This window comes from Heterocephalus glaber, unplaced genomic scaffold (assembly GCF_053883595.1).
Source record: "Heterocephalus glaber isolate CG9 unplaced genomic scaffold, H.glaber_assembly_v1.0 deba00001555, whole genome shotgun sequence".
Lineage (NCBI taxonomy): Eukaryota > Metazoa > Chordata > Mammalia > Rodentia > Bathyergidae > Heterocephalus > Heterocephalus glaber.
In genome coordinates, this window is record NW_028258346.1 from 14,613,465 (window position 1) to 14,757,643 (window position 144,179).

Genomic DNA, 144,179 nt, shown 5'->3' on the forward strand with positions numbered 1-144,179 from the left:
AAAAGTAATTAAGGTTATGTTTAGACTGATTCTCTTTTATTTTGCTCTTTGACATTCAAGAGTGCTTTGGTGAACTCTGCAATAAAATTCCAAATCCAGGCAATTAGAATGCAGGGAAATGAGCCAGTAGAGTATACAGCCCCCAAGGGCAGAAACTACTACTGGTTGTATTCATCAATATATCCCTTCTAACAGTCACACTGATGTATGACTCAAAGAACCTTTCTTTCTTTTCCTCTTCACTGCTGGGGATGGAACCCAAGGCCTCCTGCATGGTAGGCATGTGCTCTACTACTGAGCTACACACCCAGCCACAGGGGAAACTTCCTTAAAGGCAGTTTTCAGTATAAGTAAAAAGCCTTAAAACTTAACATACCCTTTGACCAGTAAAATCTACTTTACCCGAGGCAAAGAACTACTACCTGAGCAAATACATGGACTCTAGAATGTTCAAAGCCATCAGCTTTAAAAGTAAAATCCAAGCACTGCACACCTGGATGGATGGCCTGAGGAGATCCCTCATCCTGACAACAGTGTCTGCCACACCCCCGCCAGCATCCTTCCTGGGGACTTTATCCCAGTTGCCAGTGAACTTCTTTAACACTCAGACCACTGTATGAAAAAATTCTTGTTCTCATGTCTCTTCCCATCTGGATAAAGAAAGTGAGGACAGGGAGGTTAAGTTACTTGTTCCAATGCAGCTGACTGGTCCTAAAGCCCTGGTGTCGTTACCAAGACAATGTTGGGAGCATGGGTTTTTCCTCTCCAGACCCTTTGTCCTTGTCTTTTTTATTCATCCTGAGAGGATCACCATCCATAAAGCTCATACATGACTGTTCTAACAGCCAGTGCAGCTCACTGATGGGGGTGCTACACAAGCAGAGGACCTTCAATAATCTTTCAAATATAAAACTATTCAAGTATTATTTTTTCCAATATATTACTATTCTCCCAATTTCTTCATACTCACTTGTAACACTCAGTATTAGCTGAATTATGTGTCAAAGAATGGAAAGACAAGTAAGAAATCCCAAATAAAACAACATATACAAAATGAATCTCATCTTTATATAAAATACGGTCCTTTGGTGACATTTTTTAAAACTCCTGCACCCAGCGTTGTCTGAATGTTACTGAAGGTGAAACTCTGGGTTGAGTCCCAGCTGGCTGGGGCAGGGGTCCCTGAGGTGGTGGGTGGAGCCTGGGCTTCCAGGGAGGATCTGGGAGCAAAGTTTAAAAGTTGACGGCAGGTGCCAGGGTTTACAGGTAGGAGACAGGAGAAGCAGCACTGGTCCACGTGGCTACAATGTGTGTGCCTACAATGTGGCACAAGGTCTTAGGAGGCCCTAGGTCTGAGCCTGGCTAAACCTTGTTTCATGTTTGGGAATCAGCAAGTATAAACAGAACTAAAACAAGCCAGATAAGACACATGTAAAAGTGAATGAACAAGCAGTCATGATTTTGTTTTATTTTACTATTGGCTAGAAAGATGTTACAGCCCAAAATAGCAACGACATTAAAGATCCTGTGTTTTCAACACACAAATGTATTTCCTCTGGGAGCCGCCCTGGTGTGGCCTCCGCAGGCTGTGCTACTCCTCCTCTGGGAACGCCTTATCTTAGCTGCTGTACTCTTGAAGAGCCTGGGCCATGAAGAGCTTGCCCAAATTCTGGGCGGTGAACTCTTTGATGTTCTGGCAGTACGTGTTAATCTGGCCTGTGTGTTTGAAATAGAGAATCATGATGTTCCACAAATGGTAAAATGACTCACAACTCTAATCAAACAAGAATATCAGAATACAGAAATCACCAGTGTTTTCTTCTGAATCAAAAATTTGTTAAGAATTGATTCAACTTTTCCATAAGGCATAATAAAGAATACAATTTCGGGGCTGGGGATTTAGCTCAGGACCTAAGTTCCACCCCTGGTACCAAAAAAAAAAAAAGAATACAATTTCTTTTGAGAAGAAGCCATCTTCCATTCTTGAGGATATGGAGAGTGAAAGGTAATCAGTCAGCTGAAAGGACCCAGTAGCTCCTAATCGAAAGGGACTGACTATGCAGATCAGAACAATGGTGTATGAAGACAACCGAGAAAAACAGCACTGGCTCTCCTTAGCAGGTAGACAGGAGACGGTAACAAAATCACAGAACTGCAGACCAGCAGGATGTGCTTGACCCAGATATGATCAGGTACAGCAGTTTTCATTCTGAGCTTTTAGAAATGTTCAGGGTCCGTCTTCCAACCCATAAGCAAGCAAAAGCAGAGTCCTCTTGAAGAAGAGCTCCATTATTGCTTTGTATATCTTAAAACGATCTTCTAATCTGTTGCAACAGCTACACATCCCTTGAAAGTATAAGCACTACACTTGTGTTTCAACTGCGGCTTAAGGAAAAAATTGTGTCTTGGTTTCCCAAACCTAAATTCTACATGTACTAGAAAGTTTTAAGGAACTTGGATTCTTCACCCACTCAAAAGATATATCAATAGAAATTGAGAAATTGTGAAAGAACAACTTTTGAGTGAGATTTTTCACTCCCATAAATTTCTCAGACAGCTACCTGATAGAATCAGATAACACTGAACAGTATTTCTAAAGAAATAAGCCAAATAAGAGCATGAATGTGATACATTAAAAACAATTTCTGCAGAAGGAACGTGATGACAAAATGTCCCCAAAGAAAGTTCATCCAGAATTACATTCTTATTGTCATAATTTAAGTCAAAGAACTGATACTTTCTTCAAGTTTGAAGCTTCAAGTATCAGTGTACAGTGCTGACGTAGAAAATGAAAATGGGCTTGAACTGTACGATCCTTTGCATTACAACACTGTAAACAATTCTCTTCTCTGTGAAAGGTGACTCTATTCCAGAAAGCTAACAATGCCATGCCAAGTGTTTAGGAACACACCCTGTGACACACTGAAAGAACTGAAACTTAACAAATTTCAGAAACTAGAGCTGCTAGACTCAAATTCATCTTTCAACCACTCTAAGTATATTCGCTTTCATGGCCTACTTGTCTGTCTGTAAATTTCCCACTGTCTAGCTTGCTGAAGAGCAGAGAAAACCAGCCATGTTTTGCACTGGCCAACAATACCTGCAATGAGCAGTGAATCCATCCTCGCAGGGGCCTGGTGTGGCTTGAAGAGTTTGGCCAGGTCCTCCTCGGGGAGTGGGGGTTCTCCTCGACTCTGGCGCTGCATATTTTCCTGCTGTCGACGCTGCTGATACTAAAATTCAAAGTGCAAATGGGTTGGTCATTTTTCTGTACAGAGAAGAAAAGACCTCTCTCACATAACCAGCAAAACCTTGTTGCTCTGAATTCCATTTTTAGTTTTATAAATGGCAATATTTGGTAACTTGCTTCTAAGAAGCTAAATATAGTAACAGTAGAAGAAAATTCCTTTTCTGCAAACTCTAGTGTCACCCTGTCCCCTGAGAGCCTGTAACTAATAACTCAGAAAACAAACAGATTCTGGAAGAGGAGGCTTTGAAAGGCTCATGATTAGTTTGTGAAAGGAGTAACTTTAGCATTCAGACAAAGGAGTAAATGATTCATCCTAGTTTCAACAACTAAGTAATGAACTACCACACTAGGCAATTCTTCCAACTTCATCCCTATGGAGCTAAAATCACTGTAACAGCAATGATGTTATTACCACTGTGTTCACTATTGTTACCACTCTTAACAGTCAACTGTGCCTTAGCTCTGTAGCTAAGAATGAAAACCAGCTCGGACAACACTTCAAATACTTTCAACTCTAAATTCGTGATTCTCTGAAGAGAGTGGGAATATATAAAAAGACATGGGTGAACTATAAAACCGTATGTGTGAGTTACAATGAAAAGGGAAGAGATGTAGACGGCTCACAACAGCAGCAGAAACAACACTTTGTACACAGACTCCCAAAGGTCAAGGAATGAGACCAAAATGGAATAGTAAAGATTAAGTCGTTGGATTCCCACAAAAACTAAGGGCAATGACAGTTTTTCCTAAAGAAGGGGAGTGACTTGCTTTGCAAAGATGTCTTTACTCCTTATAGGGTACGAGAGTAAAAGACACACCTCCAAGGCGTAAATGATGTGGGTAGGTATGAATAAATGTCGAATGCAAGATTTTAATACATTAAGACTCAAAAGTATCCGTAGTAAGACTGGTTTCCATGATCAACTGGCTCCTGGCTAACAGATACTCAAGCTGATGCCTCAAGTGAATCCTTTACCTAGGAAAAGACAGCAGGAGAAGAAAAGCAAGTTGGGTGTCCCCTCCCCACAAGTTTATCAGACATCTGTAGCTGCCACATGTTCAGTTTTAAAAGGTATGGTATAGATTTGTATGTTTTCTCAATTCAAATGTGTCAAAAATAGAATTTTAAATTGCACTGTATACATGAACGCTGATAATGAAAATTCTTTGAAATACAATATTCCTAAGAATTAGAATTTTATGTCTCAAGTTCAAATTTTATGTTTGCTTAGAATTTTATGTTTAAAGTACATTTTAATAAACACAGAGAATGTAAATACCACTTTCACAGACAAATATTCTGGAATCAACTTATGTATGAATCAAATACTATGAACATTTTTGAGCAATATAGACCAAAAATATTATTCTACAAACTGTGAAAATCATGTGGCCTTCAGGCAACACTGATAAAGAAAGGGCTAAGTGGCCACATCAGTATGTATGAGAATATTCAGGTAATTCTAGGGTTTTTGTCTGTATTATAGTATCTATTTCACAGCAGTTGGTCTATTATTTCCTATCAAAATTGCTTGCTCTTACTCACAATTGCTTAGTTTTTTTAAATGAACTGAAGATTGCTAACTATGCTGCAATGAGCCACTGCCAAACCATTATAGTTAGTAAAGAAATGAGCTGTGACACTCCGGAATCTCTCTGCCTCTGATTTTCTCAATAACTGTATCTCTTATTTGGATAACCTTGACGTTATATTCAGAGCTTAATATACTGGCTCTCTTTAGTCCGGTATTTTTAAGTACAAGGTGTAAACAATGGGAACATACTTTACAAAGAATAATCTCCTAGAAGATGACAAAGGGTATTAGCTAACAGCCAATGTTTTACCAAGATGATTTAGTTCATTGTGAAGACAAGTCCTGAAGGGTCACACCTAGAAGAGAATGTGGGTGGACTTCACAATACTGACCTGGTGTTTCTGCTGCTGCTGCTTGCTAGTATTCCTCATGTACGTGTTGTATTTGACTATGTCTTGGCTCATTTCATCCACTCTGTCCATCAGCAACTGCAGATTCTTCCCCAAATGATTGCTGAAATGCAAAGTCAATATACTGACATATCACACTGTAAGTTACTACTGTGCCACTGCTTGGAGCAGTGCTGATATATCAACTGGATCTGCCTTTGGCTAAAAGAATGAGAGCTAAAGGCAAGGGCAGAGAAAAGAATATGAGTCAGCTTAATATTACTGAACTTTGCATAGCAAACAACTTAGTTTATTACTATGAAAGCACAGGTACATTACACAGTAACTGTTAAGCATACTTCGTGAGACATATATATAATGTACATTTTTTTAAAAATCAAATTAAAGTTCAGTACTCCTAAAGGCTTTTCCTTAACAGGCCCCTCTCACCACCAGCCTTCTTCCTACCCCGAAGTGCAGGACGGTAACAGGAAAGAGTTCTGCAAAGCAATTCAAACTTCCGGCACACTGTTTCTCTACTGAGCGGGATCGAAATGAACACCAGCAGTATTTGCTGCAGTTGGGTGAAGAGGTGTCCCTCCTCCTGTCTTTCCTAGAATCTGTAGCAGAAAAGACTCCGTACTTTTTTCACTCTTAGAATTTTCTATTGCAGCTAAGTCACTAAAATCTTTTTATGAAGTGATGCTAATGGCTGATACAATGACCATCAAGTTCAGTGATTTCTCCTGCAACCTTCCTCTCCCATGGTTAAGTGCGGACTACTACACACACACAGGCACTCTGAAAACAGCTGGCTGGCAGACAGCAGTGACCCACTCACTAATTTCCCACAGATCTTTACTGAAGTCCTATCAGGAGGCAGCCTTGGAATCAGGAAATAGGGGACAACAGTGAATGCGACACATATGGTCCCCATCTTCGTTAAGCTTATAACTGATGGAGATGGGAGCAGGGCGAGGGGAGTGATAAGGCACCGACCGGCATGTCCCACTATCTCTAAGATGACAGGCCAAAAGCTGAAAGCTGGCAGCCAGCCATGCAAATCTATGCTAGAGAAAAGGAAGTTCGAGTGCTGATGCCCTGAGGTGGGCAAAGAGCGGAGATCCGATTTCTGAAAACCAAGAGGCCTGGCACAGCTGGAGAGGGGCCCCCAGGTCAGGGAGGCCCCTGAGCCAATGCCACCTGCCAAAAATGTGGATTCAGGGAGTGAGACCTGGAGACTTCATCGTGAATGGTGCCTTGGAGCTGCGTGTGCCATGGCTTGGAGTTTAAATGATCACTCTGCTGATGTATAGCTAGAGTGAAGAACAGAATCCAGGAGAGCAGCTAAGAGCCTACTGGGAGTGCTGGCAAGGATGTGGGAAGACTGAAAGTCATGTGCTGTGGTGGGAATGTAAACGATGCAGCTGCTGTGGAATAGTGTGGTCATCCCTTAAAAAGCTAGATGGAATTACTGTTTGAGACATATACCCAGGCATATACCCAAGAGAAATGAAAGCAGAGGGTTGCACAGGCCTGTACTGAGTGTCAACAACGACACTACTGTGAACAGCCAGAAAGTAGAAACCCAAATGTCTCTCAAACGATGAATGGATAAACAAACTGTGGTATATCCATAACAGAATATTATTCGGCACTAAAAATACTGACGTTCTCAAGTATACCGTAACATGAATAAGCCCGAAAAATGCTATGTGAAAATAAAGAACCTCATCACAAAAGGGCACTGATTCTAGGAGTGTATTTTGTGAACAAACAGGAAGACTCAGAGACAGAAAGTAAGTAGGTGCTGCCAGGGGACAGGGGACAGGGAGCGAGTGCTTAAGGGAAAAGCCAGGAAAATGTCGCACAACATTGTGAACATAGCGAAAACAAACGGCACATACACTTTAAATGGTGTGCTGCATCTCAATTTTTAGAAATTGTACACCCCTCCCCAAGACAAAAACTCACGTAATATTCCAGTAAGAAACAGTGGCAGTGGAAACTAGGATGGTGGCAGGAAGCGTGGAGAAAAGTGAGCAGACTGAAGATATTCTAGAGATATTCCGCAGAACTAGCAATCTTTTTGTGCTAAGAAAGGGGAGGAAAGAATCGAGGGTGGCACTCAGCCTCCTGGCCTGAGGACCCAAAACTGGTTAGATATATCACAGGAACAGAAAAGGGAAAAACTGATGGCGACATAGGGTGGACATACTGGGAATGAATGAAAGCAGATTCCATTAAAATATGGACTCTATCTGTAAACTACAGAAAATTAAAAAGTTTGGGCTCTTTCTTCAATTGTGAAAAGAGCACAGAATTAAGAGTGTGGGTGTGGAGGGCAGGAGGGAGTAAACGCGCCTTTTAATCCCACTGTGGCAGCACCTCACCTGTCTCAGTCAAGTACTTCTTTCAAATTCAACTTTATTTCCTATTTCTCTTACTGCATTGTAATTTTTTAAGGCAGCTTTAACCTTGAAACACTCCTCCTTCTCTGCAAACCAAGTAAGTACTTGGTTTTCTCATTTCTTGATAGTCTGCTTTAAATCGGCCCAACTCAAGGATCTGGGCATATGGCTCAAGGTGAGGAATGAAAACGACTTTTTCCAGTCGGTAATCAAATATCCAGATCTACTGGTTAGATAGGCACATTGCTTTACAAATAACTTCAGGAATAAATTTATCAATACTGCACCTCACATTTATTCCTTCCACACATACCAAGTCCGTAACTTCTTTTGCTAGTCATTGTGTTAGAGTAACTAAGAATTAAACTATACAAAATATTGCTGCACTTGACACACAAGGAGAAGAGAGGAAAAGTACAGAGTGGCAGTCAGTGCTGTAGTAGAAGCATAAAAACAGTTGGGTAGAATCAGGTGAAATCTTCCAGAGTATCGGACAACTACCCTGAGTTCTGGAAACGGAGCTGAGGGTAGCCAGCCAGGGAGAATGGGAAGGGAGCCTGCGGGTCCCAGGCACAAGCACTATGTTTGGAGACACTAGCATGAAAAATCTGAGGAATTTAAAAACTGCAAACAATGCAGTCACCAGGAACACAGGAGATATGCAAGACTGAGGGCAAGAGAGCTATCAAACTACAGGGCAGACAACAGACATTAGCACTGGATTGTACACAAAGGTAAATGAGAAATACAAGCATCCAATTGGCATTTAGAAAGATCACTACAATTCTGAAAGAAGAAAAGGTTGACAGCAGGAATTAAGAGACTGTAAAAGTAATCAGGGAGAGAAATTATGAGGCCTTGGCCTAAGGAAACAAAAGTCATGGCAATAAGATGAAATCACCCCACGATTGCATTCTAGGGAAAAACAGTTTTACTTAGAGATGAGCAGAAGATGGGTCACTGTGGAAAATGAGAAGTAAACAAACCGTAAGAGCTGCAGTTTCGTAGACCACAATAAAGAGCCCCCCAGAAGGGGCTGTGGACGGTACTCCGTGCTGACAACTCTTCACACCCAGCGATCCAGCTAGAAGTCGGGAAGACTCGGCCAATGGGTGCGACACTGCAGAGTGTGCTAAGTGGGAAGTAAGGAGGGGTCGCAGTGCCAGAAACGCCTCTCAGTGAGTCTAACTAGAAAACCCAGGAGAAAATGTAGGCGAAAGTGAAAAAAGTCAGATAACCACACAAGTTCAAAGGTTTTCACTTTGTAAGTTTGTTTTTTCAAGATGAAGGAGGCTTGTTGAAATGGTCTTATTTTCAGGAGAAGTCAACTAACTATTTAGTCATATTTACCACTTACTTTCATATGGCTTAGAGTGAAAAAGTAAATATTTATGTATATAAATGGGTAGTGGTGGTGGTATATGGCAAGATACACAACTGTTAAATCTAAGTAAAAGATTTAATGGATAACTGTTCATTGTACTATTCTTCGAGTTGTCTGAAGAGTGGAACATTTAAAAAAAAATGGGAAAAACAAGTTAATAAAGATAACCAAAAAGAACCAGGATAGAGGTGAACTGAAAATCTACGAGGAAGGAGGAACAGCTCAACTGAATAATACAATCTCCAGAAGCAAGGGCAGGGTAGAGCTGGCCTTCGAGAACCGATATTTCATTGTCACCCATGAAAGAACTGAGGCCCAGAGAGCTACATTAAGTATAGAAATGCCATTAGCTACATGGCTGATTGTTAAACAAGCCATTTATGCCATGAAGTGCAAAGGAAATCAGGCAAAGGGAAAGCTCACCATGAGTCCTGTGGCGAGGAGGTGACAGGAAGAACAGGGATGCTGGAGAAAACAGAGGGGAGGTGCTGGCACAGAGAAAAACCTAGCACCTGTCGTCAGTCCTGAAATTTTGGAAACTGACCCCACTAATTTTAGCAATGAGAAAGGTACTGCTAAAACAGACTCCCTATTCTTCCACCACATGCATAAATATGTATGGACTTGAAAAATTTTATAACATTTATATTATAATAATGCTCTTTAGAAACTAACCAATCAGAAACACTAAAAAAATCCGCACAGTACAAGCCCCGAAGGGTACCAGGAATTCTCAGTCCAGAATGACTTCGTGGTAACATTCATGGAAAGCCAGATCCATTATCGAGAACAATTCTGCGGGGCTCACAGCAGTGCCAGTGCAGCCAGGACACGGCGAGGTTACTGCTCAGCGCGCTGCTTCAGTAACAGGGGCTTTCCTTTCATTGCCAAGGAGACAAAGAACTGCAAACAGACCACTTACACAGATGTGAACCAAGACGTGGGGTGCTAAGTCTGCCCTGGCTATACCATCAATGCATGCTCAATGTAAGTGCTTACGCTTAGTTTGCCTTTTGTAAAAAGAGGAAATAAAAACCGAACTGTTTGTCAAGTGTGAAAAGCTGAAGGCTTATGTTCCATATTTTTTTAAATAAAGACTGTCATGAAATAACCATTACTAGAACATCTATCTAATAAAAAAATTTTTTTAATTAGGATTTTTTAAAAAATGAAAGCAAACACAGTATGCATTATTCAAAGACTGAATAAATTTATCTGGTAAATCAAAGAACTGGTACCCACATACGGGTCATGAAATAAGATCAGCAAAATATTTAAGGAGCTAAGTAAGAATGAGTCCCAGTGAAGTTTTACACATATAAAAAATTTATGGCAACTGTCCCGGTTACCATGTTACTAATGTTAGAAATTAAAAATTAAGATGCACAAAAGGTACATTCCAGCTTTTTGAAACAGCATTATCAATCTGGCTCCACGTAATTGGCCATGAGTATAAGCACTGTTTCAAGGTTGCTTAATTTTTTTTTCTCCCAAAAGAAACACCAATTTGTCCTTGAAATTATTTCACCAGAAAAGCAAAGGGTCTCTCTTCCTATTCTACCTAAAAATACAGAAGATAAAACCATATCAAAATATTTTTCTAGATCTCAGTTGCTATAGCAAGCTGAAAACACTTTCTTGGCTACTATGACTGCTGCTCTGGACAAACGGATATTAGACACTAGCGCATCTATAAAGTCAAAGCTCCACAAGGGCTACATTTGTTTTGTATGTCAATAAAGGGAGGCTGGGAAAAGGTGAAGACATGAATTATGTATGCAAAAGCTTTTATGCAGTAAATTTTAAATTATTATATAACTATATACTTAATATATCAAATTGTAACCTCGCGTGCTGAAAAAGATTTTTAGCTCAATGCTTTAAATACAGGTGTGTGGAGAGTGTTTGTGAAAGCAGTGAAGAAAAATATGACCTTTTAAAACAGACAAATTTAAGGACTATTACGCATGTATGTTTGCAGTCAAACAGTACACTCTTTGGTGCGAAATGAGCCTGCAACCTGGCTGCATCACTTAGCACTCCATTTAACATTCAGTCCCCTGCGGGCCCGTCAGGACTTTCTTGTGGTTTCTGTGGGATTAATTCAATGGAAGGTGGCACCCCACTCCCCTCCAGGCCTTCCATGCCAGGGCAGGGAGTAAATATGGCCCCTGCCTCTGGGGTCACCTCCTCGTCCCCTCTGGGCAAACTGCCAGGTCTGCATGTCCCTCTGCTCTGAGTTTCTACCTGGGATAACTAAAATATTCAAACTGCTGCTCAAACCAGTAGCTTGAGAGAATATACCTTGTTTCTTGCAGCCAATAAACATACTGATTACCTACTCCATTTTCTATTAAAAGGGTGCTGCTAGCTTCTCTTCACCACAGAAAACATTAGCAGAATGCTTGAGGGGCATCTAAAGGAGCCGTAGATGTAGATACAGCTCTGTCCACACTCCTGCTACAGTGAGAGGCTGGGGCTGGGTGTGGCCCAGTGCTAGACTGCAGGCCAACCACGTGCAACGCCAGGCGGCGGGGGGCGGCGCCTGCTAATGAAAGGGATAGAGGGGAAGATAATCGCTTATTTTATAAAGAAAGCAGTGTTTTGGAACATCTCAATTAGCATTTTAGAACACAACAGTCCAGCTAGATGGCTAAAGCAGTCAGCCACACTGGAGGAAATCATGTCCCCACTGTCTAAGACGGCAAAAGCCAGTGTCAAAATTCTGACTTTAGCTGAACCCTCAAATAACTGCAAGGTTTACTACTGAGAGTCTGCATCTGAACAAAGGCAACTGCAACAGTAAGGAAAGAAGCGTCTCTGTTCTCCTGAGCACTATTAAATATCCAGACACAGTACCGAAAGCCTCTCGGGACAGTGTACAATAAATAAAGCAGAACCAAAGTTAAAAAGCCTCTTCCACAAGCACTTCTCCTATCCTGTGTGTGATGCAGCAGAGAAGGCAGTATAGGAGTAGCAATTAGTATTCAAACAATGTGTTTTGCTTTATCAGTTTGGCGGTTTTCCCAGGGCTGGACAAATGCTACATGTTGTTACATGCTTCTTAGCAATCTCAAAATGTTCTTAGGTGGTTTCTTTCTCTTATGGCACAAGAAAAGTCTATGTAAAATAATCTTCCCCAAGCAGCAATAAAAAGGTACTCTTCACCAGGCAGGGCCACTTACCTGCTGGCGAGGCTGAGCAATTCGTGCTTATCTGCTACAGCTGACTTCTTCTCCAGCTCCCACATTAGGACATTGATCAGATGTGAATTTTTAATTACAATCGGCACTTCTTCAAACATGTGCTCAAAGGTGATATTTGCCTTTTTCAATCTGTGAAGCATGTTAAAAATACTTCAGACTGGTGGTCAAAAGTGTTAAAATTTGACTACTGCATGCATTTTACCTAATTACAGGCCCTCTCCAGGATCTTTGCTTCATCAGTATTCTTTAAAAAGCAAAACAGGGAGAGAAACTCCATTTTACAGATAAAACATAAATCAAGAAATTTGAGTATCAACTTTAAAAATGATCTGAATGTGAACTATATGCCCAGAAAATACATTTTTAGCAAAATAACTATTCTTTGCTATCAGGTACCTGAGAATTTCATTGACATTAAAATGTAAATGTCATGGTTATGCTACATAATCTGTATCTAAAATATTTAAAATAAACAGCTACAAAAAAATACTCTTTCTTGGAAAGTTCACTTTTAAAGTTGCTGAACTAAAAAAATTAATAATCGGAACAGTCACAGCAGACTCTACACACAGAAGTGCACAACTCAGTAGTAACTCCGTGTTCAGGAACTGTTCATGAGTTAGCTTCTCTTGTTAAAAACTATGTACTTTAATTATTTCTGGAGCCAAATGGAAACCCAGAGATGAATTGTTCTACATAAAGTCAAAGCCACTAACTTTGACTTCATAATAAAAATTTCTACAATTAACAGAAAACAGAATTTTATAGTTTTTAAAATGTAAATATTCCAATACCATTAAGTAGGATCACAAAACAGCCCCATCGGTTAGTTTTCTGCATATCACTCATAAAACTTCTGGGAAGCCACATCCTTTACAAATCCTTCAAGTGTATCCTTCCCACCGCCTCACGAAACAGCTCAGAAAACAAGACATGCAGCTTGCAGTCCGCCAGCCACTGACCTCTTTAATTCTCCCTTTATGCTATCATTTATTTCTTCAGATACAGTAGCGAATTAATTCCATCTCTAACTGAATTCACTCCTGGTGAAAACAGGTGAGGCGTACTATAAAGAGTAATTTAAACATGGAAAGAGAGAAATCTAGTGGCACTTGGCATACAGAAAACCACTACAGCCCACATGGCAAAAGCATTACCATAGCACAACCAAGGATTCAATAAATGTGGCAAACTGAAGACTTAAAAGAAAACACTCAATGCTTTACCATACGCCCCATGGGCCCTCAAACACTTACGCTTCAGGGGAAAAATCCTTCTCTTTACAAACTTCCATCAGTTTAGGAGTCAGTCTATATGCCTTTAGCGAGAGAGACCCTTGCGCAGTTTTTATGGGATCTAAAATAAGGAAAAGAGAAAGACATTACTAAAATTTTGCCACCACCATGTTCCAGTAACACTGGTTCTAGGCTCATTCTGTTACTCATTATACAATCTTGCATCTTTGCAAAACAATCAAAATAAATAATCAGAACACTACTTGAAATAGATTCAAACCATTTATAGTCAACAGGAAGTAAAGACATACAGGGATCTATTTTACTTAGAACAACTTCCTCCCTAAAGTAAAAACAGAAGATTAACAATATAAATTTTCAAATCTATTCCTCAGCTAGAACTAGTTATCTTATTGTGAATGAAATCTCTATTTTATAAATCCTGTATAACTAAGAGGAAAATACTCATGAACACTGAAAATGAAAAACTGCCATATGCACTGGTATACTTCAGTCAACTAATTTAAAACGAATAGCCTTGAAAACAAATTTATCCACCCTAATAATCACTGTTCATATTTCTTGATCAAGGCAGATTGTAAAAACAAAACCACCAAGTCAAAGTGCTGTCACAAAAGTGTCTTTTTAGTTTCAGAGAAACAAATTTTCAAAACTAACTGCTTACACACTCTAAGAGTAAGGGCGCTTAGCACTTGCCGCATGGTAACGACTCCGGCATGCCAATATTCGCCTAAAACCTGTGTAACATTCATGTTGTCTGAAACTTAACACAGTGAAACTTTTAGCAATAGGTGATAGAATGAAAACCAAAATAGATTGAAACAAGTGGAAAATTCATCAAGGTCTGATGATGCAATGTTTCCAGCCAATATAAGTACACTTTAACAACTTGTTCTTTACTGTAATCCAATTGTTAACATACTGAAACAATTTTGGGGCAACTCGTAAGATTGATCGTATTCATTAGTATTTTTTCTGACAGATACTCAGGACGTTACATTTACTTCTCAGCTGGAAACTATATGCAAGTCTGCCAGATATGGCAAACTGTGAGTGTTTGGGGAGGGGGAGGCTATAAAGCTGTTAAATTGCCTACAGTTCTGATACAGCACAGAACATCTGGTCTGGAGAGCTTGAGGAAACACCATTAAATAGGCCGAAAAGAAAAAAATCTTTGTGCTAAGAAACAGTCCAGGTTTTGTACGCTGCTGTCAGAGGTATAAAAAAACTTGGCACACTGTGCTAGGATTGGTCAGTCACGTACAGAGCCAGACACTCCAGCAATCGGGGTTTGTTAGACATCTGGTCAAGTTCCACCAGCCCCTTCAGTGAGGGAGGGAGATGGCAGAGTAAAAATGAAGCAGCTACTCCAGCATTCCAAAATGTACACATCAGGGCTCTGATAGCAAGAAAAATAAACAGAAAGAAGGAAACCCTGTCTAGACTTAGCTGCTGCGGAGGCTGCTGCAGAAACAGGGTTGGTATTTACTTGACAGAGCCTGCCAGGCTGCTTTTAGAGGCAAAAGACAGAAAGCAAAAATAGCAGGAATAATATGAAGGAAGAAAAGAGTAATAACGGAACCTCCTACTAACCGTAAATGAGAACGACAGATTCTTCAATGGCGTGTTGGTAACTGAACTGAGAATCAAGCAGCGCCCGGGTAACAAACGAACCATAGTAGGTGGACTGGTACCAGCCCACATGGAGATGGTCAATGTTTACATGGCGAAGGCTCCGCATCATTTCCATCTGATACTGGACTAGATAACACAGAGGAGGGGAATGAAAGAAAAAGCATCAGGCCACTGCATTAAATGCAAGCTTTTCAGAAACAAATTCTACAGTACTACTTATTAGTTATAAGGAACCAGTTTCCAGATTTAAAAATACTCGATTCACAACTCAGCATAACAAAACCAAGCTTCCAAATCGTTCCAAATACTGGGGCTTTCCTTTATTCATTAATGAAAAGACTGTTTTGTAGAAAAGGTATTAAAAAGACAATATTAATGCCTCCTGCTAAACAAGCAATCATTCAATGTGGTTTCTGCACCTCTTATTAAAACTCTAATAAATGTTTAAAGAAAAGTTTGTGTAATTACTAAACTAGTTAGATTTAAGATGTTTCATCTGGATTAATGAGCAAGAATAGTTATCAATCTCTTCTTTCATACAGCTTTTAGAACTGGAAGTTAAAACAATCAGCTACCACATTACTAATACAGAACAGGATATAGACTATAGCTGATTTAAAATTTAAGAATTCATTTTTGCCTTCATCTGGTGCCCCCTGCTGCATATACTAAATTTTAAAAAAGTCTTTTCCTTGTCTATGTGTTCCTTTGTGTTAAATAACAGACTATTTTTATTAGAACTGTTATATTTTAATCACACGTACAGAAAGAAAAGGTTTAATGACTTACTTTTGTCAAATTAGTCACTATAATGTATACTATTAACTTAAAGCAGTATTACTAGAAAAAGAATACAAGCTGACAATGTAAAAAAAAAAAGACATTAAAAAACAGTATAGCCCAATAATGCATAATAAATAAAATAAATGAAAAAGCTTTATAGTCAACATAATATCCAAACTATTTCTATCACAATGAATGTAGGTCCATGTGGAGTAACCAAATTTGCTTAACTCCAAACCTAATCATTTCCTTCCCAACTCTTAATCAGGTTTTAGCAGAAGTAAAATCTTATGTCTGTCATTCCTTTGGTTACAGTGCTATTGTTTAACCAGGCAAACAAGACTCACAATCACAGTGCATAACAGAACTTTCTTCAGGTGCACCATCTTCTTTGTCAACATTCCTTGCAAGGCAGAGAAATTCTAAGTCAACTTATTCTAAGGAAGGTTCTAGTGCGACAAGGCAGCAGCCACTTGTCAACTACTTAAGAATCAAGTGTTCTGAGTTTCTCTTTTGCACTGCAGAAAAGCCAAAGACAGGAAAGCCCTACAGCTGTCTTCCACCATTCTGGAAGGCCCTGGAGAGCTGCAACAGAGCTGAAGCTGTACCCCTGGTCCGGTGTCCACTAGGTCAAGTAACTGCAAAGTGAGCTCACGGGTTCATAAAAGAGGAAAAGCAACACTATGAAGGTGGCTTGACCAGCATTACTTTTTTTGTTGTTTGTTTTTAAAGGGTATGGGAAGAATGTGATCATTATGGCTATCAAAAATATACCAATATGGGGCTAGGGATTTAGCTCAGTGATTCCAGCACCTGCTGTGCAAGCGCAAGGTCCCAAGTTCAAACCCCAGTTCCAAAACAACAACAACAAAATATACCACTAAAATTTATTTTAAAAAAATAAAGGGCATGGGGAGCTGGTGATATATATATATCACCCACTGGGCAAGTCCGCAAAGCAGCAGTTTCAACCAATGGTTTTTATATATAAACACCCACACACAAACACACACCCACACACCAAACCAGTGTTTCTGCAGACTTGTAAGTAACACGTGAAGACAATCCTTTATCATCTTGTTACTGTCTAAACCCGTGGCGGTGAACCCATGGAACACATGCTTCAGCAGGCTGTTTGTATCACTGAAAGCTCTAAAAGGTTCATCATCACTGGTCTAAACTGTACTAAAAAACACCACAACCATGGAAATCTATTTATATACTACTACATGACAGCCTTAAGCAGTATAAAATCATATCATGTCAATTATCTTTTATCTTAGTATTTTATCTCTCTAGCACATGAGAACCTCCCTACCCGTCAGGCTCCTTTCACGGATTTAGTGTCTATCAACCACGGACACTGGGAAGCAGCATAGAGAGCATCATGGCTACAACCTCTTTCTGTTCTAAAATTCTATGATTCTCCTAATCAAAATAAATGATTTGGCTAACAAAGTTTTAATCACATGCAACTTGCAAATTAAAAGTTCCAGTATTCTAAGTAAAAGAGGAGCTGAAACTAAAACTTGGTATTTAAAAAGAAAGACAAGAAGAGATGGGGCAGACTCCTCGACAACTGATGGTGCAAACAGGATTCAATAGAATGATTTTTCAAACTGGTCCTTACAAAACACCTGCTTGCGTACCACGCAGCCATAACACGGACAGGTTGGCTTCCAGCAGCTCACAAGGGTAGAAAGGAAAAGCCTTGGAATCCAGAGACGCTAGACCCTCAGGGGATGGATCTTCTGTCCACTTCATGACCCTTCTCCGATTTTTAGTTTTCTCATCTCCAAAGAGATCTGAGTGCTCTTCCCAATCAAAACACTAGGACTCCACACTGTTCATTGGATATGTTACTAATAAACACTGACTTGCTTATTAGCTAAAGCAAGGCCTCTAGTGTGCATCCATTATGATTTAAAATCAAACTTCTCTGAAAAAAGTTCCCTGATCTCACTAAGACTCCCCTGAAACAGCCTGAATAAAAATAGATTCTATAAGGGCACTTTCAATGTACATGATGTGAACAAACAAACAAACTCCCCAGATCTGTACCAAACTTCCAAATTCCTTCTCATCCACAGGCTTACCTATTTTATGACCCCCATAAGAATAAGAATGAAAATGAAGTATTTGCCTACACTAGAGGAGGGTCCCCAGTAGGAGACCTGTGATTTCAAGGCTGCTCAATGTATCAATAAATCTGATTCCACTGCATTTATTCCTGGGGACTGAGGAGTAGAGTGATCAGCTGCTCAATCACTGGGAGGAACGAGGGGAACGGGAACGTGCTGACTTTTCTCTCTTACCGCTTAGAAAACAGCATGCCAGATTTTAGGAGGTTTTAAATCCACTTATTTATAAGTCATAATGGTTTTCATATCACCTAAATATCTTACATGAATGTAAAAATGGTTGAGAGCAATGACAGGTAAATTGATAAAAACTGCTTTTAAAAATCTGCAATTCACTGGAGTTTTATTATTACAGAACAAATCTGTGCTGGGCCTATTCTACTAAAGTTTCAGGGCATTATCTTGATTTGGACTTACTGCTTGACTTCAGGATTTTTTTAAAAGCACACATTAAAAAACCCTGGCCATTCACAGTGCTGTGTGGAGAAGCCCCACAGAGAGAAACAGGCCTAGACGGGCATCTCAGAAAGGTGGGGCTGGGGCTGCAGCTTGGCAGCCACCTGGCCTAGTGTAGAAAACAAGAGTGGCGCTGTTCTCTACTGCATCCAAGGCAGCCAGGGAGTCGGCCGTGGGCTGCTGCCACCTCCTCAGGCTGAGGCCTGGGTCCTGGGCTCGTGCCCCCTCAGATGTGCGGCCGTCACCTCCCTTCACTCACTGCTTTCTTCCTCCTTCCACCCAAACTACACAGAGTACAGAGCTCACTTCTGCAAAGGGTCCCTAGGAAAACTAGACAGGAGTAAGAAAGAAACAGCAACTGGCCCGCTAAACCTCCCCAGCCATGCTCCCGGCAGCCACTGCCAGCCTACACGTTTACCCTCTGCCCTGCGGCAGAGACAGGGAGAAAACGATGACGTGGGATGAGCCACTAAGCCTCACACCGTCACCAGGAAGGGTCATTCGGGCTCCCGCCCCTAGGTGAACGCCACTGCTCTGGCGGCTGTCCCGGTCTCTCCAGGGTCACGGGGCAGAGGGGCAGAGGGGCAGTGGGGCAAGCATGAGAGAGAACTCAGCCCCAGCCCCTGGGTAAACAGAGGAGCCGGGGGTGTTATCTGCTCCCTCGTATCCAGCCAGTGCTCACTTTCCTGGGTACAACTTCAAAAGAGGGTAAGAGAGACAGAGAAGCTTCACTCATATTCAGGGAGTGGCTCACAACTCAGGAAGGGGCATGGTGGCCAAGAAGCAGAAGGAGAAGATAAGGAGCCATAACTCCCGACTGAAGCATGCACACCCACTGGGCAAGTCCGCAAAGCAGCAGTTTCAACCAATGACATTCCCTTTGAGTTAATGGTCAATATTCCCGGGAGTTTCCCAAAGATGATGAAAGGCAAGGGGTAAATCCTTTTGGAGAAGAATATTTTCAAATTTACGATGATGTTCAACAAAAGGCTTAGGGTTGTGTAATGAGAAGGAAAGAGCCTTTTAAGCATTCTTAGTTTAAAAAGCAAACAACTTACCAACTGAGAAGCAGCAAATAATTATAAAGAGAAATTGGTAGTTACTACTAAGCCACCTCAAACACTAATACAAAAGCTGCACTGAGATGCAACTGAGGTGGCGCTACAAAATTTGAAAGGATTATAAAAACGAACCGAAGTTTTATAAACCTCCTTGTCCTCTATAACTGTCTTAACTGGCTGAGATCCTCCCAAGCACAGGAGAGCCTGGTTCACAACACAAAACAACTGTTCCAAGTTGTGCCCAACTCTATTCAGATTCACTTTTCCCAGATACCTCCTTTGCAAAAACAGTCAAATTTAAAGAGCCGACAGCTAAAGCTGTCTTCACTGAGGTAGAGTGGCCAATACTCCTTTCAAAAATCCACCTTTGTTGGGATTTCTCATTTTATCTTCAAATATGAAAACGCTAAAATAATACTGTGTGTGTGTGCTGGCTATCTTCAAATCCTGTGTGTGGGGCTCCACGGCAGCCAAACAAATGGGGTCTAACAGTCCTGAAGATTGCGAGGAAGGGCTAATGGCTTCGAAGCTTTTCGGTGCAGGATAATTAACCATCACTCTTTTCACTCTCAATTCCTTCCTCGTTTTTATATTCACTTTTTTATTTTATTAAGTGAACCACCATGCAATACAAATTCTTAGTGCAAAAAAGTAACAAACAACTGTCACCGATGGAAAGACTGAGATGGACTGAAAGTCAGAAAGCAGAGTTGTGGTACACTCAAAAAAACCTTGAAATCTGTCCAACAGATTCATGGGGGGAAAAGTCTTTTGGAGATGTGTTACTAGAAATGCCTCAAGGACAAGACACAGTGATGCGTCAGTTCATAAACTTAATTCTTTCCACAACTATGATCGCAAACTGAACTGGTCTTGAAGCAAATCAAATTCAGTGGTTAGATTCAATGTTGACCTCATGGGGAAATTGGATTAAGTTCTCTTTCAGTTCAGCTTGTGACCAGAATCATGCAAAGAAGTTCATGAATCAAGGTACCACAGTAGTTATAGTTTTAAAAACGAAAAGTTTCAGGACTTGACATCTTATTTGATATTACATCAAACAAATCCAAACTGTTTAAAAATGTATTGCAATGCAGTTATTTGAAGAACAGATCTAGCCTACAGAGAAAGGGTGTATGTAGCTAAGCACAAAGAAGAAAACCAGCACTTACTGAACACTTACGTCAGACTGCCCCCTCAACAGTCTACATACACTATCTACTTTATTCCTCACAATACCGCTAATGAGCGAATCATCATGATTAAAACCCTTTGGGAAAACCTGTTTACTATAGCTCTACCTTCAATTTGACTTCAGATTCTGACTCAAAAACGTAGACAACTCCCATTTAGAGAGCTTCATCATGGATTACTGGTGAAGTATAAATTATTTGTGAATCAATAAGGCACAAAACACAGATACAACCAGAATAGAGAACAAATTTCTAAGTTTTCAGAAACCACAGCTTGTGCATGTTTGATCACTAAATTAATAATTTAGTACAAGACTTTACTGCAATAAAATTACCATCAAAGATTTTAAATGCCACATTGATAATTATCACAAATATATAATCAAACTCCTAAAGCACTACATTTTATGTTACTTTTTGAAACCTTTGCCAAAACTACGCCGTAACTAAATAGTGCCTCAGATCAAAGCTGACCTATACAAGTACATTACGTGAGGGAACAGAGGTCAGATACAGACCCGGGGCACACTCTCTGCAGCAAAGAAACAAAACTCAACAAAGAAATGCAAAGGGTTTAAATGCAAACAAACCAACCCCACAACCTCCATGAAACAAACCAATTGTTTCAACGAGTATGTCAGGCAGAGGAATGGATAAACCCCCGTCTGTGCTGCTGGCACAAGTGCTGAGCAGGACTGAGGAGAATCGGGAGAGGCCTCTTCCCAAAGGGCACTGTGGACACGTTGCGCAGGCTCCGCGCCATTATTTAACAAGACAAACTTCGTTCTGTGCTTTCCTTTCCGTATCAGACTTTCTGCCAAGCTGCACATACGTTTCAGGCAATGTTCAAAGCTAGTAGCAGATGTAGATTTAAGCAAACAGAATGTGCATTTGAAAAAAGAATAAGACCCTACTTTGGGTGGAGAGAATTATGGAATACACAGATTTCTTAAAACTTCCATATTCTCATCACCTTGTCTGTATCACATATTCATCTCTTGTTTCAATTAATACATCTGCTATTAATGCCACTCCTGTGACTGCTTACAAATTTTGGAAACAGTTCAATTTTTCACAATAAAGTATCTAATATAAATTCTATTCTACCTAGCAATTAATCTATTCCACTTAAAAAGAAAGGACAAAAATACTGCCTTTCTTAATCTTACAGAACTTTTAAAAAAAAAATAGTGTACTTTACTCTTTAAAGTGTTTATGAATTCTGGCCAAAAAATTTCTTTTAAATGCCAAGGCATAAGGAAATGGAAATGGGAGTGGGAAGGCTGTCACTCTCTTTTATCTTTTAAAAACTAATAAGAGCCTTGACCATTATTGGAAATCAAGTTTTTTTAAAAAAAGAGATTTTAATGTTTCAAGAAGTCTTCTATAAAGTAAACTAGATTCTTCACAGAAAATAACATGTACTGTATATCCTGTAAAAGACAGCCAAGAAATTCTATTTCTCTGAGTAATAAGTGGATGGCAGGAGGCTATTAGAAAGTTAACTGTATGACATTTAATATTTGTTCACACAAAAAAGTGAAGTTACCTGGAAAGACCCGGGGACACAGGCCCTCATCATGAAGCACTGTCACATAAAGAAAAACCTACCAGCCACTGATGCTTCCTGCCACACTGTAAAGTATGGTATGCAAGGACCAAGTAAGAGCCTCTGGGTTTAGGGGGGAACACTGTAATGGGCTCTCTCCCAAGGAAAAGTAACATCTCTTTCATATCTACAGCTATATGTGAGCCATCAGATTACTGCTTGGGTGCTGAAATATTCTGAAAGAGTGCAATATTTTAAAACACGGGACTACTGATTGTTAATGTCCTTGAAGAGGTCACAATTATTAGCAAGTTCTGTGCATGTGTGTGTTCTGCCCCATTCACTTGGAGCAGCTATACAAAAATAATCAGTAACTTCAGAACTAGAGAAAGTCTAAACTAGAATACAGAGAACATAAAATGCAGGCCAGAGAGAGACTTGAACAAAGTGAATCAAGCCACAGATATTTTGACTAAAATACACAAATTTGGCTCTGAATATTCCATCAATCAAAGCAAAAAGAAAACAAGATCATTTATCCAAAGGGGGAAAAATCAGATCTCAAAACAGGTAAACCTTTCCCAGGATGTAGTTCTAAAATGAACATTTCAGGTGAGGCTTTGATAAAGACTGTGCAATTATTTGAAAAGCAGAAAACGTAACTGTGATTTTAAAAATCATGCTTCACTTGCTTTTCCTAAAAATCTGGATTCTTGATGTAAAACAAGAAGAAATGACCTCACCAGTACTTTTCAAAATATAGAAAACAATCTGTACAAGTTTTGAAGGGCGGGGGGGGGGCTAAGAACAAAAGAGCTACCAAAATGAAGATAGTTTCATTCTATAAGAAACTTTCAATTCCAAACTCCAGCTATTCAAAAGAAAACAAATGATTGCTTTTCGGAGGCACTGGTTGCACAAGGATGCAGAGAGAGAATCGCTTCGCTTCCCCCATTCTGAAGCCATCTGCTGAGAACCATCTGCACCGGTAAAGCTACAGCAGCATCATCTTCCAAAGGTACCTTCCTCAACAGGCTGCCGAGGGGCTGGTAGATGTGAACTTTTTTGTCTCCCTGGGCCTTAATTCTTCACTTAGAACGTCCAAGCATACAGTGATAGCAATTTCAAAAGCACCCTTGCAACCCAGATGGCCCTGTGCTGGCTGAGCGGGGGGGGGGGGGGGGGTGGGGTGTCCACATAGGCACTCTACAAATCACAGCACAACCCAACTTCACCATCTGCACATGCAAATCTTCCACTTCTCTGTGCCCCCTCCATGAGAGGACACTGTGAGTCTGTGAGTCTTGATTCTGACTACTTCTTCACTCACATCACACAGTCTTCTACTACTAAGTAGAATTTGTTTTCTCTGAGGCCAAAATCATTTAGAATATCGCTAAAAAAAATTAATGGCATGGAAAAATGCTCACAAAATGCTGAGAGAAAAACAATATAAAGCCATATAAATGCCAAGATGTAAACAACTTGAGTTGCTTCCTCCTAGACCAACAAGAAAGAAATAAGCTGAATGGTAATAGTTCTAAAGGTACAGAGTATAGAAGATTTTTTATTTTCTTTGCAAAAAAACAAAAAAAAATGCTGCCCAATACACAGGATGCTAAAGTACATAAACACATCCTGACAGAACTCGGAACCCTTATCAGGCACCTAATAACCAGGGTACCAGTGCTCCTCAATGGTTGGGAGGAGAGAACAGGGTAAGATCTTGGACTACTCAAAAGAATGTGAAACTGCTAACCTGGTCTGAAACACCTTTACCACGTACCATCTTCCACTCACACAGCACATCAACATCAGCTATACCACCCACGACCAATCATCTCAGTCCAGGTCTCCGCTGCTGCAAGGTACCTGTATGCCACATGCATGCACACACAGGATCAATTTCCAGTGCTCACTTCGGCAGCGCACACACTAAAACACAGGATCAATTTCCTAAGATAGCTAAGAGGGTTACATGAAATCAATCAACACAGAGCTTGGGGTGCTGAAGAGCCCGAGGAAGAACTCAATAGGTTTTCACCATCACCTATTATTCAGAAGTAGAATTTAGAATTTTGAGGACGTGGCACTTATCTGCATCAATGGGGCTGTTTCTGGAAAACTGAGTTTTGATTAATTTGATCACCAAGTGTAATCTGCCCCTTTATCAGCTCTATATCAGGGTTAGGAGCAAATCAGAAAAATGGAGAAGGGGAATGGAGACTGCACTTGACTACAAAAAAACAAACTGTGAATCTCTAACACGCATTTCATAAGAGATTCCTATGTACAAATATGAATATGACCAAAACACAATCTACCACGAAAAAGGATTACAAAAGGAAAAAATACTTTTTAGATACTAAAACTATAAACTAATTATATTCAGGACAATAAAGAACAGATTCAATAAAGAGAGAGACAAGCTACAGAAATTAGATTTCAAGAAAAGGTAATCTTGGGTGTTCTATTATTACTCTGTATATAACAATATAATTGCATTGTACTATATAAGCTTCTAGCTCCTGAGTCCATTCATAACTCTTTCAAATGCAGGAAATAAGCTTCCTGCCCCCAACCAACAGGTGCCTTAAAAAACCAACACTGACCTGGGGATGGGGGGTGGTAGTGAGAAGCAGAGCCAGATTGTTGGGGACAAGGGAGCCCTACTTGGAGTGCTCTGCCCAAAGGGCAGCTAATGGCTTATTCCACACCAGGCACTGCTTACAGGTTCCACAGCACCTGCTACCTCAACTACCTGAAGATCCCTTTACCTTCACACACCAAGAAAATTTGGATTAAAAAATCAGTGTTAAAAATGCCACATCAGAAAGCATGAGTGGTACAATTTTAACTGCAACATAAAGATAAGGAAGCTGGTAAAAACAGTGACAGGAGTTATAATTTCCTATGGTTCAGTTGAATCAGAAAAACAGAAGTTGTAAATACTTACATTCTATCCGCCCTTTCTTATCCCCACTTTTCCCTGCGCACTTTGCTTCATCCAAACATAATTTTATAGTATGAGGAATACGAAATTCATGCTGAGGAAAATGATTAAAGAGCAATTTTTGCGGCAAGCCATAATAAACCTGAGGTTAGAAATGTATGGCTTCTTTTTAACGACGCCATGTTATATTTCCTGTTGAGATCTTGTTTTAGGAGACAGTATCTAACCCAGGAATCTTTACCTTGGATTTCAAGGTAAATTTACCCCAAATCATATGCATATGCACTTCTGTGGCGAGAGGGCTCAAAGCTTTTACACCAAATTCTCCAAGAGGTTCAAGATCCAAAAGGGAACAATAAGCACTGAGATGGAGTGGAGAACACGTGAGGACGCCCAGGTGCAGGGAAGCTCCATCCCTCAGAACACACACTGGTGGAAGCAGGGAGAAGCTAGTGTGAGACAGTGACCAACTGCACTCAGGGGTGGCCACAAAGCCCAGATCAGCACTCGGATGACCAAAGCTACATCTGCAGGAATGAACTCAATGACCGACCACAGGTTCAAAGAAACTTCCAGCTGTCTGGTGGAGACCCAAGAGATTACTGCCCTTTCTCCTCCCCTACCAACAAGCACACAGCAAGGCAGGCTGGATACTTCACCAAGCTACTTTGTGATGTAGACTAGTATTTCTACGATCGGGGGTGGAAGAGAAAAACACTCGCTCCCACCCACCCAGTGCTAATGACCACAGCTGGTAAACTAAGGCTGCTCGACAAGGGGCAGAAAGAACAGTGATTCTAACAGAGATAGCCTTTCCACAAGTGAGAAGAATACATGTGAGTAAGTTGGGAGAAAAGTTAGCTCTAGCAAAAACACCACATTATTAAGATACTCTTCGGACACATCTTGTCCACTTTATGCATGTGCCTTAAAGGAAGACAGCTCTACAAGTCACACACTAAAGACCATCCTCAAGGAACTCAATAATCCTGTTAAACTGGGAGAGCTTACCCAGAGCCCTCTAAAAGCCATTAGTGAGCCTTGTCTAATCAGCTGTCATTATGTAACCTGAAGCACACGGAGATACTTTTCTATGGAAGGCTGCTTTGATTATAGAGAAAAAAAGAAAAACAGTGTATGAGGGGAAGCAAACATTATTGAAAAGGAAGAAAAATTACTGTAAAAAGATGCTGGAAGCTACAAAACAGACCAAATAATTCTCTTCCGCAATTGACAGGCAGGCTCCTGCCAGATGTTTGAAATAGAATTAACTTCTATGGGCAACAATGATAGGAGTAAACTGCACAACTATAAATAAATAAGGAAAGAGGCATACATAACCGGGAAAGGGTCCCTTTGCTTTATTTTCCCTAAACTTACTTCAGATTATTTGCCCGCCCATCCCCCCCAAAAAACCCCTTTCCTCTATGCAGTACCCACCAGTGTATTCTAACAGCATAGAGTCAAGTTTAACCAGAGGATGTGCAATGTCTCACAGCATTTTCAAACCAGGTAAATTCACCTGAGCAACTTTAACAAAGCACCCTTTTTCGTCAAAGGATATGTCTGTTCCTTGCAGAAGAGATTACAGTACTTAGTTAAAGGCATTAAATGACCTACATGCTTCCTCCTCCTATTTGGGGGGAGGCGCTGACAGGCTGAGTTCACACACGTGTCACTTCACATACTCACACGACGAGCATTTACAGAGCTCCAATGAGCCATGCCTTACCCAGTGCCTTTGGGCAAAGGGCGGCGGGGACAGGACAGGCCGCTGCTGGTGACGTTCTATTGAAGAGCAGCAAAGAGGACGAAAGAGGTGGCAGCCAGCATCCTTGGGTCTCCTCACATGCTAAACACCCCCAAGGAAAATAATTTGAACCCTATAGAGTTCTCTGGGACTTTAAGTGAATAAACTATCTCTGTCAAGAACAAACAGGAAATAAAGCTTAGAAGTCAAAAATCTGGCTTCACATCCTGAAAAATAATACAGTGCAAGAGAGCAGCTTCAGGCTGAGAATACAGAATATCTGCACTGTAATTTTTGCTCTGCCAGTAAATACAACAAAACAAAGCAGAAGAAAACCTCCAAATAACCAGACTGTCCTTAAATGATAAAGGCATCTAATATCCCAGTGAAAAAAATGATCCAGTTTAGTACTTTTTACAAGGCAATGGTGATAAGAATATATAGTAAAATAGCAATGTTTGTCTCTGTTAGGTACATCGTTGTCATTTTAAGAATTAAAGCTGGAACAAGACATAAAAACTGCCCATGGGGCTGAGGGTGAGAGAGAAGGCCACATTCCAGGTTGAGACTCAAAATAACCCATTCCTGCCTCTGTTGCTAGCCTTGCACTGCGCAGTGGAGAATTCTCAGTTGTGACTTCTCAAAATCTGGGTTTGGATTCTTGGAGCAGCTAGATTGCTATTGCTCAGCACTCTATTTTCCAGCACTGGAGATTTGAAGGCTTCTGATCCTCAACAAGTTCTTGCTGTCCTCATGGCTTCCAGTCAGAGGAGTCAAGCCTGTGAGGGTTCAAGCTCCTCGCAGGATGCACACTTCTCTCACATCCTGCAAAAATGTGCTCCTAAATGCCAAGTTATGTAAGTTGGTGTCATTTCTGCTCCACAAATATCAAAAGAAGGAGCAGGTCACCATGAAAGACATGCTGCATGTTCTGCCCCATGATTACCGTAACAACTTTCCTCTGAACTTTTCGGAACTCTGTGAGTCCGTGTATCTGGGCTTTGGCATTAAAATCAGGAAAGTGAATTACTCTGGCAATACATATGAGCTAGTCCCCATTTTGGGTCTTACATACAGTGGGACACTAGATGGCGATGATGAAAGAATCATTCTCAAAATCGACATCATTATATTCGTCCTGTCTCTAATCTTCACAGAGGGCAACCGTATCAGTGAGGAGGACCTAGCCCAAAAAGTAAAAAGATGGGACATGTTAGCTCAGTCTGAGCATATTCATTTTGAGGAAGCCTGGAAATCCATCACTGAGGATTTAGTACGGGAAGAGTACCTGATGTACCGGCAGAGTCCTAACAGTGATCCTGCTCGCTGTGAGTTCCTGTGGGGTCCAAGGGCCCAGCAAGATGAAACTCCTAGTTCCTATGGCCCATCGTAATGGAACAGATCCCAAGTCTTACCCAGAACTATATGAAGAGGGTTTGGAAGCAGAACTAGGTATAGAGTCAGGGTTCCTGAGAAACGGGATATTGCCCAAAGGCGTCAGTGAATTTGTTCTCCCCTGAGAAGAAATGAGGCCCATTTTCAGTCTCTGTGGAGAGCAGGCAGTTTTCTAAGTAGTGAAAGGCCAGGGGAGGGGTAAAATAGCATGCATAGCATCTTGCTGTCTCTTTTACTTGGGTCACTTGGAAATGGACAGGGGTTTTCTTTATGATTTTTTGAAGTACTGGTCCTTTTGGGGGGAGACTGAAGTATCTTGCGTATTTATTGACTGGTATTGATCTCCTGTGTATTTTTAGTTTTGTGATGTTGGTGCTTGTGTTTTCTGATGGGAATGTGATTTTGTGTGACATTGATCACAAAAGAGTGCCTTTTCCATTCAAACGTAACAGTCTTTCCTGTTTTATCATACAAACAGAAAAACTATTCAATTTATTTATGATAAAATGGGAGTGGAATAGGAATTTCCTTGAAAACTGTAAGTTTACATCAAGTTAGAGGGACCCTAGAAAAAGTGATAAGGATAAAAATCAAATATTGGCTGCTGCTTTCTTTTCCCCTGTTGATCTATACTATTAAACTTGTATTTATTGCATACCTAAAAAAAAAAACAAAACACCTCTGCCATGGATGAAGTTCCCTCTGTTTCTTTGCTAAGTTTTGAAATTACAATCAACTGTTGCTATTGTGCCTTCAAATGGTCCACAGAAATAAATGGAAAAAGCCACTTCCACCAAAAATATGGTCTCTGCCTTAACAACCTCAAATGAACAGAAAATGCAAATAAGACTCATGGGCTACTTCCGAAGTGACAAGAGGGTTAGGGAAGAATGTAGCTCGGGGCAGAGAATATGCTCGGCGTGTGGCGTGCGTGAGGCGCTGGACTCAATCCCCAGCTGGCCCACCCCCCGCCCCCCGCACACAGTTCTACCTAAGGTGAGACCAGTGAATACCTGGGAGCTCCACACACACAAACAGGCCTAGGGTAAACCTGAAGAGAAGGACACCCAAAAGGTATTATTAGATTTTCCTTCCAACACTTTATTTCAGACAAACCAGCAAGTCTCTCAAACTTTTATCATTTTCAGACCTTGTAAGAACACATGGCACTAATGAACACTATGCATGAAAAGAGTTGTTATCCCAGTTTTAGTTACATAAATAAAAGTTTTAATGAAATTACCACCACCCCCTCCCCAAAGTTGCCGTGTATCAGGACAGGGATGATTTGTATCTACCCCCAGGGTTTCAATACACAGCCTAGAGACACAGCATGGATTACGGGCTCCAAAACTGCAAGACTGACTTTTCTCATTCTGTTTTACTAAATTAGGAGCTCTTTACTCAGACTTACCGGTCATCAGCCAAGACAGCAAGCATCTGATCATGTCAGATGATCCTAGATAAATGATAAACAGTCTCCAAAATAGGAAATTGCACACCAAATGTCTAAGGAACACACTATAACTAAAAATAAGTATTGCCAATTAGGTAAATTATGGGGGTCAGATTCTGATCCTTGATTTAAATAAACTATATGAGCTATCCATAGCCTACTGCAGTTATATAGATGCTTTTTAAAAATATGTCCAGCAATTTCATCAACTTTGTCCTCTAGTAAATTAAAATTATCAAGGCTTAGTAAAGTGGAAACAATTTACTAACTCCAGTATCATAGTCCAAACGTTAAAAACTAATGTATTCACTAAGAATACCCAGGGCACTGTATATTTATTTAAACCATGCCTCTCTGCCATATAACTTGAAAGAACGGAAACAGCATTCTTGGTTTATTGGAATTAACTGTGTGATAAATGTAGGGTAAAAATGTAATCTCTCATATCAAAAATTCATGCAGGCATCTTTCTCATGAGCAGCAAGGAAAGTGGGGTCAAGCTTAATCTCTTGCCATAATACACTTTTCATTCAGCACACTATAAAGTCAATGTTCAGAGATCAAAATTTTCCATTTGCTATTTTCACTATCTCCTTCCATATTGAATTAAAACTGCGCAACACACCACCTTATCCCATCAAGTCTAAACTCCACCGAGTAGAGGAAGAAGATGCAATTCTCAGTATAAGACACTGTGTATGAAGATGCATCCCAGACTTCCAGGTGCACGTGCAGGTGCAGGAAGGGCCAGGCCCCACAGCAACTGGCGCTGCACCCCCTGCCTGCTGATTCCAACACACCTTTCCAAGGCGCCATAGAACCGCTCACAGCTTTAGCTGCTATTAACTGTCTCGTCTCAACCCACCGACTTTTCCTAACAACCCCACCAGCCAGTACTTCTTTCTCCTTCACACGAGAACACATATGCTCAGACAGAGCACTCTTGTGCAGACCCTTCCTGGTACTCCTGCACACTGTGTGAGACTGGTAGCAGGCAAGGGTGTGTGAAGAACAGCATACTACTCTGCATTTTCTCCAAACAGGACATCTGTCTTGAACTCTGTGACTAGTCCTACAACAGTGTGACTAGGGCTTGTTCCTACTAAGAAACTGCTGCTTTGAGCCAGGCCCAGTGTCACAGGCCCGCAGGCACAGCTACTGGGGAGGCTGGGGCAAGAGGACCACTGGAGCCCAGGAATTGGAGATGAACCTGGGCGACACTGGACCGGACCATTGGGAGTTTTATCCATCTTTAGAGATAAGGGTCATTATTTTTGGAAATAACCTTTTGGTAAATGGAAAATGTCTCATTTTACATTTGCCCCTGGAAAACTCTAATTTACAAAAAAAGTCACTGTAGCTTGTTTTAAAATTATACAAATATTTTGATGGCACTATCCCACTACTTGGCAAAGTTTTACAATTAGCCTAAAATTCTGGGACTACAGGCAAATGACTCAAGAGGGCAATAAGACAGACGTGTGTCACTCACTGTAATTCCTCTTCATACTTCACGCATTCCTAGACCTAGAACACCTCTTTTCAACTGCTTATACAAGTTGGCGCCCCTCTAGATTCTGACTCCCAGCAGATCAACCCACGCCCCATTTCTGCCAGGGTTTCAGTGTGAGCACTGACGGTTTGTTGGCTGGGACAATGTGCTGCTGAGGGGCTGCCTGTACACTCACAGATGTGTGGCAGCACCCCGGCCTCTCCCCTCCAGGTGCCAGGAGCACATGTACATCCCTTCAGGTTGTGACAACCGAAAGTTTCTCCAAACGCTCCCCCCCCAGTGTCCCACAGAGCAAATCCCAATCCCCGCGTCCGCTGGCTTAGGCTCTGGAGTTCGGTTCCACTGTCATGTTTACATCTCATCTCCTCCTCCTCCTCCTCCTCCTCCTCTGGCTGGGTAGCCACTCTAAGGCAGGACAGGCAAGGACAGGCCGGCACTTTTGATCTCTAGTTTTCAAGGCTGATTATTTCCCAGGTAGGTCTTATTCTTGGGCAAACTATAGGACATATAAACCTTTAAGAACTTGACAATTCCTACAACTGCAAACAACTCTTGGAAAATCATAATACTTTAGTATGCAAAGTCTATATGAACATAGTTGTTTCAAGGCTTTTTTCCTCTGAAAACATCAAAATTTGAGAACAGAAAATGAATTACATTTTTAAAAATTTGTTATAGGTCAGGAAGATGCAGGACTTTTAAAAAGATCTAGACAACTAACTAAACAGGGTAGACAAACTAACAACACATATGCGTGCAGTTAAGACATTGAAGTTCACTGTCAATTACAGCACTCTGCTTTCTCCTACTTTGCCTCTTGGCGCCAACAGTGCAGTGCTAACACGGACCAGAGGGAGCACGGGAGGCTGGCAGACCATAAACCAGGTACAAATGACAGTGCCGATACAAGTAAGGGCGGGCAAAGAGCAAGGCGAGGCACATGGTACTCATCTTGGCTGCAAGTCTCTTCCTCTGGAAGCTTCCTCCAGTCCCCACATCCAGGTTAAGTGACTCTACTTGTGCACCATATTTCTGCTTTCATAAGATCAGCCCACTCCTCTACAATTGCCTTGTTTTGTGTACATTTTCCCAAAGAAGCCACTGGGCCCTGATCACCAAGTAGACCACAGCTCCTCACCTCAAAAACATCTTTTCAGGTTAACAGCATGATAGGTTTCCTTATGGAATGAATACAAAAGGAATAGTAATGCTCAAATTTATCACAGTGATTAAGAATACCAAGGAAAGGGAAAAGGTCTTGAATGCAATATAAAGTGTTGCAAAGATTCCAAGCTTTTACAACTATCTATGAGTATATAAACTGTCTCAATATTTAGAAAGGGTGAATCAATATTATAGTTAATTTTACCCATGTCTTTTTCAAAAACACACATTGGAAAAATAAAGATATAGTTTAGATCATGTTTAAATTTAGAATTTTGGTTCATTGTACTTAATTCAAATAAGCAGCTCATAATTCAACATTACCTGTAATCAAGTAAGTTTGAACCAAATCAACATGCAATTTTCACCTGAAGTGGGGCGGGGGGTGACTCAATGCTGGATAAGGTGTGGTCTAACTGCAGAGTGACTGGTGTTACTGCAGAGGCAGGTCCCCATCTACACCTGTCCCCGTATCTATAGTTCACCTCTGGCTGGGACTTTCGTACAGCAAATTATAGTGATAATAAAATGGCGCTCTAGGACACTGACAGCATCAATCCGTAAGAGGAAAAACGTTGGTACTAACAACAGCTTCCTTGTCCTATGTACTCATTCTTGCCGTCGTTAGCATTATTTTTTGGCACTGAGGATAGAACCCAAAGCCTCTGCACTGAGCTACATCCCAAGCCCTTTTCTTAGTTTCGGAGACAAGGTTTCGCTCAGTCACTAAGTTGTCCAGAACTTGAAATTCTCCTCCTTGAGCCTCCAGAAAGTACTGGGATTGCAGGTGTCTGCCACCATGCTGAGCTTTATATTTCAGTAAGTAAATCAGAGACTTTCCATGTTTTTGAACGTGTAAGGTAGTATGGGTTTCTCCAGTTACCACGAGTAACCTGTCCATATAATGAATAAGTGACAACCACAACTCCAGGCTAGACTTTCCTAACTATCAAGCCCAGGTTCTTTTCAATACCATAAAAATATGTCCTGTGACTGATTCCTTTGATGGAAGTCTAGAATATGGTTATAACTCAAAATCTGAAGGAAAAAAAAACTGTTCTAGGGCCGAGGGAGCTCAGTGGTAGAGGCTGTGCCTGGCACACACAAGGCCCTGAGTTATCCCACTGTGTACGCACACACGCACATACACACAAAGTATTTATAGTAACAAAAAACTAGAAATGCCCTTGTGACTACTGATGAGATGTCCAGTAAACTATGACACATTCACAGAGCTCAGAGAGCAGCTTTAATGATGAAGATCATTCAATAACACTCAAACAATAATTTAACATAGAACACACACAAAAGGTAAAACACGCTGAAATTGAGGGCCTATCTTTAAGCTAGTAACTATTGTTTTACAGAAGATACAGGATAGATAGCTTTTCTAAATTCTCCTAAATACTGTTCTAATAACTATCATTCAAAAAGCATATTTAAAAAATGAAAAGCTTAGCAAGGACTAAAGTTCAACAGAGTACATTCTGTTCTCTAATTCCTAACAAAATTCCCATGCTCATAAAAGTGATAGTTAAGTTTAAAGATACAAGATAAGAAGAGAAAAGGCAAAGGAGAGGGGCAAGAACTTGAGGAGTTTAGTAACAAAAGCCTATCAAGAGGTAAAGCGGATGTGAGGGTCCAGGAGACAGACGTTCCTACTGTCCAGGGCTGTATTTAGACCAAAGAGCATGCAGATGGGGTCCATCCAGCACAGAGCTGGCTACCACATTAGCAGGCCCTGCCACACACTTTCAGCAAAACTCAAAATCCCCTGATGGAGGGGAGTAAGACAGTACTGGCAAGGCAAGACTGCTCCTTCAAGTGCTCACTGGGCCAAGGGGGCATGGCCACCAGGTCAAAGCACAATGGAGGGTGCCGTGGCTCCCGGGAGGCAGAGAAGTCACTAAGGCAGGTGCGCACGTGTCCGTTTCACTGGCTTTCGCTGCCACTATCATATTCTCCTCTCCGGGCATCTCTCCTGCTTCACTCCTATGTAGAGCAGGCAATGCTCCCACCAAGGGCTTGTCACAACCAGAGGAAAACTCGAGATACTCCTGTCTCCACAAGGAGCGCAGTTCCAAAGCCTTCTCAAACACCTTCCAGGTGGGCACCACACTTCCAGGGGGCAAAAGACGCATCCTCTAGCTAAATTACTCATAACTGGTAAAAAGCTCATTAAAAAAAAATCCAAGTGTTAGGTCTGTACCTAACAAACTTACCTTCCCTACAAAATTAATAAAGGATACAAGGATATAAAGGGGGTGAAGCCATTTGAACAGTAAATGTTTGCCTTCCTGGGGGTATGCTTTACCTTCCAATTGATTTTTATTTCTATTCAACGACTTAATAATCAAGAAAATACATAAAGTGAAATGTTTCAATACATAGTTTGCTAGGATTTTGACCCAAGAACTCTTCCAAGAAAATTTTGCTTAAATGATCATATCTAACACCAAATTATGACTAGTACAGTACATTATCTGATAGTAAATTAAACTTCTATGAATGTTCAAGGTCAAAACAGCTCAGAATACCAGAGTGCCTATCACCTACTGAGCATCAGCATTCTATAGATGGCATCATAAAATCAAAATTTCAACGGACATCTGCTCTTCTATCAGGAAAAAAATGATAAAGCCAAATTAAGCAGAATGACTTTTTACTGTTGCAATGTCCTATATAACACATTTCTTTGGTAATGTAACATTCCTCCAATTTTTAATTTCATTCAAAAACTAACACTACTCTAATTTAGAATTTCACTTGAACTTGAGCTACCATAATGAAACAGCACAGACTAGACAGCTTAAGCAACAGAACTTCTCTACCCTCACAGCTCTGCAATGGGAGCTTCACAATCGAAGTGCCAGTCAATGGGGCCGGTACGCGCCTCCTTCGGGCTTGCAGTCGGACTAAGCCTCTCTGTGCGCTCCCTTGGGAAAGTGGGGGGGGGGGGGCGCATCTCACAGCCTCCTACAGAACAAAAGCCGTCAGGGCAGGGCGCTCTCCACCTCCAGACACAATCACATCAGCACCCAGGCTTTCTGCACTGGAGCCGGGGTGGGGCTGGGAGGTGCAGCTTTCTGTATTTGGAGACCGATGACATGTGTGCACAGAGAAGAACAACATGATTGTTTAATTTAAACTGTGAAGTTTTTTGGAAAATGGTTGACATAACACTCACAGAACTTTGTAAGAAAATAATACCAAGTTTGGCAACTTGGCACTTAGTGATTTATGTAACCTAGGCAGATTGCAGATGTTCAAGTCTTTAGCTTTAGCTATCATTTTTTAAAGCCGTAAGAGTGACTAATAATGATTCTCCATTTATTCTTCGCTTACTAAGAATAGACTAAAAGAAGCAGATACTTGATATGTCTCGTGCTAATCCTTCCTAGAGTTCTAAGCCGGTGATAACAGGTGTGTACTGTAGCTGCTATCCCCATTTTACAGTCAAGGAAAGTATACCAAGTGTCCACTATCACGGTATAATCTTCAAATACACCAAAAGGAGAAAATTATTTCCTCTCTGGTGAAAGGACTAATCCCAAATCTGTAAGACTCTCAGGTGACTACAACAGCAAAAGGCTTGTCTTTGTTCTTGTCTTAATCGCAAAGGGAAGCCATCATGCTGTAAGCACTCACTGCAAAGTGCCAAGATGAAACTGGGCAGAAAGAGTCACGTTCTCAGCAGACAAAGTCCTGCAGACATGAGGGCTTTTTCCAGTTTCTGATTGAATGTAGAAGAAGAGAAAATGAATCATCTAAAATACACCCGCTAAGAAACTCTTCTTACTGAATATTTACTGAACTATTCTCATGGGAATATTTAGAGCTAACACAATTTTAAGAAACGAATAATTGATAATTTGAAATAGGAGAAGGTCCAAAGGTGGAGGGGTGGTGGGAGGGGAAGGGGAAAGGGAAGAAAGGAAAGGAAAAATTATAAGAAAAAAAAAAAATGGAAACAAAGTCTATGTAAACAGGGAAGGGTGCATAGGTAATGGGGAAAAAAATAAGAACTAAGATACATCATGTTCAGGTACAAACACCCAATGATAAATGTAAATGTAGACCTAAAATGTACCAATTAATATATAAATAATAATAATAAAAAAAGAAATCATCCAATAACAAATGCTGGCGGGGCTGTGGGGAGAAAGGAACCCTTCTCCATTGCTGGTGGGAGTGCAGACTGGTGCAACCACTGTGGAAATCAGTGTGGAGATACCTCAAAGAACTAGGACTGGAAGTCCCATTTGACCCAGCTATTCCCCTGCTGGGGATCTTCCCCAAAGAATTAAAAGAATCATACCACAGCGATATATGTGCACCCATGTTTATAGCGGCACAGTTTGTAATAGCTAAAGCTTGGAAGCAGCCCAAGTGCCCATCAACTGGAGACTGGATAAAGAAGATGTGGTTTTTTAAATAAAATGGAGCACTAGTACTACTCAGCCATAAAGAACGAGAAACTAGAGTCATTTATAGCTAAATGGATGGATATTGAGGCCATACTCTTAAGCGAAATAAATAAATAAATGTGTAAATACGAATAGTATCTCTAGTGTGAGAAACTGAAAGTGTAAATAAGGATTAAAAGGATTAGTAACGAATAACTGATACTTTGAAATAGGAAAAGGTCCAAAGGGGTAGGGGTGGTGAGAGGAGATGGGGAAAGGAAAGAAGGGAAAGGAAAAATTATGAGAAAAGAAAAAACAATGGAAACAAAGTCTATGTAAATAGGGAAAGGTGGCGGGGTGAAGGGCGCACAGGTAATGGGGAAAAAAATAAGAACCAAGATACATCATGTACAGGCACCCAATGATAAATGTAAATGTATTGTTTACCTAAAATGTACCAATAAAAGAATTTAAGCAAAAAAATAAAAAAAAAGAACAGGCACTGTGACTGTTCCTTTTCTTAATATAAACCTTCTATCTTGCAACTAATCTAGTCTTATTCCAAAGACACAAGGTGATACGTTTCTACGTAGTTACTACTGCTATTTTTACAAAGTAACACTCCTTCATAAAACTGCTAAACTATCACTGATGGAAGGAAAAACACAGAAATTTGGAATATCATGAAATCTTTTCCAAACTCAGAATTATGACCAGTGCTAAAGTTCGAAGACTGAAGGAAACAGATAAGAAAATAATTCTTTTGAACTGTAAGCATACACTACAGCAAATATGCATAGCATGAAAACACAGCAGTTCACAGTGTTTATAAATCAACATCCTGCAGCTGTTACGATTAAGAATATCCACAATTTGTTCAATTATAAAATGTTTTAAATTGTCAAATTACCAAGAACTCGGGTCTGCTGCAGATGCTTTTCTGGAAGAAGCGTGCAGGCCCTGAGTATTTACTGCACAGGCAACAAAGGCCAGCACTTAACTGTTTATTTCAGCACAGGAGCGTCTGGAAATACATTTTTCCTAAACCTTTCCATTCAAACTGTACATGCAATATATTAATTAGAAAAATATTTATAAAATGTAGCAGTAGCACAACTTATTTGATATTTAGCCAGTCTTTGGGTTAGAATAGACCCTGTCTTTACCTGTTTAAAATAAATGTCAAATTCTGATTTCTTACAATGCTTGATATTAGAAACCAGGGGGTTGTCTTAAAGAGAAATGGAACATCTGGTAAAATGTGTAACAGGCCTTGGGATTACATCTGCTGCTAAGGTTAGTATCCAGTGTGAGGGCTGCAATCCTCGTGCTAAGCAATAAAGCACAACGGAGAATAAAAAAGTACTAAAAAGCATGTTCTTCAACCATACTGTCTTTTTCTCAGCAATGTGCTAACAACTGGGCCTTGCAGAGTACTTGGAGAACTATTTCTGTAAGTATACATTTCAGTTCAAAATGTGTAGCTGCTGAATAGACTGGCCCTAGCCTGTGACTGCTGATTACATCCCTCCCCCAAGTATAGCCATCCACTGAGGCATTAATCAAGGCAGGATGTATGTTATTTCTTGTCTGTGACTCATCAATCTATTCTGCTTTTCCCCTCTATTCACCAATAAAATAATCTGGAGTAGAAGAAATGGGACAGGAAAACTGAGAAAGTCCAGATGACCAGAAGAGATGGCATTATTAACTCTAAAAAGGCACACCACGCTCAGCAGCTTTTCTCCTCCATTTACTTTTAACTTTCAATTCTCTGCCATAAACAGCGAACCAAAAGTCTATGGTTACTGTAGTATAAATTGCCTTCCATCTGTGACACTTTTAAAAGCCCCTACTGTGCCGTGAAAGGTTCCCAAACAAGGAAAGTTCTGCACAGCAGGAGAGGAACCCACTTAGGTTTTCTGACAGCTGTGAAGGATCAGTCTCCTGGAGTAACAGAAATCAACTGCACACTGCAAGTGTTTAGAAATGAAATGTTTCCATCACCTCAACCTCACACTATCAGCTCCTTCCATTAGTACCCAGGAGAAAGACACTGCCTTTACCCAACATTTCAATAGAATAAACCTTACGGACAGTAGAAAAGAATACAGTACAGACTAAATCCTACTATTAAACACAGGACGTCACTGATGAAGAAGAAAGCGAATACTTCTGCCTTTTCACTACTGGACTAAACAACACATCACAACAGCCTTAGAGAGTAGTCAACAAAAACTTATGAAGCTTATTGTGAGTTTCACCTTCTGAGTAAAAACAGTGTTTCTTAAAATATAAAAGCATTTAACATTTCATCAGGAGTTGATTTTCTATCAAGTTCAGTCAGTAAACCTCATGGAGTGAATTTTGTGACTTCTAGTGGTTTTGTGGCTATCTTAACTACCCACTAATCAAAAGGATACAATTACACTTGTGTGTGGGGGGGGGGGTGACTGAACTTAAACCATCCCTTACAACAGGAAGATGAGAAAGATACTCAGGTCACATTAGATGATTTCAGCCAGCACTTCCTGAGCACCTGTCTATTCCCAGTACTGATAACAGCTGACATCCAGCCTTGAATTGAGACACAATCCTTGCCTTCAAGCAGCTCACAGTATGGAAGGAAGCCACATAAAGTGACACCAGGTAAAAACTGAACACATGCACAGAGTACAGAACTACTGAAAAGGGCCTATCAAAAACAAGGACATTAGGAAAGGCTTTTCAGAGGAAATGGTAATAGGTTTTGAAGGACGGATAAGAGTTTGCTAGGCTTAAAAAGAGCAGTATTCCACAGGAAACTGCTGCTCAAAGAGATGAAAATGTAAAATGAAATTTAGAGTATCCTTTAAACAAGTTCAGACCACAGAATGTGCACAGACAGGAAAAAAACAAGAAATAAAGATGAACAGGTGGGCCTGAGAAGTGAGCCTGAGCCATTTCTCAAAGGCCTGCAGGGAAGGAAGACTTGGACCTTACTGAGCAGAGCAGAAGTACCAAAGAAGGGTTTTAAATCAGAATGACACTCTCAAACTTATTTGTTTTTTGAGACAGAGTCTTACTCTGCAGATCGGTTGGAACTTGAGCTAACTATGTAGCCTAGGCTGGCCTGACACTCAAAGCAATCCTCTTGCCTCAGCCTCCCAAGCGTTGGAACCACAGTGTGCACCACTATGCCCAGCACTTTTACTAACGCTTTAAAAAAATTTTTTTTCCAAATGTCTGTTTTAAGACATCACTTTGAAATAGAGGATGGATTAAAAAGGAAGAGACCTGGACAAGGATGCTTATCAAAAAGCTACTGCAATATTTAGGCAAAGATGATAAAAGCCTACAGGTAGATAATGTGGACTGGCTGAATGGAGAATTAACAAGAAAAGTGGAACATACTCAACAACTTTACATGTTATCTTTAAAGGGGGAACTGTCCAATAGCAAACATGCACAAGGAAAACAACAAACTTTCAGAAGGCTAAAAAGGCTGTAGTCAGCATCAAAGGAATGTGCACTGGTTCAAAACAACCTCAATCAGTAAGAACCAACAATGCTTACGCATTCGGGCAAACGCCTCTGTGTCTATGTACTACCTGCCACCAACTCTGGAGCTCCAACACACAAGAAACAGATCACAAATCATGCAAGTTGTCAAATAAACAACTGTTACAATTTATGACTATACTGTTGTGCTACTGTATCATCCAAATACAATAAACATACAAATTTAATAAGAATGGAGCTGACTATATTATAAACTTTAAAAAGTATTTTCTACTTGTCTCCATCTTTTTTTAAGCTAGAACCATGAGACATTTATTTAATTTAGGGTATTTTTATGCGGTTTTAAAATTTTATCATTTCCTAATGTATTTCTCAATGGCTAGAATATTCATTTCTGGAGTAATTTTCAAATCTATTGAAAACCTCCTAGATAAAAAAAACAAACAAGGAAGGAACCAAAACTTGCCAACAATGAGGTTTGCTAAGTTACTGGTGTATGCTCTGACTCCTTTTAGGGACACAATAGGAACTCAGTGACAAAAGCACTGTCACATAAAGAGCCTAAAATGCCCAAGACAGGTATCGAGAATGAATCAGTTCTGACTGCTGCCTGCATATACTTATAATACAAGCTAAGGAGAAAATAAATAATTTTAAAAGGTCAATAGACATTCTAACCACAGCTAAAATGTAAAACAACAGCATTACTACCAAGGCAAAAGAAAAAGTATTTTAAAATGTCACATTAAATGGCCCAATTTAAATAACAATTTCCCTCATTTTTATCTATATAATGTCCATATTACAGTATTAGGGAAAACTAAAGAAAGATATGTGAATTTCGAGGGAAAAATTCAAAAACTTTTTCAATGAGCCGTTACTGACCACCCTACCACACACCAGGCAGTAGTGAAATGCATACTACGCCGCTGCCATAACACTCTAAACACAGGAGAGTGTCTAATCTCCCTGGCATTAGGTCTAACTTAAATACATGTTGTAAAATAAGCAACTATATACAAATGCAAATTCAGCATACAAATGTTTTGCCATGTAGGGTGCTTTTAAAAAGCTAGAAATTGCACATAAAAGTAACCCAAAAGGGCACTAAGGATAGAATGAAAAAAATAAAATAAGGGGCCGGGGATTTAGCTCAGTGGTTCCAGTGCCTGCCTCTCAAGTGCAAGGTCCCGAGTTCGATCCCCGGTACCAAAAAAAAAAAAAAAGGGATATATATATATATATATATGAATAAAGAAATGAAAAATGAATTACTGAGAGAATGAGCTTCACAGAGGTAATGAGTAAAATAATGCGAGATATGAAAGATATACTGTCATTGCATTTATAAAGCTCAAAAACAAAAAATCGATTTTATAATGCACGCAAACACAGCTAGGAGAAGTAAAAAGATTAAAATTCATCAAAGTCAAACACTGGCTAGTTCTACAGGGAAACAAAAGTGCTGTATCAGGCAGGAGCACGCAGGAGTGTGTGGTACTACCATGTTCTACTTCTTCCCCACGGCGACGGCTGTGTACACGTCTGCATTGTAATTATTTGCTAAGCTGTGCATTTGTTTTATTTATTTCTGCAATAGATATCTTTTGCAATAAAAATGTTTTTAAATAGGATGGGAAAGTAATATTTTTAAATGATATAAAGATGTCAACATTAATAGATAAATGATTTTTATTTTTAAAAAAATGTGTAAATGGTACATTAGCTTTGGAAGTCAAGGACAGTGGAAGATCTGGCAGTTCCTCAATTATGCAGTTACCATTTGACCCAGCAATTCCATCTTAAGAATATATTCAAGAGAAATGAAAACAATTTCCATACAACCTTGCATATAAATTTGTTTATAGCAGCATTATTCATAACAGTCAAATACCCATTAACTGATGGATAAAAACTGTCGCATATACATATAATGGAATACTACCTGACCATAACAAGACACGACATTCCATCACATGCCACAATATGGATGAACCTTGGAAACATGACACTGTGCTGTATGATGCTACTTCCATGAGATACTAAGAAAAGGAAATTCATAGACAAAAACTTGGAGTCGAGGCTACCAGGGACTGGGAGATAAAAGGGAATGAGAAATTACTGCTTAATAGGTACAGAGTTTCAGGGATGAAAATAAAGTTCTGGAAATAGCAACAATGAGTGGACAACACTGTGAGTACAATTAATGTCACTTAATTGTATACTTAAAAACTTAAAATTCTTTACTTGATTAAAAAAAATTTTTTAATGAAGTACTGATTATGTGCTACAACAGGTATGAACCCTGAAAACATGGTAAGCAAAAGAAGTCAATCACAAAATGCCATACATGATTCCATTCATAGGAAAGGTACAGAGCAGGGAAATTTACAGCAATAAAAAATAGGGCTTAGGGCTAGAAGCTGAGTGGGGGGAGTGTGCGAGGAAATAGCTAAAGGGTGCCAGTTTCCTTTTTGGGTGTTAGAAATGTTCTAAAACTGACTGGTAATGACTACCAAAAATTACTAAATATACGGATGAATTGCACAGTATGGAAATATTCCCAAGTTATTTAAAAATAGTATGTACTCTGTATCAACAGATAAGAGCATTTTTCTAGCCTCGTATGTTTAGAAATCATGTAGATAGTAGAATAATCATGTAGATAGTAGAATAAGTTTTCTCTTTCATCCAACAATTAATTACAATGAGTAACTTTTAAGACAAAGAACTAAAGGCAAAGAAAATATGCATAACATAAAGGTCTCAGTAATATGGATCGTATATGAGTTCACTAACAACATGACATTAAAACCAATGTATCCTGTAGAATTACCAAGAACTCTGGCAACCATGTATGTATTTATTAAAAACTCAAAGACTATCCCATTGAAAATACAGATTCCCTATATTTCAGTTAGCCTACTCTGGGTAAAATGAACTTCACCAATAGAAAAATATATGTAACATGAACATCAAGCCATCTGGTGGCTTGATAAAACCAGACACATCCCTCCCATATATGCAAATATCATATCCATACTAGTCCCTGTCACTTTGGTGTATGTTTAAAATAATTTCGACCTTCACGGGTATTGCTAAAGGGCAATCCTCCAGGTCTCTGAAGGATACCAAGCCCTACATCTTTCTCCATGGCCCTCCATGGACATATTCTCTTCTGGTTCCCACTAGTGTACTGTTTACCCTAAGTGAAGGCGAAGAGTTGGCCTAGGACTTGGATCTGGCAAACCTGCAGAAGCGGCCTGTCCTATTGCTGAAAACATAATAACATAAAACAATGAGGAGAGCAACTGAAGGGCTTGTACAATTCAAAGGAAAAGCAATTTAATCTCTTCCTTCATACTCTAATCCCACTAATAATAACACCTGTTGGATATAAACTAAGACAAAAACAAAGTTTGAAAGTCTGAGCTGAAGCACTCACTAAAAAGGTTGCACTAGCAGACATTTAAGCTTAGGGAAGAAAGTACTGGGTTTACTAATCCTTCCAGATTGTTGGGATGTTACTTTGATCCTAACTACCATTTCTAGGCTTGATTTACACTGGTATCTAATTATAACCTATTTTTCTTTTAATTCTCAGTATGTAGCAGAAAAATATCTAATATAATTAGACACAGCAAATACTCAAAGTCAGTTCTGCTCCCCATGCTTATTTTAAACAAAGGTAAAAACATAGGTAGAAAATGCTTTAAGTATATTTGATAAATTAAATAAATGAGTAAGAAATCCACTATTCAACACACTGAATGCTCTGACAAGTAAACGAAACATGAGGGCAATGCGACCCTCAGGGCTGGATCCACTATTTTCACCCTACTGCAGGTAGGAGTATTCGTAAGTGCTCTGTTGGTCCTAGATCATCTCTTTGCTTGATGCACCACGCTTGCCAGTAGTTTAAATTTTCTCTCAAAACACCACCACCAAGAAGGCCTGTTTTATTTAATTTTTAAAAAATTTTATTAGTCCATATTTGCGGTACATAGTGAAGAAATTCACTGGGGAGCCGGCACAAAACGCAACATTTCTTCCCTCCCTACATCTCTTGGTCCTCTCAGGAAGCTCCATTTTAAAAGAAAAGAAAAAAGCCTGCCAAAGAAATGTCCTTCTAATTGAAGAGAACAGAAAACACCTAAGTTTTCTACTTTGAATTTTAAGGTTCAGTCCATTAGATACATTACCGTTTATGTTAGTCCGCTTGGAACAGAGATTTCCCTCACAGCTAGTGCAAACATGAATATAAAATTCCCTCTCCTGAAACTTTACATTGTTGGCAAATAAGGTCCTGTTTTCTAGATGAATCAACTCTTAAGAAATCCTCCCTTGGTACCACCTTCTTTTATCTACTGGACAGAATTAAATCTAATAGGCTACAGGGATAACCAAAGAAAGATATACACTAGTTCCCCCTTATCTGTACAAAATATTAAACAGAAAATCCTAGAAATAATTTGTAAGTTTTAACTTGCATGCTATTTTGAGCCGTGTGATAAAATCTCAAACCACCTCGAGCCAAACATGGTAGTGCATGCCTGGAATCCCAGCCAACTGGGAGGCTGAAGCAGGAGGATGGTAAGTTCAAAGCTAGCCTTTGCAACTTAGTAAGACCCTGTTTCAAAATTTAAAAATAAATATAAAGGTGGCTGAGGCTGTAGCTCAGTGTCTCCTGGGTCCAATCCCCAGTACCACCAAAATAATAGTAGTAATAATAATTTTTAAAAAGAAAAAAAAAATTCTCACATCATCTGCTCATTAGAGCCATCACTGCCCTCTCAGGTAGTGAACTGTCACAGTAGCAGCACACTGCTGTAACTACTCATTAAGTCACTGTTGTTAATCTCTGTGTCTAGTTCATAAACTAAACTTCATCACAGTTACGTACAGGCAAGAAAAGGCACAATCTACGCAGGCTTCAGTGCCATCCCTGGTTTCAGGCACGAGACGCCCCATGGGTAAAAGACAACTGTGAACGCAGTTCTGCAAGGACTCAGAAAGGCTCCCTGAATCAAACAAGTTTACCACAATTCCAGTTAAGTGAAATAAAGTAAAAGAAATTGGGAGAAACACGTAAGAAAGAAAGAAAAAAGACAAGGGGAAAGGAGGGAAGGGAAACAATACAGCAAAGACCAATTAAATAGTCCGATACCATCTAGCCTATTAAATTTGACTAAATGTAAATATTGTTTTAAAATCTACCCTAAATGGAACTTAGGCAAAACATTTAGTGTTTTGGCACAATACATGACCAAAGCTTAATTAAAACAGGATTCCACAGCACAATTAAGGAGCACTCAGGAAAAGTGTAATTTGTTTTCAAGAAAAGAAACTCCTTTCCTGTCACTTGCATTATATTTTCATCTTTATACTGTGACACCAAGATGTTTATTTTGCACGTATATTCGTAGTCAGTATGCTTAAATATCAAAATCGTAGAGTCAAGGCTGAAAACGGAAGTGGACAGCACTGGTTCAGGCACTGGGGTCAGGAGGTCCCAGCGAAATCACGCTTCAGCCATATTCCCAGCTCCACTTTTACCTGGGCTGTGGGCAGCAGACGCCTGGACGCAGGCACAACTGTGATGCGCGCTATAGCCTTGGTTGAGCATTTACACGTCTCACTGGTTAGCCCACATTCCCTGCAGACTGAGATGACACCCAACCCTTCCTCATGAGACAACTTGACTCGTGTTAGAAGCAATCACAATTCCTAAGAAACAAACGGAGCAACAACCACAGACCACGGATTTTAAGCTTTAAAGGTGGACACCATCTTGTAAAGGCTCAGAGTACATTTTTCAAGACTACTTAAACCTATGTTTTCCCAGATCACAATCCTAATTAGGCCCAAATAATCATGATTTTCTATATTTTTGAGTAGGCTGATTTTACTCAGTTGATTTTAATTCTCAATTGATTTTAATTTTGAGCAAGAGTAGTTTAATATCACATCTGAAACACTAAGATTGGGCCTTCAATTGGTTTTTACAAGCCACTGAGAAGTTATCTTCTTAATAAATCTTAAGTTCTTCTACCTGGAATAAAGTTTAAATTAACTTTATCTCTATATCAATACCATACATTTTGCTTACCTTTTTCTTAGGAAAAAAAAATGCAACCAATTTATATGCCACAGTAACTTCACAGAGATTTCTTAAGGTCCAAATCTTAAATCTTTCATTACTCAGAAATTCATGTCTACAAAAGCATGCAATTAAGCAAAAATGTTTACACCTCTGAATAACAGGGAAGCTTTTGACTTTCCAAAAAAATGATGCAGGAATATGTACGAAGTCAAAATACTGAATCTGGCTGTGGTATGCAATGAAATAGAACTAAAGTAAAATCATACGTACAAGGAATATTAAATTTGTGTGAAACTACACTTTCAATCTTTAAGCACCATTTTGACATTAGAAAATTTCAGTCACTGCTTATTCATAAGTATAAGTAACAGCTTACTAGGGCAGCCTCCCTCACAGAAAGGTGTGTTATTTTTCAGGGCCACTTTTTTTTTCCTAGAAAAATGTTTTAACCACTTTTCAGATGGCACCACCCACATAGTGAAGAACAGAGAAGTACATTGCTGATTCACTAGCATTTCAGCCTCAAGCTAGAAGAATGATAAAAAAAAAAAAATCTCTTATTGTGGCGAGCCCACTATAGTAGCGCAGTTTAAATGGATATTTATTTATATTTTGCATAAATTTATTTCTCCTTTGAAACCTTCCTCCCAAGAAAAGGGCTCAGAGTAAGGAGGTTCGTGCAACAGTTAGAAAGTCATTTACACTGCAGACAGACGCCAAGCAATTACCATAGAAACCCCTGAGAGTGCTAACATCTCAACAGGTCAGTGTAATATTAAGTTACACATTTTGGCCACGGATATTTTAATTCTGTAACTTTCCCCTAAGTAGCACATGCCTACATTACAAAATTCAGTAATACAAAAGAGTATAAAGTGAAAACAGCAGGTTTTCCTCCAATTCCTATGCAAACAGACAGCATACTCAAGATCTGCTGCTACCTTCTCTGGCCCAACTGCTGATTGGTGTCAGTCAGTGCCTGCGCTCACTGGCTTCCCTCCGGGCTCTACCTTAGGATTTCTCCCTCCTAAGGAAAGGGAGCAAGGGGGCACTCACTCATGCCTTTCCCAGTCGCCTCTGACGTGAACTGAAACCACAGGAAAGCCACGACCTGGTCTGCACTTAGCTCACGGTGCCCACTACTCAGAGCCACTATGGAGGGGTGAGACTCCCCCTGCAGTATGTTATAATCTGACTCTTCCCACCTGTACAAGGAACCCTCCAGCTGAGCCTGTCCTCTTCACACAGATTAGCTAATGGTTTACATTTCTTCCTTTGGGCCTTACATCTTTATTTCTTCCTATTAAATATTATCCTGTTTAAAAACCTTCTAAATTTCAACTTGCCTTGATTGCTTTAAATAATACAATGCAAATTAGTCTTCTCAATAAGTCTTGATCTTGAAATTTACTGAGTATAATGATCAAGTTATGCTCCAGTGAAAGACCTATATATTTCAAAAGAACCTCCAGGCACACAATGAACTAGTAAATGCACTCAGTTCTTTTGTGAAAAATAACATCTACCACTCATTAAGGGCTCGCTAAGAGGCAAGCACGGCCTTACTGCTTTACCTGTATTCTTACTTAATCCTCAGCCCAACCCTACAGGGCGGACAGCATTATCATGCTTACAATCAGATGGACTCAAACGGACCACTGTGTTTAAATCCAGAGTCTGCTTCTACCACGACACAAGGCCACAATGATTTCACATGCAAAGGAACTACACAGCGGTTATTTTTAAGATGGTTTTAACAGATGGGTCAATTTGATATAAATCTGACAAGCCCGATTATTCAAAGAAGTCAACCATCTACATTCCGCTCACAATGGAACTAAGTGGAAACTCTTCAGCCCGTAGCCCACAAGACAGCCGTCACTCACCAATGCACAGCCCAGTCTCCTATCTACCGCACCCCGCTCTCACCACTCTTGCTCTAACTGGTCTTCCTGATTCCAAATTCAACTATCTTCTCCTTAGATAGACATGAACACTGTCCTTATGCTCACAAAAGGCCTTCATGGTTGCTGTCAGTCATGTAAAAGCCAAACTTGTGGCTAAAATGATCACAGCTCATCAACACTAGGTTGTAGGCATCAATAAGGAAACGGATGCTGAAAGGATTTAAATACACCCTGCATCTCTCAGCGCCTCACTCTTGCAACAGGCCCTATTTCAAAACCTTTCTACCACCAACCTCCTTCCCTACTTGAAGAGAGTCTATCACATCAAGTCCTATTTTTGCAATGCTGCCAACCTCCAGAGGGATGCAAAAAACACAGTGAGTGGCTCATCGCAGCAAGGGCCAGAGGCAGGGCTGTTAAGAATGTACACATGGGGCCGGGGGATTTAGCTCAGTGGTTCTGGCGCCTGCCTCACAAGTGCAAGGTTCTGAGTTCGATCCCCGGTACAAAAAAGAGAGAGAAACAAATAAATTACTGATTGATTCATTTATATTTGCACCCATTTCATGGCTCAAATTTCCACCCTTTTGGCATCGAGAAAACTAGGTGCTCTGGTTGCTCTCTTTTAAGGATAGAGTCTTTAAGATCAATAGCAAATGACAATGTGGATTTTTAACAATAATAAAAGAATATTTTAACAGTCTTAAGTAGCCACTGATAAATCTGGTTCTGTGGCAAGAGCTGCCTAAATTAACTGCCAATGGAAAAACACAAGTAGGAAAGAAAATCTCATTCTTCAAGGGTGGCAACAATGCTGGCTGAAACAAAAGGTGAAAACCACTTAGCAATTGCCCAAAGCCTTCATGCTTGTAAGGAAAAATGATTTCTCAGTTCAGCTACTACTTGGTAAAAAAGTCAAAGGTCAAAACCCAATTATGCTTTTTGTTCTTGTAATAGGTCAAACAACACTCCAAGAAAAAGGGGTGTGTGTGTGAAAATTTACAGAATTTCTTCGAAAAGAAACCTGGTAGCATCCGTAAGAAAAACTGCCATCTACTGTGAGAGTTAAATTAGGGTTGCTGGGGTTCAGAAGGTCCATTTATAATGCAAAAGCTAGGTTAAACATAACACTGGTACTTTTAAACACCTTTTTTGAGAACTAGAAGGGAATTTTTCTATCACGGCTAATTTACTTACAAATTATATGCTTTCCCAAGTAAATCCACCCTTCTAAATACAGGGTACGTTCAAAACAGTCAACCAGCTATCTTTAATCATAAAATAAGACTTTTGGTCTCAATTTATACTGTTAAAGTGCTTTATTCTAATCGGTTCTCCAAAGCTAAGAAAAAATACTTTTTCTCAATACTGTGTTAAAATTAGGGAAGAATATATTCCTCCATTTGAAACAAATTAAAACAAATGAAAGTGCAACAGTGCATTTTTGTCACATCACTCAAACACTGTGCATATGGTTCTACTCCCTACCTACACGTAACCATTCAGCTTTGGATGTGATTCACAATCCCCCTTTCCAGTTTATTTTATTCACATTTACTGAGCCCTTAATATTCCACTACACAAAGGGAAAATAAATCAGTCTCAGGCCCTGCACTCCACGGGCAGTTCAGTGAAGCAGAAGTAAGAACTGAAAAGACAGTCAAGCAACCGCCACCCTATTTACTAGCTGCTGTGGTGTTTTCCAGCATCCCTGCATTTTTTTATTTCCCCCACCATGAGATGGAATTTAAAGCCCCTCGGGAGGCAGGGTGGCCTCAGTGGTTCACTTCTGAAGAACAAAGTGTGGGCAAAGAGAGACAGTGACTTTTCCGTGACAGGAACCAACCAGTCACTGCCAAATCAAGTGGCCAAGGCTGACAGCATTAAAACGTGGCGGAGTTGATGAATCCCAGATTAGGATGCAGCGAGCAGGGGCACCTTACTTAGATTCTTCCCTGAATCCATCCCCTCAATGCAATCCTGAGAAATCATCAGGCAAAGCCAAACTGACAACTACAAAATAGCTAACAAGTACTCCTGAAAAAGTGTCAAGTCAGGAAAAGACATAAATTGGAAGAGAATAAAGACATAAGATGAAATAAATGCAACATGTACCCTAGCCTGGATTCTAGAACAGAATCTCTAGAACAGAATTTCTACAACAGCAAAAAGCTGGATAGCATCACTAGTTATTGGTATTTACCAATTCTAACTTTCTAGTTTTGACAAATCTACCATAGTCACATAAGATGTTAACATTAAAGGAAGCTGAGAGCAGGGTATAATGCCTTTGCAACTTCTGTAAATCTAAATTATTTCCCAAGGAAAGCTTTCCATATGTAGTCTAATAAGTTCCCCTGTGGCATAGGCACACAATCACGAGACCACACGGCCAGGGCCTGCTCGGGGATGTGTGGGGCCTGGGGCCTGACACAGGTAAGGGATGGGATGGGCCCAGAGGACAGGATAATCACCATCCAAAACAAGACAGAGTCTGGCTTGTGTAGTAAACCAGGCGACTCAGTACAACTGTCAGAGTAGGGAGACAGGTGGGAGGAGGGTCACGAGAAAAGGTTGGAGGCAAAACAAGAAACTTACCTTCAGGATCCAGCTCCAATTCCATGCAGAGCTTGACCTGGGGCTAAAGTGTATTCTCCTCAAAACCACTTCCGAGACTGATCATTTGGCCATAATCACATACCAGGTGTGTACCCTTACTCAGAAGTACAGCTCTGGAAATTCAAATCTTCTCTTTCCAGGTGCTGAGGAGCAAGCGCAGGACCTCTACTACATGCTAGGCAAGCACTCTACCACTATGTCTAGCCCTGAAACTTGAAATATTTTGAGTGTCATGACAGTGGTCAAAAAAGTTTCATGTTTTTCAAGTACTTAAGATTCTCAACTTTCCAAGTAGGGATGCACAATCTAAGTCTAGGCAAATATTTCAAAATTCAAAACCTCCAAAATCTGGAACACTTCTGTTTTCAAGCACTTCAGATAAAGGATATTCAATTTACCACACATTTCGGGGGGGGGGGTGTTTGAGACAGGGTCTCCCTATGTAGACTGGCCTTGACTTTGCAGTGATCCTCCTGCCTCAGCCTTCCACGTGCTGGGATTACAGGCATGTGCCACCACACCTGGATTCAACTTACACTGTATTGTGTTAAGTTTGTCATATTATTTTAATTTTCCCTGTGTAAATCTCATCTCCAGAAATGAAATGACATAGCTTTAAGTAGGCTTATTCACTGGGTGGATACGGGGATATAAAACAATTGGTACAGACATTTTGAAATTTAAGCATCAATAACAAAGGTTTTTATTAAAAACCTTATGGACCAAAAAGATACAACTGCTCTGTGTAGTGTCATTTCCTTCCAGCATTCTGAAAATCTTCTCTCTTCCACCTCACTACAATTAGCAATCAACAAAAAGGTGCTCTGTAAAGTGTTAAGGCTTTGAATCTTGATTCCATACACAGTTCTGTAGTTGTGACTTAAATTAACTTCCCTGAGCCTCAGTATAACAGGAACAGGCTAGTTCTTAACTCACAAAACAGCCGCAAGGATTAAACGAATGCGAACCCAGAGCTCAGCACAGTATTTAGGCACAAGATAATGAATGGCAGCGATTACAACAGTAGTTAGAATGCTACCATTGCCAGTACGGTTAACAATAATGATGAGGGCTACAAAGATTACTGTTTCACCATCGCTAACTTACAGGTTTTTAACTTTTTAATGATCTTTCCCAGTTTAAAAGATAGGAGGGAAACTTTCTAACTGCTGAGTTCTTAGTAATAGCTAGCAAAAAAAAATACCATAGTAGACAGTAAAATACCGGTATGATTCAATAAAATGGCTACTGCTGTGATCCACAGGAAAGGAAGGATGGTTAACAAATACAGAGACCCTTGGTCTCTGCGCCAGGTCAGCTTTCAATCACTGTGACCAAATACTTGAGAAAAACAACTTAAAGGAGGAATAGTTTATTTTTGCTCACGGTTTTAGAGGCTTCCGTCCCTGGTCCCAGGACTTGGCTCCAGTGCTTTACGCAGAGGCCACAGCAGAGGGAAGTCGCTCACCTCATGATGGTCAGGCAGTGGAGGGAAAGGTGAGGCAGGGACAGGATACGGTCCCTAGGGCAGCTTCACTTCCCAACAATGCCATCAAATCAAAGCCATCAATACAATAATCCTCCGATACATGAGCACGCATGGGCATGGGGGGAGTTGGGAGGTGTCTTAGAGCCAAACCACATGACAGTCAATAATCAAACACTGAGAAATAACAGCATAAAAGAGAAATCAAAGGAATAACCCTAAAATTTCAATATTTCCTGTATTTTGAACCTAAAGGCTGAAACATTTCAAATATCCAAAAGAAAAACACAGAAACTATTTAAGGTTCATTTTAGCAAATTATTTCAGGTCATCTCACAGTAAAAAATGGCCATGTGTAGTTGTCACAATAACAGTGTGGTCTACACCAGTAGCCAAAATTATATTTAACCCAAAAGTAAATCTAGAGTTCTTTTGTATAAAAGGTACTTTGCACTAGGACTCACCACACCGATAATACTTTGTATCTTTGTCCAAGGGAAATATAAACTGTTACAACAAATATTCCTGATGGTGAAGTATCAATCAGCTGCAATCAATGTTCTCCAACATCTAATTCACTCTGTCAGATTCTAATGCACCTACATGAAGATACTCAATCACATTTAGATATAAATAAAACTACTTATATATAAATAAAACTTTCCTGCATGAAATTATGTATTAAGGCAAAGAAGACACATTTATATATTTACCCATGTTATTTAGACATTAAAATATCAAGAGATGAATTTCTAATTTCTTAACTGATGTAGTTACACCCCAATGCTTCCTGGGGTTGTAAAGATTTCTAAGATAATGTAGTAGCTCAGGTATCAGATGATACTTTAAACAAGTGAGTGACAAAGCTCTCGGCAGCACCAGTGATGTTAGGAGTATCATGTCCCCTGCCTCCTAGAAAGCAATGAGAAAGGCACTTTACCATTTTGATTTTTTCTTCTTAAATCTGTAATTCCAGTTTAATTATGAAAAATAACCCAACCTAATGAAGATATTCTACAAAATACACAACAATATTCTTTCAATCATGATAAAGAAGAGACTACATCAGAGACTAGAAGGCACTGAGGAAACAACTAAATTGCAATGTGGTGTCCGGAACTGGATCCCGGAAAGGCAAGACATTAACAGAAAAACTGGTGAAAATCAGAGTTTAATGTACCACAATAGTATGAAATGATAATTGTGCAAATAAAAAATTATTCCAAAAGTTTATTAAAATAAGAAAAAGGCACATATGTCTGTGAAGGGTATCTAACAGCCACGGGTAAGCTTCCGGAGTACACCATCACCACCAAATCGGACCACCGAGTTGGGTGTCCATAATAAACACAATAAATGCCAAGTGCAAAACCCAAAATCCCATGGTTAGTCACAGAATTACATAGAAAATGGGTCATCAACTCAACTGCATTAATACACTTAGCTCAAAACCATTTACTACAAGTGGGCATAAAGGCAGAGTCCTGAAATCTGAGCACTCCAGAGGCTGAGGCAGGAGGATCCCAAATTCCAGGCCAACATAGGCTACACAGCAAGTTCAAGGCCGGCTTGGACTACATAATGAGACCTTATCTTAAAAAACAAGAAAAACTTTTAGTGGCCTCCTGCAGCTTACTGATTAAAATCCAAGCTCCTTTGGTATTAATGGCATGGCCTCTGGTTTCAGGTTTCCCAGGCCTTCCCCAGACAGATAACCCTTCTGAAAGTTCCCAAACAATACCAGGTCCATTCCCTGCTCTGGGCCCCTGGATCTGGGCCTTCCCCTGCTGGCTCTTCCCATCCCCCAGGGCTCGGCGGGCTGTGCCCCTCTGACGGGGACTCTGCACACTCTTTAAGGGGGGCTGCGCACCACAGCATCTGTTTCTCTCTCCCACAGTAGTTTGTACAACTTGTGACTATCTGATTTGATTAAGTCCCAAGTCTTCTCCTCCACATCTCACCATGTTATCCCTCAACATCCAAGTTCCCAAGACAGATGGCACTAGGTAAGTATCTGTTAAATGAATTAGTGAGTTGAGATGGAGCAAAACTACCCTTGAGATGGAGCCTGACTGCCTACGAATGGAATAGTCTGTTTGAAGACTGGAGCAAATCTACTTCACTCTTATTTCTATTCTCAGTAGGTCTTAGTTCTGTGCTCTGAAGCTTAATAATAAAGACGAGTCTTCTCTAAAAGCCCTAAAAATATCAGTTCGCACCTGAATTACACTGATTATACAACACATACACTTTTTAATTTGCACAGGCAACTTCCTATGATTTCTGTATTCAAAAATCTTAAATATCTCCTCCTTTTTATTTTTTTTCTTTGGTTTTGTGAGACAGGGTCTTGCTATGTAGTCTGGGCCGGCCTGGAACCTGCAGTGATTCTCCTGCCTCAGGTTCACGAGTGCTAGGATTATAGGCATCTGCCACCATGCCCAGCTGAAATATTTCATACTTTAGAAGAGCGGATGTTGTCATTAAGTGTGCGAATCCCCCTGTTGGTTATCAATAGCTTACATTTATCTGCTATGTAATTAATACATGTCATCATCGCTGAGCAGTGCTTTTTACAAAGTATTCAAGAGGGAAGGAATGACAAATTTACACCTCTGGAGAATATCAGATATTGAACACATTTGGTACTCTTTAGTTAAGTCTTTAAAATGTGAGTGTAACCTTTAACTCAATCTTTTGTTATTTCTTCCATTTCTCTCTCTCTAGTATTCAACTTTTCAGTCTTACTGCCACTGTCTATATTTCACTCAAGCCCTCATTATCCTTCCGTTGTTCCTCCCTCAAGTCACAAATCATTGATTTTTACATAACCAAATCTCTGCTGGAGAACCTACAATGGTTCACAATTAAAGTCTAAACCTGATTTTCAAGTGTTCAAGTCTTCCAGAATCTGAACATCCAGCATGGTATTACTTCACCCATTCCCCAAATTAAGTCACTGCTTGAACTGACAAGTAACTGTCATTATTTGGTGCTTGTATAGCATCCTTGTTTCTAAATCCATGCCTCTGCCTTTTATATGAATCCATCTCACCTGGGTCAATGAACCACGAATCTCTACAACTCAGAAGTACAACCCGACTTTCTAAAAACAAGAACATTACAAGCTCTTGTATGCAGTCTTTCCAATACTCAAACCTTTCCCTAGTCTTTAAATAACTGTTTTCTTTTGTCTTATCAGAGAAAATAAAGAGGCTATTGATTGTTACTTCCATATATTCCTTTCACTACCAAGGGCAAATCAAAACAACTACTACATCCTTAAGTGCATTTATAACCAGGTTTAAATTACACTGGAATATGGAAACTTCACACCAGAATTACAGCTGTTATAATAGAGTACTCCAATATTATGACTGCGAAAATTTATGGGAATAAGAATAAACATACAAAGCATTTTACATTTAAATTTTCAAAATGGCACTAAATGATTATTACTATTTTGCTAATGACAAGAATATCTTAAATTATTAAATTTTCCCTATCCTCCCTTTACTAGTCAAAATAAATTATTTTTCCAAGCAAAAACATTCACTTATATACATAACAAAGATAACATTAAATACCTGTGAAAGACTATTTCTATAGCAAAAAAAATTACTGAAAGGGAATTCTGTTGATTTTGAGGGCTAAAAATTTCATTCATTTATATTAGGCTAACTGAAGTTTAAAGACTTCAAGTTCAAAGGCAAAGCAAGACAATTTATCAATCCAAATTAAATTCTATGATTAGTATAATTCATTCATTATGGGTTTAGTTAAAAATCTTTCCATACATTCTCAAAGATGTTTATTAAAACTGCTTAATACCAGCTGAAGGAAAACTGATAGCAATGTACATTCTCAAAACATGAAATATATATATTAAATGCATATATTTATAGCAAACAAAAATTAATTTAATTATAGCAACCATCCTTGTAGTACTGCTTATTACCATATGCAGTACAATTATGATCCATGCAAAAACTAGAGAAGCAAGGTCAGATGATTTGATATTCAAGCGCTGCGCTTCCAAGCTTTAACTGTATGTTTAACAGGTTTTCTTGTTCCAAGGTTCTCCTAGCTGTTGAACTTTCACCTCTTCCAAATTTTGGTTTGGCCTAAGTCTGTCTTTTTAAAATTCTCTTTGCAATGAAAGAAATTACAAAGATGACGAGAAACCTTAGCAATTTAAATAGATAAGCCTTGAAATAATATTGTGATCAAAGTAGCAAGCAGCCTAATAAAACCCAGGTGGCTCAGGCTTATCATCTATGGTACTCATTACCACAACTGCACTATTTAATCTACTTCCTGGTGTCAACAAAAACTTTCTGTTATTAATTCCTCCAAGTTACGGATCTGCTTAAGTTGTTGCATTTTCTGATAAGACAAATCTTTGTCCGAAAAATTTAAAAAGAGAGAGTGGGTGGGTCTCATTAGAAATGTTTTAGAAGTGGAGCCATGGTTGATAAAACCAGAGAAACCACAGGGGCTCTGTATTATTAGCCATCTGTGTATGGTTGTATTAATTCCTAAGAAGATACCTGATGACTCACGGCCCACAGTTTTGTAAGGGCTCACATGTTTGATAAAAAAGAAACATATATATATATACACATAAAAAGAACCATTTCTCAAATTCTTAAGAGGTGTATCCACTGACGGAGTACACAGGTTAGACTGCACCAGTCAATTCCTCTCAGGCATGCAAACTTCCATCATTCATCTGGCTCCCTGTGAGCGCTAACATGTAAGATTTCAAAGCAATTTTCCTATCTAAAGTTCTTGCTGTCTTTTAAAAAGTACTTCAGTATTTCTCAGGAAACTTGTTTTGGAGGCATAATACATTTCTAAAAGATTTCATTTAGGCAAAGCAAAAATGCTTGGATTATTAAACCTATCTCAACATTTGTACCCAACACTGGAGCAGCAAAAAGGTTGTATGAAAAAATAGGGAGTCAAGTAAGCAAAGGATGGCATGGTCAGCCTTCCTGGTCTGGATGCCACGGCACCCACGGGCGGACCGCAAGGCTGGGCGCCACCTCGCCTCACTGACTGCTCAGCGCTCCGTGAGCGGCACCCAGTGTTCACACAGACCCTTACAGCTCAGCGATCCTTTCCTTGCCATGCTCTCTTCGCTTTCACTGTTTGCCCAGATGGCAGAAACAGCAGATTGGAAGCATTGCACAACATACACGTAACCATACTGTGTACGCAGTAAAAAAGGAAATCCACACGACAGGCTTTATCAGCATTGTCTGCTTAAATCATCTGTAAAGCAATGTATTCTAGAAAGTCTTCTGCGTCACCAGGCACTGATTTCCTAAGTCAAATTAAACCACCCATTCAAACGATTTTCTGTAATGTATTCAGTGGCATCTAATAAGAACAGTTTTCCTCCACTACTCTACCCGGTTCAGTCTATACCTTCAGTTCGTTTCTCCATTCCACGTAGCAGATGCTACCAGAGGATGTGCTGATCTTTAACAGCCGAAGGGTTTACAGAACCTGGGCTGCTATTATTATATATCCAACTGCTACTCATTTTCAGTTAACCTAAAGGTTACAACTGTCCTGTGTTTTTATTTAATACCCAGTGTGCACACACAGCCTTAGGAAATTTTCTGAAATTTAGTGTTATATCCAACAGTCATTTAATTCCAGCCGTGCGATAATAAATGATAACAGGAAGTATCTCTGAAGGAAACCCACCATGCCTACAGATCATAATCAGAGGAATCCGCATCTCCCAATGACAATGGAGAGTTGACAAAATACTGGGGTTACTGCAGGCCTCTTAAGCTGTAGATCATGTTTTAGATAGGAATGTTAGGGCTCTGGTTCTGATTTAACCTTGGGCTTCTCTGTGCCTCAGTTTACCATCTGCTAAAAGAACTGCAGAAAGTGCTGTTGTGACTCATAATTGCTAATGTGAAGAATGAGGTGGAGAGATCCAAAACGATTATAAGTGGTAAATCCAGAACATTAGCCAGAACTCAGCCTAGATTTCCTTCATTTTATGGCTTTCAGAAAGTTTGCACAATATGTACAGAAACTTTCTTAACTAAGAGCTATAATGATACATTTGTACACATATTATTTCCATAATTAAATCCTAGTATTTTTTTATTTGTTTTTGTTTTGTTTTTGGTGCCGGGGATCGAACTCCGGTCCTTACGCTTACACAGCAGGCGGCGAAACCACTGAGCTAAATCCCCAGCCCTCCTAGTATTTTTTAAATCAAACTGCCTGTAAGAAAAGGAGACAATCTGGAAAAAGAAATAAAAATCTGAATTCTGACCAGTAACAGTCTTGCTGTTTAAGTCACCTCAAATTATCTCCTAAGTGCCCTAAAGAGGGAATAACCCAGATATGGCTAAAAATGATCTTAGGGTTTCATGTACTGTCTGTATCATCCCATCCCCATTTCATCACCAGAGGGAAAGGCCAGTACCCACGAAGATATAACATTTAATATACATATTATATCACTTTTTCACATTACCCTTCAGCCACTCCTAGTACTGAATCTTTTTAATATTTTGTTTTACCTCTGTTTTCAAGGTTAGAAGAAATTAAAACTAAAAAAATAAGGAAAAATAATTCACATTAGCAGGAACCTTAGTAAAAACTTTACATTTTTTTTTTTTTTAATTGTACCAGGGATCGAACTCAGGTCCTTAGCTTGCAGGGCTAAATCCCCGGCCCATCTTTACATTTTATTTTTTTTTGGTACTGGGGATTGAACTCAGGACCTTGTGCTTGCGAGGCAGGTGGCGATCTTTACATATTTTTAATATGAATGTGAAAAAACAGTGATGCAACTTACAAATTTTCCAGAACTGACTTATTTTACAAAACAAATATACCTAGAAACCTGAGGAACTAGAACTTACAAACTTGATGATACACAGGTTTTAAGATACATATCTATAACCCCAAGTAATCCTCCAACTACACAAAAATACATTCTAGACGCCTTCACCTGCACGTAAGTGACCTGTTTCACCACCATATGTATTAACGCATCTCCCCTGGCTTCAAGTCAAAGCGCTGCTTCCAGGGGTTAAGTTCTTTCAGTAACAAACCCTAACAGTACATCCACAGATGCAGACGTGGGTGAGCAGTGTGCAGTGAAGTGCCTGGCACACAGTCCCCACGCAAGCACTCCCTTGATGAAGGAACAGCGAAAGAGCAAAGGTAGAGAAGCACAGGAGCAGCTCCGGGGACAGCAGGGGAGCCCAGCCTGGCCCCTGAAAGGCTGAGGACGTCGGGCACAGGAGAGGTTGCTGCTACTGCCGTTGCCACTGGGGCTCTGCTACCAGACTCAAGTGCCAGGGTCGCTGGCTGTGGGGTTAGTGGGCTGCCACCCAGCTATGCCTCTGCAAGGCCAGCACCTATCCATCTTTGTGAGACAAAATTGAGGTGGCTGGATTTCTGCAGGTACCGACTAACTTCAGGCCGGCCTGCCTGGGTATCAACAGGTCAGGTCTGCAGGCCAGAGGCAGAGAACAAGGGAGCCGCAGCAGGTGAGGGAAGGCGGGGGCTCAAGGACGCACCAGCATTGCACACTGCTGACTGTTACTGCGCTGAATACAAGTAAACACCGTCGGTGCGCTCCACCGTACCAGAAAGCATCTCAAGTGAACTGAGTGAAGTTCGCTGATTTTAAAAGGCGGCATATAATATGCGTGGGGGAGAAGTGGCAAAGATGTGAAAATATCGCTTGGAAACATAACAAGTAAGTCATGAAGAGGAACCTTAATCCGATGAAGGTTTCTTGAGCTATGAAAACTTTGGCTAGAGAGAGAAATAAAGCAAACAGAACACTTCACTGGCATGACTAAGGTATCACTCTGGAAAACTCAGCATTAGCATGAAGAACATCAAATATAATTACAACTAATCTATCCATAAAACCTGCAGATAGGTAATGTATTTAAATGAATGAGTGAAACTGGGTAGCACTTCTGGGCAAAACAGGAAGCAAGCTTGGACTTGTTTGTTAGGAAAATTTTTTGGCAAAACAAAAATAGCAAGGATCTTTGGTTATATATTGTACCTGCAGCTTTTTGACATTTTAATTAGTGCTAAATAGTTCATTTTTAATGGTCATTACCCTGAGGTTTAGTAATAAATTCAAATATATTTACCTAAAGTTACTGTGGGTCAAAAGTAAGACAGCTTTTATTTAATTAAAATCTAAACCACTGGGAACAGTAATTTAAGGATTACATTTTTAGACTTGGGAAACTCAGGAATTTTAAATACTATTTAAGTACAGTATCCACCTGTAATTTTCAAATCTTATAGTATTACTTTAAGTCTGCAGAAAATCTGAACAGGTTTTCCTTGGCTTCTCCCCAAACCATAGCACTTACGCTTTGGGGACCCAGGGAGAGAGAGCACAGTGTAAAGCACTTTAATTTCTTTAAGCAGAAAAATCTTTTGCCTTGGCCACATTTTCAATAGGGTTCGTTTCATGCACAGGGTGTCTTGGTTCTGTAAAGAACTACATTTTAAAACATGAAACAAATGCAAAATTATTTCTGAAGCTGGACTTTGCTCCTACTTCTGTGTTTAAAATCTTGAAAGATTCAAACAGAAAACAGACTTAAAAAAAAAAAAAAAGAACAAATAAAGACATAAACATTTTAGGACCAATGATTCATATTTGGATTTTACTTGTTGTATTCTAATCACCTCTGTAAGACAAATCTAAATGTATAAAGTAAGCTTAGGTATGTGAGTTAACTTTTCAAATCACAAACCATAGGCCCTCTGAGTGATCAAAATGACAAACAATAATCTAAACTTCACTGCCCCGAATATTCACCAGTAAGTCAATAAATGTGAATGATTTAACATTTTCAAAATACAACCAAGAGTAACAAGAAAAAGATCTGTCAGGGGAATTATATCGTATTTCAGTGTACAGATTCTCTCTAGTTTTCTGCCCACAGTATTTCTAAAATGAAGTATTTATTACATACATAAAATTTATTAAACATAGTATTAAATATTTTAAGGAGCACCAGAGGTCCCAGGTTTTTATAAACATGTTATTAACATTACTGTCCAAATTCCTTAATTTATCACAACAGCATAAATGTCAAACACAACTTCTCTACCTAAATACTAAAGTAGCAGCAATATATGAAAAATATGATCAAGGAATATAACCGGCTCTGGATAATAAAGATGCTAAATCAAATACATGTATCAGTAGCTGACATGGCTGATCCTACCATTTTTCCCTGCCTTGCTCTAGACTTACATCAATTCTGCCTCATAATTTTTTGCTTTACCCATGTCTCTCCTCAAAGTCTTTAGAGGCAGTAACCAAGATTTGGTATCTTTGTATCTTTTTCACCATCCATTCCATGTAATTTGCAAGATAAATCCTAAAATGAATTACTATGGATGAATTTTTTTCTGAGATACATGAAATATTTTATCCCATCTCCACTTAATGATCTAAGTTCACTAAAAATGCCCCTCTTTCTCTAATTTAAGTTTCAAAACGTACCCCCAAACTGTCTATATATTTTTTCTAATATTTCTACCCAAAAAAAATCTTTAAGAAAAAAAAGAAGTAAAATAAGCAGAATTTCTAAATGAATCCATTGAACAGATCACAATGACCACTGACTATTTTTATGGATAGGAGATAAAACAAAATAAGCAAACATCATGTCTTCCTACAAAATGTCCCCATCTGTCTAAAAAGCATGAAAAGCTGTCTCTGTCCTGACTCACTTTTCCCTGAACTCAAAAGCAACATAATGCCGAAAGAGCCATCAACCGGCTAGGTTTCAGGCACCTTAGTCCAGGGTGCTGGCTCCAAGCAAACTAAGAAGAGAGAGAAGGAAGGTGAGACTAGAAGAAGCAAGTAAGTAAGCAGAGATTTTCTCCAACATAAAATATGGCTTACTTACGTGGAGAGCATTGCAAATAACGTAACCACACAGACTTGCTCTCCAAAACCAGTATACAAAAATAACACCTACGCTGTAAAGTTACTCTGAATGTATCTTATTTTAATTACATTTTTGCCAATTCATAGTTTAGCCTTTGAAAGGTCTAAGACTCTGCCACACTGCTTTGCTTCTATAGTAGTATTTCTTACTCCCTAACGGCAAAATTTAAAAAGGAAATAACTTTCTTCTACTGAAATTACCTGAAGACTTTTAAGCAACGTTTGTGAGCACGCCACTTCAGTGTGTGCCATGTGCGGCTTCAGAGCTGGCAGTCTGCACACACCAATGCTGCGCTGCCCGAGCCGAGCCGGGCAGGACAGGCGCCACCTTACCTCCTCCTGAGTTCTGGCAGCACAGCACCTGCATGCTTCGTTTTGAAAGACATCTATTTTGAAAGCCAAGGGTCATCTTTTGTGACTAGCTTAAAGCAAGCAAAATAAAAATGGGTCCACTCCTAATATAAAAATTATGGATTTGGCTCTGATGCAAAATAAAGTAAGCTTCTTATATCACCTGCAATATTAAATTGACTCAGTCTGCTGAAAAACAAGACAGTGAGTTATTAAATCTGTATTTAATTCAGTGCACTTTATAACACATTTAAGGAATTCGGTTGTATAAAACAGTATCTGAATCTTATCAGACGAAAATATTTTTCCCTTTTAGCAAACCTTGGGTTGCATGTCTGAGAAAACAAATTAGTCTCCAGTTCTCCTAAGCTTGATAATAGTGCCCCCTAATGGGAATTTTAATATGAGCCACTGTACTCATTTTTTAAAAGCTTATTTTCTCTAATGTGAGCAAGTTATCTCACTTTCAACTGGCAAGTAAATTTTGTAATACAAAAACTTATCAAGATTTAAACCATTCAAAGGATAGTTACTGCACACTGCCAGAAACAAACTGTGAAATAATGCTGAGAAACAAGAGGAACCTCATGCCTCGACAGTTTTAGGGTATGAATTCCTCTATAACAACATAATCTAAGGCAGCACTATCTCAACAGTTATCGCATAAGGAAATTATCTTTCTCACCATGTTTCCAGTACTAAGGAAGTGAACAATATTTGCTAAATGAAAGATATTCCAGTCAAGGAAAAAAATGGATTAGAAGTCACTCAGGGCCATAAAGCTCTTAATGTAGTGCTGAGATTCCCATCCAAATTATCTGGCCTCGTACCATTACTTTTTCTATGCCTGGTCTCAAGATTATGACTATAAATTTAATACCTTTCTTCTCTATTATCTGCACAGTTTCTCTACACATCAGCAACTTAAGAAAATGTACTAAAATTCAATCAAAAACCACTTATTCTGATACTTCACAGTTTTGCCAGTGAAATAAACACCCAGGATCAATGTTTTCAACTCAGTGCTCTCAAGACATTCTGGACTTAGTTAATATTAAAAGCAAGATATAAAAAAATTAAACAATGAACAAAAACCGTCTATTTACACTGAAAAAGAGAACTACATAGTCTTATTCTTTAACCTAATAATAAAGAATAAGGAGTAAGGAAAAGTTTTATGCCAATCACAGGTGATCAAACTTTGTTAAAGAGACAAAAGATAAATATTTTACATTTGCAACCATTTGGTCATTATTGACAACTGTGTCACACATCACTGTCGCAGGAATGAAGCCACTGAAAATATATCAACGAATGAGCAGTATTCCAATAAACTTTATGTACAAAAGCAGGTTCGCGGATCATAGTCTGACAATCCCTGACTTAAAACAAATACTAACATTTCATTTGTACCACAGATTAAAATTTTCCACTTTACACGAGGAACCAAAACATAAAAAATCAAACCTACACCTCTGCAGAAAAACAGTAACAAAAAAACCTAAGCAGCTCATAACATATCACTGCTAAAATCATGAAGTTCTTGATTTTAACTCTCAACAGGATGATGACGGAAGAAAAGTTCCTTCCCTCAATACTGGCTTTAGAGGACATAAAATAATGGAAAAGCAGTAAGCAAAATAGTGGATCTTTACCATGACATAAAATAATGAAGATGTAAGCTAGACCTATGTAATAATTTTAGTTTTTATCTAGGGTCAATAAAAATCTAATGGTGACTACATTCTAACGCTCATTAAGAAAATAAATAGGTTAGGAGAGAGAACCCAATTCAATCCTATTACCTAAGGCTATGAAAAAATACAAGGTATGTATTATATTTTTCACATGTATAAGAAAAATGAGAGCCAGGCCTAGTGGCATACAACTGCAATCCCTGCATTTGGGAAGCTGGGGCAGAAGGACCGAGAGTTTGAGGCCGGCCTGGACTTCCTAGCCAGACCCTATTTCAGAAAATAAAAGAAACAACAAAACAAACAAACAAAAAGAAATCATATAATCTCATTAGTTCCTGAAGGTAAACCATGAAAAGTGTAAACTTACTTGTTTTTCATAAAAAGCAGGTTTCAAAAAATAAAAAAAAATAATAATAATAAAAAAAGCAGGTTTCAGGCATGGAAGCATGCCACTTACATTCAATAACCCTTTAGTGTCTGGCACATGCTTCACTGAAAGTCTAAGAGCAATGCGGTATGGCGGGAAAAATCACAGGATTTAGACCTGGAAGTCACGAGTTTCAATCCTATTCTACCTATTGCTAGTTAGATGCGTTGGGGCAAGTTATTTATCTCACTAAACATCAGCTTCCTAATCCAGAAAATGGAACTGATAAAACCTTTAACACAGCTGATTACAGACAATGTACACATTATATACAGCACAAAATACTCGGGTTTTAAAAAATTATTTAATGCTAAATTCAAGTCTCTCCTTATTTCAGGGATGTTACAACGTTTTTTACCGAGCTTCTTAAAATATAAGTTAAATGATCAATTACTTCAACCTATAAAAGTAGTTAACTTTCAATGATGTAGATCTAAAATTAATATGTTGTGCTTTGCTTACCTATCATTACAGGACTGAGCATTACTTTTTTATATTCTAAACCAAGAATTAAAAAAAATAATAATAATAATAATGTGAGAAAACAATGTAAATTATCCTAGAATGGTATCTACTCCCACCAGAATGTTTTTTACTCCCATCAAGTAAGCAAATGAGTCACTCCAAGTGAACTTCTCTGGCTCCTTGTTTGTAAACTAAAGAAGCTGTATTAACAATTTCTTGTCTTCCAGTCTTAAAATAGTGATCACTATACTATACATAAGTACTCCTAGAGAGTATCCTAATGCCAGCAGAATGGATCACACAAAAATCTCAACCTTAATCCTGTGGGAGGTACAAATATACAGCAATTCAGATAAAAGCATCTCAGTTTAAAAAAGATACATACTGCAAAAATGTTTTAAAAATGCAAGTTGTGGTACTTGGGTATGGGCAACAAAAGTACCCTTGGTTATTTCTAGAGGTAGTACATTAATGAAAACTGATTTACAGATAAATTGCAATAGCAAGGTATTAGCCCTAGCAAGAATTTATTTGGCATCTCAAATACATTCAGGATACTATGAAGATATTAAGTGAGATGAAATAATCAACATTTTATCAAAGTTAGAAGTGATCAGTTAAACATTATATAGAAAATGATGAAATTTAGAAAACAACCCAATTTATAACATCACAAAGAATCTAATACTTAGGCACCAACTTAACCAAGGAGGCAAAAGACCTGTCAATACGATACAAAGCAACTTACATATTCAATGTAATCTCTATCAAAATCCCAATGATAAATTATTCCTTCCTAAATTTCACATGGGATCTTACAAAACTCAGAATAGTCTAAATCATCTGGAATGGTAAGAACAAAACTGAAGGTCTCACACTTATGATTTCAGAACATTATTACAAAGCTGCAGTAATCCAAGAAGTGAGCTACTGGAATAAAGACAAAGATAGATGAACTGGTGCAACTGAACAAAAAGTCTGTAAAGAGAACCTGGAATGAATGGTCACATGACATTCACCAAGAGTCCCAAGAGCACTGGATGGGAAATAACAGTCTTCTCAGCAAACGGTATTATGAAAGCTGGATATACAGATGTCACAGAGTGAAGCTGGACTTTTACCTCATGTGATGTACACTCAAAACAGATGAAAGTCCTAAACATAAGACTTGCAACTAAAGAGCTCTTAGAAGAAAGCAGGAAAAAAGCCTGAGGATGGTGGATTTGTCAATGATTTCTGCAACATGATACCAAAATCACAGGCAACAAAAGCAAAAACACAGTACTACCTCAAACTAAAAACTTCTACTCAGCAAAGGAAACAACAGCATGAAAATGCAACGTACAGAAAAGGAGAAAATCTATATTGCAATCTGTTATCTGATAAGAGATTAATATGTAAAGTTTATCAAGAACTCCAAATCCAACAAATCCAATTTTAAAGTGGACACGGGACTTTAATAGACAAATTGCCAACCAGTACAGCAGGCCCTGCAAATCAACAGGATCCATGTCTGTAAAACCCGCCTACCTCCAATCAAAAATATCCAGGGGAAAAAAACAATCTGTACTGAGCATGCACAGATTCTTTTCTTTTTTCTGAATAATACAGTATAATGATTATTTCCATTGTATTAGGTACATCAGCATCCTGATATACCAGAGATGACTTACAGTATACAGGAAGATGTGCATGGTACATGCAAATATTGTATCATTTTATATAAAGGACTTGAGCATCCATGGATTTTGGTATTCAAGGGGGATGCCAGAACCAATCCCTCACAGATAATGAGAGATGACTCCATATGAAAAGATGCTCACTATCAATATTCATCAGGGAAGTGCAAATCAAAATCATAAAATCACTTCACACCTAGTTAAATTGACCACTATCAGAAACACAGAAAATAAAAATGTCAGCAATTTTATTACAAACTCTGATTCATGGCTGGTTAAAATATAAAACAGTATAGGTGTTAGAGAAAACAACATGAAAAGTCTTCAAAACAGTAAAAATAGATGACAGAAGATGTAGCTGGTGGTAGAGGGGCCTGTCATGCATGCATAAGGCACTGGGTTCAACTCCCAGCACTATAAAAATAGAATAACCATGTAATTCAGCAAATTCACTTTGGAGTACATATCTAAAAGAGAGGATCTCAAAATAATCTAAACACCCATGTTTACTGCAGCATTATTCACAATACTCATCATAGGCAACACAATTTCAAGAGGTGAAAGCAACCTAAATGTCTACTGACAGATTAATGGATAAAGAAAATATAGCATACCCATGTAACAAAATCATTCAGTCTTTTAAAAAAGGAGAGAATCCTGCCATATGCTATAACATGGTGAACCCTGAGGACATTATGGTAAGTAAAATACACAAATCACAAAAAAAAACAAATACTGCATGATTTGACTTAAGGGAGCTCTGCAGCAGCCAAACTCAGAGAACGTCAGAGAGTGGTTGTCAGGAGTGGAGAGTGTAAAAGGGGAGCCGTTCAATGGATAAAGTTTCAGTTCTACAAAATGAGAAAGTTTTAAAAACGCAGCAGGCACATGCTTAAGACTCCTGAGGTACACACTTGAAAATGGTTAAGATGGTAAATTTTATAGACTTTTTACCACAGTCAAAATTTTTTTAAAAAAACAAACTACATAGAAAATGAACTCTAAGAGTTCAAACAAGTGAGAAATTATTTTCAACTAGATTTTTTTTTTTTTTTGGGTACCAGGGATTGAACTCGGGTCCTCATGCTTGCGAGGCAGGTGGTGGAACCACTGAGCTAAATCCCTGGCCCTTCAACTAGATTTTTAAAAAATCTCTGAAGATGGTAGAGGACCAGGAGGTGGAGGGAGGCAGAGAAGGGGAAGGGGATGGAAAAAGAATGAAGACGTGTTATGCACACGGACCAACTTCCCATGAGGGATGTGGTCACTATGTACTGCAAACCTGGACTACTGGTAACAAAAATAAAAACTGAAAATGAAATGATGGTGACCCTTTAATTGCCATGGCCTTCACTAATAAAGCAATTACACCTGCAGTACAAAAATAAAGTCAGAGGTGGTGGTGCATGCCTGTAATCTCAGCACTCAGGAGGCTGAGGCAAAAGGACCCCGTGGACAAGAGGATCACCCAACTCCCAGGCCAGCCTGGGCTACACAGTGAGGTTGAGGCCAGCCTGAACTATATAATGGGCTCCTGTCTCAGAAATCCAAAACAAACAAACAAATAAACAAAATGCTTCTGAAATGCTCCCTTCTGAAGCAGACAGCTCAACTTATTTCTTCCTAACACTGACAGGGCCCAAAAAGGCTAGAAGGGAACAGATGCTGGAGGCACAATGATGCCCCTCAGACGGCAAGTTACTTGGCAAGCTGATCCACAGCGTGTCGGGCGACTGCACTGCAGCGCCTAGCCCAGTTACAGCGGTCCGCTCTTACCTACCATTTGCTTTCAGTCACACACGGCCCAAAAGTACTAAGTGGAAATGTCGAGAAATAAACAAGTTTTAAATAATTGTATTATAGTATATTATCATTACAGGGCAGGGAGCACAGCTCATTGGTAGGAGTAGTTACCCAGCACGCATGAGGCCCTGGGCTCCAGCACCCCCCAAATTATTATAATTGTTCTTTTTATTACTAGTTGTTGTTGTTAGCCTCAGTAACTAATTTAAAAATGAAGCCCTATCACAGACATGCATGTATATGGGGAAATACATATAGGGTTCAACGGAATCCGTCGTGTTAACGTCCACTCGTGCATCCTCTGGACACAGGGGCAGACTACTATACTGCGCACCAGAATCACGAACTACACAGGAAAAGGCCCACATAATGAATTTCATATAAATCCTCCTTTCCCAGCATTTGTGTAATTTTTTAAGAAACCCAAAAATCAAAGGATTAGGACAACCCAAGAGGCTCCCGGTAACAAGATCAGAGCACGCTGAGAACTGTCCTCCACAGGGCCGCATGTGTGAGGCAAGCACCTTACCTTCATCAAACTCAGCGTCATCCTCTGTGTGCTGGGGGAAAGGGAAGCAATTGGTAATTTCAAGACGATCTTCTACAACCAAGCCCAAAAGCACTCCTTGAACCACCTCAGTTCCTTGTCCTTCTTCTTGATAGTGTTTGATGATCTTTAATACTACCTAAAAGAAAATACAGAAGTGAGCTTAAAAATCATCCTAGCCTATATTTTCTTCATTTCTAAGAAAAAGCAAACTATGTCAGTGAGCTTCCAAAACCAAGTAACTACATGACAAAACTAAACAAATATCTTCCAAACCATTTCCTTTAACCTTACATAAACAATAAAGCTCACATAAGGTTCCTGGATATTTAACCCTACTCATGAGGTACTAAACCACTGTTAAAATCGAAGTAAATGAGAGACACCAGAAATCATGTAAGCTAAAGGCAGACCTTCAGAGAAATTCTAGAACTTATGTCTAAAAAGCTAGTTCCTACTTAAAAGAAAACTGATAACTAAAATCCAGTTTCACACACACACAAAAACAGGTCCAAATACCTTAGTCTCTTTTATAAAGAAAGTGGAGAGGAAAAAATTATGTATAGATTTTAAAACAAGTTACTGCACTTGAAAAGGAGAAGGGATTTTCTTACTCTTTTCACCTCACTGAACTGTTATATCCAGTTGTTTACAATGACCAAAGAGAAAATTTGCCTGTAACAGTACCTAGCCAACGGATAGTTAAGCACACAAACGGCGCCTTCCAACAGTGAAGTATTATCAGGTACTAGAGGACTGCTCTTATTCTGCAAGGCAAACCTAAGGATCATATGTTTTACTTTCAAGAAAGAAAATTTCAAACATAAGGATAAACTCTCTGTAGCATTCAAGACTGTCCAAAATAAAACCTTCAAGAAAGACTTAATCACTAAAATAATTTCCATGTCTAATACTTACGATCTTGCCATTTTAATATAATCTGATGATATAAAGCATTCAGGAAAAAAACCTTTCTTATCAAAGCTAAACTGGCTCATCATTTCAACATTTCATGGTCTTCTTACTTTCTTACATACATATTAAATTCGAATCTTTAATATAAAAATAATGTAGTGGAAATGCTTCACAAACTTCAAACTAGGAGTCATTTAGGTGTCAAAAGGAACAAACTGACAGCTGTGTTTCTGTTAGTAGATATAAATAACCAAGAATTTGTCCTATTTATGTATTTAGAATTTTTACACACTGGCGGAGTCTCTATAGAAAGACAGAACCCACCTTCTGTCAGTCTCCCCTGCTCTCTTTTGTCTCCCCTCTTGAATGTTCTTGTAAAGTCAAAGGATGTTTTACTCAACATCACATCTTCAAAAACTAACACGGGTACTGGCACATAAGAGAAACCCCAAATATATTTTGTTCAAGGAATGAGCGGTAAAGATCTGCTGGTCATTTGCAATATGGCAAGCACTCTACTGAGGGTCTTATATGCAGCACATGTCTCATTTCCTCCCCGGCTGCCCTATGAAGTCAGCTACATGCTACTTACCCATTTTTATACAAAGAAACGGAGATGACCTGGTGTGGAATTATTGCATCTGAGAAGCGAGATTTCACTTGCAGTTAAATCACAATAACTGGGTAACTTTAGGAGCTCCCAACATGTTCATAAATAACAAGGCTGAAACGAATATGATGTACAAGTTCTAGCTAGAGCTGCAGAGGACTTCAACGTGAGTAGGAAGCTTAGTGTAGGGCGTTAAGGTCAGGCAGCAAGAGCCTGCTTGTGCCCTGGTCACCGAAAAGTTAACCGGCACCAACAACACACTGCCAATAGTTCCCAAAACGCACAGTATCTGTGAATGTCTAGCGACACTGTTCTCACAAGCCACGAGATGGGAACGCACCCAGAGCCCACTCTGCAGCCACGCGTGCCTGCCTCTTTCTCTCCCTCTTGCCAAGCATATGCCTGTCAATAACACATGCCAATGCATTTTAACTACTTCTGTTTATTGGTGACATGCTCCCTCTTCTTGATTTTTAAAAACAGACACATGGCAAGCTCAATAGTCTCCCACAGGAAAACACACTCCTACAATGTATACTGTTTCTATGTAACAGGTCACAAACGGCCCCACTCTCTGTCTGCAGCCTAACAGAATGATCGCAGGTCGTGTCTTTCTCCTTCGTTTCTGTGTTCTCCACGACGTCCCACTCCACTCTTTCCCTGAAGTACTACACTATGGCCCAGGCTTCCTTCTTTTTGTTTTAACATCTCAGGGGGCTGCAATGTACACTACCGATTAACCCACAAGTTTTTTTTTCTTCTGGTTTGAGATTCCCTGTGCTGCTAAAAAGTGAAGACAGGAGAAAAACACACCCAAAAGTCAACGTTTTACTTACAAAACCAAAAATATCAGCCTTAACAAGGGAAATACGAAATATGAGGGAAGCTAACCCAGTAGCCTTCACGGTAAGGCTTGGGTTTTATGGCTTGACTCACATTTAAGACTCATGAACCAGTGCTGACAAGGTTTCTTTATCATCCAAATTAGCGGATAAAGGGGGGCTTTCTACTGATTATGCTCCAAGAGACAGGAGTGAAGTGGCCAACAGAAACCTCAGTTGCCAAATCCTACTTTCTCGAACTGTCACATTCTTGTCTGAATGCTTAACCTGTAAGATGAGTACTGTTCTCTGAATAAGTCATTTGTCTCTAGAACCTTCCTGCAGACCTCGGGGGTTCTGCATGTTCTCAAGTTGGGCAAGGAATCTTAACCCGCAAGACAGCAAACAGATGTCTGTCTCGTCTCCTCAAGGGAACACTTTTTTCCATTATTGCTTATTACTCAGTAGAAGCTATCTGAAAAAGCAAAGCAGACTATTATCTGCTTAGGAAAATAATGAAAACCTAACTTTGCTCCAAAGTCTAAAAGCAACAAAGGACTTAACTTCTCAGGCAATATTCTCAGTAACATAGGGTGGGTAAAACCTTCCACCCTCCCTAAAGGGAAGATGGAGCAGAATCTCTTAAGACTTCCTATAAAATTCACACCAAAGACATTCAATTCCACGACAAAATAAAAATTTCATCAAAATACAGATTATGATTTTTGATGCAGTATAGTAATTTTCTATCAATATTTTTATAGTAATTTTATCAATATTTCTATCAATCTTCAAGAAACAAGAACTATAAAAGTCAGACCCGTTCTGAACAGAATCACCAGCTTCTTCCCCAGCTGCTTTTATATTCAATTTCTTTCATTTACGCACTCATTCCTCTATTCAGATCACCTCCTCCAGGCCCTGGGAATGTGGAACTAAGTCAGGCACAGGAAGCCTTCACTTCCACGGGGTTCATGTTTTAGAACAGTGAGTCTCAGGTAGACCACGCTGCTTCACCCTCACAAGACCCTTCTGACGATACGTGCCGCATGGGGTTTCCATAGTGTCTTACAGTTAATTCACTTCTCACACTACCTGCCTGCAGTTATTGGCAGATCCCAGAAGTGAAGCACTTGGTACCACAAACTGCCCCCGCTTCAGATGCCACCAACTACACAGCAGGAGTTGTTCGCACAACACTCCCTGAATTTGACAAACTGCTAGAATGGCTCGAAGAACTCCAGGAAATGAGCCACGGACAAGGGATACCACAGAGGACACAGATGAGCAGTAAGAGGAAGAAATGCAGCCTGCCACCCGCCGGCTCCTCCAAGTACTCAGAACTGCGAAAGCTTCCTGTTCAAGAGCTCTAGCGGGGTGAAGAGAACGTGACCTTCTCCCTGCCACCCCTTCCTTCCTGGCGAACAGAGGGGCTCAAGCCCACAGTTCTGGCGGCCAGCCCCATAAAGTTGCCTCCTTAGGTAATGAAAGGGACTCACAAATAACAAGAGATGCTCCTGTCACTTAAGAAATTATAGGAGTTTTAGGCCACTGTCACAAGAACTGGAAATAAAAACCAAATACACTTCATACCACAGGGCCTTTAAAAATTAAAAATGCTTAAAAAATTAAAAACTCCAGAGGACCCCAGAGAGCTTTTCTATGACAGTTACCTATCAGAAATTCAAACAGAAATTTTCAAAATTTCTCTTAAAAATATTAAGCACACATTAACATAACCTACATTTTATGGGAAACAAAAATAATCAGAAATCAAAAGCAAACTTCACATTTTTATAAAAATCTACATTTCAAAAAAACTAATCAGAATAGGTCATGTTGTTTAGCACTTTTCAGGATCATTGTAATATCTTGTTTAATGGAAAGCACACAGGTTGTCATTCTATCTTTCGTGACACTACACATCCTGGGCATCTGGGAACCTCCACTACACACTGGCAAAACAATGAGAGGAAAATTGCAAGTAATATAAAAACAGTTCTCACCTTGGAGAATCTCTAAAGAATGTCCAAGAAGCTCACATTAAGAACCAGCACCCTAACGTGACTGCAAGGAAGCCAAGGAAGCCTGACCTGAGTGCAGAGCCTGGAAGAAAGGCAGATACATACGCAGAGAGCTCTGAGGAGGCCACACCCAGGCGGACCAGAAAAGGCTACCAACAGGAGGACAGGACTCCAGAGAGGAGAGCTGCAGAAAAGTGAGTGCCTTGTGAAGGAGGAAGAGAACGCCTCACTCCAGTACCTTGTAAATCCTTTACACAAAGTGCTACTGTGAACTTTCCCTAAGACACACAGGCCGCATTTTAGGGGCACAAAAAGCCCTAGAGATGGATGAAGACTCGGGTAAGGTAGCAAACTTTCAATTTTTTTCTAAAATCATCAGCAAACAGTAAAGACCTTGCTTCAAAATAAAAAGGTCTAGGGATGTATGTAGCTCAGTGGGTGCAATGCCCAGTGCCTCCCTTTCTCAAAAGAGGGTGAGCCAGTTCCAAAACACACACAGGGTTACACACACACACAAGTAAGGTCTCAGTGAAGACACTTAAGAAGCACTTCACAACCGGGCATGGTGGGGCACCCCTGTAACCCCACCACCCTGGAAGGATGAGGCAGAAGGGTGGCAAGTTGGAGCCCACTCTCGGCCACTCAGTGAGACCCTGTCTCAAAATAAAAAGGGATGGGGACGTGGCTCAGTCCAAAGCCTCTATACATTTTACTATGATTTTACTTATCAGTATTTCTAAGACTAGCGTCAAGGTCAACCTTTATCTGATAAACATGGGTCTATGAAGTCAACACCAAAACTGCTCTAATAAAGACAGCAACTCCAATAAAGCTGAAGCAAAAAGCAAACTATTTAATATATCTGAGACTTTCATGCCTAGCAATGTAAGAGTATGAAGCACCTCGACCCCTTCACCCCTACACACATGTACGATAAACTTTTTAAAAAGTCTAAACACATAACCAGTGCATAAAGTCTGTGATGTACATGCAACAATAGCCAAAAGCAATTCAGCCCCTTGAATCTGAGTGAGAAAAGTAAAAGCCAACTCCACCTCCAGTTCTGCAGATTGAACCCAAGACCTTCACAATGAGCTACATCCCCAACCCTTTTTATTTACTGTTCATTTTGTGAAAAGATCTCACTAAGTCACCACATTGCCCTGGCTAGGTCAGACCGCGTGATCTTCCCGCCTCAGCTTCCCAGAGTATTATCACATCTGGCTAGAAATAAACCTTCCTAAAAAGTCTGAACGCCATGAAGGTTTCTGGTGGGGAGGCAGAAAATAGTAATTACTGTACCTTAGAGTTAAACATGAACTTACCACTACAGTCAAATACCTACCCCTAAGAATGTATTCAAGATGAGTAAAAACATACAGACATACATAAACACATTTCACAAATATCCACTGCAGCATTTTCACAGTAGCCAAACAAAAGCAACCCGAAAGTTCACCAAAAACAGACAGATGAATAAACTGCAAAATATCCATTGTTCAGAAATTACTGAGAAACACGAAACCGGAACAAAGTTATCAATTCACCTAACATAGAGGAATCCTCAAAACATGCAAAGGGAAAGAAAGAAGCCAAACAAAATGCTAGGTACTCTGATTTCATTTACAGAAAATTCTAGGAAAGGCGAAGGCAAGCGTCAAAGCAGCTCAGGGGTTGGGGGCTGGTGGGTGAGGGAGAGGAGTCAGACACTGGCTGCAGGGGGCGCCAGAGAGCCGCGCGGTAGCGGTAGGACTGCTCTGCACTTCCCTGTGACAGCTGCTAGCAGCGGTTTACATTTTCATTGTGTATAAAACTATTAGCTTTAAAACTCTATACACTTTACGTAACGGTGAAACAACTCATACATGCATCCACTCCCAATTTTACTCTCGGTTTCAGAGTTCAAAGACCCTCTGAAGGCTGGCAGGCTCCAAGGAGCTAGGTTAAGAACCACTACTATATCCCTACATGATTATAAACTCAAGTTTATAAGACTCGGTCATCAAGTACTGCGTATACTAAATGGTATCGTTTAGAAAGCCACTTCATATTCTTCTGTTAAACTATTTTTAAAATGTAATGACTCATAATTAAGATAATTTGTTTCTAGAAAAACCTACAGATATAAAACTACTTCACCAAAGAAACTGTATAAATGTTCAAATATTTACCTCATCCATCTCAAAAAAGGGGAGGAAATCCATGACACCCACGATTCTACACCAAAAAGTTTATTTCTCAAAGTGTACAAGCCCTAAAACACATTCAAGCCTGAAGGTCAGAGATGAGCTTGAAAATATCTAGGAATCTTTTAAAATCAGCAATATTTTGTCTCTATGTGTTTAAAGCCATAAAAAGTTCCTTGGCATGTGCTGAATGTAGAGAGGACTGTAACACCCCAGAAGTCAGAACGTGTAAAACGCAGGAATAAACCCTATTGTAAGTGTGGAGTCACATGTTTTTAGGCAAGAACCATGTGGAAATTAGCCTTTGGGCCGGGGATTTAGCTCAGTGGTTTTGCCGCCTGCTGCGCAAGTGCAAGGACCCGAGTTCAATCCCCGGTACCAAAAAAAAAACAACAAAAAACTTAGCCTTTCCTTTATGAATCCGTATTAGTTACTTACACATGTTTGTGTTTCAATTCAGAAAACATCAAATAAAAGAGAAAGATTTTTCAAATGAAGCAATCCTGTGATCTGCTCCTTGGAGTTCCAAATAATAGAACAAGTTTAGTTTCCTTTTTGTGAGGGCTAAGTTTTCAGAACGGGGAGCGCATCAGACTTCTGAACCTCAGCTGTTCTTCTGGGGGTGCTAACAACACACCGGCTGGATAAAAAAGGACAAGAAAAAGGAAAAGCCCGCAAACTAAGCCACAGCACCTGCTGACTCAATGCTCGCTGAGCGGTTTCTCTTCACCGCTGTCACCGCACATGACCCCCGAGTTACCGGATCCCGCGCACACAGCGGCAGGGCCACAGGGGTCGCTGCCCAAAGCGGGCTGGTTTTCAACACACAGAGCTGTCCAGGAGAAGGCTGACCTGCACCAAGCCAACGTGCTGCAAACCTGTACAACACACGCCGCCAGGAAAAGCAGCAGTCCTTCTACTGCCCCTGTGGTAGATATAAAAAAGGATTTGTTGGGGGGAAACCTAACACGATTAGAGGCACGAGTTGCTCTGCACTGTTAGAAATGTCGGCCCACGTCCACCCCAGCCCGAGGACAGAACCAAGCGCACAGAAAGGGAGCCTTGGAACCCTGCCGCCTCAGGCTCCCAAAGGCTGGGATTACAGCCATGCATCGCCGCACCTAGCTCTGCCAGTGCTTTCAACCTGCCTTTAGAAAGCTGAGTTCATCCGGAATGTTGAGGTAACAGCCTGTTTGGTAGAGCTAAAGTAAACAAATATTAAACTACTTGCTCATTGCTTTAGAAACTGCACAGATTAAAAAAAAAGAAAAAAAGAAGCTGAGGTTATTGAAACACTTTACCACTAAAACTAATTTAAAAAGTGTGTGCAGTGGAAGAAATCAAAGTCCTGCTTCAGATATGGCTCTATTAAATATCAGTACACTGTTTGGAAGGAGAAGTATTAGCTAACAGAGGTGCGAAAGCAGTTTGTAACAGCACCTCTCTGGTTAACCGCGTGAAGACTTTTCCAGTCCATCATCCACCAACACACTGAACTAGAGAAGGAAACATTTCTCGAAGAGACCAAAAACACAAGCCCAGGGATCACACACTTACACTACCGCAACAGCGGCAAACTGCCCAAAGTTTCCCGCACTCCATCTCAAGCCTGTGCGAATCTCACGGTGCCCACAAACCTGACCCTCTGGGAGTGGCGCTCGCTGGTTTATAGAACCTGCCGTAAGTGGACGGACAGTCCTTTCCCAGCTCCAGAAACTGAACATGATTTTAAAATCAAATGCTCTTCATTTGTGCCACAGACAGAAGCCCCAGAATACACCGTCTCAACAGACCAGACCTGCACACTGGCTGCCACGCTCAGCTTTCTCTCACTCGCACCGGACAGGCACGCGACGGGCGCGCTCCCCCGCAGGGTCAGCCCACTACTCCCCGCGCTCTGATTCTATTTTAAGAGAGGTAAAAGCCAATCTACTTCAACAACACTCCTGAATCGTCAGCTCTCCGGGACACAGGTAAGGCGCTCAGTTAGCCAGCCAGTCGTGACAACCGGCACTCGGGCTTCTAAGAGCCATCGCCCACGTCCCCAGTGCACAGGAACCCTAGAAACCTTATCTCTTCGGCTACTTTCATCCTGTGGCGGTGAGCCAGACACCAGCCAGCTCAGGATTGTGCCAGGATTGAGAACTAACGCAGCCAAAGACCCCAGGACCCCGTGCCCAGGGCGTCCTCAGAAAATGCTGCCCACCACCACGCAGCTGGAATTAGCAACACACACACTCAACAGTCGCACTCACTCATCCTCATCAAACGAGGGGCCCCTAAGTGACTAAAGTGACTGTGCATGGACGGACACTTGTCTGTCCAGAATGTTTACAGTCCATTCTCAAAGACTTTTTAGCCCAATGAGGTACAAATTATAACTTATTAAAAACCGACCATGTGGCCCCAAACCAATTAGCTGGACCTAGAGCTATTTCTTATAACAACTAATACAACAAAGTTTCAGGACGAGAGATTTTAAATTCTCATTAAGAAGCCTAGAGTACAATTCAACTGATTTGCTCAAAATAGTCTCTATTATTTGTATGTATACAATTAACCTTTAAAAATCATTATCTTGGGCTGGGGATTTAGCTCAGTGGTTCCGCTGCCTGCCTCGAAAGCACAAGGTCCTGAGTTCAATCCCTGGCACCAAAAAAGGAAAAATCATTATCTTGAAAATAAAGGGAAAAGTCCACTCCAAAAGTTCCTGAAAAGTCTGAAATACAAAAGCAAAGACCGAGCTGCACCCACTGCTGGCCAGTTAAAGACGAGGTCAGACAGGACGCACAATTCCTACCTGGCTTCCCTCCAGCTTTACAGCTTCTGGGAGGTCGGGCCACAGCCTGAACTTCTCCCATCAATCAACGTCAAGGAACAGCTATGACTGTAGGAGCATTTTATTCTCAAAGAAACAGTAATGCCAAAAAAAATCTCCCCTTAGCATATTCTGTAAAGTCAATATCTAGACTTTCATTTAATTCTGGCTTCCTTCACTGATCTGTGAACTTGGCAGTTTTCTTACTTGGTTAAGCCTAGATCACTTTTTTCTAACACTGAACAAAGAAGGTAGTTATTGCCAAAATGTAAATTCAAAAAGCAGAAAGCTGCATTAGTCTTAAATTTAACACATTTTATGGCTCAAGTGGGATAAGGATTTTATAACTGGCTGAGTCAAATAATAAGTGGGATTTAAATCATTGCTGTTAAATTTTGATGTAAAAGAAATTTAAGTAACTTCATTGGGAGGGAAAAAAGATATTTTGCCCTTTACACATGAGATTATTTACAATACTCCAATATACTTAATCAATATCACCTGTATAATAATTTGAATGGACATATTTCGTTATTATTCTCCTGGGTATAATGCTCATTGACGGCCCAACCAATAATTGTTGGGGAAGAAGAGAAAGGGAAACAAAGTTTCAAGAAATTCAACAGAATCACACTTCTTTAGTCCTAAAAATCAGTCACAAGAAAGTACAAGGATACAATCAAACATACAATCACAATTTAATGTCAGCTGATACGGATGTTTAATGTATATACTACTTTATCAGTGATAGATAGACATATACAAACAATTATATATGTGTATACATTCTGCAACTTTTCCCACATGTAGCTGGAAAATAATTTCTCTAAAGTAAAATAAGTGATAAAAAAGGCTTAGCTGGAATAAAATTTATTTCCTCTCTCATACAAAACAAAACAAAAATCCAGAAATGTTGCGATCTACTTCCGGATATATTTTAATTGTACTATATTCAGGACCACTGACCAGTGCTTAAGCAGACCTTTACATGGTTCCAACAGCACTTACATTACCACCTGTTTCTGTCCCCTTACCGAGACAGTACTTGCCAAAATTGTTCCCGGGGGGGGGGGGGGGATTTAAGAAGAGTAACTGTGATTGTGGGAAAAGGTACTGTAGCTGGAAAACAGGGACAACATGAGTTATTTTCACTACCTCTTTTCTGTCTTTTGATTTGTGTACCAGGATTATAGTTTTGTATAATGAATAGCCTTCACAGATTAAAAGAGCTTCTGTTCTTCACCATAAAGTGGGCTACAGTAAACCCATAGGGTGATTATTCATCTTTCTGTCCGAGAAGTCCTTCGAAATGAAAACAATCATTTATTTCCACATAAAATGTAAAATGAGTGTTTTCTTCTCTCCAAAAGGAAAATATTTTGGTTTTAATTATTTTAAAGGCGATCAGTAAACCAAATTTGAAAACAGTCTTTACAAGCCTTCACTTGGAGGCCGAAAACAAAAGGTAATGAGAACTTCAAATATCAGGCAATAAAGTTTGAGTTTATTTTGGATGTAAAGGTGACTTTCCAAAGGCTTTTGAGTTTTAGGACTGCAGTTGTCCTATGAGAAGACAATCTACTCAGGAACACTGTCTATGACTACCCAGTACAAAACCGAGCCATGTAAGACCAGCTACATGAGTCATTTCCAACAGTTGAAAAAGGAGAACTAGAAAGGAAGAGCATTGGAAATATAATTACAAACTCAAAAAACTAAATAAGCGATCTTGGGAGAATCTAAGGAAAAATCAAAGACAAAACCAAAAGTTTGGATGACTTAGGCACATAGTGGTTATCACTACAGAACAGGAACTATTTACTGAAATAAATCATTGCAATGAGCATATTAACTTCACAATTAAATTAATTATAAAAATAAAGGCTACGATTCTTAAAAAATCGTAAGATTCAGTCTGCCACAGCACTCACATACTGTTAGGTGGAGACTATACTATAAGACTACATGGAAAAAGCAATCTGACGGTGGGCTTAAAATGCATAAAAACACGCTGAATCCTAACCCTAACTTCAACTCTATATATTAAAACATAAGAACAACACTACAAAGATAAACCCCAAATCTTAATGGTACTAACCAAACTCATAAGCTTTAAAACTAATTTTTTCTGTGATTTCTCCAAAATTTTTCTTACAGTGGACATATTAGTTGTTCTTTCTAAAAAATACATTTTAGCACATTCACAATGTGTCATAAGTAATCCTTTACCACGCATATCAAATGAAACTAAGACAGGAGATGGTATAGAAAGTATAGAGAGGAAAAACCTCACATAATCATCAGGATATAATGAATGCCTCTGCCATTTAGGGACTATTTACTATTTGGAGAGAAAATAAAATTTTAAAATTTTATGCCAAAACATAGCTGATGTTCACACTCAAAGGTTTAAAAACACTTCAAATTTTGAGGGCTGGGGATTTAGCTCAATGGTTCCAGCACCTGCCTCGAAAGCACAAGGTCCTGAGTTCGATCCCTGGTACCAAAAAAAAAATTTCAGATTTTGACTAATACTAATTCACCCTATTTTTCTGAGTCCAGTTTTTTTCCAGTGTGCATGAGCTCAGTACCATTGCTAACAAGAATATAGCACAGTACTCTGCCATATACACGTACCCATCTCAACCCTTCCCATTTGATGAAAACAGTGCTGTTTGCCATCAAACAGATGGATGTGTAAATTGCACTGCACTGCACACTGCACTCCTATTTAAAGTTCACTGGATGCAATCATTGTATAGAATGGCCTTCTAAAAGTAGTTTTCAAAAGCTTTCATTTAAGAAACTGTCAGACAGACATAATGAAGTAAAAGTGAGAAAATCAGACTATAGTTAAGAGACCCAACTTTTGGAAAATACATTTCCAAACACCTGAACAAGGAACACTGGATTATTTTGTAAACACCTTAATTTCTATTTTCCCCATTTTAATATTAATCAAGTCGCATGATCTGTTTGTACTTGAGTTTCTTCATTTGTAAAATGGGAATAATAATGGTCACGACACTGTATCGTATGGCTTCAATGCTATAGTTTAAAGATGGTCCTGATTTATGATGGTTCCATTTACTGCTTTCCAGCTTTACAATGTTGTGAACACAGTGAGAAGCAAAAGCAAGAGGACCCCAAACTTGGGAATCTGAATCGGATCTCCTCCTCACGAGTTAGTGATGTGCCATGGAGGTACTCTGTCACGATGCTGGGCAACAGCAGTGAGCTCTGGCTCCCACTCAGCCTCGCCATCCCGAAAGCAAACAGTGCTCCAGCAGGCTGTGTTGCTAGGCTAGGGTGTTCAGCAGGTTGGGTGTATCCGATGTGATTGTGACTTAGTAGTTTCCCCTTACAATGGCTTTATAGAAAGTAACCCCACTGCAAGCCAAGAAGCATCTGTAAAATAAAACTTCTAACAGTATCTGCACATAAAAAGTATTTATGCAGTCTTCAAAATGAATGGAGCAGCTGTGATAATGAAAGAATGGATCAAAATGGCAAGATGTGACCGGAGTTCAAGCTCTAAGGTTATTTGCCTTATACTGCTGAAAAGCCACTCGACTTCTGTGAGTGTAAACCATGTTCTAATCCAGATAGCACTAACCCTTTCAGCTTCTGCAGCTACTAAGATATAATAATGCACAGCAAACTCTTTTCTTCTACTATAGTAAGTTATTATTTATGAGTAAGAATACTTACTTGCCTATTATTTAATGAAACTAAGCAGTCAAGAGATCAGACTGCATATTTAATTTAATCCTCAGTTAAGAGTGTACTTATTCTAAGGTTAGAAATAACTCTAACAAGACTGATAAACTAGTCTTTCATCCACAGCAAATAAAAAGCTAGAAATCAATAATGTGGGAGACAGATAAAGTTGACAATAACAAAAAATAAACAACTGAAAAGATAAACTACTCAGGGTAGCTAAATTCAATGACTGGGGATATTATACAAATTAACCCCCCCCCCAATTTTTTTCAAGTTTTTGAGACAGGGTCTCAATATGTAGTTCAGACTGGCCTTAAACTCACTGTGATCCTCCTGCTTCAGCCTCCCGAATGCTAGGATTACAGGCATGCATCCCACCACTCTCGACTCCCAGAGCATTCTTGAGTACTACTGCCCAGTACGGGATAAAAACATGTTATTACTGACAATACTAAGCCATCAAAACACAAGCAGACTATGTTCAATGTCCTCTGACTAAAAAGGCAGAAACTTATGTAATATATTTCAGAAGGATTTATAATGAAGATGGCTAAAATGTAAAGTTTTAGTGGTTGAGTTTCAAATTATGACTGAAAAATTCACACATGTGAAACAACTCACTCACTCTCCACTGAAGCCAGAAAACAAAAAGAGTTATATAATGTTTTCGTTGTTAAACTATTAAAAGGCCAAACTATTCTATTTGAGACTAGGATTTCAGACAAGAGCTTCCATTTCATCCAATTTAATAAGCTGTTATCTACTGTACAGTTTCACAAATTTTATGAAGATTATAGTGATACATGCATTAGTTTAGCATAAGCCCTTTCACAAGCCTAAACTCTTCATCCCAGCTCACATTCCCCCAACATGCTCATGTTAGATCTACATAGCCATCACGTAAGGCGGATATAACATCTACCCTAAGTTGTTGTGAGGATTAGATAAAATCTAGCTAAACGGCCCTGTGCAGTGTCTTTTAACTACTAGGTGCTCAGCTATTAACAGCAGTGATTTTTATTACAGAGACAAAAACGACAAGTAAAAAGAAAAATGAGCAAGCTCAGAAAGCTAACTCGTTTCCTACCCTCCACTGTGTGCTCTTCTGTCATCAACATCCAGTTCATTTCTCAAAAGCATTTACTCCATCTCCCCTCGTGACTCATTTCCAAGGAGACTGCCACAGAACCATTTCTTCCCGTGGGAGACGCTCGGCAACAGTGCATTACACAGACCTCACACGGGTCCTGTGGTCAGGAAGCTGACGCGCTAGTGTGAGGGGCAAAGCCAACAGCACGCAACAGTGTCAGGCAGCAACAAGAGCCCCACTGACCGCACGAGAGCTAACACGTGACGGACAACGAGCACTCATACCTTGTCCTGACTGCTTTGAATCTCCAGGACTTGCGCACTCAACCCATCTGATGTGGACATGTTGTCCCAGTTCTCCTCATTTGGTATCCAACTAAACTAGGAATTTTCTACAAAGTGAAACTGTAAAAAAAGCATGAGAACAAAGCTCATGAAGTGATTCGCAAAGGGTCAAGAGAAAGGATGAGAAAAGGGGAAAAAAGGGAGGCTTCAAAGACACTTTTAATGATCTATTTTTCTAGTTGAATGATGGGTAACAATGTTTATTTTGTGGTTAAATTACATAAAACAGACACTATTTTGACGGATACTTTAATATCATTTACAGTTCTTTGTTGATGTCATAATAGATCTTTTTGAAAATTTAATTCAGGGAATTGGTGGTGGGAGATTCTAAAAGCAGTAGAGTTTAGGAAAGAATGAAAAACTAAAAATACGGAGTTCTTTAACTTCAAAAGGAAAGAAAGTGATGGCTGAGGAAAGAAAGTGATGGCTAAGACTAAAACACAGTTACGGAGATAGTTGAAATTTTCAATACGGGAACATATGACTATCCTGGTACTAAGAAAAAGGAAATATTATGAAAGCATTGATGAACTATGATTAAAGCAGGAAAGGAAGGGAAAAGTAAAAGAAGAAAAATTAGTCATAGCCATTATTTATGTACCAGGAACAAATGCGATCAAACATTAGCCTAAATACAGCATGAAATTAATCTCTGGATTCATTCACATCTATTCATGGCTCAGAATGGCCATGAGGGTGGGGACTGTATCCATCTTACCCACTAGCATATGATAGCTAATCCACGAATTATTTGTTAAATGAGCTAAGAATGGAACACATATGAAGCATATAAATTCAAATTAATACAGACTTAGCAACTACAAAAAAGTTGAATCTACTGAGTCATTTTTTTATTCAACATGTGTTAATGAGAGAAAAGAATTTCACATAAAAGAACTTCATGAACAAAAGCAAGATAGCAAATCTACGTGGGATTTATTAAGAAAAAGGCCAAATAGTCCTGCGTGGCTAGAATGTACAGTTGATATGAAGCTTGGAAAAAGTAGAAAATAAATCAGAACACAATGGCAAGAACCAAGACTATCCTAGTGGGCTTTGAATACATTTTTTTAAAAAAACACTGAAAACGTCTAATGAAGTAAGTTAAGATCTGAATCTTTATTTTCAATAAGTGTTTGAATAAAAGTACAAAGTGAAAAGAGCTAAGAAAGAACACTCAAGGTATCACCAAAATAATCTATATAAGAAAACATTATAAACTAGGAGTTACACAAAAAGAAAATGGAACCATGTATTCACTTTACACCAGTTAGGAGGTTTTGCATTAAGGACACAAGTGAAAAAGCATTCTCCCTACCCTCCAAAATGTATGTGCTGGTAAGGAACCCAAATAAGAAAACAAGCATAACTGTTACAGGCTGTGGAAAATGAAGGAGTGGTGAGACAGGAGAAGAGGCTACTTTGACAGTACTGTTTGACAAGGTTTTTCTGGAGATGGAGACATTAAGCTGAGAAGAAAGAATCAAAAGTAGCCACCAAAGAGGAAGAAGTATTTAAGAAATATTTCAGGTGGAGAAAACAAGTTATTGTTATCAGAGCATAGAAAAAAGTACAGTTTAAAAAAAAGATAAGAGCACCAAGATCTTCAAGACCATGCTAAGAAGCTGGGATTTCATTCTAAGTAGATAAGGTTAGTGGCAAAAAAATGGGGAGAAGCACAGAGTTAATAAATTGTGGAGGTTGGACCATTAGGCTTTGTGTTGAGTGCAGAAAGAGAACAAAGGCAGGTTAATACCTAGGATTTCGAACTGTTCATACAGGTAGCAGTCCCATTTATAAAGATGGGGGAGACTGAGAACAACGAGGGAATAAAAGGAAGAAGCTAATAATTCTACTCTGGACATGTTAAATACCAAATGAGATGCCTATGAGATACCCAAGCAGTGGTCAAACATGAGCCATATCTGGCAGGACATACAAGTATAAATCTATGAGGAATCAAAATATAAATAATATTTAAAGCCAGGAGAAGGGTTAAAAATACCTTAAAGAGACCCTACTACTACAACTACTACAAATACCAGGCTCAAATATAGCCCACTACATCACAGACATTACTCTTGTTATCAAAATGTTCAATTCATTTTAATCCTCAAAACAAATCAGATGAGGAAAACGGGGTACAAAGAGATTAAGAAACTCGCCCAATGTCATTCAGCTAATTTTAGAGCTGAGGTTCAAATCCAAGCAGTTCAGCTCCAGACCATGAACTTTTATGTACTTCATTATACTTCTTTTTTATTTTTATGGTACCAGGATCATTATGCTTCTTAAGTAAGAAAAGCCAAAAGCCAAATCCTGAGGGTCTCCAGCATTCACTGGTGGGGAACAAAGAAGCCAATGTAAAGGATGCAAATAAAGTTAGGGAGAATGATCACTGGTCAAAAACTGGCCGGTAAGAATCCTCAGGATTCAGCTGTAGAACAATAATGGGAAGAATCATAAGCTATCGAAATTGAAAAGAATACTGTTAATCATTAAACTTCAGAGTAAAACAATTACAGGAAGTGTTAGCTACTATTGGATGCAGGCTAGAATACATGTTTCCTGATTATCAACTTGGTACTCTATAATTCCAACCTACACTGATAAAATTATCATTCAGGATGCAGCGCTGAGAATCAGTAGTATTAATAAGAACAAAGGCAGTGAGAGCATCTGAGAGTTTACCTGTCTCGCAATTTCATTCTCACAGCATTTATGAAGTGACTACTTCTTCATCACCCTATTTTACAAAGGATAAACTTGAAGACTACAAAGTTTGAGTAACTTGCTCAAGGCTGTGACAACTGCTCCAGTAAGAATCTGAATCCAGGGCCAGGGGTGAGCTGAGTGGCAAAGTGCACATTGAATTCACAGGAGAACCTAAGTTCAATCCCCTGTAGGGTCCCCTCCCCCAAAGAATCTGAATCCAGGTCGATCTTCAGCATCCTCCTAGCCAGTATGTGATACTGCATCCCTAATTACACTGTTAATCCAGACAGGAAAAAAGTAAAAGGAGAGTACAGTTAAGGAGTTTTTAAAAATTGTGTCTGGGGCCAGGGATTTAGTTCAGTGGCTCCACTGCCTGCCTCGAAAGCACAAGGTCCCAAGTTTGATATGGGGTACCAAAAGAAAATTGTGTCTGGACACATCCAGTCTGGTATTTCCACAGGACATCCACATGGAGACATTATAAAAGAACAGACAATTCTCCATTACTCCATGTAAAGAAAAATCAGTAAGATGTACAGAATAACTGGCACTACCTGCAACTAGCACAGTATAAAACACAGAAGTATAATTCAAATGTTTTTATGTGAATTATGGTAATTGAGAAATATTCATGACTAAAATGAGAAATTGATATTTTAAAAAAACTTGCAATTATATCATAAGCTAGCTGCCTAAAATTGCTTCAAGGTCAGACAGATATCTGCAGAGAGAGCAAGAGAAGTTATTAAAAACTGATCTTGTCAATACTTACCTAAGTGGTGGGGAACAGAAGCAGAGGTACGTACCCCCTGCTGTGCACAAGCGATAATTCACTGAGCTTTTCATAAATCTAAGAGTAAGCCTGAAGGCCTTTACTTGCCCTTTTAAGGACTGACTGGGGTCAGTGGTAAGCTTCTAATTTCCTAAATATCCTGGTAATAAAAAATGTCCTTTTAAGGTGGTACACAGGAGCATTTACTTAAATTTATAAATCAATCTCTTATGAAAAGGATTAACCAGTTGACTAGCACTAATTAATTCTGACAGCTGATATAAAAATTAGTAATTCGTGAAGCCACAAAACAGAGAATACCACAAGTCTACTGACAGTCCTAAACCCACCAACTGCTTATGAAACTTAAAGGGATCCAGTCTATTTCCACCTAACACAATCTTCTTACTCAACAATATCTCTTAAAAGACCCACAACCCTGTTACTGGTATACTTTGATCACTATCCCACTTTAGACAGTATTCTGCCCTTACAAGAATGTCATAAAACATTCGCTGAATAAATTACCTCTGTCAAATAGATTTATGCCACCTCCCTGTTGCCTCCTTCAACTCTGGAAACTAATTCAAAGAGTGGTTTTCTGACAAAAGCAATTCAATAAGAAACAGGTTCCTATGAAATGACTTAAATACTTCTGAAATGCATACATACTACATTAAGTATAATTCAAGTCCACCCACCAACTAAGTTTGAATCTCTAAAATATGTCATTTATTCTTGAATACAACTGCCTCCAATGAGCCAGTGAAAGGCAAAAGTAGAAATATTATGCAAGTAACACTTAAATGGATAGGGCAAAGCATTCCAAAGTTAATCTCTTGCCTGCATTTTTCAAATTGTAGACTTGTGGACATTAAACTCAATAATAACTACAAATAATAATGATTACTACAGGTCACCACATAAGTCATTTTCTTTACTCCAAACAATAACTACAACATAAACACTTCTCCCCACTTGACAAGTGAGGAAAATACAGCTTAGAAAGCTAAGGTCACAGAGCTGGTAAGTGGCAGAGCTGAAAAGACTGACTCCTTAAAAAACAGGATATATATACTCAGTTTATATATGCTTAATAAACTCAGGTGCATGTTGGATTGAAATTACCCATAGTTTTCACCTAAATATAACTCCCAACAAAAACAATTTTTACATAAACTTTAAAAAAAGCTTTATTGCAAATGTCTAAAGTCTGTCCTAACAGTGAATAAAACAGTAAAAGTAGTGGGCGTTAATGTTGTAAGAAGTCCAACAAACGTATTTTGCTTAGAAACACAACAGAGCTTCGCTCCAGAGCTGCCTCTCCCCTGCTCAGACCATTCTATTTTCCAAGATTTCCATACACGTCCTAGTTCGTTCACCTTAACCACTAAGTACACGGCTATTCTCTACCGCACTTTCATGCGGTTCAGCGCAAACAATGATGCGGTTTCAGGTACAGCTCTGAACTCCAGGCTCAAAAGAGTGCTACAAAGTAAATCTCTTGCGAAGCTACAGGTGTCAAAGGCCCAAGAAGAAAGCAATGGAATGGTCCTTACTCCCCACGCCAGAGCTTAAAACGAAATCCTACATCCTCCTCGACACCAACGTCAGCCGCCTGCTCTTTCCTGAAACCTCCTCTTAGCGCAAAGCAGACCCCAAGCCTCTGTCACTCTCCGCCTCCGTTGCCCTTCTCTGCCCCCAACGCCGAAACAGAAGCCAGAGAAAGCTGTAGTGTCTGTCCAGCAAACATCGAAGATGAAAGCGAAGGGCACTGGGGAAAAGCCTAGGATCAGCCTCACCAAACACAGGGGAAACTCAGCCGGGGAGAGCGGCCGGCAGGGCCCGGCCGGGAACTGCGCTCCCCACGTGGGCCTGCGGACACGAAGCCCCACTCACCAAGCCGTCTATCTGCACTTGCTTCACGGCCGAATCTCCAGGGCCGCCTTTGCCTTTGCCTTTCCCCACCGCGCCTGAGGTAGAGCTGGAAGAAGCTGCGGTAGAGCCTGCGCCTTCCTTGCGGGACGCCATCTTTCCAGCCGGACAGGAAGAAAGAGACACGTGAGTTACCGAAAGCGGAAATAGGAGCGCTCCGTGACGTCCCTCGCGGTTCGGCGAGGGGCGGGGCCGGGAAGAGCCGCCAGGGTGGGGCCACGCCTCCCTGTTCCTTTCTCCGGACGGAAGATTTGGCGCATGCGCATGGTTGCTTACCTCGGCCCCATGGAAGATGTAGACTTTCTCAAGATGTGGAGTTACTCTCCAGAGTTGAGGCGTGTTTTCGTCAACATCATGCTGTTAATCACGGACAAGCGGGGATTGCGTAGCTTGTCTTATGCGATTTTAGATAGTTGGCTCTTACTGCTCAGTTTATACAGAAATGAAGTAAAACATGGGGACTATGATCAGTTACCAAAATTAAAAGCCTTTTGCTGCTATAATTTTCACGTAGCCATATACACGAGTGAAGACCAAAAAAAGTAATTTTATGTAGTGCTGAAGAATGATGCAGACATTCTCTACAAATCCTGCTGACTTAGGATCTATAATTTTAAAATACATATCTCAAGTCTTTAGTGCTCTAAACATCATATAAATTTATATTCTCCATACCTCTCCATGAAACACACCAGCCTGTCCATCTGCCCATTCAGCACCTCCAATTTAGCCTTTCCAAAACTGAGCTGCAGATAGCTACCACACCTCTAGAAAGAAATGTTCTTAGTCCAGCCGGCCTTTTCCGTTCCTCCGCCCTCAGCTTCCCAGAATGCCATGAATACTCTCTGTTCCATCAGAAAATCCTGTAGGTTGAAAACGTACTCGGAATCCGTACTTCTGCTTCTGGAAAGATGGAAGGGACAGGTTTTTCCCAATTTCTTTCAGCAAATACAACTAAACTCCTGGACATTACATGCAAAAGAAAATTAAGTCTCAGAGAGAGACGGAAAACAGGCGAGGGACCCCAAGGAACAACCCAGGGGTGATTTCCTAGGTTTTCTATTGGAAACATTGATCTCAGACTTTGAAGTTGAACTCCAGTGTCTTGGAAATACCAACAGCCCGTCAAACAACAATAAAAAAGTTGTGCCAAAAGCTTGTTCTCCCAACAGTCCGTGGATACTATGTGGGAAGCTTGGACTTCCATCCCTATCAGACAGTGATGAGACACCCAGATCACACCCCAGTGGATTGATGTCAGAGGCCTGGAGGAGAATCAGGATTTCACCAGAGCCAGATGGTGACAATGTTGCTCACTGTGGGTAACTGTCGTGGGCAACACGTAAATTTTGTTAAGAGACGTTGCTACCTTTCCCATATAGGTGGTGTTGGAAGAGACCTAGTGGGCCCTGAACTTCCCCTCACCCTATCAGTAACAAGGAATCACCCTTACCCGAAGAATTCAATGTAGGTCCACTGTAAGGTACACTGTTATTTTTACCCTCTTAGAAGAGTAGCAAGGAGGAATCCTTCCTCTACCCTCCTACTGCCAGAGCTGTCTCATGGGAATCCAGCCAAAGAAGAAATCAATGAGGTCCAGAGCTCTGTAACAAAACATCCAAATGTCTATGTTTTAATAAAAAAATTCATCATCTCATCAAAAACCGAGAAAAAATCTCAAACTGGATAGAAAAGCAAACCAATAGAAGCCAACACAGGGAACCAAGAGAATTTAGGCCTATGTGACAAAGATACTAAAGCATTGTAAAATATTTTAATAAGCAATTACAAACACACTTGAAACAAATAAAAATACAACTCAGCCAACAAATTCAAAGTGTTACCCAAGATATGAAAGATAGATATGTCAGAATAAAATGGAAATTTAGAACTTTAAAAATGAAACAACAGAGACCAAAAACCCAATGAAAGGGCTTAATGGCAAAATGAAAAGGAAAACAGAAAAGAAAATCAGTGAAATGGAGAGTAAATGATAGAAACTACCCAATATTAAAAAAAGAATTACCAGTCACTTCTCAGCCTTTTGGCTAAGATCAAGTATAAAAAAAGAATTACCAAACAATTCAGTAATTTCTCTTTCCAGTATATATGCCAGAGAATAGAAAAAAAGAACTCAAACAAATATTTATTGATTGATTGATTGATTGATTGGTATTGGGGATCCAACTCACGACCTTGTGCTTTCACGGAGGGTGCAGTGCCACTTGGCTAAATCCCTGGCCCTCAAACAGATATTTATATATCAGTATTGATAGCAGCATTAATCATAATATCCAAAAGGTAGAATCAACTCAAATAACCACTAGTGAGTGAGTGGATAAAGAAAATGTGGTATATACATACAATGGGATGTTATTCAGCCTTAAATAGGAATTAAATTCTTATATGTGCTATGACCAGGATGAAACTTACAACATTATGCTAAGTGAAATAAGGAACATTAACATACCTACTTTAAAAGAACAACTAAAAGAAATTAAGGGAAAAAAATACAAAATCAACAATGAAAAATCAAGAGATTTTTCTATATACCAATACAAACGAAGGAGGAAAGAATCAGGAAAACTATTCTATTCACAATAGCTGTTAAAAATTTAAAAATAAAATAAAAGACTTAGGAATTGACCTAATCAAGGAGGTAAAAGACCTCTCCAATGAAAATTACAGACCACTGAAGAAAGATAGAAGACAATAGAAGATAGAAAGACTTCCCATGTTCATGGATCAGCACAATCAATATTATTTCAATGGTCATATTAACAAAAGCAATCTATAGAATCTGTACAGTCTCCTTTGAAATTCCACTGACAGTCTTCAGAGAACTAGAAAAAAAGACTACTAAAATATATACAGAAACAAAGAAGATCCAGAATAGCCAGAACAATCCTAGGCAAAAAGAGTAAGGCTGGAGGTGTCACAATACCTGACTTCAAACTATACTACAAAGCTATAGTAACAAAAAGAGCATGGTACTGACCAAAAAAGTAGATACACAGACTGATTGAATAGAAGACAGAAAAACAAAACCACTCAATGACTGCAATCTGATTCTTGACAAAGGGGCCAAGAATATACACTGGAGAAAAAACAGCCTGTTTGGTGCTCAGCAAACTGGATATACATATGCAAAAGAGAGAGACTAGAACCTATCTCTCACCTTATATAAAAACTAATTCAAAACAGATCAAAGGCCTACACATAAGAGCTGAAACTTTGAAACTGCTGGATGAAAACAGGGAAAACACTTGAAACTATCAGCATAGACAAAGACTTCCTAAATAGGACTTGAAAGGCATAGGAAATGATGGCAAGTATCAAGAATTGGGACTATATCAAATTAAAAAGTTTCTGCACAGCAAGAGATACAACTACCAGAGTGAAGTGACAGCTTAGGAAACTTAACCCCCTCTTAAAAATCTCAATCAATAAATAGGAAAATGAACTGAACAGACACTTCTCAGAAGCAAGAATGGCCCATAAATATATGAAAAATGTTCAACATCTTTAGCCTTCAGGGAAATCCAGATCAAAATAACACTGAAACTCCATCTCACCCAAGTCAGGATGACTATCATCAAGAATACTAAAAAAACCCCAAACAATTAAATAAATAAATAAATAAATAAATAGAAATAAATACTGGCAAAGATGTGAAGGGGAAAGGACCCTCCTACATGGTTGGTGAGAATATAAATTACTACCAAATCACTACAGCCCCTATGGAAATCAGTATGGAGTTTTCTCACAGAAACCAAAAATAAAACTATCAAATGGGCTACCTATACTACTCTCTGGTATATCCCTAAAGAAATTAGTCAGCCTACTATAAGGATAACTGCATATCCTTTCTAATTGAGGCACAATTCTCAATAGTCAAGATATGGAAGCAGCCTGGTTGTTCATCAGTGGATTAATAAGGGAAACATGTATGGAGTATTAGCCATCCATTAGGAAGAATGAAATTATGTCATTTACAGGAAAATGGACGGGACTGGAGATCATCATATTAAGCAAAATAAGCCAGACCAAGAAAGACAGCTATTCCGTGTTTTTCTTAAAATGTGGAATCTTTAAAAAAAGAAATGGCATGGATTACAAGGGACACTATTATTAGACTACAGGAAGGAGATAAGGGTGGGGAGGAGAGCAATAGGGAGAATGAGGATGATCAAAACATGATATATACTACATTAAACCCAATATACTACACTAAACCCAATATTTTGTAAAATTAATCGGCATTAATGAAATATACTTAAAATTATTTTAAAATGAGTCATAAAAGAATGAAGAGAAGGAAGAAAGGAAAGAAGAAAGGAAGAAAAAGAAAAGAACCAACTTTGAGAGCTGGGTGTAAGACCCAGATGAGACTTAGCACAAGTAGTGCCATCTTGTTACAAACCCTCCATCTTGTCCCTGTGGGTTTTGAGTTCACTAAAGGACACTGAGCTCCCAGAATGTACTTGTTTATCTGTTAAGACACCATGGAATGTACCATTGTTTCTGTGAAAAGAACATCCTGTTAGATAAGTAAGATAAGTACAGAACATCTGCAAACTCCCCTAACCATCTGCAAACTCCCCTAACCGTCCCCTAACTGCAAAAATTCCACTTCTGTAGTGCTGCTTGCTAAGCTTCCCTGCAGCCCCTATAAAACCTTCCAACCCCCTGAGCTCGGGGCCTCTCTAAGCTTGTTTGCTTGGAGGGTGCCGTCTGGCCAGACTAATAAAGGTCTGTTTTACTTTTCCAACTTGTCCGGTGTGTTCCCTCCCGGGTGTTCTTCGCTGCAGTCAGCTCCTCAGAGCGTTTGGTAAGGCCCTCGGTCTTACACTGGGGGTATGCCTCACTAAGTGCCTGGTTTGCCATATCCCTAAGGATTCAATCCCCAGTACCAAAAAGAAAGAAACAAACAAAAATAAAGAAATAAACAAAACTGAACTGGATGAATATAGAAAATAAAAGATCAATTTGTTGGACAAAGAGAAAGTATAAAGAAGAATAATGAGGGAGATTACAAAATATGCACTGAAACCCAATATTTTGTAAAATTAATAAGAACCAATAAAAAAATTTTAAATGAAACTAAAAAAATAGCATTTCAATGGCATAATGGCTGGATTGTGTTCTGTGTTGTTTGGTGAACATTCTTGAAAAACTGAGATATTTAATCACATAGAATGTGATTTTGCACAATGTATATATTTAACTACTTGTGTTCCTATTTAAAATGTAATTGGATTAACACTGCATAAATCATAATATCAAGTCAAAGCCATGAGTATAGGGCTCAATGAATAAATAAAAAGCAATGTTTTCTGACTGCAAAAAAAATTTTTTGTGGGACATACCTACAGTAATGCTAAGAGAGAAATTTATAGCTAAATACCTGTGAGAAAACAACAAGAAAAATATCTCAAATCAGTAATCTATGTACCCTTTTCAAGGTTCTAGCAGGAAAAATGCAAAATAAACCTAAAATAAGCAGAAGAAAGGAAATAATGTAGTAAATCAGAATGCTGAATATACTGAATATATTCCCTCATGCAATGACAAGTGATCACAATCATTAAATTATATTTCTGCCCTCCCTCAAGCAGGCAGTTTACTATTGTAAGCATTAATTTCACTGTGTATATTCCTTTACTCAATAAAATACACTTGATCTTAGCCAAAAGGCTGAGAAGCAATACTATATAAAATAAATTCTTCCACTATTCCCAATAATATGTTCTTCATTCTCTGTCACAAAAACAAAAATTTTTAGCACACTCCTATATTTTCTGGAAATATTTCAAAATTTGTTAAAGGCAAAATAAGAGAGTCTGGTGAGAGCCTTCCAAAGCAAGCTGTGGGCCCTGACCACGTGTCAATACCGCAGGGGACAGGAAGCAGAGGAGAGCCTGCCATCCCTAAGAGAAAAAGTGGAAAAAACAGTCTGACTCATTTTGCTTGTGTGGCATAACAACTCTGCCCACTAGGAAAACACAGCCAACTGAATGCCACCCTGTGCCGGCTCTATCTATGCCTCAGAACCAGCCAGTGTGACGGCTTACTCAAGCCCCATTCAAGCCAACAAAATGCAAGAATTAAGACACTAAAGATGACCCAAACACATTTTTTAAATGTCACTTTATTCCTATTCAGTATTCAGATGAGCCGAAGGATTTTTTGAACGTCATTTTTTTCCTACTCAGTTGTTGCTTGCAGTTAGACCTCTGTGGAGGGCGAGCTGCCTTTGAGCATTTATCTGACCGTGCTGGCCTGCACTGGGCAGTGATGGAGCACAAAGACCAGGAGCATGACACCAACTTCTGTAGGACGATCTTGGCATCTGTTTCTGCCTCAGCGTGGAGACTAATCTGACTCTGCTGTTCCCTATTCCTGTGCATACCTGACCTGCAGCTGATGTGGTAGCTATTATACACTACCTCTCTGGTAGCTATTACAAACTAAACAAGCACCATTTTCAAACAAAGAAATTTTAAGCAGAGATTGCCACAGAGTTGCACATTCTTTTCTGTGCAAATTGTGTTCTGGGAAAGGGGCACTGATAAGTATTTTTTTATTCTGAAAAAGAGTAACAGTTTATTGCCATCATCTGTTCCCTTGAAAAGGACAGATTTTTATGCAATGGTTATGGTGCCTCCCCAAACATCAGATGAGCCGCTCTGTTAGGGAGTCACAAGGAGCCAGATCTAGAGAAAATTAGGTACTCTACCCTATGACACTACTCATCATAAGAAAGGATCAGAAACTCTTACTCAAAAGAAATAGGAGGAAAGATCTGTACCTGTCTCATTTCCTCCTCCCTAAGGAAATATATGGTGGTGTCATAATTAACTAACTTGGTGTAAGACATAAGCAAAGTCGGAAGAAGCAACATTGTGGTAGTCAGCTTTCAGTCACTGTTACAAAATACCTGAGATAAACAACTTAAAAAGAGGAAAGGTTTATTATGTCTCATGGTTTCAGAGGTTTTGTTCCATGATCAATTTCCCTGTTACTTTAGGTGTACAGTAGAGACTCATGGCAGAGGAAGCCTGTTTACCTCACAGCAGTTGGGAATCAGAGAGAAAGGAGAAAAAGGCTAGGGTCCCATTATGTTCTTCAAGGGCACACCCTCAATGACCTCACTTCCTTCACTAAACCCAATTCCTAAAGCTCCTGACAGCACCACAAGCTGTGACCAATGAGCCTTTACCCCATGAGCCTTTGGGGGACCCATATCCAAACATAGCAAATATGTAAATAGGGAGAACCTCAAGTTAAACTAATTTGGTTGAAGACACTAAAGATTTTGCTTGATTTTTAAGTCAAGCAGGAAAGATACTGTTGGGAGATCATGGATCATGCAGCAGGTAGCAACAGTTCCATCTGCATCCCAACCTGTTTACAATTTTGTCAAAGACAAGAAAAGAACACAAGCAGAGCATGTTAAATACCATTAAAGCAAGGTATTATGCAGGTAATACTCTCATTTGTAGCATAAGCTTAGAAGTACTTTGCCTAAATCTGACGAAGATTCCCTCAAAAGTGTGCTGAGCTGAAAGTAACAACAACAACAACAAACTAGTAAACAGGAAAAATCAGCTTTAATTATTGCAAATGAGGAGGCCCTGCCCTGTCAGGTAACTGCGTGTCTACAGGAGGGCATGCTGGGTATGAAGCAGTATCCAGGCTCCTCTAGAGGCAGGAGGATTGCAAATTCCTGGGAAATTTAGGAATTCAGTGAGGCCCTGTCTTAAAATAAAATATAAAATGGGCTGAGGATAGAGCTCAGTGTGAAGGCCCTGGATTCGGTCTCCAGTAATACCACAGAAAAACAAAAACAAAGACCTTCAGTTGGAGTGGTTACCATGGTAAGTACCAGTAACCCCAGCTGCTTGGGAGGTTGAGGAAGGGCTGTGAGTTCCAGGTCAGCCTGAGCAACTTAGTGAGACCTGATCTAGGGAGGAAGGAAGAAAGAAACAGGGAGGGAGGGACAGAAGGGAAGGGAAGAAAAGGGAAGGGACGGGGAAAGAAAAAGGACTCTGATTGGACGTCTTTATGATTCTCTTGACTGTTTTTTGCAATATTTTGATTGTGGCCACAGAGTGATTACCATTATTATCTCAAAATAACTTCCAGTAACAACTGATATATACATCTTTTTGTTGTTTATTACAAGAAAAACTCTTCCCAACAATGCAAGAAGCCTTCATCTGTACTCTATTGGGATCCATGTAAGTCATGAGCCTCCTTTTCCATGTGGATGGGCCACTGGGAAGTTAGACTTTGCAGTGGTATGTGATTTGCTCAGTTTTCTGAAAAGAACAATAGAGGGGGAAAGGCAGAGCCAACAAAAAGAAAAGAATACTCATTTATACATAGGACTCAGCATGTGGGCATTTTATAAATGTTTGCTAAAATAATGATTTTTCAAATGACATTTGACTTTTTTGTCCCAACATTTTGATTTACAACTTAATCAACTAATATTACAACAGTGATCATGCACTGAAAAAAATTGATTCTAAGAGTGATTTTTTATTTTTATAACATCATGTAATTACTGTCTTGTATCAGTGTAATTCAATTATAAATACTTGACTTTGAATAATATTCTACTGTATTATTTAAAGCACATTTAATTTCTTGCCACCAGGAGTTCAGTTTCTCCCCTGAAGTCCTCCTGCTGCTTAAAAATATATATGAAACGATGAGTGAAAGAGATGTCTTCAACATTTTGTTCAATGTAAATAATCTTTTAAAAAATCCTTTTAAAACTATGATCTGACAAAATTTCCAATCTTTCAACTCCTTCAAGTAACAGTAATAATATTTGCTTACCTAAAGTAATTTTATAAGGAATCATTAATCTTCTAAAATGCTTTGATAGGTTAAAATGAATGACCCCATATAGTATGAACCTCTCTACCAGTTTCAGGTTAATTTCAATGTCAGTGGCAGCATGTGCTTTATCAAAGTAAAACATTTTCCTCACTGCTGATACTTCTTAGCTTTTTGCTCTTCTCCACTAATTTTTGTTTCCACCCTTTATTTAGTAAACAGTGGTAGTAAAATGACCAGGGAGAGCACTATTCAAATCTGTTATAATGAAACACTGAATTCTTTTTAATTTACCTAATTTGGCAGTATCCTTTGTACAATTTCACCCAACTATTACAGCAATCTTGCTAGTCTACTTTTATATTCATCAGACAAGAGTCATCTGCAAACCAATGGTGGAATTTTCCTGGCTACTGTCAGTTTAGAAATATCCTTGACAAACAGAAATCCCTTGAAGCCTTTTTCTAATGACAGTTTCTGGTTTGTTTTTCCTTCTGCTTTGTTTTTCTTTTGTTTTCTCACAGATAGTTTCTCCTTTGTCATTTGACTGGAAGGAAAAGCTCAATGGTAGTAGCAAGGCTAGTACACAGAAATCCTGCTCGGTTTCTTTAACTGACAACTGTGTGACACTCACATCTCCTTCCTATTCCTTCCCTAAGTATCTGGGGTTCTTACTTTACTCACTTTCCTCACCGGGAGATGCATCCCACAGACATAACAAATTCAAATCAAATTTCTTATATTTTTGAAAGAAACAAATGTCAAAATAGCTTCTATAGTATGTAAAAGATTTGATACATTTTACTTTGAAAACATTCTACCATTTAAAGAAAATGTAGCAATGAGATTTTCGAACCTGTTCAAAGAAAGGGCAATTGTGTTGGTGAACACCACGTAACATGAAGGTTTGATCAAACAATTTTTTCAATATAAAACTCTCTGACTGCTTCATGGTCCAACGTCCAAAATAGGCTGCTGGAGTTCATCTGTCACACCTCCATACTAGGATGGAGGAAGGGCAAAAACCAAAAGGGACTGTTTCCTTTAGTCGCCTTCCCAGAAGTCCTTATAACAGGTATGCTTACACCTCTTCAGCTACAACTTCATCATACAGTTGTGCCTATTGGCCCAGAGGTTTGGAAAATGGACTCACATATCTGTTCACGTTAGTGTCCAGAATAAAATCAGGATTCTGTTATTATAAATAAGAGAGAAGATAGTGAGTGGAAATTGACAGCTGTGTCATATCTATTATATTCGGTGGTTTTGTGGGAAATGTCATGGAACCACTGAAAATAATGAATGGGAGCTCTGCCAGTAGGCTTTGGTTGTGTATCTGGGAGGATTTCCACAGGGACTGTTAAGTGAGAGAAGCCAGACATATAAAAGTGATCATACATAATTTCATTTTTGGAAAATAATTTCTTGAACCCAGGGCATCATACACACTAGGCAAGCTCGCTACCACTCAACTCCATCCTGAGGCTCAACTATTTTTTTTTTTTTGAGACTAAATCTCACTAAGTTTCCCAGGTTGGCTTCAAACTTGTAATCCTTCTGCCTAAGCCTCCCAAATAGCAGGGATGGCAGATGTACACCATGGCATCTGGCCAGAGAGTATGTTTACATATATATGTATATGTATGCATATGTTACATAAATATGGGAATATAGGAACATCGCAGAAAGATATACAATAATTTGCTACCATGTGCTTTATAGGTAAGTGGAAAGAGAATGAGCATCTTTTTATTATTTCACTTGTTATAATAGGTGTTACTTTTGTCATTTGGAAAACAAAAATTATTCTTGAAAATGTGATCCAATCTTAATAAAACCTTCTAACATGCATGGCACTTTATCGGTAAAGCAGTCTACAATGGAGCCTATCCTCAGTACAAAGACCTCAGTATAAAGCAGTTTACCTAACTTGCTTTAAAATACATATTTATTTAGCTAAATTATTTATTTGGAAAGCATGTTAGTTAGTTTAGAAAGAACATGATGCTCACTTTGAGCTAATGAATGTTTACAAATGTTTACAAATGTTTATAAATACTTAGATATGATTATAAGGTAGAATAACATCACAATAGATATCAATGAATTATCTAATGTTTACAAAATTAAAGAAAACCACACTTACATTTATGAAACGAAACAAAATATCCTTTATGAACTGTATTTAATGTTTACCTATTTAATTCCACTTAGGCCATGAATCTTTCATGAATAAAATCCTGTTTGGGAATTACCCACACCTTTCAAGAATAAATCATTCTCCTGTCAACTTGCCTTCGTCAAAATTTCATGAGGGGAAAAAAATCTCAAAAATCAAGTACAACAACATCTCATTATAAATTATACTTGGTCCAGATATAATAAAGGACATGATGAATATTAAAGATTAAATTAATCCTCTATCTACCCCAGCTGAATGTGAATGTCTCTTTGGCATGGAAAATGGCCAGTGTAGTGACCTGAAGGGAAAAATCCTCATGGTCAGCGATGCTAAGACATCATTTTTCCTGCACTGCAAGGTCAAAAACATTTTCTGTGTCTATTACAGTTTTTAATAATGATTTTATAATAATTCTCAAATTTTAAAATTCAAACTTAAATGCAAATAGTTCATTCAATAATGGCAATATTTGACTTTTGCCTTCACTGTGGCCAAATATTGATTTGCCATTACTAGGTCATTTGGAATCTGGACAAAAATGTATTAAGTGGACCACTTAATGGAACTCTCATGCTGGATAAACAGTGTGCTTTACTGCAAAAGGTCACCCAGGAACACTAATGAGCATAATAATGACCCAGGGTGATTTTAATAAATGTCACTACCTCTCTAAATACTGTGTAAACCAACTGCCCATTAGTTACTTAGCAGTGAGAGTTCTCAACTTAGTAAGGAAAGAAAAAAATTGGATATTGCAGTCACTAAGGTTTATAATACAGTAAAATATCTTGAGAGCCCAAGTTCACATAACTTTTATTACAGTGCATTGTTGTAGTTTTTCTATTTTATTATTATTATTGTTGTTAATCTCTACCTGTAACAAATTTACAAAATTAAACTTTATCATAGGTATGTATGTATGTATGAATAGGAAAAAAAGGTATATATGGGGTTCGGGACAATACACAGTTTTAGGCATCCACTCATGTAAGATCTTAGAACATTTCCCCTAAGGCAGAATACTTTAGAATGCTCCCTCAGTATTTGTCCTGAATCAAAACAGGGCACTAAGAGCTTTTTCTACATACCCTGGGTTCATGCTTTAAGAAACACTGTAGTAATAGAGAAATTAAATTTAGTCATCACTATTATAAGGTATTTTCAGGTTTCCGTAAGGGTAAGTGTGCAAATTGCCTTGAAAAAAATGCTGTAGTTTTAGTAAATTAAAATAAGAACAATAAGCAAGGATGTTATTAAATTCCTAGTGTTGTACCACATATTTTTTATTATTGTAAAGTAGCTAAGTAGATAAACCTGCGAGCCTACTTTTAAAAAAGTTTTAGCTGTTTTGCAAGGGTAGGTGGTGTTTTTTCTCTGTCAGAGGTGGGAGTATAATCAGAGTTGACGGTTGACATACAAGGATAGAGAGAGGATTCAAATCAGAAAGTAGTGAGCAATTACACCCAAGGACCACAAATCCAAATCTACAATGATTTTTCATGGCTTCCAACTCCTAACTTCATGTTTCAGTTAAGTGAAAGCAGCCATCCAAGTGATGTGCTGAAAGTCTGGTCAGAGCTAACATAGAAGAGCTTAGTTTCCATTTCAGAACCTATATATTGAAATGAAACCCCAAATGCAAACAATACATCTCAGTCATATTGTAAATCATATTTTTCTGTGATGGTTCTCTCAATCTTTAGCCAAAACTGGATCTGGGACAGATTCTAGGCCAGGACAAAAATTCCACACTTCCCATCCTTTATTTTGCCTTAAAGTGAATTCTCCAGTTAATCACCGGGGAACTCGAAATTCTCTGATTCACTGGTCATTAATCAACTTGACCAAGTAATTTCTAAAATATCCATCAGCTTTGTACCTTCCTGATATTCCCGCAGAATGTGGCTTTTTTATTTCAGGAACTATGGACATAAGAAGGTCTTTGAAAAGCTAGACCTGCAGCCAGTTTGATAGCAAGGAAGCTGCGCATCTCTCTTTGAGTTGCCCACGGTTGTAGTGTAAGACCGAGGGCCTCACCAAACGCTCCGAGGAGCTGACTACAGTGAAGCACACCCAGGGATCCCAGCAGACCCAGGACTCAAGTTCAGGGATTCAGAACCGTTAGAAAACAAAGCCCCCGCAGCTCTTCCAAAACCCTCCTGGATCGATGTGTAGTATGGATTAGAGGAGAGGAGGCTACGCAAAATAGTGGGGCCCTTCCTTCTGACATTCGGCTTCTGAGTGGGGTGAATTCCTATCATGTAGTGAGATCACTGAACCTCAGGCAGGCGACCTTGGTTCCAGACACCAACGGACCACGTGTTTTAGTAAAGCAACCAGGACTAAATGCCTCAGTCGTGGCTCCCCAACATCAGCTCCTCTTCTTACCTCACTCAGTTACACACATTAAAGGCAATAATGTAGGGGAAATCGCTTTGGACAGTTTCGGGACCACATAAAGGTTCGACATGATCACTGATGATCTTTAGGTCGCCAGTTTCCTAAAGGTTTGCTACGTACCAAATAAAAGCTGAACGAATCCAGCTCAAGACTGCGCTCCTACTTCCCCGCGCGAAATCGTGGACGCCCGCGCGAAATCGCGCTCCCCAGAGGTTTTTCCGCGCAGGCGCAGGCTCGGTCCCAGGAGCTCACCTCTTAAAGGGCGCGCACAGGGGTCAAGAGCCTGGGCTCTCTTGGAAGTGACGGAAAGAGAGACGAAGCCGGAGAACGCGGGGGGCGTTTACTTCCGGGGCCAAGGGAGATTCACTTCCGGGAGTAGCCGGCGCCGCGAGTATCAAAGAATAGGTAGGGCCGTGGGGCCACGTCCTGGCCCGGTGGCCTCGGTCCGCCTAACCAAGAATGAAGATCACTAGGCAGAAACACGCCAAGAAGCATCTTGGCTTCTTTCGCAATAATTTCGGAGTCCGGGAGCCGTACCAGATTCTCCTGGACGGCACTTTCTGTCAGGCGGCGCTGCGGGGCCGCATCCAGCTGCGGGAGCAGCTGCCCCGCTACCTGATGGGGGAGGCGCAGCTGTGCACGACCAGGTGGGCCCACGGGCGGGGACGGGGCGCCGGGCGTCTGACGGGAGTGGCGGGGACGGGCCGCTGCTCCAGCCCTAGGAGGACCCGCGGCGTGCCGGTGCCCCGTCCCTAGGAGTTGACTGACAAGTGCTGGCCTGAGGAAGTTGGCCAGGTTCCGTCCGAGTAGACCCGATGCGACAGGGGTCTTTAGCCGGCCAATTAGAACAAGGGTTGTGGAGGCAGGTGCATCACGTGTCTTTAGCCTGGCCAATTGGAACAAGGGCTGTGGGACCTGACTTCGAATAGTAGTCTCAGCTTCGCCACCTCTCTGATTTTGGGCAAGTTAATCTCAGAGCTTCGGATAGCTCGGTTGAGGTGTGTAGTGTATCCAGAGCAGTTTTCAGTGTCTAAAACCAAGCCTTCTACTTTTCCCAGTTTAAACCAAAAAATTTCAAGCCTCACAACTGCCCAGTGAGGTAGCATCTTCAATTCCCAAGAAAAGAAGTAAAAACTGGAGATTAAGAAATTTGCCCAAGGCCATTTATTATTACTCAACTGTCTTTGTTAAATACCAACCACATGCCAAGCGCTGCTGCAGCCGTTGGGGATACCAGAACAGAATCCCAGCCCTAATGTTTCCCCACTTCATCCTGGTGTGAGAACACTTGAGATGGAACATTGTGGTGGTGGTAAAGGAGGGAGGAGGGAATTATGGAAGATTTCAGAGAGGAGATAACATCTGAGCCCGTTCTTTTGTTCTGTTCTGAGGGAAGGACTATTTGGAATGACAGAAAACAGTGACATTCCTTGTTTTGGAGACTTGTTGATCAAATGGAGTCGTTGAATGCCTGGGGAAGAGGTTACTGCACAGAGTATGATTGGAAATGAAACTAGGAGAAAGGTGAATTGAGGTTAGATCATGAACTATCAAGAAATTTAGTACTTTTTTCTCCTTGTAGAATATTTATTTTAAAAAGGCAAAAAAAAGAATTACAATAACTCAATATACTACTCACAAGTAAGCAACTAACATGTACTTAGCGTCCATTGAGTTCTTTACAGACTTGCATGTGGCTTTCGATATATATATGTTATGCTGATAGTTTGCTTTTCTTATATAACATGACTCCATGAACAATTCTCTTTATTCAGAATTCCTCCAGCAGTGCCTCACTGGACTGTACATATAGTTAAGATTCTGATCCACTTAACCTTCGGTGCTGCCCAACAAGGCCTTTACTAACCTGTACCCCGGAATTGGTTGTTTCTGGCTACAGTTTGTCCCTGTACCCCTGGGTGCCTTGGAAATATTGACATTTTAATAGATAGTGCTATGGTATAAAAGAAGGTTGAAAATACTACATGAACACATATTTTACAGCTTTTCATTTTCCTCAAGAACTTCTGGAGTTTTTCAAACCCAAAAGTAGAATAATTTAGTGGAGCATCTATCACCCAGCTTTTGCAGTTACCAACATGGCCAGTCGTACAGTATTGCTCACCCTACCCCCTTACTGAAGGTTTATTTTATTTATTTATTTTTTTAATTAATTAATTTATTTATTTATTTTGTACCGGGGACCGAACTCTGGACCTTACACTTGCAGGGCAGGCGGCAGCACCACTGAGCTAAATCCCTGGCTATGAAGGGTTATTTTAGAGCATACTGTATTCTATCAATTTTCAAGAATTGAATCCTTTTTCAGTTCAGTGTATTTCTTGGCCACTAGTAGTTAGGTCTAGAGCAGTGATGGCAAACCTTTTACAGAGGAGTGCCCAAACTGCAACCCAAAACCCACTTATTTATGGCAAAGTGCCAACACTTCAATTAAACCTGAGTTTAAACTGAGGTTTTAGTTTAGAGAAAACAATTCCTACATTCCCGGATTTTACTGTCTGGGGGGGTCCTGGAACCATTTCTTTCCCCAAGGATATGGAGGATTGGCTGTGTTTGGCTCTATAACAGGTGCAGATTTGGGGGTCAGAGAGGAGCTAGAAATTAATACAGTTTAATATCATTATCTCATTCTGGTGGGTTATTTATATATGATATTGTTGAGAAATACTGTCTTATATTAATATGAAAATGCAGATTGAAAAGAGATGGTGATTATTTTTAAACAACTTGATGAGAAACTGAGAAATTTTACTTTTCTGAATTAAAAATATTCGTGTTTGTGCTTAATGTAGAAGTTTATTGTCTTGTAGCTGGTGTAAGGAACCTGTTGTCAAACTAGTTGGATTCATGTTTCAGCTCTATAACTTACTAGTTTGCATTTGAGCATGTTACTTGAAATCTCTCAAAGTGAGGTGCTCCGAAATAAGGATAATTATAAAGTAAGCACCTATTTTCTTGTGATATTTTGAGATTAAGAATTTATGTGAAGAGCAGTCATGCTGCCTGACACATAATATGTGCTCAGTAAATTTTAGCATTCATAATTGGTCTTTCTACTTGGTACATGCATTTTCCAAGTCTTTTTTTGAAAGTAAAATGGCTACCATATGACAAATTCACATTACAGTAGGATAGTTTTACATTTAAAAAACTTGAGTATTCTGTTTTATACTTGCTTTATGTAAACAAAAAAACTCTATTATAATTATTGGCCACTAATAGCCTTTTTTTTCTCCTCTCCAGATGTGTATTAAAGGAGTTAGAAACGTTGGGAAAAGACTTATATGGGGCAAAACTAATTGCACAAAAATGCCAAGTTCGAAACTGTCCCCATTTCAAGAATGCAGTGAGTGGATCAGACTGTCTGCTTTCCATGGTTGAAGAGGGAAATCCTCACCATTATTTCGTGGCAACACAGGTGCTACTCTACTGTAACCATTTCTGTGTACTTTTCATATGAAGCTACTGATAATCATAAAATTATTAAGTGGAAGTGATTTGTTAAATGTTTAGCTTTTAATTTGCAGTCAATAAAAGCATTTGTCTCTAGAGAATATGAACAGAGACTCTTTAAGTATGCTGAGTGTCTTCATAGTAACTGAAGGTTTTTTTGGAGAATGAGAACTGATTGACAGAGATGTGGTGATTTGTTTTAGGGTTCATCAAGAAGATGAGCAAAGATTTAATATTCTGTGTTCATAACTATTTTCTCATGTTTGTGTAATTCATACTATTTCTCCAAAAGTTGTGACTCATCTCCTTTAAGACTGTAGCACTGGAATGGACTCTTGTAGGTTTTTAACTGATTGGGACACAAGAGAAGAGAGACCTTTAGTGTTACATACTGATTTGAAAAATAAAATATGTGATATCTTCTCTTCTTAATACAACCATCTTCAAGGAACCTATTTAAGGCAATTTAATTGACATAGTTAATCTAAATAATTCTATTTTTCTTTTTAATAGGATCAGAATTTATCTGTGAAAGTAAAGAAAAAGCCTGGAATTCCTCTCATGTTTATTATTCAGAACACTATAGTCTTGGACAGACCGTCTCCGAAAACAATTGCCTTTGTTAAAGCAGTGGAGTCGGGTCAGCTTGTCTCAGTGCATGAGAAAGAAAGTATAAAGCAACTCAAAGAAGAACAGGGTTTAATGAAAAATCCTGAGCAGAGAAGAAGAAAAAAACGCAAGAAAATAAGTGGCCCCAATCCTCTTAGTTGTTTGAAGAAAAAGAAAAAAGCACAAGACACAAAATCACCTGTTTCTGAAAAGAAAAGAAAAAGAAAAAGAGTAAGAATCCGGAGCAGACCTACCTCTGCAGAGCTTTCTGAGAAGCAGAACCCTGAAGGATGAGGAGATGGGAAAATGAATTTACTATTACATCAGTAGAGTATTTATGACAAATGACTAAACTTATTTTGTAAGTGAATGTTGACCTCTATACTTTTGTGTACAATTACTTGTAAAATAAAAAGAGTGGTTGGGTTTAAGTGTGAGTGCTCACTTTCCTTCAGTGGTTTTGCAAGGTTAGTTTTCATTTTAAAATCACTGTCTCCTTCTGTTTCCTCCCACTGTCACCCCCAGATTTCATGTGCAAATGGTTTTAAAAGTCAAACAGTTTGAAAAGGCTTGTGGCAAAAAAATATATATATATCAAGAAAATCACGACAAAAAAATGCACCACCATTTAGACATCCAGAGGAAGCTTCCTCTGTGAACTCTTCTAGTAATTTTGGAGTTTATATTTGCACATTATACGAATATACTGCTCCCTTTTGATCCACCCATTATTGACTCCCTGCTAGAAAGAGTGGAAATTGCACTTCACACTTCTTTTTCATTATCCTAATGCATATTTTAATCTTTATATATCACACATGCAGTATTTTCGTGACTAGAGTTGAGAGAGCTTTTTAGTCTTGCCCACATGGTATTTACCCTCTTTTGTTACTCCCAACATTAATAGCTTCATCTTAGTGTCTGACTTAGCAGTCCCACATTCTCCTATAACAGTACAGGGTGTAGGGCTCTAAGCTCTTCACAGTACCACTGTCCACACGTGATCGCACTCCTTGGTTAGTATGTCAATTTTCCCTTCATGACCTCCAGTTGGAAAGTTCTCTTGGTGGTGCTCAACTATCACCTAGGCAGTCCTCACCCTGATGCATAGAACTCGGTCACATTCATTTCCCAGATTCTTTGTTTTAGTCTTGATACTCCCTTTTGCTGTAGTGGAGCATGGAGTGTCTCGGAAACACACATTTTGAGTAGCAGTATGTCCGTACTGTCTTTGTCATAATGATAATTAGCAAAATGAATGATTCTTGGTTGAAAATCATTTAACTCAGTTTTCCTTAATCTCTTTGTTTACAAGATGCTAGGAAAAAAGTCCCTTCATCTTTTTGTCCAGTGGGATGAGGATTTTCTTTTTATGTGAATTTTAGCTTTAGCCAGGTGTGGTGTACAGGAGGCTGTAATATGCCCAAAGCAGCTGTGAAGAGTCAACCCCACACTTGGCTTGTTTATAGAAGTGAGTCTGGCTGAAGCCTATGTGCTGAGGTCAGAGTAACTCATACCCAAATTCTGTTTCCACAACTGAAGCCTGACTAGAAGGACAATGTTCTAATTACAACCATATATTTTGTCTGTTTTGTTCCTAACTCGAGAATGCTTTGTCTTGTCCTTTACGAGCGTTGTTTCCCTTAATTTCCATAGAAACTGCATGTAGCTTGCCTTTATCCCAATAAAAGTCAGTGCCTGGGACTGGCCAGGGCCTTTGTTGGTTACACCGGCATTGGTCATCCTGGCACCCCACTCTCCTAGTTCTGTCTTTTAGTTTTATTTCTCAGGCCTGCGTTGTATGCTGGGTAGGATGCTAGAACCTAACTGCAGGGGTTACCAGTAGTAGTGTGCGCACCTGTAGTCCTAGCACTCAGGAGGCTGAGGCAGGAGGATCACTGCAAGTTTGAGGCTAGCTTCAGCTACATAGTTCAAGGACAGCCTGGACTACATAACGAGACCCTGCCTCAAAAAACTGTTGCAGAAATCTCGGAAAGAAATACACAGAGACACAGAATTCGGATAAAATAATAAAATTTTTTCTTGCGAGCGGACGGGCATGCCAGAAACCAGTCTGGTCAATATCTGTGCCCTTTGTTCAGCATTTCCCTTTTTATATCCTTTTTAGCCACTATCTCATCCCTAGTGGTCTTTGATATGTAAATACAATTCCAGTTCTATTTCCAAGTCACAGACACATGATAGGCCATATACATTGGAAATTCACCCTGGCACGGTAACTTCGTTAGGTTAATGAAGTTACTGGTCAGAGTCAGATAATCTTCACCTTAAACAAGGAGTTACAGGAAAAGCAAATCTTAAAAGAACACCTTATTTTGCTTCTACAACTACCTTAATATTCAATCTATTAAGTTAGCTAAAACTTTTCCATATCAAAACAAAAAAGTGGAGTAGCAAGAATCCTGAAATGATATTTTAAGATTGACTATAAACATGTTAACTGAAAAGTGTCAAAATTATTATAGGGGTCCAGTCTTTAGGAATTGAGTAAATGAACAACTCAGCCTCCCACCCCGCCCCTCACCATTATTTTAAATCATACATCCATCCAAAATTGAAATGTTTCTGTGCTGTAAGATTGAAGTATAAAGTTACCAGGAAAGTGCAATCTGACCAGTAACTTTGGACTTAATTTCCTCTAGTGCCTTAGAGCTATGTCTTGGTCTATACCAGAAGAGTGTCCTGAATAAGTACATAAAGATATCAGTGGCTAAATAAATGTTTCTGAAACATGAGACAATTCAGATTCTTCAGAAGAGTCATTTGGGCTGAATTCAGAGATGCTTTGTGGAGAGTGAAATTAGCTTTATACCAGAAAGTAATACACACACTGTTATATGTCAAGTCAATTAGATGGTGTTTGGATTATTTCATGATTCTGTTTTAAATTCTTGACAGTAGGCACATGCTTGAAAAGGAAGGCAGAGATACGGGGAAAGGTGAATATAGCTGTGTACCTCTCCTGTGAGGAAAGAGCACTTGTCAGTAATCAAATGTATGCAAAGTGATAACGCAGATGCAATGTACACTGATGATACTCATTTCAATATCTAAAATGCATAAATTTTGGGTCTTTCTTACAATGTATTTGTTCAGTGCTATCTGGTTACTTATTAATAGTATCTGAGCTAGAACTGGAGAGCTGGAAAAAAACTCATTTGCAGTAGTTACTTAAAATTATATTATTTAGCATTTTGATGCTGTGGTTATATATTTAACAAAAGAATCTAATACCCACAGTCCTTTAGTAAATGCTCCCTTTATGCCATGACCACTAAAATCATTACATTTTTTTCTCTGTAGAATTTGGGGAGGGGATCTGTGGGATTCTGCACATGAGATTATAATCCATCTTGTGGTATGGGGAACATTTTGGGGACCGCTGCTTTGGGGAGTAATACAAGCTTTGTTGGGGAGTAAAAGTGGGGTACTCTTTTTGAACCAAAAATTTCCCAATCTGAAAATAGCATTTTCTGTAGACCATTGTCTCTTAAGCATACTCCAAAATAAGTGTTCAGCAGTTGTGTTTGGATAGGATTCTGCCTTCCCTACACTTTGCAGTCTTAACAGCTCCTTCTCATTCCTTTGGAACAACTTTGCAACTGGAATTTCAAAGTTAAAAGCTTTATCTACTTATGTAAAGAATTTGGAGGGTTTTTCTCTGTAGGTAAGAAGATGGTTGTGATTTGATAAATTTGTTTTTCATGAGTGAGTAGGATAGAGTTTTAAAAAATGCTATTTTACTGTACTATAACTTTCCTTAGGAATTCTTAGTTTAGGTGTAAGCGAAAAAAAAGATTGCTTATACTAATTCAAAATTATTGAAAGTCATGGCTAACTACAATGCATCTATTTTGTTTCTATGTACCTAGTATGTGATGTTAACTTGGCTCTTTATTTCTTAAACAGTTCTACCCGAATATTCCTTAGAGGAACATGAAGTTTTCCCCAAGAGGGCTAGGAAGTGACTCCCACTCAAAAAATGTCAAGTAAAATGATAGCCTGAGATTTTATACCAAGTTAATCCCATGACCTCTGTGTATCCTCTTAGATGCTATTTTCTTCCTGTACAACTAGATTTCTGCAAGTGGTTAATTTTACCATTTGGAAAAGATGCCTATGACCAAGATGTCTTATGTCAGTAGTATCAGTTTAGGCTCCAAACTAGACAATGCACTCATAAAATATTTCTTGAATAACTACTTTGTAGAAACCCGAAAATTTACATCTTAAGTATACTTAAGGAGTTTTTGGTCTAGTAGAATACCTAAGAATAGTGTTAAAAAGGAGGCAGATAAAACTCTTTACATATACCTATAATGCAACAGATACATAGCCATTTCATACTAGAAACCATCTTACAAAATAGACGATATGCTGGACTCAGTGCACACCTGTAATCCCAGCACTTGGGAGGCTGAGGCAGGAAGATCACTGTGAATTCAAGGGCAGCATGAGCTGCATAGACTCCATCTCAAATCAAATAAACCCCAAATAGATGATATTTAGTATTATAGACCCAAACTTCCTTACTGACTCTTTCATTACTAGAATGCCAAAATACCACTAGTTCACATTCTAGTTTGTTGCTTTGATTCAATAATCCCCCATTGAATTAGCGGCTTATAGTGGTCAGGTGACAGATAAATTGAATTACACATCAAGTTTCAATCCAATGGGCTCATTAGATTTGTATTTTCTCCAGGCCCAGAACATATAATTGTTAGACACACTTGGGAACTTTTTGTGTCCCCATATTGATTCTCTCATTTATGGGCTAGTGGAAATTATTGGACTATCCTATCCTATCAGGATAGTGAACCAAAAAATTGGATGTTGTTGGAGGAATCACAGGGATTTTTATTACTATCATCATCATCAACTTGAATGAGGCAGAAGTGTTGCTTCCTATTACATCTTCATTTGTATCTAGTGGGCCTGGGAAGAAAGTAGGTGGATCTTAAAATATGATTGGATTGTTCTAACATTAATCAGGGTTGATTTATTGACAATGGTTTTTCCAGATATAATATCTCTGCTGGAACAAATCAGCACACCTGAACCCGATATGGAAAATGTTTTTACCTCCTTCTTAGCAGTTTGCTTGGACTACAAAAAGAACTTTACTTTTACTTGACAGGGTCCCTAGAACAAGGTCACAGCCTTGCTCAATGCCTATGGCAGTTGACCAACTCTCACTCATAGTAAAGTCTGTGGAGATGTTTTATTCATTTATTTAGGCTTTTTGAGGCAGGGTCTCGCTGTACAGTTCAGACTGGCCTTGAACTCACTATGTAACACAGGCTGGCCTCAAACTTGTGGCAATCATCCTGCCACAGTCTCCGGAGTGCTGGGATTACAGGCATGCACCGCTATGCCTAGCTTGGAGAGATCTTGGTCATCTTGACATTTCACACAACATCACACTGGCCCACTACACTGATGACATTATGCAAACTAAATCTGGTGAGTAGGAAGTACCAAGTACTGCTAATATTTTAGTCAGGTTTTATGAATAAATCGGTGAGAGAGGAACCTATGAAAAGTGAAAGTTCAGCCAACTCTGCTTCTATGCTCACAAAGTCACTTTGAAGATACTGTACTGAAAACAGGTTCTGCCTAATAAGGTCTAGTGCAAGCTTTGAGTTAGAGACCAATCTATGGTGTGTCTCTTTCATAGCCAGGATACTAGGGTCCAGGAATTCAGCAGTGGAAGTAGCAGTAGCTCCCACTCAGAATGTTTACTTCCTTCCCTCAAGACTTTGAGCTCTGCTGGTTTGGAAATATTTTTTCCAAAGGAGGAATGTTTCTACCAAGTGCACAAAAAAAATTCCATGGGTTTGGAAGGTGAGATCACCACCAGTTAATTTGGGGTTATTATGATTGTGAAACAATAGGCAAAGAAAGGAATTACTCTATTGGCTGGGATGACTGATTCTAATTTCCAAATGTAAATTGGATTGCTGCTACAGGAAGAGAGTAGCAAGGATAATTTCTGCAATTCAGGAGAGTTTCTAAGGTGCCTCTGAGTACTACAGTTCTATATCCAGTAGTAAATGTTAGTAGAAAACTATAGCAAACAGAAGAGGGCAATGGTGTTCACGTAGACCCTTCAGGAATGAAGGTTTGTTGCCTCACTGATTAAAGGACAAGTTGAGGTTCTCACAGAGGTCAAAGGAAACATGGAATGGGTAGTGGCAGCCAGCCTGTATGTTGTTGCCCAGTGATTTTTTACCTTCTTGTGTTTATAAGCTTGTATTTCCCACAATGGATATGACTGACCCATGCAATCAACAGGATATTAATGTAATGGAAATTGTGGTGATGTACATCTTCTGACACAAGGTCGCAAAAACGTGGTGGCTTCCATCTCCTCTCTTGCCCTGGGACGAGCCAGCACCCATGTGGAGAGAGTATTTAAGAAGCCCAATGGAAATCTCTTATGTGGCTAGGAAAAGAAGCCTCTTGTGATACCCAGTGTCAATTCACCAGCAGTATGAGTGAACCATTTGCAAAACAGGTCCTCTAGCTCTACTTAAGCCTTCTGGTGTGTCTTAGTTACTTTTCTCATTGCTGAGACAAAATATCTGACATCCAAAGTTAAAAGAGGAAAGGTTTATTGTAGCTCATAGTTTATAGAGGTTTCAGTTCCTAGTTGGCTGGCTCCAAGGCATAGTGGCATGGCAGAGGGGCACTGTAGAGGAGAAACAGTTTATGGTGGGCAGAGGGCAGCAAAGCAGAAGGCAGCAAGCAGTCAAGTAGTGAAGCAGCAAGCAACAAGCAGCGACCACAGCAGCCCTATTTCTGTCCCTTATATTCTATTTGGGCTACCTGCACTCACACCCAGGGTGGGGCACCCATAATCCTAATATTGCACCATGAATCAATCCCAGCATCCTGAACCCTAGATCCAGCCACGTCTGAGAAGCCCCACCTAGGACTGCATGAAGCACTGGGGGGACATCTGGACACAGCCATAACAGGGTAACTGCAATGCCAGCCAACAGCCATCTGTGACTTCCTGAGACTGAAGCACTCCACCAAGCCACTGCTATATTCCTGACCCACAGAGATCATGTGGGATAAATGTGTGTTGTTATAAACCACTAAGTTTTAGCGTGATTTGTTATGCAACAATGAATAACTAATGCAGTTATAGAAGGAAGTTTAAAATATCTTGAGTAGTTACATAGACTGTCTCTAATAACTATGAACATTTCTTTCCTTCCTAGGTATGTGTCAATATATCCATAAAATGCATATATGTATGTAATAGACATATACATATGTACATTATATTTGCATATATAATATATAATAGAATCATATATATATAGATACTATTTTCTTTTTTCTCCTCCGTCCTATGACTTCTTTATTTTGTTCATAAAGTTAAGTTTATCATTTGATTCTGTTATCACGTAGGTAAAAAAATTTCAGGTGGGTAAATTAGCATAGCTAATTTTAGGGGTAATTAGCATAGCTTAGATAGCTACAGTGATTAAGAAGACTTTGCTTCTCTTCTTTTGGGAGAAAAGAGTAGGATGATCATCATTTGTATAAAGAACAGTCATGTTATGCTAGGGGAAACAGTTTATTATATAAAACTTTAAATATGCACAGAAAGATGCAACAAATGCTCAATACTAAAGATGTGGATTGTGTAAGCTGCAAGTCCATTGTTCTTTTTTAAAAAATTATATTTTAATTTTTAATTGATATATAGTAATTATACATATGTGTGATGTGGCATTTCAATACATGTCAATAAAGTCTAATGTTCAGATCAAGGTAATTGGCATATTTATCACCCTAGACATGTATCATTTCTTGGTGCTAAGAACATTCAAACTTCTACTAGCTGTTCTAAAATACTCCATTGTCAACCATAGTTATCCTACTGTGCTGTAAAATGGTAGGAGTTATTCTTCCTCTCCTGCTGCATTCTTGTCTTCTTGTCATGCCTTCCTGCCCCACACCTTTCCCAGTCACTGGTATCCACTAGCCTATTCCCTCCTTCTTTGAGGTAAACCTTTTAGCTTTCACGTATAAGTGAGAACATGTGATACTTGTCTTTCTGTGCCTGCCTCATTCACTTAACACAATATTTTCCATTCCATCCATGTGACTGCAAATGACATAATTGTATTATTTACTGTGGCTGAATAATGTCCTCTGTGTATATGTACCATGTTTTCTTACCCATTCATCAGTTGATGGACTCTTAGGTTGTTCCATGTTTTAGGTATTGTGAACACTGCTGTGATAAACATGGGAGTGCAGTTGTCCCTTCTATATGATTTCGCTTCCTCTGGCTCTATACCAGGCAGTAGGGGAACTGGGTCACATGGTAATTCTATTTCTAGTTTTTTGAGAAGCCTCCATATTATTTTCCATAATTATTTCTGTTCTCTACCTTGTGATGGTTGAACTGGAACTCTGCAAACCCCAACTCTCCAGTTCCAGCTTCTCTTTAGCTTCTATCAATGAGGAGCTCTACAGCAGGATGTGGAAGGAGGGCAGGGAGGAAGACGGCGACTTCATCCTGATGCTTCCTGTGAAACTAACACTTGTGTCTCTAGTGAGTGTCACTCCTTTGCTCTAGTAGCAGCGATTTCTCACCAAAGTTGCTTCTAAATCCAGTATGCTATGCTTGCAGAACCAGTTTTCTTGTCACATCCCACCTCCTCCTCACCTGAGAACCAGATGCCACTACTAGCAGGGTGGAGCTTGTTCTGAGTTTGTCTGGAACTCAGCCCGTGGGCCTCCTCTGAGCTGAGAGACATTAACATGGGTGAAGAAGAGCCTATCACAGGGGTCCTTAGCCAAACATCTAATTTTAATATTTTAGCCTCATCCTGTTTTCCTCTTAACCTAAGGGCAGATGCTCTTTCTAGCAGTTGCTACTTTCAAAAATCCTTAGAGCTCTCTTTTTACCTATCTCTTTACCTTCTATGTTAGCTTTCCATCACTCTGACAATATGCCTAAGAACAACTTGAAGGAAGGTTTATTTTGACTCATGGTTTCAGAGGCTTCAGTCCACGGTCAGCTGGCACTGTTGGTGAGGCAGAAACATCACGGTGAAAAGACATGGAGGAGAAGGGCTGCTCACCATGTGGCAGCAGGGAAACAAAGACAGAAAGCTGAAGAGGAAGGGACCAGGGACAAGGTATAGTCCCCAGTGTTATACTCTCTTCAACTATGCCCCACTCCCAAGTCTCCATCACTTCCTAAGAATGCCATCAAATTGTGAATCCATCAGGTCAGGGGCCCCCGACCCCCAAGCCACAGCCCGGTACCCATCTGTGGCCTGTTAGAAACTGGGCTGCACAGCAGGAGGTGAGTGAGCAAAGCTCATCTGTGTTTACAACCACTCCCCATCACTCCTCACATCAGGAGCTCCGGCTCCTGTCAGATCAGCAGATGCATTAAATTCACCTAGGAGCACAAACCTCACTGTGATCTGCATATGCAAGGCTCTAGGTTGTGACTCCTTATGAGAATCTAAGGCCTGGTGATCTGAGGTGTGATGGTAGTGCTGGGGAAGGAAATTATTATATACCACAAACATACAGTAATAAAAAGCAAGTTACCTTCCCTACTCCCTGTCTGTGGAAAAATTGTCTTCCACAAAACTGGTCTCCGATACCAACTAGGTTGGGGACTGCTCCATCAGTGGATTAATCCACTGATAGAGTTAGAGTTCTTGTGATCCAATCACTTTCCAATGCCCCACCTCTGAATGTTGCTGCATTGGGGACCAACTCTTCAATTCATGACCTTTTGGGGAATGGTCTATATCTGTTAACAATATTTATTTATATTAAATTCTCTCTGTTCGCATAACTGGTATGATTTTTCTCTTGACTGGGTCTTGATTTAATGCAAGGGTTCTAACTGGCTGGTCCTGCTTCAAGTGTCCATTCTGGAGCTTGGGGGAGGGGTCAGCTCTACCTAAATTATGTAGACTAAGATTGAATGAGAGAACCCCCCCACACACCAAAGGAAAAATGGGGTGCTACTTCCAAGACAGGCCAAGGGACCAGGTAAAAATTACATTCAAGTGTTGTTAAACTTCCTTCCCAAGCCCTTTTTAGTTGTGAAGGTGCAAAGACCAACCAGAGATTGGGGGAAATTTTGCAAATTTTTGCAAATAATATATATCTAATAATGGACTTAGATCTTGAATGTAAGAAGAAGAACTATTACAAGTCAACAGTCAAAAGGTATGTATAGACTTTTCCAAAGAAATATATAGATAGATAATAAGTTCATGAAGAGATACTCAACATTATTAGCCATCATGGAAATGGAAATCAAACCAATGAGATGCAATGTTATACCTAGTGACATGGTTATAATAAAACAGTCAGAAATTAGCAAGTGTTGGAGAAGGAGTGGAGGAATTGGAATACTCATACATTGGTGGTGGGATTGTTCAATGGCATAACTGGCTTGGAAAACAGTCCAGCAGTTTTCAAATAGTTAAACATAGAATTTCCACATTATCTAGCAATTCCATTCAAAGTATATGCATCCAAGAGAAATGAAAACCGATGTCCACATAAAACATGTCCATGAAAATCCATAGCAGCATTATGGGTAATACCAGAAAATGGAAACAACCCAAATGTCTATGAAGTGATGAATGGATAAGCAGAAGGTGGTATAATGGAGTATTATTTGGCAATAAACTGAAATGATGGCTATCATAAGATGGTAGAACACCGAAAATATGCTGAGTGGAAGAAAACAGTCACAAGGTATCAAATATTGTATGATTACATTTATATGGATAAATGAATTCATCCAGAATAGGGAAATCTATAGACAGAAAATAGGTTAGTAGATTCCTAGGGCTGGAGGAAATGGGGGTGGGTGGCAGGGTAAGAGGTGTGGAATTTTTTTTGGGGGGGGCGGTTAGGAAAAACATCTAAGCTTGACTTTGATGAGTGATGAACAACAATGAATACATTAAAAGCCATTGAGTTTGTATACATTAAAAGAGTGAATTGTGTATTTGGCAAATTACATCTCAATAAAGGTGTTGAAAGTGTTGTACACACAGTAGGTGTATTGCACATATTCATGAATTCGTCAAGTAACCAAGTGGATTGAAACAAATGTATCTCTGAACTTCAGATGTGTTTTTAGTGGTAGCTAAAGAACACACATGCAGTTGCTTCCAGTTTCTTTCAAGGGAAACGGCAGGTATTGATAAGCTATTTGGGTGACAACATTTTATTTCTTTTTCTCCCCTGAATTAATCTCCAGTGGGTCTCTGCCAGGCTGCTAATGTTCTCTGTCAACCACTGACTCAGTCAGAAAGCTGCCATCTGTCCTCTTTAGCTGCCAAAAACGTTACAGATTACCTGCTGAGGATACATCTCCCAAACACCCCTCCTCTCCCGCGCCAACTCCACAATAATGTTTTGATCAATTCGATATGAAAGTGATAATCCCCATGCGATGAAATAGTTTTACCCCCAAAGCTCAGTTAGCAAACCCAAATCTTTTATGGGGTGAACAGCGGGACCACAGTGCAGCTTAGCTATCTGAAATAGTCACATTCATACTGGAACTTAGGCAAAATTTCCACAGTCAAAGAGAGCAGGGAGTGAATGGGAATGTCGTGGAGCTTTAGAAGATCCATGTTTGCTATTAGCATGTGTTGTTCTTCTCTGAGCCCCCTGGCCTGGTGGGCAGCCCAGATTACAGGTCAGGTAGGCTGCAGCTCCCATTGCGACAGCTCTGAGTTTTTATGCCTCATCATTATTGCTTGAAGCAATGCTTTGGACAGAGTTGTCACTAGTATTTTCTTTGGTTAAAGTTCAAAGACACTGTTTCATTTTACCATGTGTGTTAGCTTTCTGTTGCTATAATAAAGTAACTGGGATAAACAACTTAAAAGGAGGAAATGTGTTTTTTGACTCATGGTTTTGGAGGTTTCAGTCCATGGTCACTTGGCCCATTGCTCTGGGCCTGCAGCTCCACAGAGCTTTTGTGGTGGAGGAAATCTGTTCAACTCATGGCGGCTGGGAAGCCAGAGAGGAAGCAGCTGGGGTCACAGCATCTTTTCCAAGGCCACGCCCTGAGGGACCTGACTCCCTTCTCCTAGGCCACAGCACCCAAATATTTCACAGCACTGCACGCTGATGGCCAATCCTTTAACATGTGGGTCTTGGGGGACACTCAGAGCCAAACTATAGCACCATTGTTCTGTGGTAATATTTGATGTCATTTGTGGTACCAAGTGCTCAAGAATGTTAGTGAGTGAAGGGAGTAGTGAGTCCAATCGAAATAACTGAGGTCCATTATTGTCTCCTGTATTAGGGGGTTCTCCACCCTTCCCTTCCTGACTCAGGATCATAGATGTGTGTTTTCACTGTCATGTGTGACCAAGGAGAGGCTGCCAAACTTTTTGTCCATAGAGTTCACACATTGCCAAAACTATTTTATTTCCTGGTGCTTTTTGGCATTTGGAAATAACTGGCAGTTTGAAAAAAAGAAATTTTGGAGAAAAGAAAAGTTTGGAAGTCTGGTCATTCCAGGTTCTTCTGAAGCTTCTGTCAGTCCCAGTTCTCTTATGGATACAAGAGTTAAAAGGGATTGGAAGCCGGGCATGATGGTGCATGCCTGTAATCCCAGCACTCAGGAGGCTGAGGCAGGAGGATCACTGTGAATTTGAGGCTAGCCTCGGGCTACATAGTGAGTTCAAGGCCAGCCTCAACATAGCAAGAGCCTGTCTCAAAAAAAAAATTATGGATTGTAAATAAGAGAGTGTCTGGCACCTAGTCCACGTTCCACTAAGTAGTTCACAATGGAATGTAGGCAGCCATGAGGACTCATATTTTAGAATGCTATTTAATGGACTAAGGATGTACCTGCTCAGTGGTCGGGGGCTTTGCGGTGTTTCAGCTTGGCCTGTAATGGTGGGAAAGGAAAATGGCCCTACTGGGCCACAACCGGGGCTGCGGTCAGCGCTTCGATCCCAAGACCAATTCCGATGACGCTTGTACATACCATCCAGGTGTTCCGGTCTTTCATGATGCATTAAAGTGTTGGTCTTGCTGTAAAAGAAGAACAACTGATTTTTCTTAAGTATTGTAGGCTGTACGAAAGGTAGACAGAACAGTGAGAAACCACCCGAGCCAGTCAAGCCAGAAGTCAGGATTACTGAGAAGAAAGAACTATCTGAATTGAAACCCAGGTTTCAGGAACATTTCATTCAAGCACCAAAACCAGTAGAAGCAATAAAAAGACCAAACCCAGATGAACCAATGACGAGTTTGGAATGAAAAATATCTGCCTCCCTAAAGCAAGCACTTGATAAACTTAAACCGTCATCAGGAAATGGAGAAAATAAGACAGAAGAAGACAGTGATGAAATTAAGATTGAGACCTCATGGAAAAATGGAGGATGTTCGAAGACGTATCAGGGTCTACTTAGTCTAGAATTCTGCAGATACCATTCCGGAGTAGCTATTTTCCATGAGGGGATGAAATATTGGAGTTGTTACAGAAGAAAAACCTCTGATTTTAATACGTTCTTAGCCCAGGAGGGCTGTGCAACCCGGAAACACATGTGGACTGAAGAGGATGCTGGGAAAAAAGTGAAGTCACCATTTCAGTGTCTGCTAAAAATTCACTCCCTGATCTTAGTCGAGTAGAACCAAATAGTACTTCATTAAATGTGTTCATTGTATTGGAAGGCGAGAAACAATTTCATCAAAACGTGAAATTATGGGGTGTGATCGATGTAAAGCGAAGTTACGTAACTATGACTGCTACAAAGATTGAAAGCACCATGAGTAAAGCTGAACCTATGCAGTGGGCAAGCCTTGAACTGCCTACAACCAAAAAACAGGAAAAACAAAAAGAAGATATTACAGATTGAGTACAAGAAGAAAAAGCTATTGCCTATTTCAGAATTCTTAATGATGTGTGATGAAGATGTGGCTTGCTGCTGTAATCTTTTGTTGCTGTTTTTGTCTGTGAATTTGGCATTTCAGGGTCAATATTGGGTTCTTAAAAGTCAAAGTCAGGTTATCTTTTTGTCTTCTGTCTTCCTTTTGAGTTCTGTAAGATTCACTATTCATTTTTCCTGTTAGAAAAATATTTGTGTCCCATACTTGAAGAAGCTGGAAAATAGCTCATAAACATAATTATAGGATTTCTTAGTACAATACAGTGTTAGGCAGAAAAATAATGTAAGATTTTTTTAAAAGAACTTTTGTCTTGTAATTAGTAAAGTATAAAATATCAATTTTTTTTTGTACCAGGGATCGAACTCGGGTCCTTGTACTTGCGGGGCAGGCGGTGGAACCACTGAGCTAAATCCCCGGCCCTAGAATGTCAAATTTTAATCAGATATTTCATGGATTTTTGCTAATAATACTTGAAAGCCTTTAGGGAAGATCTGCATTGTCTGCCTATATGGATAGATTTTCTAGGAGGATTAATTCTGAGATAAAATGTAAAAGGGAATATGTGTTGACTAACACATTCAAATTTTTTAACAATTTAATTTAAAAATTAAATCAATACCTATACTGCTTGCCAAGCATATGATTTAAAAATACAAGAAGTAAAATTACAGAAGTATCAATCTGGCTAAAATTAACCTTTTTATAGTGCTAAGCATTAATGTTAAAAATCTCTTTTCTGATTATTTGTATAACCTTATGACTAAGTTATACTTGTGACGGAGCCCGCCGTCACTTGTTGAGCAGCACCTGAAAGGGGGAGTGAGGATGAAGAAAAAGAAAGACGCAGAGACAGAGTCGGGAGCCCCCCAGAGAGACTGCTACCGCCTTTTTAGTCTCCTCCCCTTTTTATCACAGGTGAGTTTGGTTATTAATCATGACCCTTATCCAAAGACACCTGCCTCCTTGTTCTCTAATTCTTTGGAAATTCCCCACCCTCATGGGCTTTCTTGTTTCTCAGGTTTACAAAACGTTCATCATGTTCCAGGACAATTTCTGAAGGTAAACATCTAATTTGGCAAGGACGCCGTTCCTCCTAACATAGTCTCCTTGCTCTGTACAATGGAGGGTAAGATTTAACATGGAGCCTCTATGGCTAACACTGCTCTCCACATACTTGATTTACATACAGTCTTAAGACCTTTTAATCTTTTAGTTACCTATAAAAGAAATACATACCTGATTTCCATGATAGATGAAAAACTGTAAAAGTGTAAACATAAAGGTTTGTGGCAATACATTGGAGTATGGAAAAAGTAAATACATAAATTTTGCTCTGTGACAGCTATTACATGTTAAAATAGCTTAATTCTTTCAGAGTTTTGTTTTTAAAGCTTTCATGAAGAGCTCCATAATTTTAGTGACACAGTATTGATTATAGTGCTTCATTTCTAGTAAATGTAAGTACCACAGAATTCAATGGTTTATGCCAACTGCACCTATTAACAGGTTATTTTTTGAATTGGTGCAGAGCTCCAAAAGAAGTTGTACATTAAGAACTGTTAAGAAGTTTAGAGCTCTGGTAGAACTTAATAAATTTGGGGATTAGTCATATTTATTAAAAGTAAACTAAAAGGGCTTTATTTCCAAAACCCTTAGAGTAGTAATAACATTCTTACAAAGACAGATGTGCTGAAGGACTCTTTTAGTTAATACTTTGTATATATCATTCTATTATTGTCAGCAGATAACTATTAGTTACATAATTTAAAGGTTTGGCTCTGTCACAATTATAAAGGCAAAAAAGTGACAACTATACTTTGTTGACACTGAAATAACATGGCAAGAAATTTGACAGTAAAAAGAGTATGTAAGTCTCTAATACTGAAAGAGATGTGTTTAAGGTTTTAGAGTTTTTCTTGTTGTAGAAACCCTGGTTAAGGGCCAGGAATTTAGTTCAGTGGCACAGCACCTGCCTGAAAAGCACAAGGTCCTGAGTTCAATCCCTGGTGCCAGGAAAAAAAAAAAAGAAACCCTGGTTAAGTTAGAGACATGGAGTTTTGTTTATCATTTGTAGAAAAAGGTTGATAATTAATTTGATTCATAGTAATTTTCATTGTATCATTTTAATGTTTCCTTCTTGAGGCTGCTTTCTCTTGAATATATCTTAATCTGTTATGGTTGAACTGTTATTTAAAGCAAGTAAAATAATCTAACCTCAGATTTAGTTAAAAGCACTATTTCTTTTGATATAGCTATATAGACCAGTTTCATTGGTGACAATTTTATTATTCCTAAAATCCTCTGAATGTGTTACCCAGATGAAAATTTAAGTGATACTTACCTTAGACTCATGTATACAGGGACACAATTACAGTTAGATAGAATGTTTTAGTCTATAAATTTGTCAAAGTTAATAAAGAATGCTTGTTGAAAGAATGTAACTGCTCCCTCACCTTCATTTTCTCTGCAGCGAGCTTCTGAAAGCTGGAGCACACCTGGGCCCTATTCTCCTCCCTAAAAACATTGTGATTCCAAGCAGCATCCTCCATTCCATGGCTACAAACTTGTGTCTAACAAACTCTTCCAAACAATTACATGAGACTCCCCAAGGGAGATGCCTGGGCTTTGGAGCAGTTTAAAAGCTTCCCAAAGTTGTTCTAATAGAAAGCAGGATTCAGAACCACTTAATGAGCAAATCTGGCTAACTTTCCCATGCATAGCAATCATTTGGGGATTGTGTAAGACCCAGATTGCTAGGCCTTACCCCAGGATCTGGTGCCTTAGCATGTTTAGCAAACTCCCACTCCCAGACCCAGCAGCGTCAACACAGCGAGGAGCCTGTCAGAAACATCAATCAAGAGCCCTGCTCGAGACCCGGACAGGTCCAGGAGCCTCTGTTTTAAGGAGTTCCTCACGTGACCCTTACACACGATACAGCTTAGGAACCACACACCCACACACACTTGGTAGAGCAAGGAGACACCACAAACATCACCAGGATTCTGAGTGCCCAGTTTGTATCATGTGTCCGACATCAGACCTGGAGTTCCATGCCAGCCACAGACACCACAAGGATTCAGCAGGAAGGAGAAGTGAGCCGTCCATGGGAAACCCAGGTACTGTTACCAAAACAAGGACATGGAATGTTAGGGGAAAACATAGCTATTCTCTACAAGCACCTGTGTTACGGAAGTTTTTGTTATTGCTGTGCTTTTTGTTTTGTTTTGTGTGATGGAGCTTGAACCTTGGGCATTCGCACTGAGCTACATCCCTAGCTATTCATTCATTCATTCATTCATTCATTGATTGTTTTGAGACAGGGTCTTGCTAAGTTGCCCACTGAGTATGAATTTACAGCCCTCATGCCTCAACCTCCAGAATAGCTGGGATTACAGACATGAGCCACTGTGCCTGGCTATGTAGAGTTGTTCTGAGTATGAAATCAAATAATACACATACAAGTGCTTTATCAATGACTCGCATGTAACTAGTAAATTGTAAGAATTATCTCTATTGAAGTAGGACAGTGTGGCACTCGATATAACTAGATTTGGAAATATAACCTTTATATTTGTGGCATTTATGTTTCGGTCTATGATGTAGCTCAACTTAAATTTTGTGTAGTGAGCAAGCTAGGGGTCTAATTTATCTCCTTCCTTCCTCCCTCCCTTCCTTCTTTCTTTCCTTTCCTCTTTTCCATGAGTTATCCAGTTGGTAAAGCAACCTTTAAGGAAAGACTTTCCTTTCTTAATTAGATTAACCTGGGTACTTTCCCCCCATTTTGCTTGCCCACTTCTGGGGGTGCTTAGGCTTTGTATTAGCGTCCTTTGTATCAGTATCAATTAGGATTTGGTTCAGTTCTGAATAACAGAGAGCCAAAATGACAGTAGCCCAAACAAGCCTGTCAATTAGGTATCCCCGCATAACAAACCATTCCAAACCCCACTGGCTCGTGTGGGCGATCCTTGGCAGTGGCTGGCTGCATTTTGGCTGATCAGGGCTGAGCTCAAGTGGGTAGTTCTTGGGTTGTGCCTGTGGAGACAACTGGGCTTCTTATGGAAAGTTTTGGTTTGGCTGGGTTGGCCTCCCTTCCTTCCAGAACTGCACTGAGGGCACCAGAGGGGTGGGCTAACCAGGGCTGTCCTCTGGTACAGGCAAAGGGGCAAAGTAGCAAGCAGAGACACTGGAGACTTCATAGGGCCAGGCTCAGAAACAGCACACTGCTGTTATTTCCACCCACGAAGAATTCACATGCCAGAGGCCAAGGTCAAAAGGTGGGAACGCACCTGCCCATGGACAGCATGGCGTTGGTATCGACTAAGGGTGATTATTCAATCTAGGAGAGTTTACTTCTCCCATGGAGAAGTCCAAAGGAAGGAGGAATTAGGGGTAATTATGAAATCTATGAGAGTTTCTTTCTCCCATATCGAAGTCCAGAGGTAAATAGTTCCGGACTCTTGTGGGACCCAAAACTCTCAGGAATTCAGCCTGCTCCTAATCTCGGCGCTCCTCTGTGCATGAGATGACCTCATGGACAAGGCTAACCGTGGGTTATGGTGTATTCTTCAGCTCTAGTCATCAGGGAGGAGGGACAATGTAGGGAGTGCACAAAAGGCACAAGCCAACTTCATTGAAGGGAGAGTCCCAGAAGGTGCTATATGCTATTGTACGATACATAGTCACAGTTTGCTGCAAGGGAGGTTGAGAACGTGACCTTCATGCAGTTAGCCATGTACCCAGGTAGGTTCGATGGTCTAGGACAAGAGCAGAGGAGAAGGATCCTGGGGACAAGTGGTGATCTGTACATAGAGCTGGCCTCGTTCAACATTTGTTGCTTTTGTTTTATTTACTGAGTTGGAAGAGAACCGAATCAAATTCAGTGGTTAGGTTCAATGTTGATCTTATGAGGAAATGTCATTCGGTTCTCATCCAGTTAGGTTTGTGACCAGAAACATGGTGAGAATTGAGTTCATGAACCGAGGCATCACTGTATATTCTATAACATTGGTTGGCCATTTTTCCTATGGGAGAAAAAGGTAGTTATTAACAATAATATAATAAGAAAAATACTTTAAAAATTGTGTTTAACACTGTATTTCTTTCAGATCCCACAGTTAGAAATGAGAAACATTTTTTGTATAGACACCAATATTGTCTCTGTATGTTGCACTTCATTCACTGGCTTCAACAAGTATATAACGAAGGAGTTAGCAGTAATAAAATCAGGAACCACAACAAGGTATCACTACATACCTATTAAAGCGGCTACATTTCAAAACTGGCAGTAAGACTGTATAATAATTGGAACTCTCATACACTGCTTAGGCGTATGCAAGGTGGTACAGCCACTTTGAAAAATAGTTCAGAATTGGTTGTAAAACTAAAAATCCACTTACTGAAGACCTAGTAATCCCAATCCTATATATTTATCCAAGAAAAATACAGACATATGTCCACACAAAATTCAAATAGGAGCTGTATTCAGAATCCCTAAACCCCTGAAACAATCTTTCTGTTTATATTCAGGCCAATGAATGAACACTTCTCTCATATCCATGCAATGAAATATGATCCAGCCATAACAGGGAATGAACTACTTATACATGCAGAAACACAAGCGAATCTCAAAGAATTTTGCGAAGCGAAAGGAGACAGAACCAACAGCTACAAGCTACACAATTCCATTTATAACACTCTAGAAAGAGCAAAATAACAAGGTCAGTAGTTGGCAAAGACGTGGAGTGAGAGGAGAGGATTGACTGCAAAAGAGCATGAGGGATGTTCTGAGGTGATGGAAATATTCTTTATCTTGATTATGTTGCTGTTTACAGAATTGTATATGCTGCCAAATTTCATACACCTCTATATCTAAAATAGGTGGATTTTATTGTATATAAATTATACCCCAACAAATCTGATTAAAGTCTTTAAAATGTTTTTGACGCTCCTACATCAAAGTTATGCATATCTGATAAAACTCAGGAGGGAAATGTGATTATGTTTTAAATTGATGAATGAAACTTTTAAGAAAATAGTGAAGTCAGTTATTTCCTCAATCAGAGATTTATACAGAGCACAGAATTAAATCTAGCTTCAAAGAATCCATTATTTTCACATTTTGCCTTGTAGACTAATCTCCACAGTGGCACAAGGTGAAACAGACCAAGCTGTTCAGGAAGATGCCTGTCTCCCAACATTACACTGCAGACTCAGAGAAGTCACAGCCCTCTGACCGCTGAAGGGTAGAAGAAATTGTTTTCATAATGCAAACAGCATCTCCTGGAACCATGGAAGTGATATGAGAATACTCCGTGAGAGTGATTGCTCTGTTCCGGTAGCAGAAATGATTAATAATCGCTCTCTCACAGACTCAGGATGCAGTCCTTTGCTTTTATTACCTCTGAGTCTCACTAAATTTGGGAACCAAAGATTTCCTTGCAGAAAGCCTAAAATAATATGGTGTGAAACTAGAACCATGGGACATGGGACAGGTAAGGGCTCCATGGGTGGGCAGAGGGGCTGGGACAGAAGTAGGAAGAACAAGGTAGTTGGAATGGGATCTGCTCCTTCCTGTAGGCAATGGAGAGCCATGTGGATGGAGAGTGATGCTCTTCATGTTCTGAATAAACTGAGGTCCTCGTAACTGAGGACTGTGGAAAGAAGCATGTGGTAAGAGGAGGGATGGCCAGTGGAGAATGTCCCATTTATCCCTTTGAGATATTGGTAAAATAGTCCGGGTGAGACTTGATGTTGTCCTGAAATAAGGCACAGTCACCATGGGTTGAAAAAGACAACCTTGCGAAGGACTTGGTATTGCACCTTCTTTAGGACAAGGTTTTGAGGAAGACATAGAATTCGGAGAAGTCCTTTTACTTTAGAAGAACTTTTTGCCACAGATAGAGTATAGATGAACAAATGCTTTCCCAAAGCCAGGCATTAAAGAGATTTGCAAAACTGCTTTATTTTTAAAGTAACAACTATTTCAGCAAGATACCTAGATGGGGAATATCTGGGCTGAATGGGATTTCTGGTTGTAGTTTTTTGAGGATTCTCCATGGTGATTTCTATGGTGGTTGTACTAGTTTACATTCCCACCAACAACATAGAAGTGTTCTTTTTCCCACAGAAGCCTGGCCAGCATTTGCTCTTATTTGATTTCTTGAAGAAGGGCATTTTTTCTAGAGTAAGATGTGTTAAGGGAAATAAATCAGACACACAAGCTTAAATATCACATGGTTTCTCTTAGATGCGAAACCCTAACTATAAATACAGAGCAAAATGAAAGAGAATAGGAAACAGGGAAATAGGGCTTTTGCAAAAGGGAAAGGGACAAAGAGGTGCAGGGAGGGGAGAGGGAAAGGGCTGTAAAAAGAACGAAGGCATGTGATGCACAGGCACCAGCTCCCCATGGGGAGTGTAATCCTTATGTACTGCAGACATGGACTAATAAAAATAAAAATTTAAAAAAAGCACGATTTAAAGTCTGTGTCACCAGCTGGCTCTGCTAACTTATAAAACTTCATGAATCACATGGTTTCTTGCTGTGTCCAGACCTTTGTATCCTGCCCTGTGGCATCATATTAGCTTCATTTTCAGACGGGGTCTTTAGACAAAGACAGAAAAATAGCTCAACATTTTTAGGCTCAAAAGGGAAAGGCTTAGAGATGGGAATGTTGTCCAGGCCTTTGCGACAGGCTGCTTTTGAGGCTGGAGTCACTGTGAGGAGGTTTTTCTTTTCTTTTTCTTTTGGTACTGGGGATCGAACTCAGGTCCTTGCTCTTGAGCAGCAGGCGGCAAAACCAGTGAGCTAAATCCCCAGCCCTGAGTGTGAAAATATTTTTAATAGAGAAGAGGAATGTTATCAAGAGAAGAGCAAAAGAGACCAAACAGGAAGAATATTAAAACATGCATTTATCATATGTTCCAAATTCCCACAAGAGATAGTTTGGGGTTGGTATAAGATGATGCGGAAGGCATACAGGGTCATGTTACTGCAAAATGACTGGCCAGGCTTGGACTTCCCGGGGTATTTTTGCATTTGGCGCCACCTAGTGGTCAGTGTCTGCTCTGTCTTGCTCTTCCTCAGCACAGTGATTCATCCTGGAAAGTGGTACCTTTGTTTTCCCCGGAGCAAACGCTAAACTAGAGGAGCACACGGGTGAAAGGTGCAAAGCAGTCCGGTCCCCAGCCACTGGAGCACATGGGTGCCCGAACTGTGAGTCTGTGTCTGGCGAGGGTTTCCAGGCACCTCCTGCTTAGAGGATGCTCACCTGCTGCCGCCTGTGTTGGTGGTGAGAACCCATCCTCGGCCTGGGGTGTGGGGAGCGCCCGCTTCCTGGCCTCTCCTCCTTCGCCCTCCTCTACACAGCGCTCTCATCGCCGCCAGTGAACACGAGCCTGGTCCCTTCTGAGGTGAGCAGAAGACAGGATCCAATGACCATTTGCATTATTTCCAAATTGTCATCATCAGGCTTACGATTTTTTTAAAAATTAGAATATATCGATAATGAAGAAATACAGGGAAAAGACATCACCCTGATTTATGGCTCTGTGTGTTAGAGCGTCTGTCTGCAGTCCTTTTAGTTGACGGCACATAGCACTATCCGCTTAGACTGCGAGGATCTTGAGGACCTCGGGACCTTCTTCACCACCATTCCCCATTTCTGATCACAGCACCTGGGCCTTGTCAAGCTCCTGTTCGGTTAAACTGATTCCCCCAGGCGCACGTTGTTGCAGCAGTGCAGTCGACTGGAGGGATTATTTCCGTGGAGAACCTCTACATAGACTCAGCATAGATCGTCATACATGGCTGCATCGTGACGATAATCAATCTTGGATCTTCTCCACAGTGCTCATAATAAACAAACACATCACACCAACCCTGAAAAGACCATGGAATTTATTTTCAGGGACTTATTTTGTCTTTTAGCTTAGCAAAGTAAGCCAAATGAACTAAGTTCCGGTGTCTCGTTTGGCTTCACAGCCAAAACGTAGGTATTTTTGTGACATTTTTCCACAATGGTAGTGGAAGGGCAATAGTGTCATGCTGGTAAATGCTTCAGGTCAGTTCTCCTTAAAAAAAAATCCTTGGTTTGTAGGGGTTGGCTGTTTCTGTGGCGTAAATACCCTTGTCGTGGCTTATTCCAAAGTACCAATGACATGTCGCTGAACAAGGACCTGGGAAACGACACCCAGCTGCTGTGAGCAGGCTCTGGCTGCCCCGACCAGGTTCGAGCAGAGCTGCCCCGGGCCTTTGGTTGATGTCATCTTTCGGTGTTGGTTTATCCAGCAGGTATTTATGGGGCAGCAGTGGCGTAGGCACGTGGGGCACTTAGGGAACAAAAAGTTACAAAGGTTCCTACCCCTGAGGGACTTTGATTCCTTTGAGGAGGTGGAGAAAGAAGAACAATGAACACACTTAATCACAAGTTATGTCACATACGGGAGGGGACACGTGCCACAGGGAGAATGTAAATCCACCAGGATACAAGAAATTGGCTGTGGGAGAGAAGCTGCAGCACTGAATGAGGCTCTAAGATGATATTTGGGCAGGGATGTGGAGAGAGGACAGAGTGAGGCTTACAGGGCGCTGCAGCCACAGGACCTGGCAGGGCAGAAGCTGGGGCACCGCGGGGCACTGTGAGGGAAACGCAGGGTCGGTCGGACCCGGGTATCGAAGTAGGGAGAAGTTCCACTGCTTCCCCAAATGACGCAAGCTGTTGCTTTTGGTACCCGGATCGAACTCAGGTGCTTGTCCTTGCGCAGCAGGTGGTGAAACCACTGAGCTAAACCCCCTGCCCCTGTTGTTTTAAAAATATTTCAATACATATGCTAATTTGTTTCATCCACATTGATAGCTTATCTTAGTTCACTGAAAAGAAAGTTTGTGTTACTATCTTTTTTGTAAGAGTCTGGTTTATGTCTTGTACTGAGTAACAACGTTGCAGATTACAAACTAAAATAACTATTATTATTGTTTGATTATGAACATTTGTTTTATCTTTTTCATAAAATGAAAAAAGAAATGCATAAAATTGAGTCCAAATTAAAGAACAAACGCCTGACCCAGGCTTGCCTATCCAGAACAGACTGGAGCCGGGGAAACCGGGTGTCAGGAGCGGGCGGGGGAGGCGGCTCAGGCGGAGCGGGTGGTCGTGGGGCGGAGAGAGGGTCAACCCCGAGTGGGTGCTGAAGGCAGAGCTGGAGCAGGGTGCTGACCAGCAGCGGACGGGGTGGGATTACTGTCCCCGCATAGACATAAAAGAGAATTCCACAGCGGGCGGCTTCAAACAACAGAAACCACTGTCTGGCAGTTCTGGAGGCTGGAAGTCCGAGCTCCGTAGGAGACCTTCCGGACAGTCCTGCCTCGTCCTAGCTGAGGGGAGGGGCTGCAGTCCGGGGCTGCTGCAATCCCTGCTTCAGTCGTCAGAAGCGCGCGCCCCTCCGCGTCGGTCCCTGTCGCTCCTCTTCTGAGGATGCCACAGTGCTGGAGAAGGGCCGCCCCACCCCACTGTGACCTCTTCTCAGCTCAGGGCTTCTGCAGTGACCTTACTTCCAAACAGACAGCCCTGACTTGCCAGTGAATTCACCCGCAAATTCATTGACTTTGTGAGGCTGCAGACAGGAGGAGCATTCATTGCCTTTTGAAGTTCAATCCGCTCCCAGGCTGGTAACGGAGGGAGCAGCAGAGACACCCAGTGGGAGGCAGCAGCTCCCAGGGAGCCCCTCGCCCTGAGGGTGAGTGGGTACCCACCCAACAGGGTGCTGTGTCTTCCAGCTGCTGGGTGGGTTACAGGTACTAAGCGAATTTTCTGCTTTTGATATTTTCAAATTGCAATGGGTTTACTGGGACACAACCCTGTCACAAATGGAGGAGCATCTGTAGTTAGAGATTCTGAGGTTCTTGAGATTAGGACTTTTTAAAGTAATTTTAAAAGACATAATCCAACCTATAGCCAGGGGCAAAGAAAGTCAAAGAGCCAGAGATTGCACAAATGTTTTTGGTCTGAGCATTTGGAAGGATACAGTGGCCATTGGGTGAAATGGGGAAGGCTGGATATAGAGCAAGATTTGGGGAAACACCAAGATTTCCAAAGTATGTTGAATCACAGCCACATAGACAATCAGCCTATTGTCCTAAAATGGAAAAGGAAGAGAACTAAATCATTATAAATGTATGTGGATTGTTGCAAATTAACCCTGAGAATAACTGTTCTCGTTGGAAAAATCATATATATTCTGAAATGTTATTCTGCTTTGTGCATGAAAACATAAGTGATTTAAATTAATGGGAACTTCTAAAGACTGTCTTCATGTTTGTCAGAAGCATTTTTTCCCAGATTCACCATTAGTGCATAGATAATTTAGACACTGGGGAGGACCACTCTTTGAAAATCTACAGAATTATCCTGAACCTTCAGAAAGGCAGAAATGATTCTCCAGGACTGAGTCTAAGGAAACACATACCTTACTATGTCCATTACTTGTGGGCACCCAGGTCACAAGAATATTTCACTTGAAAGTTACTAGCTGTTTGGAACTTTGGATCACTTTCCAAGCTTTCACCTTTCCTTGAACACCTTGGCAAATTCCTGTCTTAGGGAGGATTTGATTGTATGGACTGCAACCAAAGTGACAGAGACCGAGTGGGGATTCTAGAGGAAGCAGGAAGGGCGCCTCCCCAAATCCTAGGGAGGGGAGAGAAGCTGAAGACCAGGAAGCAGGAATTGGGAATGGGGCCCTGCTCCGCGTCCTTCTCCCTGGGGTGTCAAAGGCTCCACTCTGTTTTTACTCCCCATGTTCTTCATCCCCCGCAGCCCTTTCCAGATGGCTAGTGGCCTCTGCTCAGCTCACCCCAGCTGCCACCCCCTTCCTCCCACAGTGACCTTAACCACAGAGCTTATGTCACCAAGCAAAGCTGACTGTTCCTAAATGCATTTTCTCCAGAGTCTGAATTCAAGTTTTGAAAGAGGGAATCTGATGAAGTCCAGGCCTGGAAATGGTCAGAAGAAAACGGTCGTATCTATTCATGAAGCCGCTGTTTGCTGAGAGCCTATCAGGAGCCTCCAGCTCTTCTTAGGGCTGCAAGGGTCCTGCAGGGAGGAAAGCCCCAGCCACACCGTGACATCAAATCTAGTGGTGTGGAGTGAGAATGTATGTTCTTCAAGGTGTGTGTGTGTGCGTGTGTGTGTGTGTGTGTGTGTGTGTGTGTGTGTGTGTGAAGGTGGACAGGCATCCTAAAGGAATATCCCATTTTGTAGTCTGCCAGAGTTAGGGCTGGCCCATCTGTTGGGCTGAGTGGAACTCTGACTCTTTTGATTGCTATGCAGTAAAGGGATTCACTCTCTCCTCATATCTTATCAAAGCCAGGCAGTGCACTGCTTTCATCTCTTTGCCAGAAAGTGAGATTCTTTGGCTATGCACCAGCGCTGCCCCGGGCTGGCCCTGAGCTCTCCATGGAGGTAAGAACAGGGCTCTGTGCTCCAGTCTATGGTCCAACATCAGTTCAGCCAAACAGGTGATAATATTATTATTATCCATCTGATAATAATAACCATCATGGCTAACCTTCTCCTGCAGATTTACATGTCATTTTGGAGCATATCCCTCTCATTTAATCCTCCGTGGAAAAGGTTCCCATTTTACAGAAGAGGAAGCTCTTAGAAAAGTTGTCACCTGTTCAGAGTTCCTTAGCTAGCAAGTGACGAGACAGGATTTGAACCAAGAGCCCTCAAAACATTCACTCAGTTGCACAATGTCCGAGGCACTCCTGGCAATGGTGAGGACTGGGGCTCTGATTTTCAGCATCATTTCTGGGATGGAAATTAAAGGTCCATGGAGATGTGCACTCGTGACTTTTATCAACATTCTTCAGAATGCAAGAGGGCAGGCATATCTATATTTTGAATGAATAAGCAAGCATGATTTTTAACCAAAGAGGTCGCAAGCAGAGGACTTGGAGGACTTACCTTGTTCAACGTCTTACAGAAACTTGCTTTGCTAGCAAGTGTTGAAACCAGGATTTGAAACTCGAGCCTATGTCTTAGACACTGAATTATTGGTCTCGAAGGCACTTGCAATGGGCCGGGACTCCAAGAGAAGATGAAGTATTTTTACTCTGTTAATCCAGTCTTCTCTCTGGTAGAAAGAAAATTGGAGGTTGATGCATTAGAGCGGAGGATGTGGGGTATCAGGCTCCTGGTAGGAGACTTTCCTAGGAGGCTCAGCTAAAATCTTTCAAGTTCAATGCTCATAAACACTTCTATGGGCTCCTGTATCCTGAAGCAGAATCAATGTGCCCTATAATGTCCATTAGATATACTTTCATTAAATTATGAGTTATCTCACTATAATATTCTTGAATTTATGGATTATGACTTTTTGAGCTGAAAGTTTTTCTATTCTTATTGCCTTAAGCACTGTCCTTTGCCTGCAGCAGATGCATACTAAGCATGAAAGAAGGAAGAAATGCAGACATACTAGTACTTTAGTGATATTATCTTCCCAGGCTTATTTGGAAATCGTTTCAATTGCTAGTTTCTGGTCTCTTGTGTCAAGAAAGGAAGAATGCAACATCTTTGTGGTATCATTACATAATCGGTATTTAGTCCAATTATTTTGGGGTACTCTTGATCACATTGTAAATTTGAAAATTCTCTTTCTCTTTCCTTCCCCTCCACATCCATAACAATCATTCTACCAAAAGTTTATGCGGGTCTTTCCATGCTTCATCTACCATTTACTCAGACATTAAAATGAATTTTGATTCAGGTTGTCATGTGTTTTGCCCATAAAATGTCCAGTTAGCAAAAGTGAAGTAAATTTGCAAGATGAATTTACTTTTAAAGACATTAACCTTATTAACAAAGCTATGTGCTTTAGGAGGATACCATTATCTTTATCATAATTTGACTTTATGTTGAACACAGACTAAGCTAAGTTTAGGGTGATCTGGACCCAGAATAATGATCTCCCAGAATGCTGCATCGACCACAGACCTTGTAAAGAGTGGAAATTACATCAATCAGGAGACTCATGGCTATAAGTGACAGAACACTGGCTTTCAAAAAAATAGTGTATTGGTTCACATAATCACAGTTCCACAGACAGATTTAGCTTCAGTCTCAGCTGGATCCAGGTGTTTTATTTCATTCAGACCACACTCCAAACTCGTCTCTCAGATTTGGTTTTCTTCATTCTGGTTTTACTCTCAGATATTCTCTAGCTGGTGTCTCCCAGAGGGTGTGTTTCAGGAATCTAGAAAAAAGATATCACCTTTCCCTGACTTTCCCAACAGGACCCAAGAATGTGCAGCTCCTGCACAACTATGGTGCTGTCCTCCCTGGTGTGACCATTGTCTTTGACTGTCTTTATCACATGAATACAATACCTGTTTTGCTTGGAATGTTTGTGCCCTCTGCCCCAAATTGTTACATTGAATTCTAATCACACATGTGATGGGCCATTGGGAAGAGTTTAGGTTATGAGGTCCTGAACAGGATTTTTAAAAGGGCCGCAAAAGCCACCTACCCCATTCCAACATGCAAGGCCACAGCTAGGAGGTGCCACCCTGTGAACCAAGAAGTGAGTCCTTGCCAGCCATCAAGTCTGGTGCCCCTTCGTCTTGGACTCATGTTGTTTATGGTACTTTGTTATGGCAGCACAAACAGACTAAGACCCTACCCAACACCCAAAAGGAGAACTGACCATTGGTCTTCATCCATGGATGCTCATCCTTCTCGTTTCCCTAGTCTGTTTTGGCCTCCAAGTGGAATGAACAGGCAATGGGTATAATTTGAGAAGGATTAATGCATTTGCTTTACGTTATGGATTCCATTCTAGAGAAAACAGCTGAAAATTCACTTTCACTCCAGGCTACTTTGTAAAGCAGATTGAAAGAATTTTGAATATGCATGTGTGAAGAAATTAAAAGCAAAAACCAGAAATCTCTTCCCTGTCTTAATTATTAGAAATGTTTACCTAATTTAGGAATTTCTTGGTGGCAAAACTTGAGGTACAATTTAATCCTAACATCTCAGAAAAATGCAATGCAATATATACAGAAAATGATGAAAATTACACAGTGTATAAGACTATTTTTTATTCAAGGTACATTTATTAATACTCACAGATAAAAATTGTACATAATTTCTTTTGGGTTTGGCATATTATTGCATAAGGTAGCAAAAGCCTATGCTATCACATTTTTTTTCCTTAAATTCTTTTATTGGTACATTTTAGGAATACAATATGTTTACATTTATCATTGGGTGCTGTGCATGATGTATCTTGGTTCTTATTTTTTCCCCATTACCTGTGTGCCCTTCACCCCCTCCACCCTTCCCTATTTACATAGACTTCATTTCCATTTTTTTTCTTTTCTCATAATTTTTCCTTTCCCTTCTTCCCTTTCCCCTTCCCCTCCCACTTCCCCTACCCCTTTGGATCTTTTCTTCCTATTTCAAATTATCAATTATTCATTTGAATCATTTTAATCCTTATTTACACTTTCAATTTCTCACATTAGAGAAACTATTCTGTATTTACATGTGTGTCCTATTTATTTCACTTAAGAGTATGGCCTCAATATGCATCCATTTAGCTATAAATGTCTCTAGTTTCTCATTTTTTATGGCTGAGTAGTACTCCATTTTATAAAAAACCCCACACCTTCTTTATCCAGTCTCCAGTTGATGGGCACTTGGGCTGTTTCCAAGCTTTAGCTTTTACAAACTGTGCCACTATAAACATGGGTGCACATGTATCACTGTGGTATGATTCTTTTAATTCTTTTGGGAAGATCCCCAGCAGGGGAATAGCTGGGTCAAATGGGACCTCTAGCCCTAGTTCTTTGAGGAATCTCTGTACTGATTTCCACAGTGGCTGCACCAGCCTGCACTCCCACCAACAATGGAGAAGGGTTACTTTCTCCTCACACCCCCACCAGCATTTGTTATTGGTTGATTTCTTGATACCAGCCACTCTTTCTGGGGTAAGGTGGACTCTCAGTGTTGTTTTCATCTGCATCTCTCGAATGACCAGTGATGTTGAACATTTTTTCATATGTTTATTTGCTGCTTTACTTCTTTGAGAAATGTCTGTTCATTTCAGTTGCCCATTTTTGAATTGGGTCTTTGAATTTTGGGGGGGCGTCTGATTTTTTTCAGTTCTTTATAGATTCTAGATAGTAGTCCTTTGTCTGAGGTACAGCTGCTAAATTTTTTTTCCCAGATTGTAGGTTGTCTCTTAGCTCTGTTGGTGGTTTCTCTTGCAGTGCAGAAGCTTTTTAATAAGATGAGATCCCAGTTGTTGATTCTTTGTGCTAGTTCCTGTGCTACTGAAGTTTTGTTCATAAAGTCTTTTCCTATGCCAATGTCTTTAAGAGTTCTACCTAACTTATCTTCCAGCAAGTTTAGTGTTTTTGTCTTAATATTTAGATCTTTAATCCATTTCGATTTTAGGTTAGTGCATGATGATAGGTATGGGTCTAGTTTTAATCTTTGGCAGGTTGAAATCCAGTTTTTCCAACACCATTTATTAAATAGGCTATCTTTCCTCGAAAGAGGGTACTTAGCTCCTTTGTCAAAGATGAGGTGGCTGAGTATGTCTGGAGTTGTTTCTGCATCTTCTGATCTAGTCCACTGATCCTCAGGTCTGTTTCTTTGCCAGTACCATGCTGTTTTTATCACAATAGCTTTGTAGTATAGTTTCAAGTTGGGTATTGTGATACCCCCAGCCATGTCTCTGTTGCCCAGAATTGCTTTTGCTATTCTAGGTCTCTTCTGGTTCCAAATGAATTTTTGGATTGTTTTCTCTAGTTCTGTGAAGTATATTGTTGGAATTTCAATTGGGATTGCATTAAATCTATATAGCAGTTTTGGAAGTATGGTCATTTTCACTATATTGGTGCTTCCTACCCAGGACTAAGGGATGTCTTTGCATTTTCTTATATCCTCTTCAATATCTTTTTTCAGAGAGCTGTAGTTTTCAGTGCAGGGGTCTTTTGCTTCCTTCGTTAGATTGATTCCTAGATATTTAATTTTTTGGGGTGCTATTGTGAAAGGAATTGTTTCCCAAATTTCTCAGTGAGTCTGCTCTTTGTGTTCAAGAAGCCTATTGTTTTTTGAGTGTTGACCTTATATCCAGCTACTCTACTGAATCTTTCAGGTCTAGAAGTCTTTCTTTTGGCGGAGTTTTTTTGGGTCTTCTATGTAAAGTATCATATCATCAGCAAATAATGACAGCTTAACTTCTTCCTTTCCTATCTTTATTCCTTTTATTTATTTCTCAGGACTGACTATTTTTTTTTAAAAAAGCAACTTCAATCTAAATATCTAAATGCCAAGTGGTCGGTATTATAGTCACTATTTGCTGAATCACTGCATTCATCAAAGAAATGTTAAATTCCTCTTTCTGTAAAGTTGTTCAGATGATAATACCATCTTGAAAAGCATTTGTAAAAAAAAAATTCTTTAAAAAGAAACTGGCTTTCAGAGTCAGTACTACTTTTTTTTTTTTTTTTTTAACGTGGCACCGAGGGTGGAATCCAGAGCCTTGAAAGTTCCAGCGCCGTATTTTTGAGGTCCTTTCATTTTGGCCCCTAGGGGGAGCTCCAGCCTCCTTTGTGAGTATCACCCGCACGCTCTGGAGGAGCATGGCTTTCTTATTCCATGTCCAAAGAGAATTGAGAAGATTCTAAGAACATCCAAGACTTTTTTTTTGGAGTGTGGATCTGTCTTCTGATCATACAGACTAGGCCAGCGCTCCTGCCCGTTTGGCCTGGTTCTCTTAGGAAGGCCTCCACTTGTTGGGTTTTGTCATCCATGTCAATGGATGTTATTTAAACATGTTAAAACATGTAATTTGAATGCCTACCAGGCACCACGTGCGGCTCTAGGGGATTGGAACACAGCAGTAGACATGTGACAGGAGGTGACATTTGTTGAAATGTACACTCTGGCCTATTTTACCAGCTCTGCCTTAGTTATTAGAAAGAAGCCCTAAATACAGCTCCGATCTCAGTAGGCTTGCCAAGCGCTCAATCTCCTAGTGATTGAACTTGCTCCAGGGCTCTCCCACATTGGCAGGGTGGCTTCTTAAATATAAACTGCCATTGTACTACCGTGAGTCCTTTCTGCCTCCTTCCTTTCCCCTGGGCAAAGCTGACTGACCACCGGGAGCATCTGCTCCAATGAGTCCATGTGTACAGGGGCCTGGTGATGTGGCATCCTGGTTTCAGAGCAGCACCCAACAGAGACCAAATCATGAACTCGGACCCGTCAAGTTCCCTCTCCTTACAGGTTTTTGACCATGAGATGCTGTATTAGTTTGCTAAGGCTGCCATAAACTTGAGGAGCCAGGTGACTTAACCACTAGGAATTTATTTTCTCACATTTCCGCAAACTACAAGTCTGAGATCAAGGTGTCAGTGATGCTAGTTCCTTCCGAGAGCTCACTCTTTGGTTTGTATTTAACTGTCTTCTCCTTGTATCTTCCACATGCTCATCCCTCTGTGCGTGTCCGTGTCCTAATTCCTTCTTGTGAGGACACCAGTCACATTGAATTGGCATTCTCCCCTCTATTGTCTGCATTCTAATTTAATTACCTCGTTAAAGGCCGTATCTCCAACTACAGTCACATTCTCAGGTACATATGAATTTGGGAGACAGCCAGCCATTGACAGAGGTGAGATGCAAAGAGAACAGGTCAGTTGACAATGGGAGGAACAGTAGACACTACCCCAAAGGGAGTCAGTGCTGTGAGGAAGGAAGAACTTTGAGTAGGCAGGAGTGCAAAGGTATGAGCAAATCATAGCACCTATATAAAATAGGTTGTAGAAACATTGAGTTCATATAAAATACTTGACACATTGGTATGGGCTAGGGTTTTTTGGATATAACCCCAAAAGTGCAGTCGACAAAAACCAAAGTAGGCAAGTGGGATGGGACTAAACTAAAAATCTTCTGTCCAACAAAGGAAATGATTCAACTCACAGAATGGGAAGAAATCTTTGCAAACATAATCTGACATAAAGAACAAAATATATAAGGAACTCAAACTCAACAGCAAGAAAACACATAACTCAGTTAAATGGGCAAAGGACCCGAAGAGACATTTGTCAAAAGAAATCATGCAAATGGCCAACAGGTATATGAGGAACGGCTCAGCATCACTAATCATTAGGGAAATGCAAATTAAAACCACAATAAGTTGTCATCTCACACTTGTTAAAGTAGCTTTTATCAAGAAGATGAAAGATAAGTGTTGGCAACGATGCTAAGAAAGGGGAGCACTTAGATGTTGTTGATGGGAATGCAAATTAGTACAGCCACTATGGAAAACGGTATGGAGGGTCCTTTAAAAACTGCAAATAGAAACCCCATGTGATCTCCAGCGGCTCTGGGTACATAGCCATAGGAACAGAAATCAGTGTGCTGAAGGGCTGTCTTTATGTTCATTGCAGAATTAGTCACAATACTTGTGACATGCAATCACATTGTCTATCAATAAATGAATAGGTAAAGAAAATTATACATACATATATATATATAAAATCAATCTATGGGCTGGGGATTTAGCTCAGTGTTTTTGCTGCCTGCTACACAAGCGCAAGGACCCGAGTTTGATCCCCGGTACCAAAAAAAAAAAAAAGAATTAATCAATCTATCTATGAAATGCCATTCAGCTGGAAAAAGGGGCAAATCCTGTCATTTGTAACAACACGAATAGAAAATGGAGGACACTATGCTAACTGAAATAAGCCAGTCACAGAGAGACAAACACCACATGATCTCACATGTGGAATCTAAAAATCCTGATCTTACAGGTACAGAGATTAGACTAGAAGCAGAGGGAGGTAGACATGAAGACAGAACGAATGTGAAGGTGCTGATGAAAGGGGGCAAAGTTTCAGACCGACAAGGAGAATCGGTTTTTAAGGTCTGTTGCACAGCACATCGATTATAGTCAATGCATTACATATTTCAAAATAACTAAGAGTAAATTTCAAATGCCTCACCATAAAAAATGATAGGGAAGCAAAGGGATGCAGTATGTGCTAATTAGCTTGCTTTAATAACTACATTGTGTACGTATAGCAAAATATCACATTGTACCCCATAAATGCATGCAGTTATGATGTGGCATTAAAATACAGTACTACTGTAAAATTTTACCTGTCAATTGAAATGAATCAATTTGAAATATTTAAGAATACTTAGCCCAGTGCTCAAAATACATTGGCTCTTGTTTTTTCTGTTTCCCGTATAGGGAAACTGAGGCTCAGAGAGCTCAAAAACTCTGTCCACAGTTAAGACATCTAAGTGAGGTTTGGACTCAAGTCCAGAAAGCAAGAGGTTTTGGAGCACAGGTCGGGTGGGTGAAGGCAGGGTGAAATCACCATGGCAGGACAGCATTAAAATATTTACAGGCTGCACACCACGAGATTTAGACCTCAGCCGTAATGGATGATTCCTGCTCCTCTAAGGAGCCATTGGACTTTTGGAAATAGCCTCAAGGAATTCATAATCAATTTTGGAGAATGAAGTGTTTTGGGGAAAAGTGGAAGGGCAAAATATATTAATATTTCTTGTCCTCACGTGTGCTTTTGAAGCTTGTTCTGCAGATAATCAGAAATTTGAGACGAATTTCATACAGTATCAGCAATGTAGAAGGATGGATTCTTTCCCGAGGTACTACTTTGAAGGACAGCAGTCACTTGGTGTTTTCTCATATGTGTGTTATCTGTATTAATTTTCTGAAGACCTACGCGTGTTGGGATTCGATGATGAATATGACACAGTCTCCCTTCCTGAAGTTTGCCATTCACTTGGGAAGGAAGCAAGGTAAAGAGTACATTTCATTACATCGAGACTAATGTTATCATAAAACTCCTTGCAGCATAAAGACCTTAACATCACAGAATAGCACTTCAATTTTATTTTATTTTATTGGCACAAGGCAAGATAACCTATAAATGAGTAAATAAATACATTTCTTTGTAAATCATTTTTTAAAAATCCATTCTGCCTGGGAGCTTTGGGAAAGGCGACAAGAAGGTGACATCTGAGGACTCCAGGCATTCTAATAAAGATGTGCACAAAGGGGAAACCGGTCCTTAATAAATGTTTCCTAAATTAGCAAAGACTCAGGAAGCAACGGTCTTTCCAGTGGCTGGGATCCGGAGTGCTCTGTCCTCCTCAGAGCTGCTGGCCCTGTTCAAATTATGTCCAGTCGCGGAAAAAGCCCATTATGTAACAGGCTAACAGAAGGAATAAATGAATATAAAATAAACCACCAAATATGGGCCAAATACATTTGTGTCGCTCAGCACTGAGGAGCTGGCAGGTGAGACCTGGGCCTGGACCATTTCCTGCAGCTCTCCTGGAGGACGGGGATGCAGTTGCCAGGGGTTAACACTTTCCCGGGTTACATCCTCCGTATTTGCTCAGGATTAACTGCCTTTCCGTGTGACTTTCTCAGGAAATCGCAGGCCTTCCTCATGAAATCACAAAGGCAGGAACAAAGCTGCAGCCAGAGATGGAGCTTTCTCCCTCTGCCTCACGCGGTTAGGCCTGGGTGTCTCTGTAGCTGGCGGAGTTGCTGCTCCTGGCTTTGGCCAGCGTCCTCCAAAGTGGGGCATGGAGTCTCAGCCTCACCTGGAGCTCCTCCTGCTTAACATGCATGCTCCATGGCCCACTCACCTTTCTATTTCCTTTCATATTTGCACCCTCATTTCTGTCTCTGGTCCCTGTAGACACTTGAGTTTTGAGCTCTTCTGCAGTGCTTGTATCTTCCCTCTGTTCCTTTCAGAAGTCCTGAGGAAAGCTGGATGGGGTGGCACATGCCTGTAATCCCAGAATTATAAGAGGCTGAGGCAGGAGGATTCCAAGTTCCAGCCCGGTTTGGGCTTGTCTCAAAATAAAAAATAAAAAGGACTGGTGATGTTGCTCAAGGTGAAGGCCTTGGGTTCCATCCAGAGGGCTGGTGATTATCCGACCAGGAGGAGTGGTGAACAGCAATCTTACTGCTCAAAACTTGCTGAGACTCGCACGATGACACCTCTCAGTGATGCACATTAATCTAAAATTTCCCAGTGTCATTTGATGAAAAAAAAATCTTTTCTCCACCAAAATGCCTTTGCACTTTTGTAAAAAAATCAATTGAAGGCCCGGGGATTTAGCTCAGTGGTTCCTCCGCCTGCCTTGCAAGCGCAAGGACCTGAGTTTGATCCCTAGTACCAAAAACCAAAAAACCAAAAAAATCAATTGAAATTCAATGTGTCGGTCAGTTTCTGGGCTACTTGTTCTTTTCCATCAATGTGTTTGTCCTAACATCAACACCATGCTTTCTTGACCACTACAGATTTACAAGTCTAGAAATCAGGAAATACAAGTCCTCAACTTTGTTCTTTTTCAAAGTTGCTTTGAACATTCCAAGTCCTTGGCTTTCCATGGGAATTACAGAATCTGCTCATCAATTTCAGCCAAAAAAAAAAAAGAAAAAAAAGAAAAAAGCCTGCTGGGATTTTCATGGGGATTGTATTGAAATTATAGATGAATGGAGAGATTTAATATCTTAAGAATACTAAGTCACCTGACCCATAAACACAGTATATCTGTCCATTTATTCTTTATTTATTGATATTTAAAAATTTCTCTCAGCAATGTTTTTGTTTCTACAATACAGGGTGTTCTTTCTCTTATTAGATTTATCCTTAAAATATTTAATTTTTTTGATGCTATTGTGAATAGTATTAGTTTTCATAATTTCAATTTGAACTTTCATTTGTTCATTGCTAGTGCATACAAATGCAACTGATGTGTGCATATTGATTTTGCATCCTGCAACTGTATTAGATCTCACACGAGTTCTAGTAGCCCTTTTCAGTTTCCTGGGATTATCTACAGAGGTGATCATGTAATTGTCTGTAATTAACAAGGTTGCATTTTCATTAGATGTCATTTGTTCCATTTTACTGATTCATTTTTTTGCCTTACTGCACTGGCTAGAACCTCCAGTATGATTTTGTAGTGATGAGTGTTTGCCTCACCTTTTCCCTTATCTTAGGGGAAAAACATTCTGTCTTTCATTATTAAGCATTATTTAAAATAAGGGAAAAATGGAAAAAAGCTTATGTAATATAGGAAGGGGTGGAGGGGTGTAAGGAGGGAGGGAAAGAGAATGGGAAAAAAATAAGAACCAAGGTATCATGTACAGGTACAAATTCCCAATGATGAATGCCATTGTATTGTGTACCTAAAATGTACTAATAAACTTAATAAAAAATCATTATGGTATGCCT

General features: G+C 39.8%; 2 protein-coding genes and 1 pseudogene across 3 annotated transcripts; 2 read left to right on the forward strand and 1 right to left on the reverse strand.

Annotated features, from left to right (window-relative positions):
* Positions 1-1,432: 1,432 nt before the first annotated feature.
* On the reverse strand, positions 1,433-103,145 carry Eif3h (eukaryotic translation initiation factor 3 subunit H). Of its 2 annotated transcripts, none has more exons than XM_004850198.4 (12): positions 102,965-103,145; positions 90,866-91,016; positions 90,088-90,315; positions 89,689-89,835; positions 89,377-89,508; positions 69,439-69,595; positions 15,025-15,192; positions 13,432-13,531; positions 12,155-12,304; positions 5,178-5,298; positions 3,101-3,233; positions 1,433-1,716 (listed from the first exon to the last, which is right to left on the reverse strand). In XM_004850198.4, exons 5-12 carry the CDS (start codon positions 89,506-89,508, stop codon positions 1,619-1,621), a joined length of 1,059 nt encoding a protein of 352 aa, XP_004850255.1. In that variant the 5' UTR covers positions 89,689-89,835; positions 90,088-90,315; positions 90,866-91,016; positions 102,965-103,145; the 3' UTR covers positions 1,433-1,618. The 2 variants fall into 2 exon arrangements, with proteins under 2 accessions (XP_004850255.1, XP_087046834.1); XM_087190708.1 differs by having other exon boundaries at positions 103,097-103,134.
* A 45-nt stretch (positions 103,146-103,190) lies between these two features.
* Utp23 (UTP23 small subunit processome component) lies at positions 103,191-107,358 on the forward strand. The gene is made up of 3 exons (XM_004850199.4): positions 103,191-103,491; positions 106,109-106,283; positions 106,832-107,358. The coding sequence occupies exons 1-3, from the start codon at positions 103,304-103,306 to the stop codon at positions 107,219-107,221; spliced, it is 753 nt and encodes a 250-aa protein (XP_004850256.1). The 5' UTR covers positions 103,191-103,303; the 3' UTR covers positions 107,222-107,358.
* Positions 107,359-119,860: 12,502 nt separating this feature from the next.
* LOC101704816 (cysteine and histidine-rich domain-containing protein 1-like) lies at positions 119,861-120,846 on the forward strand (annotated as a pseudogene).
* The last annotated feature ends 23,333 nt before the right edge of the window (positions 120,847-144,179 follow it).

What these genes read in the sequence shown, in the direction of transcription:
- Eif3h (XM_004850198.4), bottom strand. Translation starts at nt 89,508, where the DNA reads ATGGCGTCCCGCAAGGAAGGCGCAGGCTCTACCGCAGCTTCTTCCAGC. An exon ending in ATCTGTCGTTCTCATTTACG is followed by an intron (nt 13,532 to 15,024) that starts GTTAGTAGGAGG and finishes TCCTTATTTTAG; the next exon opens with ATCCCATAAAAACTGCGCAA. An exon ending in AGCAGCAGCAGAAACACCAG is followed by an intron (nt 3,234 to 5,177) that starts GTCAGTATTGTG and finishes TTTGAATTTTAG; the next exon opens with TATCAGCAGCGTCGACAGCA.
- Utp23 (XM_004850199.4), top strand. Translation starts at nt 103,304, where the DNA reads ATGAAGATCACTAGGCAGAAACACGCCAAGAAGCATCTTGGCTTCTTT. An exon ending in GCGCAGCTGTGCACGACCAG is followed by an intron (nt 103,492 to 106,108) that starts GTGGGCCCACGG and finishes TCTCCTCTCCAG; the next exon opens with ATGTGTATTAAAGGAGTTAG. An exon ending in ATTATTTCGTGGCAACACAG is followed by an intron (nt 106,284 to 106,831) that starts GTGCTACTCTAC and finishes TCTTTTTAATAG; the next exon opens with GATCAGAATTTATCTGTGAA.